This window comes from Neodiprion fabricii, chromosome 7 (genome assembly GCF_021155785.1).
Source record: "Neodiprion fabricii isolate iyNeoFabr1 chromosome 7, iyNeoFabr1.1, whole genome shotgun sequence".
NCBI classification, from domain to species: domain Eukaryota; kingdom Metazoa; phylum Arthropoda; class Insecta; order Hymenoptera; family Diprionidae; genus Neodiprion; species Neodiprion fabricii.
In genome coordinates this window covers 7070757-7200841 of record NC_060245.1, presented here as the reverse complement: position 1 = coordinate 7200841, position 130085 = coordinate 7070757, and the positions used below count along the sequence as shown (strand labels likewise).

The following is a 130085-nucleotide window of genomic DNA, read 5'->3' as shown; positions in this document are numbered from 1 at the left end:
CACGAACCAAATACTTTACAATACTTTGGAAAAATCTTCGGTAATATTTCCTATAACTGATCTGTTGTATCAAAGATTTTTCAGAGATTTTCGAATATTTTTTTAAAACGCTGGAATATTCCGAAATATTCAAAATCATGAGGTCTTCGTGTTACGTCCGATATTAAATTCTTTGACAACGATTTTTCTTCAAATGTTTCCGCGTCAGGCCGAAAGTTTATTGCGAGCTTCCTCAAAGCTGAAATATGTTGTAAACCGAATTATACGTAAACGTGCATACCTGTGTTCCACTTTGATGCCGCGCTTTATATAATTATATTAATTACCCTCCATTCTAACGGTAAATTCTTCGACTTTAATTAATGTTCACAGCGCATAATAATTATACATTCATAACATACCGTCGAGGTTACGGTACGTGTGTAAACAATTATGCGTGTATAAATACGTTGTTTATGTTTTTTCGAGTTTTCATGCGTGACTCTCATTTATAATACTTTCTCGTTCGTAACAATGAAAAAAAAAATAAAAAATTTTCACGCCCCGTATATCATTGCGAGGTATAGTAACAGGACTTATTCAATTGTTTTTGTAATATTTCACTAAATTTTCAACATATTCCTTGGAAAATTGATATTCATTTTTTCGGACCAAAACACATTCGATACAAAAGGTCAGGTTATTTTTGATAAAACTGTTCAGATACCGCGATATTCTCTCACCTCTGATGTTCGTTTAATTTTAATTTTAAAAAATTTTATTCATAGATTACTGTGCTGCAAATTGAAATTCCTCGGTTCACTGTGCAATTTTCATCAAAATAACCACTGCTCGTTTTTGTGATTATTGTTGCTTCAAGTATCGTTTTTCAAGATACTTTCACAAGGACACGAACGAACAGTCACGGTCTAGTTTACGCGCAATCTACATCAAAGCTCCATAAAATTCTCGTCAATAAACCTGCGCGGTTCGACTATGGGTAATATGTCACGTAATATGAGAGAACCGTGTGCAGGGAGCGTTTTATTTTCATTGATAAAATTCCTTTCAAAATTGATCGGTATTCATATTTCGAGGGGCGCGCTCGTTGAAACAATTTGAATTTTATCTCTGTTCGACGGATTTTATATATTATATATTATATAAACCATGTACCTAATATTATGCATAATGTGAATAATGCCGCCGGTTTGATTTATAATAAGATTTATCGTGTAACACTTGTAATGTATTGCACTGATTGCGGCTCTGTACATTTCGCGAATTTTGCACACAATGGAGTATCGATTACGCTCGAAGCTGATAAGGGAAGACCGAAAATCTATCCTCCCTCGATTCGGACTACATTCGCCCCTTTTTGCGCCCTTGTTACTGACAGAGGGTCGAATGGATACCGTCGCCCTATTTTCGTATACACAATACGGATAAATGGCGCTCGGTTTTCACCAAATATACAAAAAACGAAACTATTTGTCTCTAGTAATAATTCGGGTATTAGACTCGAACAATGGCTTTCCTGCTCTCAGTTTTGACGTTTAGTTAAAGGTGAAACGATATTTCACAAACAGTGAACTTTGCCGAATATTCGGGCTGTAGATTATTCCCAATAACAACGTAACTTTTCAACCAATATAAGAGTAATTTTTTAGATTTTCTTCAATCTCGTTTGGAGAGCTTTCTGCGAAAGTTCAAAAATATAAGCTTCGTAGTCATAAATTTTTTATTGACACCCGTAGCTCGATGAACGTATGGATTTTATTGACACTCGATAACTCGAAATTCTCGGTCACCTTTCAGGAAAATAAAAAGTCGCACGGCCATTTTATTTCTAATTCATTTTTCCGTTCGATGAACGAATGACCGAAAAACATGTCTGAAAAATATGAGGCGTAGTAAAAAGAGAGAAAGGCAATATTATTTGCTTGTAAATATATTTTTCACTTAAAGTGATTGACTCGAGGAGCTATTCACTCATTCAAATCAGAAGTGTCTTGCGATTACATTTGCTTGAAAATTACAATCAATCGCTTTAATTTGTTTGGAATCACTTCTGAATCCATTATAATTATTTCAAAGCATTTGGCAGCGTTTCAAACCACTTTTAAATCGTTTAAGACTTCTTGAAATTAGTTTGAAACCATTCTTAATCATTTTAAAATCGCTTGCGATCGTTAAAAATCACTTACAAATTGTTCGAAACTCCTTTGAAGCAGTTTTCAACCAGTTTTTATCATTTTAAAATTATTGCAAAGCGCTTGAGATTGCTAAAAACCACTTTTGAGTTGTTCAAAACTCCTTAAAATTAGTTCGAGACAATTTGTCGTCAACCTGAAAGTGCCTGAAATCATCTCTGCATTCTTCGATCCCGATAAAACTAGTTGAACGGCACTTGTAACAATTTAAAAATCACTTCAAACCGTTCGAAATTACTTGAAAATTGTTCTAAACTTCTTGGTATTACTTTCCATTCATTTTAAAACCACTTGAAATCACTTCGAAATCCATTATAATTATTTTACACCGCTTGAAATGGCTAGAAACGATTTTTAAATCGTTTAAAATTCATTGATATTAGTTTAAAATCATTTGTAACAATTTAAAAATCGCTTGAAATCGTTCGAAATTACTGACAAGTTGCACGAAACTCCTTGATATTAGTTTCGAACCAACATTCATCATTTTGAATCCGTTCGAAATCACTTCAAACTCGTTCCAAATCGTTTTTCGTTTTTTTTTTTTTTATTATTATACTCGATCTGTAAGTGATCGACAGTTTTCGCGTTACAGGATTATAACAATCAGCACGACTAAAAATTTCTATCTACAAAAGTCAAAGATAAAGAACTTAAAGACACAAGATCACGTTTGCGCAGCTTGAGTTTCTTGAATTTTTCTCTATCGAGACTCTAATTTCCATCGAATAATATGGATACTTGTTTGAAGAAAATAAGATCAACACAGAGGCTTGACGCTTGAAAATAACGAAGCTTCAAACCCAACAAACTCGAAGCAGCACAGGTGTGTAAAAATTCTCTGATGAAAAGTTAGTCAAACGCGTTACAAGGTGAGATATATCGATGCCAGAAATGAAGAGAAGTACATTAAAGGCGAGTTTTCCAAATGCGATGTATTTTTCATTCGTTTTTCCCGCGCGCGGCAAAGCTTCGTTCAAACTTTTAAATCGCGCGCTCTTTCATACGTCAAGTGTCGTTAGATATAAGCGGAAAAACGGGCGCTGGAGACAATTTCGAAGAGAGGTGGAGAGGGGAGGAGTGCAAGGACACTGGGTGAAAGGATGTCGCCAATACGTCGCCTCGCGCGAAATTGCCGAGAGCAAGGGAGAGAGAGGTGAGTAGCGTCTAGGTGCTCGTCGACAAGATTACGTCAGATCCGGCGAGACTCCGAGCGCCAATAAACGCGCGACGCCTCAAGCCGCAAGCTTTTCGGTAGCCGCCTGCAGCTGCTTTCTAGTGGTTCGTAGTGGTTCGTAGTGGTTCGTAGTGGTTCGAGTCCGACCGGCGAACTCCTCGTTTATATATAATACTTATGCTGAGACGCACTTTAAACTCAATTTCACCCGCTCTGAGCGAACCTCGTTCACCTCGCGATTATTCCGGAAGAAGCGTTACGCGCTTGGGTAAAAATCTGGCAGATCCTCCGCTAGGAAAATATTTATCGTTAATACTTATTCACGAATATATCGAAAATTATTAACCCTCAGCGGCACAGCGTCTTGTATGTGAGACACCGTTTTTGAATTTTCTAGATATCTTTGTCATCTTTTTTTTCCGCATATTTGGACTTCTAGGATGTCAATGTTGATGTTTCGAGAGGGATCATGGTGATTCGTGTTCGATCCGCCATTTTGAATTTTGAAAATTTCTCGTATCTGACCTCATTTTTTACATCGGTGACATCGAAAATCCTTATATACACAGTTTTAAGAAATTTTACTGCAAGGAAAAATATACGCTTGGAAGGTTAAAAATCTTTTATGAATCCTGATTCGAAACCTTTTTATAAATTTCGACTTCGAGTTTTAATCGAGAAATTGATATTAAAATTTAAATTTCTTCAAAATATCATTCAGAACAAACGCACTAAGTTCTTTGATCCAATACCTAGAAGAAATACCTTTTTTCCTCTTGTTTTTAAACAAATATCAGAACAATAATGATGTGTGGCACGATTTACTAACTCTGCTTAGCTCAGATTTCACAAATTTTTTTGATGGTTCAAATATCGAGAATTTAAAGTTGAAATTGAAATTTCATTGAAATATTTTAATCCAGAATCCAGTCAGTACACGCAGCTAGATCCACGATTGATAAAAATATTCCATAGATTTTCCGGAGAAGTTCAAGGTTTTCTCTGGGTTTTCATAATATCGGACCACGAAATTTCTATTTATAGCAATCATACAGCTCACAAGTATTTTCACTTTTCACCGTAATTCAAAAATACAATTCTGATTAAAAAATGAAAATCAGTTTCGTTATAAGTTGAATAGTACGTGTTAATTTTTTTTTTTTTTTTTGATTTTCATCACTTAAGCTATATGTTTTCACGTCACTATTTCCATAATTGTATTTTAGTGCAACAACAATCTGATTTTAAGGCCTTATTCCATTAGTTTCAGGTTTAAAATTTTCTTGAACTCTACTGTGGATTTTTATTGTAACTCGGCCACCCAAAGGAGCGAAGAACTTACCTTGCGTATAATAATTTGGCGACCCGCGATGAAAGCTGTAAAATAGATCTTGTAAAAGATATCGCAAAATTTTGTCGGGCGTCTGACGTGATAAACACGCTTCTCTATCGTCAGCTTCTCTATTCCTCGGCTATTTTCTTTCGGCACTAAATAAGATGGGATCACTTTTTTGGAGAAAAAGAACGGACGTTCATACGCTATGAAATTTAACAAAATGAATTGAAATAATATATTCTGTATTAGAATTATTACACAACAAAAAAAGAGATATTTTCCAAAAACAAAAATATCGAAAACAAAATGTCGAATAAATCTTGAAACTACTTTCGCTAGTCGCACTTTTGATATGAAAATCAGATTAATACAACCGAAAAGAAGGAGAGTAATAAACGAAGGCGCTAATCGCCACGGATTTTAAGTCAATATTAATTACGACGCTATTTGCCAAACACAAGAACAAAAAAAAACAAAAAAATTAATAAAAAATAAGAATATAGAGAACAGAGTCAAATTTTATAATTATTTATGGCGCCGCTACTCGCCAAGTAAAAAGAAAAAAAAAATTAGAGAACAATGTCAAATTTAACAACTAATCAGGCTGGAACTAGTCGATAAAGAAAAACTAATAAATGTACTACAAGTTCTGAATGACTAACGCGTCAATAGCACAACTACTACTCAATATCGGAAATAAAAAATAATTCCTAATTCAACAATCTTTGTTCAAAGCGGCCAACCGTGATGCAACCGAAACTTGAATATCACTCGAGCAACATCCAAGATTACACGATCGTATCGCTAACTTGAGCACTCACACACAGCCACCTAGATGAGAGGTAATCCTTCCCAAATACTCTAAAGCGACTAGACCTTGTGCAGCGGAATTTGCTGAACGCAAATTACCGAGATAAAAAATCAGACTCTCCTAAAAACCGTGACTGGACTATAAATTTCTGTAGCCTTAAGCCCTCGAAATTTTCAAAATTAAAATTTCCAAAATAGCACGTAGGCTTAAAAAAATTTGGGCATGTGAACTCTTAATATCTTTACTTATAAAGGATCGGATGAATATCGATATCACACTGCGATCAGATTCCGATAAATTTCTCGCGTAAAGTTCGAGAACTTTGCACGCAGGTGTTAAAAATGTCGTAAACCCGCCAATTTTTTCCCTAGCATTAGAAGAAAATCTGAATGCTTCGTCTCTGTTGAACATAAAGAGAGAAATTGTTAGAATGTAAAGGATGATTTTTCCAGCGGTAAGGCGCGAATAAAAATATGAAATATAATCGCCCAATATCGTATTACAAAATGTGTTTCCCTTTCAAATACAATTTTATGCAAACTTAATTTCGTAATTAGTTGATTCCATTTTCTGTCACCACTTTTGAAATTTAACCCATTGAACCATGCTGCAGCCTTAAAAATCGTGCCCCTTTGATCCGCAAAAATTCTGCAGAGCTTACTGGTTCTCGAATTACGCAATTCTTAAATCCTAGCTGATCGCTAACGTCGATTTCTGCTGTCGCGGAACGCTGATTGGCTGCCGGGCTCGCTGGCGCTCCCCCATTCGGCAGTGCCGTTGTGACGTAATCGCATCCGCCTCGGTTTCTCTCGCGGCAGAGTTCGTCATTGGCGCGTTTTTCTTAGCCTCGCTTCCGTCGCTCCTTCGTCGAAATTGTCCGCAACCGTCGTCCGAATTCTCCGCCGATTCCATGCCTGGTGTCGCGTATACTTGAAACAAGAATAAAAAAAAAGTCCTAAAACATTTCATTAGCTGACCTGTAAAGTGTCCCCTTCTCGGAATTTCGGATGAAATTACTAGCGATTACTATACAGGGTGGGGCACTTAGAGTGTGACAGAGCAATAGTACTCGAACTATTCACGACAGTCAAAAAAGTTTCAGACGAAAGTCACATTGTTCTAGAACACTTTAAATGTCCCACCCTGTATATCGCAAAATTCCTACTTCAGGGTTCCGCCTAGAGTTCGAGGAGCCAATTTCAACGCGTATCAAAAATCCCACGTTACAGTTACACCTATTTACAACAATATCATGTAAAGCTATCGTACAAAGACGCTTATTTTACTAGAAATTTCTACCAACTGTAACGATTGAATTTTTTTCTGCGCAAGACGGAAAGGGAGAAATATTTTCAACTTCCGAGGTAGTCTAGTTTTATTTTCGATCTGGAACGTGGTTGTTAAGTGGAACCCAATTTCCCCAGCAGCGATTTTCTCAGGACACTTTTGCGAAAGGGATCAATCTATTGGGCAACCTGTGGGAGCATTAAATGGTTTTCAAGGGGGAACTTTCGCGCTATTCGAAGGAGGGCGTCGAATCTCTTGGCCCGGTGAGTCGAGTTTTGTGAGAAAATTCAGTAAACGTATTCCACCTTATTTTTAATCTACCGGCTGCAGGCTGCGCTCGAGGGCTCTCAAGGGCCCTTCCGAAATGTTTTACTCGCGAACCAATCGGTAAAAGTAATATCGCACAGCCGCCCGAATCGAGAGCAAAAATATTCTCCCGATTTTTAAAACGGCGATGATTTCAAAAAAAAAAAAAAAAAACAATATTTTGAGTGACTTAATTTTGACGGAACTCGGAGAAATTGGTTACAAAAATAGTTATATTATTTTTTTTTTTTGAGATACTTTATACGACGTCGCGAAAATTTTGACCAAACTGTTGAATCTCGTGCTGGTAAAGACTTTTGTTTTCTCGAAAACAAAGATAAACACGTTTTGTTTGTTAATTTACAAAGAATGGCACACATTGAAGAAAACGTCTCTTTCTTCCTTCATATTTTCAGTATCTGATTAACGTTTGGAACAAGAAAAAATAAATTTTGAAATGCTAGTTATTGAATGAATTATTGCACAATTATCGATTCTTTGAAAATGATCCAAGTTTTTAACTGAAGAAAATAAATACAAGTTCTGTGAAATAATAAAAATTCGTAAACACGAATTGCAATTTCATATTTAAACCCGATTCAACGACGAGACTCAAATTTTAACTTCCATGTATTATACATTTGAATCGGGGTAACATTCTAAATATTCACTGTCACACAATTATCGCTTGTTCATATTTCGATTGAAAAAAAAAAAGAAAAAAGCTTACGGAATTGATCAAATTTTCTCACATCTTCAACTCGCAACTGACACAGAGCGTCTATTTTGCACTTGAAATATTAATTAATTCCTCTTGAAACCTGATTATTGGAATAAAAAGTGTACCCTGTCTAGTAAAAATCGTTTCGAATAATTTTAAAGTCACCGTGTGAAATATGCTGAAAAACGTTTTCCCGACTAGCTCGAATTCAGTTAAACAATTATGGACAATCTTTCAACATTCAAGCGTTACAAAACACACATAAAATTACCGTCTATCAGCCGTCTCATCTTCGGTTATTTGCAAACCTTCTCGTATCAATAAAACCAAAAAAAAAAAATACAAACAACAACAACAATAATAAAATATATGTTTTGAAAAAAATTTCCAGACAAAAAAAATCGATATTCAGACAATAACGAAGAACGAATTCTTTTTAACATGAAAAATATTATTTTTTTTCGCGCCAAAAAACGCCCCGCATTCAACGAAACACCGAAACACGGATCTTTTTACGATGGTGCGAAAACGCGTTGAGATTTTTCTTCGTTTCGTAGTTTAATTGATCGTACCGATATTTTTATCTCGGTTGAGATGCATTTTTTTTTTTTTCTCACTTCGAGAAGTAAACACCCATAGACGACGGGAGTTTTGATGGCTGAATTTTTTGAAATCCATTCCCGCATCTGCAGTGCGATCGCGTATTTCCGAGATGAAACGGCCCGGTTTCCCCGCAACGAATTCCGTGGGCAGATATTGGAATAGCTGACATTTTTGAAGGGGCCGGTTTACGCGCGGCTTCCGGTCTTCGTGTTAAATTTATTAAGGGGTTACATCTGTTTGTGTGTCTGTGTCTCCGAGCGATTTTTTCATCTCGTTAATCGGTTGGAATTTTTTTTTTTCTTTTCTTTTTATTCTCACGAGAGGCAAAATGACTACCCTAGAAAACTAGAAAAAAATCTGATGCGTACGCACAACGTTGCTCGTTATTTCCGCATAGTTCGCCGGTCGCGATTTTTTTTTTGCGTGAGAAATGGGGATACAGCGATGCGTGCTGGTGACATTTTTTTTACAGCGAAAAAAAATCACGACAACGTTTCATTACGTTTACCGTACACGCTGGGGTGGCAATTGATGTTGGTAAAAACAAAATTTTTCTTCTCAAACCTCGAATCTTATTAAATTGACTCGAAATACTGAAAAATGATTTTTAAACGCGAAATCCGCATTTAATTTTAATATTAACCCGTGCCCCGAAAACTCTTTCGAGGTGTTAAAATCGATCAGGAGTGATTAACGATGCGAAAAATTTGATAAAGAATAAGATTTACACAGTTTTTTCCTGCGAAAATCAATGCCGTTATCCGTATTTCTACAGCGTTACTTTTTTGACATGAAATAAATACGAGATAATCGAAAAATAATCAGAGCGAAAAACCGCAACGTTTATAGATCGGCAATAATTATGGTCGGAGATTTTCACATCGATTTCCGGCTCATTTTTGTAAAAGTTTCACCGTTTTTTCACGTTAAAAATTTTCCTTATAACATTACTTATTTCTGCTTCTTAAATTCAAATCAAATAATGTCTAATTTTATCCAATTAAAAACGATTGTTTCATACGTATTTATTAGCGATTAATAACATATCAAAAATTCAGCTTTTTATCTTCACATTGCTCTGATGTCCGTATAACGTTAAGAAATTCAAATACATCTGCGGAATGCGGTGAAATTACTTTTACATTAGTTCAAGTTGCCACTCAATGTTATTTCATTGTTTATACGCATATTGATCGAAAAGTTGACAAAAAAAAAAACAAATCCATTTCGAATCCTTCAAAGGGCCTTTGGGGCACGGGTTAATATTAAAATTACGAGTGGATTTCAATTTTAAAAATCATTTTTTTACTATTCCGAGTCGATTTAATATTAGACTTGTATTTTATAACCAAAAAAATTCAATTAAAAAATTGCCTCCGTACTTTTTACTAACATTGAAATAAAATGCAAAATACATTCTTAATCGAGTAATTAATTCTGGTCTGCTAACAATCTTTCCAAGTGGTTAATATTTTTATTTCATCCAGTAACAATTGTTCGACAGAATCGCTTCGTTCAATGTAAAATTTCAAAGACTTTACAAATTTCTACAAATGCGTTTTATACAGTTTATTTCCCCTCGAGTTATGAAAAACCGAACAAATGATTTTCCTTTGATAGCGGTTAACTTTTGCCCACGGCTTTCCACGCGCATACCTACAATAAATTTATATCCGCTTTAATTACCGTAGTGTTTAAATTTCAAATCAATTTCCAATGCGAGCGTTAAAAGTACAAAGCGAAATTTTTCCCCCCAAGTAATGGGAAAATATTTGCCAAAACAGCGGCGCCGAACCGAAACGCGGGTAGTGGAGCAAAAAATGAGCACCAACGACGCGAATCGTGTTCCCCTCGTTTATCTACATGCACGCATATCTGCTTCAGAGATAATAGAAACCCACACGATATTCCCCGAATACGCGGGTGGTATTGGGAAAAAAAAATATATATTATATATATATATGTATGTATATATAAAAAAAATAAAACTCGGTTACTACAAATATGCAGGTATCATACATATATATATATATATCCTTTTTATTCATTTTTTCCATATCCGAGGACAAAGAAAAAAAAACAACGACGAATGAAGCAGGTCAATAAAAAGAGTGTCTCGTTTTTTTTTTTTTTCGTTTTTTTTTTTTAATAAATAAATTTTGATTCTATATACATCGAATTATAACCAAAATATTCATGACTATGTCCGCCAAAAACTTCCATGTACGTATTTAATAATAAGCTTCGCTAGCAATGAATCATAATTTCGGTTAACATTCGATGTCATCGAATCAAAATTTATTTATTTAAATATAAACTCGAAACAGTAATTTTTTTTTTTTGTTTTTTATTCACATCGGCCTGTGATTAATTGTTATTTTCGAATGAAAGTTGGATTGAAATGCGAAACTGAAGTCTGTTCAATTGTTGTTTACGATAAATGTTTGAGAAAATTAATAAGTAGTCTTTCTTAAAGTCCGAAATATCGTTGCGGTTTGTAGAAAAACAAACTTTGTCTAGTTAGACGGTTTTTTCTTTTATTAGTTACGTGAATGAAATCAAAATTTGATATCTGGGACACAGACTCGAAATTCGTGATGACCGTTGTAATGAGACTTGTATACATATATTGATATGTTACATATGTTAATATTGAATCACGGATTCCGGTGGCAAAATTTTTGTCGATAATGTATTTAACGAATGGAAATCCAGATTCACCTATCAGATGTTTTTGCTGGACATATCTGAAGGCTTTTTTAGCACGGTTTCAAGATATTTTCCGAAAACAATAAATTTCGTTAGCGTACATGTTACTGGCTATTTTAAATATGTTTCACAGAAAAATTTGAGCGCCAATTATAGTTACTTATTTACTGACTTGAAGTTGAAAAAAACTGTGACTGCGTTTAGAAAAATTAAGAAAATCGTGCTTTTTATTTTGGAGACGTCAAATGTTTTTTTTTGTTTTGTCAATATTACGTATCGCAAATTTTTGCTAATTCACAAAGAATCAATATGCAACAACCTAGTTAAAAAATGACTCATAATCGGTTTTCTAAATGGAATTCGTTTACATTCGCGTATCGTGTGTTTGAGAAAAACATGAGAAAATAGGTCAAGAGTCTGTAATTCTTACGAATCGAAATTGACGATCGGATATCCATGAAGTTAGTTACTCAATCCTGAGATTTAAAATAAAGACTCGAAAAAATACGTGCAAAATTATTTGCGCAAGTTATATTCTATGACGGATTGGATTTTTTAACGAAAAACTAAACTGTTTTTCGGACGAAAAATTTTGAATCTCTCTTTCTCACTTCTCAAGTTTGCTTCCGTATTATTCCGGCCAAATACGTCTAATTCATGGTTGATTTATTAGGCACTTAATTTTGATTCCACTTCGTTCGCAATTTCCGAATGAACGCACATATATAAAAGGGATATTAAACATCATTAGTACCAACCGTAAACAAAATTAAACGATATGAGAATTTGTGTGTATGTATATATACAAAGCGCGCAGTGGGTAGAAATTGAGTTTTCGAACGAGACTTTTTCTCCATGAAATTACTTCCACTGCAGGATTGTATTATTATACAAGTTGATGAACTGTAATTTCCGGTCCTTTCTCTTTTTTTTCCTTCTTTCTTATTTTCTGTTCAACCCAACAAAGGCTGCCGCGCCAGCGTAAAATTATGCTGACAAACGCGAGGCGCATCGGGAAGTCTTGCCATTTAAACACAATCTCTTGTGATTCCGGTTCAGTGACGTCACGCGTCTTTTGCACATTTCTAAATTTCTGACGTATAAATGTCGAAATTCAAAATTCCGCAGAACTAGCAAAGAAATTTATGAAAAACCAAAATTGTTTTCGCGCAGCGCAGTTTGCGAAATCTTATTTGCGGACCTGGAATTTCAAGGATACGAATCTTATTGAATTCTACAATTCACCGCGAAAAACGTTGATGCTTTTTTCCATTTAAAGTATTATTCATACATTTTTTTCCCGATATCTTTTCCTCGGGTTTTGATATTTCTTCGAAAAATGTACGGTATAACTTTTCAATCCTTCATGTTTGCGAAATCTCTAACAAGATTGGCAAAACGACGGTTCTTATTAATTCTTTCAAATTTTCCATTTTCGACGAAATTACCGTCTGCATTCAACAGATTTAATCGAAAGTATTTAGTGTATTATAATTAATTAATCACTGCATCGAATTCGACCGCGATAAATTCCAATCACGATTAAATTAGCTCGGTATCTATCTGTGTGAATTAGTCGAGAATTACCGATACGATTGAGTACCCGTTGATTTTCAGTTATTATTAATACATCAGCGAATTTTCATAAATTCATATTTGTTCATCGAATATCGGGGAGTATGAAAACGTTTTGCCGGTATGAAATATTCTTCGGGTGACACAAAATTAGTAATTTCAACGAATTGAATTGGAAAATGCTCATTTAGAGTCAATAAAGATATATATATATATATGTATCGATATAAATTATTTGACAATTATACACAATTATATAAAAAGTGAAGTGAATTGACATCTCAAATTATTATTGTATATCTACATTAGGTTATGTTCCATATTTCGTTTGCAAGAAATTCATAAAGTTTGTTTAAACGTCGCTAGATATAATTTGGAAATTATGAAAAATTTTATTTCAATAGTTTGTCTTAAAAAAATACTCAGAAAACTTGAAGAAAAAAAAAAAACAGTCGTCTCGCCGCCTTAAAGTTACCTCGAAATCGACTAGATATTAAATTCGATAACTGCGGTAGTTTTCGAAAATCCAAGCATCAAAATCGAACAAAGGAACATTTCTCAGCTCGAAACGAACCGGAACGTTAATTTTGTATACTCGCCGATCAAGGTGATCCAGAATCACCGCCTTTTTGAAAAACCGATTCATTGTCGCTCCGGGGCGGCAGAATAACAATAATAAACTTTCCGATTGGAATCGCGGGATACGTTTGCGGCCGTAGTTTTTACGGGGGGCGGGGGATGAAAACAGCGTCGCATCACGTCGCGTCGTTCCTCCTTCCAGGCTTGTAGTGCGCAGCGGCTGAGAGAACGAAGTTGGTAAAACAGGAGCTTGCGACGATTCTGACGACTGAAGGGGCGGGGGTGAATTCCTCGCGCAGAGTGGGGGGGACTCCGTCGACGGCAAGAGAGAGGGAAAGAGAGAGAGAGAGAGAGGACAGTCACCCGTCAGCTTTCGGCGCCGTTGGGTCGACGATACGCGATGTCGAAAGCTTCCTCGATCCTCGGGCCGTATCTCCACGCCGGAGAGAAGTAGGGAATTAAATGGTAACTAATCGCCCCTGAGAGCGCGAGTTGAATAATCAAAAAGGCCAACCGACTCGAATGCAGCGTCGCAATGCACGAGAGATGACATTTGCCATTGACAGTGGTTAGTGAGAGTGATTAGCAGTGAGGATTGTTTGTTTCGTCGACTTTCTTCCGCTCAATGATGGGTACTCAAATGTTCGGCAAGTTATTGAAATTTTACCGCACAGCTTTGATAATAATTTATCATTTATTATGCGAACACAGCTGGTACGGAATTTGAGATCTTCATTCAGTCGCCTTTTTGGGGCTTGTTGTTTCTTGTACGATAATATTGACTGCGTTCCGGAGTTTACTTTTGGCTGGTGAAAACGCTCGGCGTACATAGTGGGGATCAACCACGGTGTATAAAGTTCTGTCTATTTTGTTCAGCTTTTTTGCAAGTTTCTCGACTCTTTGATATTTTTTCTTTTCCTTCTGTACCATAGTCTTCTATTTTTTTAACTCGACCCACCGGAGGTGAATAAAAGTTTTGCTTTATCCGTAGGGATTATTATGTCGGTAGGAATAATGATACTTTTGGGAAAAGTTGTTCTTTTTTGCCCCTAGGACATTTTCAATTCTAACTCAGTTTGCAGGTTCGAAAGTTGAGAACTGACCGAAAAGAAGCTTTCAGAAATGTCAAAGTATGTATCGAGGGCTCGAGACACCTTTCGAAAGACCAGCATTGTGTACCGAACGTGGAGTTTGGCTATATTCATATCCTTGCATGTGGGACGCAATGAGAACCAAATTCTATAAGCAGGTGTTCGAACTAATAAGAATAAGTGATAAATATGAGAAACGAAAGGTGAATTGAAGCCGGAAAAATTCGTATTGAACGCTAAAGAATATTTCAAATTTTCTGAAAACTTTCACCGAATAAGGTTGGTCCGATCATAATGAATAAATGAAAAGCACCGATCCGTTGGTTTCGATTAATGATAGCTGACGGTTATACTTTCGTAAAAGAATTGTGTGAAAATACCCTGATTTGAGATTTTTCCATTAAAGCTTTTTAATTAATTAAAAAACTGTATGCAAAATCGATATCGGATTGTATTAATCAAGTATCGCTTCAGCAGTACACCTGTATCGAGGTGATTGAATATTCATTTCTGGAAATTTTTGAAGAATCAAATTACAAAAGAAATAATTAGCTTGGATTTATCAAAGTACAAAAAATACGATGTTTGTATAAAAAAAAAAAAAAAAAAAACGCAAGGATGATTCGATCCTGATAAAGTTAACAAACACTAAAGATTCTCCACTCGGATTATTTTTTATAAGCGTAAACGCGGTTCATTTAATACGGTTAATTTATTTTCTTTAATTTCAATTATAGTTTTTGAACTTCTGATTTTCTTGGGGCATTGGATCCCACGTTGTCATCAATTGTAACTTTGATGCGTTCCTATCAATATTAAAAATCTCTAAAGTTTCAGAAACTTTTCACCAAATTAGTGAGAAGAAGAGAGTCTTGAATGAGTTTTGCCTCTGATCCTTGACTTAAGGTCCAAAAAAATATACGAGATTTCAGATTAAAACACTCTAAAATAGATTTCAGTTTCACTTGGGGAGATAATAAGTTTTATATGAAAGTTCTAGGAAAAAAGAAGGAAAAATTTAACGTTTCTACCATGAATAAACTAACGTATTTCATTCTCTCGTTATTTCACCACTGCGTAAATTTTCGATCCTTCTTCACAGATACTAGTAATTTTTTTCTGTCGACATTCGTCGCAGTAACGTCAGAAGCTTGATTAGAATCCAATATTCAACAGCCAACAGCGAATTCCGATGTAACAAAATATGTTCGAAAATATTCTCACGGACGAAAAATGCCCCGCATATCGTACACGATGACGCATTGAGCGGATAGAAGGAAGGTGGGTAAGAGTACCGTGAGAAAATGGAACCTGTCGACCATAGTGAGTGAATTTAAGGTGCAAGCATGTGCTGGAGAATTGCCACGATTTACATAATGGCTCACCTCTCGAGCATTCGTGCTGATATGGATTATATGGGTAAGCCTGTGAAAGTTTTATCGAGCCAAAGCTTGACGGCGGCAACTGATTTGCTTAATTATGATCAACGTAGGATAATTGGCATTAATGCGCGATGCGAAAACTTTATTCAAATTCAAAGGAATCGAAATGCGACACTGCCACTAGTTCACTAGTCAGGGTGGCCACAAATTTTTTGGACAACAAATTCCATCACATTTTCCAAGTTTGCCAGCACCTGAAACCTAATTTTCCCTCATATTTCCCCAGTTCTAGTAAAGTACTAAAGCCTAAATCGTTCGGCTTATCAACTCTGTATTCGGTTCAAATTCAATTCGAATTGACGAACAACATATTGTACAAAAAAGTCAGTATAAGCCGGTTTATTTTTGTGACAAAACAAAAGTAAATTTCTTACCTCGAAAAATCGTTTCCAATTCCCATGATAGGAAACTGATATTTTCAGTTTTTTCCAATTCCAGGTTTTCCAGGTTTTCCTAGGTCTCCAGGTTTTTCAGGTTTTCCACGTGTGTGGCCGCTATCTTAGTGTTGCTACGATCGTTTTGCATTTGAATGCAACAAAATGTCACTTTGTATCCGAATATACTGAAAAAAAATTATCATACGTTACAAATTTTTACAGATTTTCACTTTTGCTCTGGTCTTTATTTAAATGAGTACTTTTGTCCAAATTTTCCTGGAGAAGGATGAAAAGAATTCAGAAGTTAATTTTTCTCCACTTGCTGCTGTTACCCATTTTTACGATTGAATTTTAAGCAATCAACAACATTCGTGAAAAATTGCTTTTCTGTGTCCCCGTTTGAGTAACCACAATCTAGGCTTTAGAAAGTTGTGTAGAATGAGGACGGAAGAATTGATCAAATAAAAAAATTTAGTCTCCTATTAATAAGACGAAGAAATATGAAAAATCCAAAAAGCATTTTTTTCCAAATGGTATGCGTAATTTTTCGAAAAAAATTAAAAATACCATAGTAGGTAAATGTATTGATTGACTGGATAGGTTTTGTTTTATGTTTTTTTTTTTTTTTTAACTGCGTTTTTCTATCAAACTCGTTAAGATTAAAATAAATCCGATAATGATATTTGATACCTCAAAAATACATAGGAGGTATAATTTCGTACAAAATAATTCTGTTTCCCAATGACCGAATACACGCGAATTTCAAAATCAATGAATTATAATGAACACTCGAACAAAATGGTAGGAAAAATTTCCGTTGAAGAATGAAAAAAGAAAGAAAAATTTATCAACAAATTCGTGTACTTTTCCTCAAATGTAACTAAATGCAAAAAAAAAAAACAGAAAGTAATTCCGTAGAATTTCAAAGAGAGACACATTGGTAAATTTTCTTTCTCTACAAAAGACAGATAAAGAAAAAATCATCCCTACAATTAACTTCAATTTTCGTTGACAATCACGAGTCGGTTTGAAGGAAAAAAAATCAAAAAAAAAAAAAAAAAAAATGTTCAAACACCGTCAAATCCAGAAAACAATGAATCGTCAAGGCCGAATCTTTATTCATATCACGAATTTTCATTTTCCCTTGAAGATAACGTAGCGGCAGGCTTAATAAGAGCGACAGTTTTTCTTACTCGTATATACTTTGCTTCGTTCTTGAATCGTGTCCGGACTACCGATCGGACAGGGAACGAAACCCTCGAAGGTCCCGTAGGACACAATTTCTCGTCGATTTTCAATCGAGTCACTGAAAATTCGGCCAGTTTTTCACAATGAATACGGAAAAGAAGTAATGATAATAATAAACATGAAGCCTATTCTACCTATGAAAAGAAAATTCTCGCAAATCTGAATTCACGAATGGTACCTGCGATTTTATTTTTTTTTTACACCGAACGAAAGGTAAAGCAATCATCGAATTTTTATATGGGGAATTCCATGCCAATCCAACCAGCGTCTGACCCTCATCATTTCTGATTTTGTTCGAAATTTTTTGTGCAATTTTTCCAGCCCTGAAACAGTACCCTGAATTTTTTCCGACTTTTTCATTTCACTGGTTGATTATTTACGAATATTGAGAGTGATTTTCAAATTTTTTTTACATTCCTCCAGAAATTCTGTTAGACTATATTTTCTCTTTCAAACTTTTCGTATATCATTTTTCTTTATCAATTCAAACGATGTTTAAACAATCTGAAAATTCCCAAAGACTTCTATTCCTCGCTTAGAACATTTCTAGACTGGTTTCATTGTGAAGTTGATAAAAAAAAAGTTTGAGTATGCGAAAAAAAATTGACAAAAATTGCTCTATAATGAACCCGGTCTAGAAATTTTCCAAGTGAAAAATAGAAGTTTTGAGATTATATCAGGATAATCGTATAAATAATATTTTGGATGACCGAGAAAATTAAAAGTGCGGAAGAAAATGAAAAAAAATTGGCCCATTATGGCCCGGCTTGAAATATTTGGGATAAGAAATACAGTTTTTGAGAGTTTTTCGAGAATTTTAAAAAAGGTTTGCTTTAAAATCACTGTGAATATTTATACCTATCCAAGCAGTGGATTAAAAAAAAATTCTAAATTCGGAGTGCTGTTTCAGAGTTCGGAAAATTTCAGAAATTTTTTCAAACAAAATCAGAAATCACGAGGGTCAGACAAATTGGTCGACTCGGCGTGGAATTACCCATATAATGATACGCTGATTGTATAATTCAATCAGGCATTTGAAGCGGAGTACTTCAATTTAATGAATTCGTTACCAACTACAAGTTAGTAGGAAAAGGTCCTTCCATTTTTTGGTAAAATTTTGACTTTCCGGACGTTTGTTTTCATAAAATGGCAATTGAATTACTCGGTGATTTTAGAAATAAATTACACGATCAATCCGGCAAGCCAAACAGTGTTACAGAGTAGATGAATTAATCCTCGTTCTAGTAGGTATATGAGTTGAGTAAAATCTCAAAAACCAACTCAACGTTAATTAACAATGCCTCGCTTAGTCGGGCCCCCGTTAATTTAATTACTAACAGGCGCGTAACAACGAGGTGAAAATTTCTGGAATACGCGTGACGAGCTTCAAGTGAAATATGCGCGACGGAATGAATAAGTGGTTGAATTTTTCAACTCGTTTCAGTTTATTCTTTTCTCATATTTATCTCTCAACACGTCCGTGCGTCGTAACGCTCATTAATGAGATTACTAATTATAACCCGTTTGCCGAAGACTTACCCGATGAACGTACATCTGAATAATTTAGAGAGCGAAGCTCATTGAAGTTAATCGGTCATTTTTAGAAAAATCATTACTTCGCAAATGTAGGATCGTCTCGAAACGACTGATCTATTTTTAACAAGCAAAGTCTATTCAGAGTTTGGAAAGTGAACTCCTTCAAAGTCGTTCTCAACTATCGAAACAATGATTTTAGTTTCAATATCCCGTTACATTAACGTTACTAACTTCATCTGGTGAATTTAGTAACCTTTAATATTTTTCATGTATATTCATGAATAAGCACGAACGATCAGAGAAATAAATCAAAGACGCCCGGTTACAAATTTCGCTCAAAATTCAGAAGTCTCGCATAATATTGACTGGCTGGATTATTAAGGTTCGCATTGGATTGAATGGATGAAAATATGTATTACGAATGAATAGAAGCAACGAACCAGCGTAATTTTTAAAACAGGATATCGGTATTCCGATTTTTATCATGCTGTGCAGTGGTGAGATAATAATAATGTTATTATATATTGACAATAATAGTTTTTGTAGTTTGTTGAAGCTATTCGACTCTGCAGGCGTAGTTGAAATGCGATATTTGATAGAGAAACTGTTTCAGGTGGGAAAAGATAATAATTAACGAGCAGGGTAATTAAACCGGACTAGCCTGCGGCATAAAAAGTGCGTTCGCTGTACAACCGGGGTAAATCATAACTGTGGAAAATTAACGGGGTGAAAGAAAGCTCTAAGCTCACTGCAAACGATCGTCAATCAACGTTACGAGGGTTTGTAATGCCAGTCTACTTGAAGATTATACAGAGATAGACAAAAAGATTGCTGAATCGAGGCTTAGAAGAAGCGGCTGAAATTTATTGAGTCGCACTTAATTCGACATGGTTTGTTTGAGTTATCATTTCTATTTCTCGAGTGAATTGCACTGATTTTCTTTATTTTTCTGTACGTACGAGATGTTCGAGATGATGTCAAAATTTTACAAATTTAAGATGAATGAAACACGGATTCAAGAGAAGAATTAGAAAATTCTTAACTAATCAAGTGTAAATTTTCGCCCAAGAATTGCGTGATTTTATGAAGGAATTGCGCGAATTACAAATTTATTTCAATTGACTGATGTAGAGAAACGAATTTAACCGTTTCGTGCAGAAATTTTTCCTTACATGCGATTGACTCCAAATTTTGCACTAATGGACTTTTGGAGTCGCTGATTACGAATCTGAACTCGAAATTCGAAAAATCGGAATGCTGGATCAAATACGACGAACAAACTAAAACAACGAGAAGAAAAATTTCGTGACACGTATGAAGTTTGTGTCAAAATTGGCATTCGGATTTTAATGGCAGATTAGCAGAAAACGCTTTTTTCATAGAAAAGTACGAACTTCGACTCATTGTTCAAATGTGCTAATTTATAATACATAATTAAAAATAAATTTCGTATTCTTTTTAGACTTGGAAATATTTCAGGGACCATGTGAAACCAAAAAATTCTGCAGTTGTTACCAAAAAAGTAGTTCAATAAGTAAAAAGCTCCAAAAAAAAGGTGGAACCCTAATCGTTTCAGCGTGAATTGAAGGGTTCAAAGAGAAAACAATTCAAAATACCGCGAAACCGAAACATCAGCTCGAAGTTGTATTTCGTAAATCTGTAGTAAAATAAAAAAAAAAAAAAAAAAAACGGAAAAACGCCGTTGAATTCGCAGAAAGGAAAGTGTAAAAAATCGTTCTCATTAGAACTCCGTCTGACTAATTATATCGTTGAAAATTAATGAAAACCTCCGAAAAATATCCGGGTAAAAGTTGGGGGTAAAAAAAAAAAAATCGTCCACGAAGGAAAATGTGAGACTCATATAATTTGAATAACAATTTCCCTCGGGGCAATATTCGCTCAGAATCAATGTCAAAAATGGTAATCGTAATAAAATTTCAAGCCGCACGGTTATATCGAGAACTTTACGTTGGCTCTTCAAGCTTGCGCTCAACCCCCACCCCCATTTGACAAATTATCGTGTTCCGAAAACGGAGCAGACATGACAAAACGAGGGGCGAAGTTGAAATTTCGAATTTGAAGAGTTCCAAAACCTCCTAATTCGGAATTTTTTGATGGCCAAGGTTGAAGTAATGAAATCAAGCTCTGACGAAACATGAAAGTTTCGAAAGGTCAGAAACCAGACGCTCAAAATTCGGAAAAAGCAAAATTTCGAAAGTGCAAAAATGAGAAAATTCCGAAAAACCGAAAGATCGAAATTCTGAATAATCGTAGATTTTCAGTTCTGTGAATTTCTGGCTTGGTAAAATTTCACCACTTTGACATTTCTGTTTTGGATTTTCGATATTTTTACGATCGGAGTCCCGGTCATTCTGACTGTCAGTTTTTCTGATTATCTACAGCCACTCGTGAATTTTAATTTCTGGAATTTCACTCCGTCGAAAGTTTATTTTTCAGAATTTTTCCTCCGTCAGAACTTCACTTTTCGGAACTTTGCTGCATCGTAACTTGAATATTCGGAACTTTGATCCGTCTGGTTTCCGATCCTTCGATACTTTGTTATTCCTCCAAAGTTCGACTTCTTTACTTCAAGTTTCACCGCCAAATAATTCGGAGTTGGCCGCTTTCGCAACTTTTTAATTTTGGAACTTCCACCCCGCCTCCAAAACGAAAATAAATACACGCGTGTGATTCGGTAACTAGAAAGCGCCGAGCGATTTGCTCCGCGGTTTGTAAAAAGCAATTTGATCGTTTGATTGATGCCCTGCGGAATTGTACGTACGCGGATGTAATATTAAACTGCACACCTGGGGAGCTTTTTCCGTCTCTCGTTTACTGAAAATTCTGAATTATCGCAACCAAACACAGTTCGGCTAATTTGACACCGCGTCGAATAACGATGGAAAAATACATTTTGCATATGACGGAAGAAAATCGCTTCCGCTGTAAAGCGAGTGTTTCGATTTTTGGTCAATCAACTTTCCTAATATTTATTAGAGACTTTCAAAAATCTAGTTTCGGAGAACAAACAGGGTGTACAGAAGAGACTTCGCTTCTGTCGCTTTGTTTTTACATTTTTCAAAATTAACAAAGAATTAGGAAAATTTTTCATGAATTATCTGCACATTTCGATCGACGGAAGTGATTTTTTTTTTTTTTCTCCCAAATATCACGAATACTGATTTATCCAAACTTGAGAACATTATTTCGAAACTTGACTTTGCGTAAGAAAATGTTCTTGTGAGAAAAACTAAAAATAAATGGTAAATGTTTACTTGACGCAAAGAATAACATTTATATCAACATTTGTCTTGGGTTTTTTTTTCGGGATCTTTATAGTTTTCTGAAATATCGCAACGGATTTACGTAAATTGAAAAAAAAAAAAAGGTAAAAGTCAGTCATTAAACAGTTTTAAAAGCATACAAGAAATGGAATTTATTCTTTCCACGACAGCCCAAATAAAAACAAAGAATTAAAATCTCGTTGATAGCTTGTGCGATATAAACTCGAAAGATTCTATAATACGGACTTCTCAAATTCTGCCGCGATATCAAGTTTTAGAAATAGTACCAAAAAATTTACAAGTATTTGTTTAGCTAAGGAACCGAAAAAAATTTTGTCTACGAGGTCAGAAAAATCACAGTTATTAAAATTTAAACGATTTTGAGGCAATTTTGAATCCAGATCTACAGATAACAAGACTATTTTATTGTTTCTAATTTTTGTTTTACGTTATATCTTTTCCGTATATTCGCGAAAGGAATTTCGTTTGGCGAATGTCACATTCTAAAAAATTTGTCACCTCACGGATGTTTAGAAAATGTGACAGACACAATTTTCAAAATTTCTTTCAGTGTAATTGATTGAAGGGGCAGTCAAACCGTTTATCCGAAATAAATGTTGATCGGAAGATTCTGTATCCCGAAATTTCGATAAATTGGTTACTCGATTCGTGAAAATAAAACTAAGAATTATCACAAATTTTCAACTCTCCAAAATGATAAAACGTTATTTCTACGCCAATTAAAACCGCGATATTATCCGCGTCTTTTCCCACTTGACCTCCATTCCGAAATTGGACGGTAAAAGTCATCGGCAGAATATTTCCCGTAGAAATAGATTGGCGTATTCAAGTGCAGATCGAGAAGCGTTGATTGGAAAGCCATAGACGACGGTTTTCGCAGTTGTGACGAGGAGAATGATTGTTTGATTGAAAAATATGAGACGGAGGGAATTGGGACGAATTGCCGGCTTCGCGGAGCCCGCGATCGCATAAAATTTGAATATTGTTATCGGCGAAGTTTAATGATCGTATATATAATAAGGAGACGCGGTGGAAAAAGCCGGCTTATTGGAAACGGACGTTAAGGGGGATGGTCTTCGAGTCGTTGATATTGATACGCGAAGCTTCGCGAATAACCGACGACCGAAATATACCGCTTTCATCTTTCTAAACCTAACCTTGGATTCAGGAATATCATCCAATATCCCTTAGCTATGTATTCCAGGGTGGCGACAGACGGCACTGAGAAAAATGTCATTCGTTAAAGTAACTAGAAAAATTCAGTAAAACAAGTATCGTTGAAAAACAAACTGTTTGAATATTGTTGGAATTAGGAAAAACGAGGTACGCGCGTTAAATTTTCGCAACGGTTGCAAGAAAATCTAACAACAGCGATCGTAATGAAAAAGAATAGTAACGGATCCTAGACTTTTCGGTAACGGCTATATTTCAAGAACTATATGTTTCGATTGTGGTAAAAAATGAAAATAGTTTTAAGGACCGACCGGTAACCGGAACTAAAAATTTCTATCCGTGCGAAAAAACCTGGAAAACTTAGGGAAAAGTCGAGGGGTTTTATTTAACGAAAATTATCGCCACCCTGTATACTCATTCCACTTGAAATAACGTTTTTCAAAACTTTCGCACTGTAATTTCGAAACCGTTTCTACGGTTTCAATGAAACTTTGTATACACGAGGAATTCCATACGAACCCAACCAACGACCGAGCCTCGCCATTTTTGATTCTGTTCAAGAATGTTTCTGCAGTTGACCCAACTCTAAAACAGTAGTCTGAATTTTTTTCAGATTTTTTACTCAACCGCCTCACTATTTGTAAATATTGAGAGTGATTTCGAAAAAAACCTTTTTTCAAAATTCTCGAAAAATTCTCAAAAACTGTATTATCTTTTCCAAACATCTCAAGACCGGGCTTGTGACGGGCTGATTCTTTTACCATTTTTTTTTTTCTTAAAGAATTTTATTGATCTACTCAAACATTGTCCGAACGCTCTGAAGAATTCCGATAAATTCTCGAAACGTTTATCTTTTACCGAGAACATTTCTAACGTTTGATTGACAAAGATACGGCCTGAAATGTGTCACCGTTTCCTCCTTATCGCTTAAAAAAAAAAAAAAAAAAAAAAAAAAAAAAACAAAGGAAGGGAAAAAAAAAGGATCCAAACCGAAGTTTTTTATCACGGCAAGTGCATTCCTCGAAATCTCACGCGCGTCGAAGATCGAACGAGTAAATAAATTGAAACAAAACAAAAAAAAAAAAGAAAAAGAAAAAAAGAAAGAAAGTAATCCATGTTACACAGTATGTAAAAGAAAAGTATATTGGCGCGGAATTCTCCCGCTTTTATTTACTCTTTTCACTTTCACTCAACGATACCGAGGCAAAAGGGATCCAACGTCGGATTGAAGGGTCCCCGGATACGTGAGATGGTCCGTTGAACGCGGATCAAGGTTTGCATGCCTTGACGGTGCAAAGAGAAAGAGGAAAAGTGGATCACCTTCTCTGCACGTGACCATCCACCACCAAGCCTAATCTCTCACCTGTCGTATCGATACCTTCGCCATTAGGGCGATTTATTCCTACTCGAGCAACGATACGTCTGGCTTGTGAGAGAAAGAAAGAGAGAGAGAGAGAGAGGGAGAGAGAGGGAGAGTGAGGGAGAGGGAGAGGGGATAGATAGATAGATAGATATATGTTCATTTAGCTTCCTCAGCTATTTGTTGTACATTTATAATATTATCTTGCACACAAGTGCATACATATACATTAGACTGGGCCAACAAAATTGACTGTTTTTTTTTTTTTTTGAAAAATATATCGAGAATATCATTCAGTATGGCAAAAAAAAAAAAATTTCATGAAATTTTAAGCCCTTAATATTAACTTTAAGAGGTCCATCGTCGCAATTTTTGATTTTTACTAATAATTTGATGTTTTACGTCAAAACTGTCGAAATATTGAAGTGAAAAAATTTATGTTCACTTATCCCTTTATAAAATTAAATTCCCTACAAAGAAGGTCTGATTACAGATTTTTGTCAGACAAGCCGTTTCCGAGTAATTAAGCTTAATAAATTAATATAATTTCTCGATTTGACTTTTTTAATTTGGAATTTCGTGAATAACGAATCAATGAATGTATAAAAAAGATCATGACAGATTCTTAAAGGAAATTTAATGTTCTACAAAAAAGATCTCTTAATATTTTTGCCTCAATTTAATTTTTCAAAAGTTATTCTCAATTAAAATTGAAGAAAAACTTGAAATTTTAATATTGTTTCGAAAAAATTTAACGGTTTATTATTATTATTATTACTATTATTATTATTATTGATCGAAGTTGGCACCTCGGAAAAAAAGCGCGTGGGTGGCTCCGGGGATTTCGGCTCCTGATGTTATCTGAAATAAAAAATTCTCGACAATTCTTGATCTACAGACATATGTCATTTTCGTCGGAACTACTGAGGTTAAATTTTGTGGATAAATAACGAAATGGCGGACTTTGAAAAAAAACGTATATTTATCTTAGCGAAGAAGGGGTTGTAAAATAGAAAGTTGGGGGTGAAAAAGTTTCTCGGTAGTTCCGACAAGAATGACACATGTCTGTAGATCAAGAATTGTCGTGAATTTTTGTTTTCAGACAACATCAAGAGCCAAAATCACCGGGGCCACCCACGCGCTTTTTTTTCGACGTGCCAACTTCGATCAATAATAATAATGATAATAATAATAATAATAATAATAATAATAATAATAAACTGTTAATTTTTTCAAAAAAATTTCTTTTCGTATCTTTAATATGTAAATAAAAACATCCTAAATATCCAAAACGATTAATTTTTATTTTCCTACGAAAAAAACACCCTCCAAAAAAGAAATGAAAATCGGCTCAAGTTACCAGACTACTACCTTAAACTGTTCCAATTTCTCACAGTCTTTTACCTCTGTCGGTAGCGCATTGTACATCCTTACTCCTTCGTAGTACGTACATACTTTTTTGGGCATTTTTTCGTCCTCCTAAATGGTAATGCTATACTCCCAACTCGACTTGTCCCTCTTCCACTTCTCGTTCCGACTATCAGCAGTCGATTTTTTTATTTCTTTTGGAGGTAGGTTATTCACCGTTTTAAATATAAATATATATATATGCATACATTGTAATATAGTCTCTGTCTTATCGACGTGAAGTGTAACGCATTGGGAATTTCCTCGACGAATGAGGGAGACAGGGATAGATGAGGCGGAGAATGTAACAAAACAGAGATATTTATTGGTTTCCTGGGACCTGCGTCTCTTGTGTAAACAATAGTTAGTATAATATAATGCTTTATACGTATATATTAAAGGGTCAGTTTCGTATTATTAGGGCGTAAAAACGCCGGTCAATTAAGATACGAAATCGAAATAGTACTGTTTTTACTAACTTTTGCGTAGGTGTAATTTTTGAGACTCTTTGGATTCGTTTTATACTCAATTAAATCGTGATAATGTGACATAGATTGCAGGATTTTTGTTAAAGTAGCAGTTTGAAAATTAGATGATCGAAAAAATCCTTGCTTTGCAAGTTCTATTTTTTTTTTTTTTGTTACAAATATTACAACGGATAGGAGATCCCTGGATTTCATAGATTTATAGAAGGTTGCGTTGTTTCTGCAAAATCGTGAGTAACAAATAATTTTTTCCATTTTTTACCGATCTGATGGCTATTTAAAAAATTTACCCGTCACTTAAAGTTTCCATTGAAAATCACCGATTCCTGTTCCGGCTCTTTTTATACTCACTCAGAACGATCGATCGAATTCTAACGACGTTCCAGAGTCCATGATCGCCAACGTTATGGAGTACAGACTTAAAAAAATCATCGTTCTCAATTTGAGAATGATTTTGTAGCATTTGTTACAAATTCTTTGTTCTACTGAAACCGTAATTTACAATCTGATACTGTATTTTCAATTTTTGGACGATTCTGCATTTCCGAATTGGCGATTCTCGTATTGAAAATTCTAGCATTCATCCAACGCGAAAAACTCTTCCGATAATTCGGTCAGTTCGGATAAATCCCTAACTCTCAGCTCTCCGCAGATAAGATTGAAGTTACGGTTTACGAGTTGAAGATGTTAATCGGATTACATGCAAGGAATATAAAGACGGCAGGTATAACGAATCGGATCGCGTGTATATTCGGAGAATAAAGATTGTAGCGAGTAAGGAATACCGAATATCGGGAGGATAAACCGATCTCGCGGTGTATCAGAAGCGAAGGATCGAAACGCGAGTCGAGGAAAATACGCGAAGCTCGGCGAAATTGGCGTACGAGAGTGAAAAGGGGAGGGAAATTAAATTGGCGTACAGCAAAAGGTCGAAGGTTAAAAAATGTATACGTACGCGCATAAATACGGAGTGTCGGTGCCAACTCGAGCAAATTTTAACCGCAGCATTTTCAATTTGATCGAAGCTTTTATGGTGCTAAATGATATTCGTGTCTTTGAAACCATCGTTTTTGTTTTTTTATTTTTCATACTACCACGCAAAGGTTGCAGTTGGGTTGTGAACGCATATAAAATTTTTCGACTCCGCTTATGTTTATTCTTTGAAAATCTCGAATTTACGCGATTCGATGTTCCAAAAACGTTCCTGAATATTTTTTACCCCGTAAGAAGCTTGTTAAAATTATAGGAAAGATGAATTTACCTTATTCACTATTTTTATAGCGAATAATACGCGATATTTTCCGGAATTTCAAAAAGTTTATCGTGGACTCAAAAATATCACAGAGTATTTTTTACATTCTCTGAACGATTGGACATCGATTGTTGAAAATGAAAATTTTCCTCCAATGTTACTACGATAGAACGAAGGAAAAAAATGATTCCAACATAAAACCGATCTTGAAATAATTGAAATTAAATCTTCAAATTTCCGACCATTTCTTGATAGTTCTCCAAAAAAGGTTGAACCGTGAAATTGTTTAAATATTCACAACCCAATAACTGTAGATTAGAAATTCGTTTGAAAAGAAACTTGCGCCACTGGATAAAACTTCAAAAATTTCAACAAAATTGAAAATGGCGGCGTAAAATCTTGGTCGGGTGACAAATCTCGATCCATCTTCCTCCGATCTCGATATTTCTTCAACATCGTATTCGGAGTGTCTCCACCTCTTTCCTCAGAGGAAGAAGATAAGCAGCTTCCGCAAATAAACCCAGCAACGAAAAAAGAAAGTAAAACGAAGGAAGGAACGAAGAGAATATGAGTGGGAAAATGGAAGAGAAGAAAAGAAAAATCATTCGGAAACATAATACTTGTGACGTTTGCTTCGCCGTAGTTCCGAAAGCTGCGCAGCGATGCTTTGGCACAAGAAAGATCTCGGGGCGATTTAGGGTTGAAATACGGGTTCGTATATCCCGGGTGTGTATTTTAATATAAGGGTAATGCAGGGCCGTTCGAGCCCTTCGAATGGGGCGGGTATCTCCCGGCTTTCCTTTGCCTTCCTCATCCCGCAGGACTCGACAAATTTATAACGAAACACAGTATCCAAATCCGCGTAAATCCTCGCCGAATTTAATAAAATTGTTAACGGCTATCGGACACCTTCTCCGTCGGCCAATATAACCCGAAAGGATTCGAACAATTTCTAACCTTCCTCCCTCCCTCTCTCCCTCTCTCTCTCTCTCTCTCTCTCAATTTCAATTCCACGCTCGAATAAGGTCGTCCGACATCCAATGCGAGGGACGATTCTTATTTCGCGGATCTGACTCGAAGCGGTGGATAAGGCTATTGGCAATTAGCGAAATCCGCTTCTGACTCGGCCCTTAATGTTTCATCAGTCGATTTTTTTCGTTACAGTGAGTCTAGTTCTGGATATTTATAACCTTGTGAATATAATCGAATCAAATTTGGTAAATGCGTATATTTTTTTGTGATACCCGTATCAGACATTTAAAATTATTGAGTATTTGAAAAATATAATCAATAATAATGTGTATTTAGCAATTCGTTTTTGGAAATTGAACATTTTGTACACTCACAATTATCAAGTATTAAAAAGGTATAACCAATAGTCACGTGCATTTATATAGTAATCCGGTTTTTGAAAATCAAACAGTCTGTAGTGAGCAGTTAGGGAGGAAGATCATTTTTTTCTCCGTCTTTTGATTAGGTTTTTGCATTGTGTGGGGCATGGTTGAAAAATCGTTTATTTTTTTTTTCAGTTTAAAATTTCCGTTCGTTCGAATCACTAATTTCGCGTACTGATTTCATACGAAAGATAATGACCGTTTTGTATTCGCTTTTCTCAAAATTGTAGGAAGAAACTTTACTTGTTCTTTTCTTTCCAAGTACCCAGAAAATAATTACGATATTTAAAAAATTGTCAGTACGTTCGGTGTCAAGAAGTGATCAAAATAATGCCGAATTATTAACACTGATACATTTTATAACAGCAATTGCATTTGAAAATTGTTATGTTATTGTTTTCGTTCGATATTGGGTGAGTTGATCAGTCATGTGTATGTAAAGTAATTCTACGGTATTACTTCGCTGATTTGACATTTCGCCTATTTGCGCCAGTTAGATAAGTAAATAAATAACAATACTCGAAACATATCGACATAGCAGTCACGTCGTCCTAAACGACGAGTGTGGTCGGTTCAATAATAGACACTGAAGTGTAAATATACATTGAAAAACTGTAAGGTAGAAGCGATTGGGATATAATAACTTTTAATTTCGTTTCTTATATTCTTACAGGTAAGAACATTTATCTAGTTTAAGTTACTTTATAAAGTTGTGACAATTGTGAATAAAAAACTTGTATTCTTACAGAAAGACAATTTAGCTGTTTAAACCAATCGTGACTAAGATAGAGATTCTCAATATATATATTTATCAAAAAAGCGTCGGTAAGTTAATTTCAATTAATTTTCATCATTTTCGTTTTCTTTTTCTTTTTTCGTTTGAAACTCGTCGTTTTTAAATATGCAAACGAAGGTTATCAAGTTGCGAAGAAATGAATTCTCCTCCAGAGTGCAATAATTTTCTGATCCCTGAGAACGAAAAACGACATGTATCAGAAAAAGAGGAAAAAAAAATATCACGGGATAAGTAGAGTTGAGCTGAGGTGGAATGCCCCGTACATGTATATTCTTATCTCGTGGGCGAAAATCTCTCAATCACTCGGGAAGGGTCGGAGGGGGAATTGATCACGCTACATTAATCTGATTGTGAAATCGCATATAATGGCTTTGAGAAAAAATTTCCTGCAGGGGATATATTGTATGTAAGGCGTTCCGACAGTCGATTTTAATTTCTTTTTTCACACTCCAGTACGCGGATTTTCATTTTATTGGGAAGAAAAGAACGACGCAGCAGATAGAAATTAAGATACACGAATCTCAAGGTTTTTTATGCGAATCATGCATTGAGTTTGAGACTTGAACGAATAAAGTTCGTTCGAACATAATTACGTTCAAAACAAGTTCCAGGATTCTGTTTGTGAATAACATGTGGGACCTTCCGTGCAAAATTAACCAATTTTCACCCTAGCCAGATTTTTCGATTTTTCAAAAACTTTTTTAAGTATCTTGAAAGAATTTCTGAAACCTGCGATTCGTGTATAGAATTTTTGTCTCTGATTGGGAAATATGAAAATTCACTAAATGTCGTTTTGAGGAGGGCCCCCCACTCGGGTCGAAACGTCAACATGTGTCGTTATCATTGATCTTCGTATCCGAAAATCATTTTGTTCGTCGACGGTGAGGTCAAGAATTATTTTTACATTACGAACGACGTCGACGAAGGCAGCAATATACCGGAATGATTGAGAACTTCGTTATCTTTTCAGCAGTCGGCGATTCCACAAAATTGATCACAGCAATGTTTCGAATGTTTGGATTAGCCTTCGCACTGTCATCCGCCTCACTCACAGACAATAGCACTTGACTCTAGACTGTCGATATCAACACATTGCGTATGAGTGTTATTGGCTGGGTAACGAGCGTAAACATAATTCAAAATTTCATAATGTTCATACGTGAAGTAAAATAAACCAGTAAAGAAAAATACACAGCATAGTTGAAGAAAGTGTTGAAAAAAAACAGGTCATTCATTTATTTATAGTTACCGACGAGCCATAAGATAATTTTTATAATAGAATAGAAGATCAATTCCCTTATACACGGTGCAAGCCAGCAAATTTGACCTGATAGTTTAAATCGAACGAGAATAAAAAATAAAATATGTATATAATAATCATCGAATTCAATTCAAAATTGTCGTAAAAGTGAATGAAGAATAACGAAAGTGAGGATATCGGATAGCCGTTGGTGAAATTTAGATGAAAACGTCAAGCGGTTGGGGAGAAGTTGTGCAGATATCGAAGGGAGCTCGAATGTGAATACTTGAGTGTGTACGTGTTATTTTATTTAATCGCGTTATTTTATATATTTGCAATTTCAAGCCTCGTCGTGTATCGGTTCTCGGTTTATTACCTGATCAGGATTCATTTCTTTCACACTTCGCAGAGATTTCTTCACGCAATTTCAAAATCAAACCGACTCTTGTCGGCAAACTGATCCGCTCCGACCTTTTATCCTCGATGTTATCCACGCGTGGTTAAATAAAAACTTTGTTGCCGTCAACTTGGGATTATCTTACGACCGTGAAAGGACAAGCGGGTTTTGAATGTCACAGCGAATAAATAGAAATAGCTGAGGGTGAGTATTGTTCGATAGGCAATGTCGACCGCGTGTTTACCGTAGTTCCGAATTTTCAAGTGAAACAGAGAAAAAGCCATTTTTCGTGAAACCGAAAAATAACCGCACTGGATCTTTTGCTCTTTGCTCCGTACGTAGCGGGAAGTAAGACGAACTTACTTTCTGCAGAGCGGAAATCAAGGGTGTCGGTTATCGACACCTTTAGACCCAATTATTGACACTTTTACTTTCCATAATTATAAATTTAAAGCACAAATTGTGGATTTCTCGATTACTAAAGTCAATTGCTCGACCCTTAGACGCTACAAATTTATGATCATGTCATTTTAGAACTAAGGATCAAACAGCTGCAATCGAAAAAGGTGAATAATTGGGACAGGATTAATAAATGGTAGACTCGAGGTAGTTAATTATTCGTTGTGACTGCCGAATGTCTTCACACCGTTGCCGATCAAGCTGATAAGGCTTCGGTACTGATTTGGGAAATAACGAATCGAAATTTGAGATATTTTTAAGTCATTAATGTGAACGACGTGAGAATTTGATAACGGAAGTAGCCGCCAGTAACAAACAGTACACAAGATTAATCTCGTACAGCATGTATTATGTTACGGAGTTTTATGGTCATGAATTTAGAAATTAACGTTCAACGGGAAAAGATCTCTCAAACTAATCACACATTACGGTTTCCAGTGTTATTTCTGTCACTGGAAAAAGTGTCTTGAGATTAAGCCCATACATTAGTGAACAATGTCAGTTTTTGACTTTTCTAACAATGTCGGACCATTGAGAAAAATCTGAAAAAATCATGGTAAATCACATGAAACCAGATGTTCACACTGTGAAAAAAAGGTCGTAACGACTCTTCAAAATCCACCGGAAATCAGCTATCCGAATGTTGAAAGATTCTTATAAGATGGAGTTTGACATCAAAAAATCTTAAAAAATCTTTCGTATGCACACAAATTTATGCCGGATCTATGATTTGAAAAAAATATTTTTACAAGTGGAAATAGCGGAATTTTTGTGGTAAAACTGAAAATCACGTTTCTTTTTGCAATAATTCCGAACAAAATGGAGTTGGAAGGTTAAAATGTGGTATGAGTCAGACATTCACCAAAAAAAAACAGTTTAGCGAAAAATAAAAAAATGCGGCATTCTCTGCTCTATAAAATGTAGGTGGAAATTACGTAGCAGTCAAAATTGATTTTTCGGAAATTTTCACGATGCGAGGTCGACTAGACATCAATCGATGATAATTATCATCAGCAAGTTTGAAAAATTATAAAAATCGTCAAGCTTCGTTTCTTGGAAAAATAAAATCTCAGACACGTTAACCATCGATTTTTAACAAAAATTTTATCAAAGAAATGTGCGCGACCAATCGCAAAATGATTGAAAGAAGAACCGAGATTCTCGATAGTGTTTGAAAATTTCCAAATTAAACAACGAACAACTCATTTCGAGACGTACGGGAAATAAAAGTCTCAAAAAAATGCTACTACCTCTAATTTTTCCACCCTTGCATTACGAACATAAAAATCTGAAAATAATCGATCGTGGTGTAATCAATAGTACATTATGTCACAAGGGAATAAAGTCGAAGAAATATCGCCCGAGACGTAATAATATGCTACTCTTGTCAACATCACGGTCGAGTCGGGAATAAAATGAGTATAATTGTTCGGAGTTCTTTTAATATCTTCTGGTTCCAGCTCTCCTTTCGGAAACACTGCGCACCCGTTATCTGCTCGGATGTACGGCTTCCTCTTCGGCGACATCCGTTCCCCTGACCCTTCGCTGCCCTCCCGGCACGACAATAAGCGTCACCCTTGCGCACTACACGGACAATCCGACAGCATCCCTCGGCATTCTGCAAGTTCCTCAATGTCCGCTGCCGGTTATCACACCTGACCAAGTATTCGGCCTAAATTGTACCAGCAACGTGCAGGTAGGTCCTGTATCTATTATTTTCTATTCTCATTTCGGTCCTTTTCTAAGGATCTACTGGCTATACATTCTCCACCAAACGCGAGTCTCGTCGACGGTATCGAATACTTTCTGACGAGGTGAAAATCGGAAGACATCAACCGCAATAAAGACGATAAGAAAGTCAAAATTGAATCATAAAAATGCCTGGATGGTGTCAATTAATTGTACGAACAAAACGTTGTTTAACAAGTTTTTGGAGAATTTTTTTTCTCCAGGTCGAGTCAAATGAATTCGTTGATTTTTCAGAATACACGTAAATTTTCGACAAATTTTCTCGTTGTTTCGAAATTTCCGTTTTCGAAAATTTTCAATTTTGAAAAATGGAGGATAAAATACCGAATTTGAAACAAAAGTCTGAAATATGTCAAGATATCCGGGTTCAGATATTCGATAAAACGATAATCGAAAAATTTGAAAATTAACGCATTGATGAATTAAATTATAAAATTTTTCTCAGTCGGATAAAAATCTGGTACGAAATAATAAGACGGAAAATTTGTCTCGCTTTTTTATGAGAATTTATATTTCATTATTTTCTCATTTAAAGAACTTTATTTTACCGACGGGCATGAAATGGAATTATAACAGGCTGTTTCAAATTCGTGACAATTGTACGTAAAAGCGTAGCTGATTCGTATACAGAGAAAAAATTGGGTTCACAATAATGAAGGCAGATTTCTATGTGATCAAGCTGCAGCGACATCTTGTACCGCAATTTTTACGGATGCTTCATATCGAGGTTATGTAGTACATTCCTACCCTTACCGACAGAGCAAAATCACCTTTTTTTCTTCCAATATTAAATAAACGAACGAACGAAGGAAAAGGGTTTGAATTTTGACAATGCATCGCTCTTTTCCAGCGGAAGTCAGGAAATTAATTCGTATCCCGGAAAGGGGTTAGTTTGCTCGGTCGGTAAGGGTGAGAGTACTACATGACCTTAAGCGTAGCGCGTAAAGCTGCGAGAAGAATGGGCAGGGATTTAATTTTCTGAAAGCAAGAGAACATTTAAGTAATGAGAAGACACTCGGTCTCTCAGTCTCGTTAACGTCAAAATTTAAGCTTACGATCGCCGTCTCGAGGGGAATCTAAAAACTTCGAACGAAAATTGATCGCTGCGAACAAGTGACAGTTCGAAGCTCGCATTTTCCCTCTCTAGGCAATCGAAAAAATCCAAACAATGAAAAGGATATGAATGACAGAGGGAAATTGGGAGGATGAAAAAAAAAACCACCCCAATCATAAAAACGAAACGTACAGAATCCGTTCAGCCGATACGCTTTATATAAAGCTCGGAGAAAGGTGAAACGCAAGCTTTGCGAATGCTTTCTTATTTTTTATCATTACGACACATGTTTTTGCCGTACTTGTTGCGTAATCAGCAAACTAATCAATTTTTTCGACTATGAAACTGTCGGATAATTTATTCGCTCTGTGTGTGTGTGTGTGTCTGTGTGCGTGAAAATAATTTATATTTATGTAAAGAAAACGTATATTTATAATTAAAAAATTTGCATCGAATTCTAATGAAATCCTAAATGATTTTTTTTTATTCTCGTTTTATTTCAAACGAGTTGCGACCAAACAAACTGTGTTTTTATTTCTGTGCATATTGTCACGGTGTTGAAAAATTTTACCGTTAATGCGGAAGATTTTTTCTATAAGATACCGTAAGATTGTAGAATTTCAACAGATCGGTAGAAATCACGTTGAGAGTAAAGAGTTCGAGTTTAATGTTCGGCATGAAAATACACAGCTGCATTATTTAATGTGAAAGGAGAAATTTCCGGCTCTTAGCTATCAAAAACAGAAGTAAATAAAAGAGCGTGTTACTGGAATTTTTACTCGTGCAAATTTAACGCTAGAATTCTCGACGCAACCCGTTGCAGGAATGAGTGGATGTAATTAATTCCGTTCGGAGGCGTTGAATGAAATTAAACGAAATTGGATAAGATAAGGATGGGCTCGTGATGGGAATAGAAAACGAGAACTCGCGTACCAAGAAAATATTCATCCGGGCACCAGGAATTGATAATGAAATGAGAAAATGGACCGACGATACTTAATTCCGTTTAAATTACTCCCGCGGTGTTATTATGTACATATATAACACATATTAGGGTGAATCAGGAAAATTTTCTTTTTTTTTTTTTTTCTTTCAAACAGGTTCAAAAGTTTCATTTAGGTATACAGAGACACCAGTTAATATTTAAGATCTTAAGGGAGCTTTCCAGTGTGACAGCCCGAAAAATCGCTGTTTTTCGCGATTTTTTTTTTTAAAGAAAAAATAATCTAATCGGTCTGGTTTTTTTTTTGTATATTAATTGGGTATTGAAGAATACAAAACAATTTTTTAAAGATCGATTTATTTATAAATTAATATCTATAAAAATGATGAAACAATTGTTGCAGAAAATGCACTTGGATGTGGTGTCCACGTTGGGGGTCACAATTTTGATCTGAAACAAAAAACACAAAAAGATTATTGATCGGTATATAATTGGCTTTCGTGCTATGGAAGCTTTTTTCTTTTTTTTTTTTTTTGCAAAAATGGCGCCAGTTTGAACAAAAAGTATCGATTTTAGCATTTTTTTTGGCAGTTTTTTTTACAAAAAAATAGGAAGATGTCAAAAAAAAAAAAAAAGCTTCCATAGCACGATAAACAATGACGTTAAGAATATTGTGTAAAAAATTCAACTCGATAGCTTTAAAACTCTGCCCTCCAAGTTGGACACCGTTTTGAAAAATGCTGTTTCGGGAAAAACGCGTTCAAAGTTTCAAGTGAGGAAATTTTAGGTAAATCGTTTACTTACGGTCAATCAGCGATGCCAGGTCCGTACAATATCCCTTCTGCTTCTTCGAAAAGATCGTGCTCAATGGATTGTTTAGTCCGACGAGCTGTCCTCGCCTCTTTGCTATCCAGGGACGCCCGGCGGTTTGCTTGGATGATGCGCGCATTCTTGTACTTAGCGGCGAAATCTGCGGCGCTCGGCCCTATCGTGCATCACATCGTCTTCAAAATTTTTAAAATTGGGTCGTAACCTTCATTGAAGGTGCACACAGCACACTGCGTAGCGATTTCTACTATCTGCTTGCCGCAGAATACGTCCTTTGGGGCTGAGTTTTTGAAAAATTAGCACGCGATCCGCTTTTTTTTTTGAAAATTGAGTGCGACAAAAAAATAAGTCGCGCGACTAATTTACGGCTAATTAACGGCAAATTATGCAATAATCCGAATTCACATTTTCGACAATTGGCGAGCCAAGTTCATGTACGTGCAGGTAGGAACGAGACAATAGAAATAACAGTCGCACGGGCAGACGGCCGACGCGGCAGCTGTAGCGCTCCGTTGCCTTCTTCCAAAAAATGCTGTACAGTAACCGAAATAATCTGAATTTCGGCATGAAATTTTCAGGGAATATTCGGAAGAGTGTATACTATTCGATAAAGCAAAAAAAAAAAAATCGATTTTTTGAAAATTTCACACTGGAAAGCTCCCTTAATATCAATATTAAGGGGTGGCTCATCGCACTTTTCGATTTTCCATAAGAATAACATAGGAAAAATGTTGTTTGCTTCTTCTAGTTTTTATAACTAGCTAACGAAGCGTCGTACGAAAAATCCAAAGACATACTTTTCTAGGAAATTGAATGCTCTACAAAAAAGGTCTCTTGTCAAAATTTCGTAAAACTAACTGTGTCAAAGTTACAGCCTGTCAAAAGTTGAGTTACCTATAATTTGACCGTTTTTGAATATTATAGCGTAGCTACCGGTCTCATAAAAAAACTGTGCATGAGTTTTTTTGTGAAGCGTACATTTTACTTCAAATAGATGATAACTGATAATTAATTTTTCCAACAATAAAAAAATTGTAAACTTGAAAAAAATTTTTAGCAGAAATCTGCTCTGAAATTGTTTTTCTCCTTTTATTATTTTTTTTTTTTAATGGTAAACGATAGTTTTTTTTCATTGTTGCAAAAATGATTCATCAGTTATCATCTGTATATCTCGTCTAAAATCGAGTGTCTGCTTTGCAAAAAAAACTCATGTACACTTTTTTATAAGACCGGTAGCTACGCTATAATATTCAAAAAAAGGTCAACTTATAAGTAATTCAACTTTTGACAGGCTGTAACTTTGTCGCAGTTAGTTTTACGAAATTTTGACAAGAGACCTTTTTTGTAGAGCATTCAATTTCCTAGAAAAATGTGTCTTTAGATTTTTTGTACGACGCTTCGTTAGCTAATTATAAAAACTAGCGGAATCAAACAACACTTATCCTATGTTATTCTTATGGAAAATCGAAAAGTGCGACGAGCCACCCCTTAATATTAATATTAAAATCTTAAATTTTAACTGGTGTTTTTGTATACATAAATGAAACTTTTGAACCTGTTCGGAAGGAAAAAAAAAATTTTTTTTCTGAATCACCCTAATATATATACACAAGTCGAAATTTCTTATCGTACTAAAAGTTTGATAGCGGTGTCAAAAATAAAGATAATCAAACGTTCCGAGCAGAGTTTTTTCAGAAGTTTTTCAAATCTTTAATTTTGGTCGGTCGATAAAATCGTTTCGAAAAATTGTAGAAAATTCAAATTAGGTCGAAAAAAAACCAGAGTACGTTTCGAAGTGAGAAGAATCATAGAAAAAATCGCGCGTCAAATCTGATAGGTCAAGGGTAAAACCCAGGTTGAATTGGCATGGAATGCCCTATATATAATAAAATTAGAAATAAAACTGCGATTCACTTTTGTTGGTGTAATTCCAATGTTGAAACTGCATTTGAAATTATTACTCACGATGAAAATAATAGTATTGGATCAGCTTTCTTCCCCTAGATTTTCGAATCTAACCATTTTCCAATCGACGGGGTAAAATATTCTATCCGGATTTGACAGAACAAATCCTCTGCTCCGCTTTTATTTCCATTTTATAAGCTGTTGAACGCGTGGGTTTTATTTTAATAACCCGAGGATGAAATATAAATCCTTCGCACTGAGCCCTGCTTCACGTTTCGTCAGGACTCACATTTCGAGCCGTGATATCAAATTACAAATCCCAGTGAAGAAGTTGAAAGCCGTGGAAAACATCCTCCGTCATGCGTCAGTTTTAGAGCCACTTGTGTAAAAAATTTTTATTCAATCCTCGGTGTAAACAAAGCCACTAAAAAGAACTCTCGTAAATCGAGTTAAGAATGAATCGGAACTTATTGTTGAAAAAAGGGCTTGAAAAAATCTCCAGCGATATTACAAGATATCATCGAACGATACAAATTCAACTCGTATGAAATTTTTTTTTTTTTTTGTCAAGTAATTCCTCGTCAATATTCAACACACTTCGGACCTTTGTCCCAGTTTTGTTTTATTTTTTTACTTCTTTTTTTTTTCCTCCACCGAATTCTTCTTCCTTCGAGTTTGGCGAGGAAAGTTTGATCGGAGAAAAGTTTTCGTTAAAATTCAATAAAATTCCTTGAAATTCAACCAATCCTTATCTAATTTAAAATCCCTTACTTAGTAGTGTTCTTTATTCAACGTAATCGTATAGATTTTTTTCGTTTGGAAAATTGTTACTTTCCTGGGATAAAAAAAAATTACTCGAACGAAGAAGCGTCAAATCAAATCTTTTAAATTATTTTTATACAATGAAAGTTTGTTGTTATCTTTTGCGTTCTTTCGTTTCCTTCAAGTTTGAATAATATAATTCGTTTTTCGTGTATAAAAAAAAAAAAATGAAAGGGAAACGCCTTCCTGTTGACCGATATAAGAGCGGCAACGAAACGGTGCCAAACGGTTAGATCCGAATTATATCGAGTCTCTGGGTGAATTGGGCGTGTTTTTTTCCACGCGAAAAAGAGCCACTCGTTTAACTGTATCGTCGGCAGAGCGAGATTAGGGTGATTGAGATTTCTGAGAGAAGATTAGCCAGACTTCGCGACGCTGTCATTGCAGCAGACAGAAGCGTTGACATTTCCGCGAGTTTGATGATCGCCATCAAATAAGCCCGAGGAAAGTTTCACGGATTAAATGATGCTTGCGGTGATTAATCCAAATTTGCTACGGAGGATTTCCCCCTTTATTGAATACAATTTTATACCTTGGTGGAAATGAAATTTCTCCGCGCAATTCTGCAGAACGTTTCTCTACGCAGAAATCTCTGGATTAAAACTCGTTGTCGTTACCTGGATAAAAGAAAATACAGATACGTAGAAAATAATGAAATCAAATCGTGAATTTCCCCCTTTTACCTGCGACTATTTCAACACTGAGATAAATTTCATTTCTTACAGTATACTGGAAAAATTAAGTAAAACAGATATCGTTAAAAAAACTGTTCGAATACTGTTGGAATTACAAGTAACGAGGTACGCGTAAACATTTTGCACTATTGGCGATCCTTTTTGGTAATTGCAACGCAAAATCAGTTTCTAAGGTTTACTCTACTTTTTTTAGCTAGAAAACTAATTTTCATTTTCTACTTGGAATTATATTTTTCGATTGTGGTAAAAAATGAAAATAATTAAGGACTGTGAGCGATAATCGGAAATAAAAATTTCTCTCAGTTAAGTTATCCTTAGCCAATTTTAAAATATCTTTATAAAATTTATCTAACCTGAATTTCCGACGGGTCTGCAAAAAAAAAAAAAATTATTCAGCCGCATCGAATGTTTTTGGTAAATATTTCGTTTTCGAGTCTCCTGAATCCAAAAATTACTTCCATTTCCCTTCATCGCACAGAGTATTTTTGAAAAATACAAGTTGTTTGCATTAAAAAGTGTAACAATAATGAAAAAACCAACATTTCATTATAACAAACCAAACAACATTTCTCATGAAATTAAATAAACTATCTCTCCGTGAAATTTACTCAACATTCGGTGTTCATTCTTTCTAACTATGAAACCTTTTCTTCTTCTTTTTAATACTTTTCCATTTTCTGTTTCCCAGTTTGTATTTATTCCCGAGTCTCCCTCTAATAAACATTAAATTGACATACAGATACGAGTTCAAGAAAAAAACATCACTTGATGGAATTTTTTTGAGTATTTTTCCCGGTTTCAGTGAGTAAAAATGCATTAAAAAAACAGTATGAAAAAATCTCTAGAGTTTTTCGGTTGAAGATCTGTTAAATCTGTAGTTAAAAAAAAAAAAAAAAAAAAAAAAAACGGACTCGAGTCGTTTCCTTGGGTTTTTATGATGTTATTTCCATCCAATGTCTATGATAGCATATTGGCACGAAGGCATGAAGTTCGATTTCGAAAGGGCTATGACGATACATTGACCATGAAATGGAATCACCGCTATATTGACACAGTTTCAGTAGGCGAGTTTATAAACAACAACTTTCAACGTAGAATAAAGGATGAATTTTTTGTAAAAATATTTAAAGAAACGGTCCATTTAAATACCAACTTGTAAATAAATTCTGAAGTATCATCCAAAGTGAAACTTACTTGAAACTGTAAAAAAAAAGAAAAAAATATACGATCATTGGGCTACTGATTTTTATTATTTTGATAAGATAAAATTCAAATTCAAATTCGAAAAAAAATGTTTACTTTCACGTAAAGCAGCGTTCAACATTTAATAAGTGAAAAAAATTAAAAAAGCTCGAACTGTAACACGCGACAGAGCTTTAAATTTTTATCGCATTATTTTACTGTATAACTTCAACAATTTCCGACTCAATTTTGTCTCAACTTTATCGACCATGAATGCGAAAAACAAAATTTGCTTACGCACTGTTAAAATTAATTGTGAATTTACCGCACATTTACTGTACAAAATAATTAGTAATTTACGAAATGAGGTTGTAAATTTACAAATTCAATACAGTGACGTAAATTATCATGTATTTTTCTTAAATTTATAATGAAAATTTTTGATTCTACTAAGATTTATAGGAAAAACACGAATAAGTATTTTGAATTTACTCAATTGTTTAGTAAATTTATCGTACTTGTGAACTGAATAAACAGTAAATTTATGATTAATTCACTGTTCTGTATCCGAATAAAACTTTTAATACAGTGTAGAAAGATTTCATACAGAAATTTTTAACAGTGCAGCTTTTACCGTCGATTGTTTCTGAAGTAATGTATTTTTTTTTATTTTTTTTTTTTAATTTTTAGTTCTCTTCCCTCGCCGATGTCATTTTATCCTCTATAAACCGGCGAAACTTTGACGAAATTTCACGCACAAAGCGAGGAATGCGAGGAGCTTTGATAAACGGAGTATGGCCACGTTAAATTTCATAACTTTTCTCCCGATCGATAGCGCAAGCTTTTACAAGTACATACCGAGTTATTTATGTTCCGGCAGCGATACGCAACGAGTTTATCCTCAAGTTTTCACCCCGATGTAAAACAGGAAATAATATTCTCAAATCAATATAAAAACGGTTTTCGAAATCTCGAGTAGCAGAATTATATCATTTGGCAGCAGTTTCTGTTTTCACCTGTTCGCGAAAAATTCGAAATTTGAAATAGCTGATTCTAAAAAGAAATGGCGAAAAATTGAAAAAAAATTGCAAGACGATCAACGCGTAAGCTTTGATTGAAAAGGAAATCAAATATCGCTGAGTATTTGCAGAATTTTTCACAGAAAATACCGTTGATTTTATTTTGTTATTACTTTTCGTACGTACGACGTCTCGCGACATATTTCGCTGCTCGAGAATCCTCCCCTCGAGTGTACGAGAACAGCTCATTAATATGAAGTTGAACATACATTGAGAGCGTATAACGAGACTTTGAAATGTAAAATATTCTTGGGGAAATTTCATAGCTATGTAGGTCAAACGTTTCAAGTATATTTTCACGGTTACTTGAACGTTTATTACGAACGAATTGAATTTTCCTAAAATTTAAATTATTCCAATTCTATTACCCACGATTAATTCGTGTAATTTCAGTTTGACATTCCTGAGACTTTTCGTTAATTTTCATTCGGTTCACAATTACGTAAATAACCGTGCGACAATTGTATTAAACACGTTATATTACATGTATTTGTATATATATTAATGCGCAACCGCGGTCTGGTATTTAGTATTTAAATTGTTCATTTCGCGCGGCTTCAGGCCTGTGTAAATTTTCGCCTATTCGCACATTCTACGCGATATGTTCATTTCAACAGGGCGGGGTTGAAATTTCGAGTTTGAAAATTACGGAAAGGACCAAAATCCGAATTCTTTTTTTTTTTTTTTGTTGGCGGAACTTGAAATAAAGATATCCAAAAAAAAAAAAAAAAACAACAGCAAACGTCAAAGTTTCGCAGATAAACAAAATTTTTTTAGGAACAAGCGATTTTCATAATGTTTCATCAATCGTGCAAGGTATTATATTTTCTGAATTTCAGTTATAACGTTGAAAAAAAAGAGTTGTGCAAATATTTCCCAACGTTATAATTATCGTCTCACGTAGTTGAAAGAGAAAATACCTTGTGACACTAATTAACTCCAATCAATAACTAGCTATTTGACCAGAATCGCAAATATACATATATTGCAGTTGACGATTTCCCATCGAGTATAGAAAATTAAATACCGAATGTTTCATTTTACATAATTGACGGTATTCGAGTTCTTATGCTTGGCAGATCACAATTTTACAAAATTATACATCTTCTAATATCACCTTGAAAGTAACGACACTTTTTCCCCCTTTAGAATTAGTATCTAGGAATATATTGAATACAATTCATTTAAAGGAAATGGAAAATACTTGTTTTCGACGAGATTATCATCAGTAATGTTTACGCTGTTATCGTTTAACCGAAAAAGTTAAGTTGTTATATGAAAGAAAAAACATAAATACACAAATAAGTAAATTGCGAAACAGGAGTTTAAGGATAGAAATCGATTGAAGTTGATTGGTTACATGAATTTTATCAAAACAACATGTAATGACCATGAAGAATGCGTTTTCGCAAATTTACACGAAAGTTTTCCAATCGTTACAGCAACTCTCCGTGATATTTTCAATGCCACCTATATTTACTACGTTAAATTCACACAAAATGTAACGAAAGATAAACTTGTGTGCTTTATGATAGATAATGGAAAAAAGTGGTAGTTCTTATGAAATATACGTTTTAAAAAATTTATGGAAAACCGATTAGTTTGTAGAATTTGTACAAATGCTTACTCTCTGAGCGTTGGAAGAAGCTGCACTGAGAGAAAAATTTAGTTCCGGTTACCGCCCGATCCTTAACTATTTTCATTTTTTACCACAATTTAAAAATACAGTTCTAGGTAGAAAATGAAAACTAGTTTTCCAGATTTTACCAGAAAGTCTAGCATCCGTTACTATTCTTTATCATTACGATCATTGTTGCTATATTTTCTTGTAACTGTTGCGAAAATTTAATGCTTGTGCGAGAATAAATTGACGCTAAAGCCTTATTCAACAAAAAAAGTAGAGTAAACCCTAGAAACTGATTTTGCGTTGCAATAACCAAAAAAGGATCGACAATATCGCGTAATGGTTACGCGTACCTCGTTTTTCGTAATTCCAACAATATTCACAGAGTTTTTTTTAACGATACCTGTTTCACTGAATTTTCCTACTTACTGTAACAAACGAAATTTTTCTCAGTGTAGTTGCAATTCGAGGTTGGCTGAGAATGAGAACCATTTGAATGAATAAGAATATAGCAGACACAAAAATAATTCAAACGACTCTGTAGTTTGTTTTTCTATGTACGAAAGTACTTTCTTATACACTTATTATTATAATTTTCTGTATTTCGAGTTTCTATATTTTAAAAATTCTGTTAAACAGATTATCGGCTTGTTGAAAATTCGACACTGCGACTTTTGGACATTTTTACTCCCTGCGGTCTGAAATCTAGTCCACTCCGCAATTCTCATATCCATTATTATCTCCTTCCTCCGAAAAAAAAAAAATCGAGAGTGTCAATTCGTCCCGAAACCCGAAGGGATCAATTTCAGTATCGCCAAAGGGTGGGAAAGAACTGCATTATCGACGGTCGGTAAAGTCATCCGTCCGGAGGATAAGATCACGATCTGCTGTAACGGTATGAAGAAGAGCGAAATATCGGAGCGAGAAAGAGGGAGGAATGGGGTAAAGGGCGAGAAATGGGGACGAAAAGGAGGGTAAAAGTGTCCGGGAAAATGGGCAGAGCAGTTTCGACGAAACCGGATGTGACCCCGTCAAGTACGGTCCATCCGTCGCGGGTCGGCGTTTTCTCCGCGGCAATTCCGCGTCAAGTGTTTGCCTCTGCGATTCCTCGTCGTACAAATCCACCCTGCATAGTTTCTTCGCCACTGGCGACGAAATACAAACACACACGTACGTAACCGAGGGAGAAGCCTAACAACGAGGAGTTAAAATTCGGACCACGTGACGCCGTCTCCTCCTCATGTCGATTTACGATCGCTCTGCGGTCCGGGGTTCAATTTCGAGATCGAAGCTGGTTCATCTTCGAACCTACAGCCGCATGCTTTTAATTCTTCTCCTCCGTAAACATTGTACATCCACGCCTTTCAAGAGACTCTCTCAATCCTTTTATTCTTGCTTTTCAATTTCCACCGCGGTTTTCTCAGGGAATTTCATTGATTTTTAGATTAATTAATTTCCCCCCGTTTCAACACTCGTATCTTATTTTAAACCACTGGTGCTGTACGCTTCTTAGCTACAATTAAGGTCGTTTGGTATTCTACCCTTACCGACCGAGTAAACTCATCCTTTTTCTCTCTATATTGAATAAACAATCGAACGCGAAGGGTTCAAATTTCAACGGTGTATCGCTCTTTTGTAAAGGAATTCAGGAATGTTACTCATATACCAACAATCGTTTAAAAAAATGTGTGCTATTGTGATACGTGTTGCTATTCCCACAACTCCAAAAAGTGCTGAGAGATTATTTTCGCAATTCGGGAAAGAATGAGAAGTGAAATGAGCCATCGTGAAAACGTTTTATACAAGATCGACGTCGCTAGACGAAAACTGGGATCTATAATAATTTTGTAAATAAAATATGCTTCCACGATCAGCTGGACGCACGTTAGCCAAAAAATAACTACACTCACTCAAATAAATACTTTTTTTCCACGGCACAGTATCTCCATACTTTTTTTTCTTCAATATCCGTGTCTTGAGATTTGGTTGAAATTATGTCTTTCAGCGCAAAATACGAGTGCTTTATGATTTTTTGAGTAGATCGATACGTATTCCGATATTTTGTTGTTTTATGGATTCTTACTTCATTTTCAAAATTTCAAATAATTTGCTTGGAAATATCATAGTTAAAAATTATCCCAGAATTTTTCCAACTCATTTGAATCTATATCTTCGTTTATACGCAATGACTTTTGATGTGGATTTATAAGTACGTCGTTAAAGAATTCACTGACAATCAGTATCAACTTTGATCGACAGAAATTGGACAGGTAATGCAAGTTTACTTGCCATTAAAAGAAACGAAACTGTAGCGCAGTGCATCTAATCGTGTTCGTGAGAATTTAGAGAACGTTTCAGCCACCTAGCGGAGAAAATATTACAACCGGTGATATTTCCACAGGCGTGGATGAGAATTTTTAACAAATTTTACCAAATTTTTCGTCATCTCGTTAAACATGTGCAAGAATTTCTGTTTTTTGATATTCACATTTGAACTGTTATTGTGGTGTTAAATAATTAGCGCTGCAGGTTTCGCGATATCAAAATTTTCACCTCGTCGCGTGTCATTTGAAATTTGCCAGGATATTCAAATTTTTCCACCCCTCCGACATTCCCGTCACCTCGACCCTGCTGTGGAAATGGAATTCGAGGCATCTCCTGAAATTCCTCAAAAGTTTCATTGCGTCTTATGAAGACGTGCAGGGAAAGTCTCGGCCCGTCCACACAGACATAATTGACATTTCTTGGAAAGGGCGAAGTAGACGGAAAACTTTACTTGAAAAGGTTGGTTTATCAAAGAACGATACATTTCGGTCATTTTATGATGAGACAGTCGTTAACTTGCGTCATCAAATCTCATCGAGCCATTATATCCGTAAACTACGTAGATCTCTTAAAAAACATGATGGTAGAAAATTGATTTGATGTTTCAAGAGGGATTATGATGATTCTGCGAATATGGTGAGCGCTATAAATAAACCGACGTCCAAATTTCGAAACTCAAAATATCGGATCCAATATGGCGGACTGAAAATATGAAAATTGATCCGATTCTCTTGAAATTTGTCACTCAGGGTTTTCGGGGTCGTTGAAGACGAATCCGATTTCAGTATTCCAAAATTCAATACGACTGATCCAATATGGTGGACTAAAAATATAAAAATTGGTCCGATTCGCTCGTATCAAATACAGCATTTTGAATTTTGTAAAATTCTCGGATCTGACCCCATTTTTGAAATTAGCGACCTCGACAACTCTTACATACCCAGTTCCAAGGAATTTCACCGCAAAGAAAAACGCATGGTTGAAAGGGTTAAGATGGCTGAAAATCTGAAAATATTTTACGATCTCACTCTACAAATGGCTCATTATAATATGCGGAAGACTATTTTCACAACTCATAGAAGAAACGTTTTCTGCTGATAAACCGCCTCTTTTCGAAATCATTATACAAAGAAAAGGCGTTATATTGTCGGCTATTAATTTTCCGAATTGTTTCCGAGTCTCTTTATTCGCAACAGTGCGAACGCTCCGAAAAATGGGCTAAATTGGAAGCGAGTAAACATCCGGTTACCGGAGGCTCGGTTTCAAGAACGCTGCTCTGGTTGGTCGAAGCTTTATCAAGCTTTCGTTTTCACCGCACGCCAAAGCGAGCTTACACATTTATCTTTGCCCAATTCTCCGCTGAAGCAAACACGACATCTTGCTTTTACCAGCGCATTCCTCCTGTAACAGTTCAAATAGCGCGCCAACTACGCAAACCAAATGAGAGAGTGATCGTGTAGTGTGCGTGAATCAACGTCGAATTGATACCTCGTAGTCCACATTTCAATTTATTCTCTCAACCGTCAATTTTACAACCGTACATTTCTTTTTTACTAAACACAGCCCAGGCACATTTTCATCTAACAACAAAACTATATGAGACAAAACGTAACAAGCTTAGCAAGCTTATAATGACGAAAAGTGAAAAACCATTTACGAAAACGAGATCTGTGCAACGAAACCACTTTGCACAACGATAGATGAGAGTAAAAGCCGAGTAAAAGAAAAAAACTGTTATTATTTGAGGAAAGAACCAATCACCGAAGAATTGTCACAAGAAACAAAAAATCGTTTGACAACGATCATTATATATGTGTAAAAGGCTTATTTTGATTTTGCAAATGAATGGAAGGACGATACAATGATTGAAAATAAGTAATATTTACAATGATAAATTTTTTTTTTTATACCATTTATACACCCCTGATTTATTGATTTATTGAACAAGAAAAGGTTTATACAGTTTTCATAAGAAGAAGATGATTCGCTCGAAATTTCTATATGATAGAATAACATTGATTGATTTTATATCTGGGAATACAGGTTTGAACAATTTTCTTTATATATCGTCTACACCTCGTGTCTTTAATAACGAGTTTTTCGCCTTTTTTTTGCGATTGTTGTTATTTCGATAACGAAAAATTTCTTCAAATCAAAAACAAGACTGAGAAAAATTTCATTTGTTAAAGTGACTAGAAAAATTCAGTAAACAAGTATCGTTAAAAAAAGTGTTTGAATATTGTTGGAATTAGGAAAAACGAGATACGCGTAAACATTTTGCGCTGTTGTCGATCCTTTTTTGGTTATTGCAACGCAAAATCGGTTTGTTCGGTTTACTCTACTTTTTTAATTAAACAAGGCTTTAACGTCAATTTATTCTTGCACGAGCATTAAATTTCGGCAACAGCTGCAAGAAAATATAGTCAACAGTGATCGTAATGATAAAGAATAGTAACGGATGCTAGACTTTCTGGTAAAATCTAGAAAACTAGTTTTCATTTTCTACCTAAAACTGTATTTTCAAATTGTGGTAAAAAATGAAAATAGTTAAGGATCGGGCGGTAACCGGAACTAAATTTTTCTCTCAGTGTAGCTTCTTCCAACGCTCAGAGAGTAAGCATTTGTACAAATTCTACGAACTAATCGGTTTTCCGTAAATTTTTTAAAACATATATTTCATGAGAACTACCACTTTTTTCCATTATCTATCATAAAGCACACAAGTTTATCTTTCGTTACATTTTGTGTAAATTTAACGTAGTAAATATAGGTGGCATTGAAAATATCACGGAGAGTTGCTGTAACGATTGGAAAACTTTCGTGTAAATTTGCGAAAACGCATTCTTCATGGTCATTACATGTTGTTTTGATAAAATTCATGTAACCAATCAACTTCAATCGATTTCTATCCTTAAACTCCTGTTTCGTAATTTACTTATTTGTGTATTTATGTTTTTTCTTTCATATAACAACTTAACTTTTGTGATCGTAATGAGAAAGAATAGTAACGGATGCTAAACTTTCTGGTAAAATCTAGAAAACTAGTTTTCATTTTATACCTAAAACTGTATTTTCAAATTGTGGTAAAAAATGAAAATAGTTAAGGATCGGGCGGTAACCGGAACTAAAAATTTCTCTCAGTGTAGCTTCATCCAACGCTCAGAGAGTAAGCATTTGTACAAATTCTACGAACTAATCGGTTTTCCATAAATTTTTTAAAACATATATTTCATAAGAACTACCACTTTTTTCCATTATCTATCATAAAGCACACAAGTTTATCTTTCGTTACATTTTGTGTAAATTTAACGCAGTAAATATAGGTGGCATTGAAAATATCACGGAGAGTTGCTGTAACGATTGGAAAACTTTCGTGTAAATTTGCGAAAACGCATTCTTCATGGTCATTACATGTTGTTTTGATAAAATTCATGTAACCAATCAACTTCAATCGATTTCTGTCCTTAAACTCCTGTTTCGTAATTTACTTATTTGTGTATTTATGTTTTTTCTTTCATATAACAACTTAACTTTTGTGATCGTAATGAGAAAGAATAGTAACGGATACTAGACTTTCTGGTAAAATCTAGAAAACTAGTTTTCATTTTCTACCTAGAATTGTATTTTTAAATTGTGGTAAAAAATGAAAATAGTTGAGGACTGAGCGGTAACCGGAACTAAAAATTTCTCTCAGTGAACCGTTACATTTCGCTGTTCCTGCAGCTGTAAAATTGGCAAATTTTTATATCGAGGATCTCGCGTATGTACCTATAAACAAATGAATCCCTTCGTGATCTTGATTATATCCCATAAACGCGGCCCTCGCTTCTGACCAATTTTTCTACCATCTTCCCGAAACCCTTTTCCCCGGATTTATCGCTCCTCCCGCATTCACCGACATTCGTATTTATCGGCTTCGTCCGTATCCCGCGGGGAACAAATGTACGCTTGTATAAGCAAGTCGGAGTTGCGGTTAAAAAATGTATTTCCCTCGACCAGCTGAGTTGCCGTTATTTTTTCAAGACTTTCCACGTACGGAATCGATTCGTGATTGATCCGGATCCTCGCTATTCCTAGCATTTTTCAACTTTACTATACTTTTACTTTACGCCGTTTGGAATTTACTAAACGTGCTGCTGAAATTACAATTTGATGTTCCGTTACGTTGAGAAATCTTTCGAGTTCAAAGATTTCCAATTAATTATATACACATATCTCAAGTCAGGCGGTACATGAAACGATAAATCTAATCATTGTATCTAATTATACAAAATATATAAACACGAATTAAAAGTATCGTAAAAATCATTTTCAGTCGTGACTGACATCTGTATTCGATTCAATTCCATTTTTCTTTCTTTTTTTTTTATTATTTAGTATAAATAAATTATCACCTTGAATATAAATTTTCAAAAAATTTCAACATTTCTTTAAAACATGTCATTTTTCCGCAATTGTAAAATTCAAATCACCCATTTATTTATTTTCTCCAGCTTAAATTACAACACACAAATGTCGATTGCAATTTGTGCACATCCGACTGGAATTGAAATATTCATTTTGTATCTCATTGTTGCTTGTATCAATTACATACAAATAACATTTGTTATTTATTGTCAGTAAAATATGAACTATAATTTTGTATTCTGTACGTTCGCATTTTGAAAAACAGCGGTGAAAATAATGAAAAATCCATCGACTCGATAACGAAAAATTACAACTTTCTTTAATGTAGTAACTACGATTCTTATAATTCGAACTAAGAAGAAAAGAAGAATAAAACCGTAAAAAATAGCAACACATACTTAAATATCTGCTTGATGTGCGGAATAAAATGAATAACGCCCGAAGACAGTTCGGAAAAAGGTATAAAGATGTGATAAAATAAAAAAAAAAAAAAAAAAAAAAAGCAGAGAAAAAATAAAAACACTAAACCTCGCAGCTTTTCCTTAGGAAGAAATAAATCAAGGCATTCACGTCTCACTTTATTTATCCAACAGCCTCAGGATCGCCTGAGATTAGAGCCCGCGGGTTTGAACTCAGCGATACAAGTATATTCGCGAATTGGAGAATTTGAATGTCACGGTACATAAAAGTCATGCGACGCGGGTGAAAAACCGCCGATTCATCTCGAACCCTTCGATCCTGCAGAGACTGATCTCGTATCCCAGAGAAATCATGGAAATATCGACTCGGAGTCCCGCAGGAGTCTGAAAGGCTGCGCGGATACAGCCTTAGATGTTTTTTCGTTTGCTGTCGTTTTTCTCTCTCTCTCTCTCTCCTCAAAGAAGAAACATTCATCCTGATAGTGGCGGTACACGAACTGTAGGAGGTGATTTTTCTTCCACTTTTCCCGGGGGCGCGGTAAGTCTTTATACATCCAACGGAATTCTGCAGAGCCACCTGATGGAAATTCTACCCATATAGACGTCGAGCTTTAAGCTCGTCGCCCAACCGCGAATCCTTTCGATGTCTCTTTCACAATCAGTAGCGGGATGCCTGTGCAGCTCGATTTGCATCCTAAATCTAATCCGAATTGAATTCAGGTATAGGTTAGGTTAGTATTGAGGCTGAAAATCTGTGCCACGAATACAAGGATTGAAAATTGGGCTTTATGGCACGTAATCTGTGCGTAATATTTTTGACTTTTACAAAATTCTACACTTATTTCCAAAAGTAGCAAAGTGATTGTACAGGGTGGGGCATCTAAAGTGACCAGGGCGATTTTCTCGAAAACGAAGCAAAATCTCAAATAAGTTTCAGACGAGAGCTGTAGGGTTTTGAAGGGGAGGGAACACAGCGCGTTCGAATTTTTATTAAGTCGATGCGCCAAGAAGATACGAAGTCAGCTTCGGTTTTTTAAACGGGATGGTGTATTTTTTATTTAGAAAATGAAAAGAGTATTCAATTTCGAGTGTAAAAGTATAAGTACACCAGTTTCCCAAAATTGACACTGAATAGGATATTTCAAAAATAAGAAAAAGATACAACCGACGAACAACATCGACGAATGACATTCGTCTACAACTTTGTATTTTAACTGATGACTCTTGGTTCGATTTCAACTTTTTACTTTACACGGGAAAAACAATGCCTCTAAGTTTTGTAAGATGTAAACAATTTTTTCAGGCATTAGATGCTTAATGCTACCTTTGAAAATCGAACCAAGAGTTATCAGTCAGAACACAAAGTTGTAGACGAATGTTATTCATTGATCGTTATTGAAAGTATTCACATCACGTCGTAGAAATTTCCTCAGTAGTAACATTCAGAATTCCTATCACCGTAATTATTATATTTAAAAAATGGATCCGTATACGGTTACCGAGAAGATCGATATGATTTACATTTATGGCGAGACGCACAAAAACGCTAGCGCAGCTTGTAATTTACACGGAGAACGATACCCCGAAAGAAGTCAACCATCTCGCAGAACTTTTGATCGAGTCATACGGTTGTTTTCAGAAACCGGAAGTGTCGCAACGAAAAAAAGGAATCAAAGTGCGTTGAAGTTGATGGCCATCATTTCGAACATTTGCTTTGATAAAATTGTAAATTAATCCGCGTAAAGTGGAGAACGAACATGTTTTTCTTATTTTTGAAATATCCTATTGAGTGTCAATTTTAGGAAACTGGTGTACTTATACTTTTATACTCGAAATTGAATACTCTTTTCATTTTCAAAATAAAAATTACACCATCCCGTTTAAACAACCGAAGCTGACCTTCGTATCTCTTTGGCGCGTCCACTTAATAAAAATTCGAACGCGCTGTGTTCCATCCCCTTCAAAACCCTACAGCTCTCGTCCGAAGCTTTTTTTGAGATCTTGCTTCGTTTTCGAAAAAATCGCCCTGGTCACTTTAAATGTCCCACCCTGTATACAAAAGTCGTTTCTCATTCATCTTCAAAAATTATCCAAATTCGACTTTTTGTCAAGTTCATTATAACATTTCTTAAACGATGAATTCGTAATTAACTAATGCAATCGACACTCACGTAAGGGATTTCAAAAGAAAATTGAAATAAATGTAGAGCAATTAAACATTAAATTGTAAGTTCCTCGTAATTAGCTGGTATTTGCATAAAAAACACCGCGTAACATGAATAAATTAACTTGTGATTGGGAAGAACGGGGCAGATTATACTTTTTGAGAAACTTTGATAACTCTGAAATTTCCAATGGTAAATAAAAAAATTTTAACCCTGATTGGATACGAAAAAAATAAAACAAATACTTTCGAATAATTTGAAATCTATTGTGATTTTATTGTGATTATTTAGCACCAAAGGCTAAACGTGCTGAGAGATTTTTACCAACTGACAAGGATTTTGACATATTCCAAGAAACCGAATACAAGACAATAATGCCGATTTTGCCCCAACAATGTTTAAATTTGTTTCATATCGCTGCTTACGTGTTTTGGGAAAAATTCAATCCTAAAAACTGAAAACTTCTCCAATTACACTTAAAAAACTATTGAACCTATTAAATGCAAGAAATGGCCACAGCCAACTGTTGCACGTTAATAAATTACCCTGCATTACTGGCGGTCAAGCTTAGCTCTGGAATTCTGGTAAATTCCACGTCTATTATGATGGATTCCGGCATGATAATTTTCAGGAGAGTTAAGCACCGCGAGGTGTGTACGTTAAGTGTGATTTTTAGTCACAGTCTAATTAACGATCATTGAAAAAAGGCAAATTAATTAAATTCAGATGAACTAATTCTTCGGAACTGAGTTTGCATTTTTATTTTATTTTAATTGTTTTTTTTTTATTTTCTATCAATTTTCTAAGCGACTAGTCTTTTGCTGCACGAAACTGAAAGTAACGATAAATTATCGTTTCTCCTGCGGTAAAAATCATTGAAATGAATTATTTCTCCACTGCGATGAACAAATTGAGATTTGATAACTGTTGAGCATACTTCGTTTTTTTTTTTTTTTTTTTTTTTACCACAATGGAAAATGATAACTCTTAACTTTTTCTGACTGAATGAGATACTATTTTCCCGAAAGGCCATTAGCGGAATGAGGCAAATGCGATTGCTCACAAACACAAATAAATAACCTTTGGATGGGTCGTAAAGTAGAATTTTCATCTATTCGAATTCATAAATGCAAAGGATCAAGAATCAGAACGGTTAGAACTCCGAGTAGTGATCTCGTAGATGGCTCGGAATATAGAATTGCAGTGTATCAGAATCGTCAGAATGAAGAATCGCAACATATCAGAAGAGTCAATAACTCATATTTAGTATTAGAAGCCAAGAAATATAAGTTTGTCATATCAAAAGTCGTATTCAATCTTTTAATGAGATGAAAATATTGCAGAATTTGTTTGATTCTGTATATAAAACATTTTACAAGTCAAAATAGATTAGTTAGATAGACTCGGAATGTGAACTTCTGGTGGAAAGCCATCTATACGGTTAATTTCGGAATTCTGATCTTTTTGAATTTTACGATTCTGAATAATGACCCTTCTACAGTCTGGATATCTGTTTTTCGCCGTTTCTAGATGTTCAAGTTCCAACTTTTATTTTCATAATATTTGGATATTTCAGAATATGAAACTTTCTACAAATTCATTCTCTTGAATATTGACTCTATACATTATTAAATTCTGCACCTCTGAATTCTTGGATTAACGTTCCCTGAAGTAAGTGGGTTCGGATAACAGAGCCCTTTATTAAATACATTTTAGGTAAACTGAAGCATTTTGTTCGGCACCATTCGAGGCTTGAAATTTCCGATAGTATCCGTTCTCTCATATTTGTTATTCGAGTTTATTAAATTCGGAATTCTGGACATTCTGATTTTCGGTTTTTTTTTTATTTTTTACCCCCACCTAAGAAAGAATCGTGAGAATCTCAAGCTGCCCGACATATGTGCTCGTGTATAGATATCTAAAGTTCACGTGTAACACTCTCGTTTGAATCGACACGCAAGCTTGCGGTTCGCGTACCGTTTCCCGTCTAAAATCTGGTAGTTTCGGCGCTATAATTCGTGTTTGGTGGACTATGAATGACAGAACTTTGACACACGTAATCCAACTCTTGAATCTCACGCAGTTTGCCCAGCGGAGAGTGCTAATTATACCGAAATATTAACGCCATTCACCAACTTCAATGAAGAGAAGTCCCTCGCATTCTAGAATAATACACTGCGATAATCACACGCTCGTTTCACGCCAGCTGCAGGAACGTAAACGTAAACTTTCACAAAGCCCAGAAGTTATAGTTGTTTTTAACAGTGGATCGCTGCGTTATAATGTCAGCATTAACTTTCACATGCGGATCAAAACGCGTTTGAGGAATTTGATCCAACGAAGAATACGATTTTTTTCCTTTTTTTTGTATTCAAAATATTAATTTGGTTGAACCACGCAGTTGTTAAATGAATTTTCATTCTAAACTAACGTGAAGTCACGTTACGTACATTCCTTAACATTTTGTTCTAATTATTGAATAGTAGAATTTGACTTTACCCTTCTCAACTCGCAGATTCATTCGTTCTTAAGGTCATGTAGTACTCCTAGCCTTACCGACCGAGAAAACTCAGCTTTTTTTTTCTCCCCGCATTAAGTAAACAAACGAAAAGAAAGGTTTCACATTTCGACGTTGCATCGCTGTTTCGTAGCGGAATTCGGGAAAGTTATTCGTATCCCGAGAAAGGGACAGTTTGCTCGGTCGGTAAAGGTAAGAGGACTACATTACCTGGGTGGTGATTAGCTGCCGTTACTGTTGGCAGCCTTGGCGGCTGTTCGGCATAGAGATATTGCGAATATAGTAAGTAAGCGAATCGTATATGGGTCCAAGTGGCACAAGGAGAGAGAAAGTCTAATGACCGAGCTATTCTTCTTTACCGAGTATGCGCAGTGTTTTATTGCCACCCTACCTCTGCGCAGTAACACACTGCGCATGCTTGGTAGAAACGGATAGCTAGTCATAAGATTTTTTCTCTCTTTGTGTTCGTCCTGTACCTTGCTTACTCTGTTTATAATATCTCTAGGTGTTCAGCATTTGCTCGTCATTTAGAAGCTCAATGCCCATATCAGCGTCCATTTCGAACCCAGTGATCACGTGGTTTGAAGAGGTTATACTGATGACTGACGCTAGAAAGGAAAAGGCGAACACTTATTTTTGCAGAAGGATTAATGCAAGAAAAGTAATAAATTTTAATATTCTTTTACCTAAACTCGATCACGGGCTTTGAATTTGTTAGAATCTTATAGAGGACTAGAAATTGATACTTACGAAAGCAAGGTTTTGGAAAAATTTTATGTTTGAAGAGGTGATTGACAAGAATAGAACTTTCGAACGCCAGAATTTCAATTCAACCAATGATATATAATCAAAATTTGACTAGGTACGAAATGAAGACATTTAAAATGCATGGAAAGAGTCGAGACATAATTATTCAATATTTAAAAATGGTCAGAAAGTAAAAATCGATGTGTAGAAACGGAAAATGTCGAATTACAGTCGGATTTAAAAAACTGTATTTTCATCATGCTTCTGTTATATTCATGATTCTCTATTTCTACCCTCTTCCGATGCCTATATTATTTTCCTCAAAGTCGGTAATAATCTCGTAGAAAAAAAATACATTGTTCCATTTAAAAAAGTGGCGTTGACCTCGACGTAGCTTCAGCGCCTCCACCGAAAAAGAAACCAGATGTTGCGGTATGAAAGCTTTCTCGAGCAATGTAACTTTCATCCGAAACCTTTTCGACTATCATCAATGATTCGAGTACTATTGCTACGTCACACTTTAAGTGCCCCACCCTTTATACGTCAACGTCGAAATCGACTGACGTAAGGCAACACCCTTAATCATAACAAAGATACAACATGTTTGAAATCATCGTCTCAAACCACGTCCACTTTTCATCGCGTCCTTCGATCCCTCCGGAGAACAGGCAATATATCCTTCATTGATGGCGGCACTCAATCGCCGTCTGGCGGTGCCCGAGACAGGCAAAAACGTAACAGAGCGATTATGGGATGGCAGATCCTGGAAGAGCCAACGTCGTTCCTTGGTTGCAGATTTGGCGGCGGTAAAAGAGAGAGAGAGAGAGAGATGGTGAGGAGGATAAGGGGGAGGGGAGGGCGATAGGGAATTCCGAGATCCTATCGCGTCCTAATGCCGCCTCTGCGGAAATAAAGAATGAAAAGGTCAATCCAGGCCGGATGTCGACCTTCCGATTCACCTTCGACCCGGATTACGACACGTTTCATACCGTCACAGTCTGAGAAACATTTCTGACCCGAAGTGCGCATGCGTTAAATAATTTCACTTATCATTGGCTGACTGAGACGGTTTTTCTTCTGTTCGTGCAGGTTCGGCAACTTGACAAAATTCAGATCCGAACAGTAGATTCGATTTCGCGAGGAAATTTGTTGTATCGTAATACTAAATATTTTTTGAAAAACAATGAGTGGTCATTGATATGTCGTTCATGTTTATTATCAAATTTATTGTACAAATGAAAGCATTTTTACCCATCGGATTCTGTTCGTTGTATTAGGAATATGAATTTATAATTGGATAGAAAATAAATTGTTGTTTGTCTTGTTCGATTCGGATGTTCTTTTGATGTATAAATTGCAGTGTTTATTGATCGATACTATCACAGATACGATTCAACTGATCACCGCGTATGGGGCTGATCTGTTCAGATTTCAAGGCGAACGAACGACCGACATAACCTTGAATACTTACAAGTTTTTAGGTTAACTGGCTTGTCTTAGCAGACGAAAAAATCCGCGCATGCGCGTGATGTTGAAATTCGTCGAAAGGGTGGAAAATTGAACCTTGTAAGTTATACTCAACCTGCATGTTATACACGGAAAGAATAAAAAAGCAGACTTTATACTGAGAAAATTTCATTTTTTACAGTAACTAGAAAAATTCAGTGAATCAGATACCGTTGAAAAAACTGTTTGAATATTGTTGTTTTTACGAAAAACGAGGAACGCGTAAACATTTTGCGCTATTGTCGATCCTTTTTTGGTAATTGCAACGCAAAATCAGTTTGTGAAGTTTACGCTACTTTTTTTAGTTAAACAAGGCTTTAACGTCAATTTATTGTCGCACAAGCATTAAATTTTCGCAACAGTTGCAAGAAAATATAGTCAACAATGATCGTAATGAAAAAGAATAGTAACGGACACGAGACTTTGCGGTGACAGCTAGAAAACTGATTTTCATTTTCTACCTAGAACTATATTTTTCGATTGTGGTAAAAAATGAAAATAATTAAGGACTGAGCGTTAACCGGAACTAAAAATTTCTCTCAGTGTACTCAAAATATAAATGTCACTTCGTTAAATGCAGAAATTATTGTAGAATCATTGAAAACCACTGTGTACGGAGTAAAATCTGCTACATTTGTAGTAAAAAGTATAGTTGACAAGGGTATTTTTTACTAGAAACTCTGATGTGTTCCTCTTTTCCTGCAGTTTTGAGTAAAATCTGCTCCTTTTCTTCTCTACGTGTAGAGACAAAATTACTTATACAGAGCAGTTCGCTTCCGAAATTTTTTACCGTCGTGCCTCTCTTCGCTAAATTGTTTTTCGTTTCTTTTCTCTTCACCCGATAACTTCCCGACTTGTTCGTTTCGATAAAAATTCATCGACAATATCTCGGATCGTTTCTTCCGTAATTTTCTCCGATTCTCTCCGGAAACGAGCGGAAGACTTTCCACGACCTTCAAACTAGCGCAGTTATTGAATTCCTTCGATCATTCGGAGCAACTTACTTCAGAGCTTTGTCTTTCGATCGTTGAAACTACTGAAAACGGCTTAAAATCTTGAATAAGATTATTTTACTGCGTATAATGTGTTGAATATTCAAGTAATATTTCTGAGAAAGATTTTCTCGTGTGTTTGAAAGACGAATACATTTTTCTCGATCAATGAATCTGAATTTCAGTTCACATTTTTCATACATTTTTCAACATTTTATCGCAAAATCCGAATCCTTTCATATTTGAGAATAGAAAAAACAGGATTTTTCTTGAATAATTCGATTCTAAACTCATTTGAAAACCAATAATATCTACGAAAAATTTAATTTCACCGTTTGATTTGGTAAAATTATTAGCAGAGTTGTTATACGCCGAGAAAAATAACGAATTTGCATGCCAAGGCACGAAAAAAAATCTCCCCAAGCTGATAAATTCGTAATTTTCTTACATGAAAATTCACAAGTTCGATTTGAATACATTTTTTCATTTTTGAGTCAGAAATATATCGACCTAATAATAAATAAAACTGTAGCCAGTGCTAATATCAGTTAGTTACAAATCTCTATGAGAGAGGTATACAATCTTTATACATAATTATACGAATTATCACTGCTGAAAAATCGAAAAATCGAACGCATCGTTGAAATTCGTCGTTTTAAACCGGAAAGCAATAAATGTCATGAAAAAATTTCACCCGTAATTTTGTCGGAGGAATTCAAAAATTCACAGCAGTCGGTGTCACTGATGCCTCGTAAAAACTCAGCAGCCGTTATTCCTTCGGTTGTGCCAAATCGTGCGAGGCGATGTCTCCCTAATTTTGACTTTGACACACGGAATTGCATTCCAAGAAACAGGTAATCTGACGCTTTGGTAAAATTGCGTTCACGAAAAAGTCCCAAAGGGTTTATAGTTCTTCCCAAGTCTGTAATACCGCATATTTATTTCTATCGAAATGAAGCGCATGACTCTGTTTTCAAAAGCTGTGAAAAACTGGAATATGTATAAATATACCCTTAAAATTTTAAAATAATCGATTAGATAGTTTTTTTTTTTTTTTTATAAATTCCCAAAAATCGCCTTTTCTTAGGCTGTCACACTGGGTATGCCCCTTAAATCGTTTCTCTTTAATTTTGATAAGGTTTTTGGAGTTATTACTGTGTGAGTTTTGAATGTCCATCTTTGTGGTGAATTTCCTTTTATTACACAGTCGTCTGAGTCCATTTAGCGGGTACACTCGAATCGTTACGACCCGACGAAGCGAAGGATTGAAATCGAGCTTCTCACTTTGTTACCTTCGAACCGTAATCAAGGATCGTTAGCCAGAGCGTTGAATTGAACGGTGCATTTCGGTCACGATCCTCGACTTTTGACGAAGAATCTTCACGTAGCCGTATCGAGGTTGCGATATGAGGGGCTGAATTTCAAAAGGGTATCTTTTGATCAATTTTCGACTTTTTTTTTTTTTGTTTTAAGAATCTGGTAGAAAATCCTAAACTCTATCGATATTTTTCATCAAATTATATGAATTCAAACTTCTTTCAGCATAAAGAAAATAATTAAATTTACGATTGGGATCAAAAGGAGATCTTTTTGAAAAATTTAATGAATAATTCAGTATTTATCGTTATTAGTAAATTACATAAACATTGTTTATATATTTATTATTATTATTATGTTTTTCATGTTTTTATATTAATTTAAAATTAAAAATCATTATGAATATTAATGTTAATATTAATCTCTTTATCATTAATATTTAATAATACACTTTGTTTTATCACCTTGAATCAAAATGGTGCTTTTTTTATGACTTTGGATCAAACGGGTATCTTTTTATAAATTCGGATCAAAAGGGCACTTTTTCTAATTTTAAATATTAATTACACTAAAAGTAAAAAAAAATTTTCAGTAAAAATTAACTCACGGCTTCTATCACCACAGGCTCTATGCGTGTGAATAAAAAAAAAATTAATAAAAAAAGTTATAAAGCTTCAAGTAGACAGTTTTTTTACTTGTAGTGAAATAAACTAAAAAATAAAAAGATACCCTTTTGAAATTCAGCTCCTCATATATGGTCGATGACAAGAATTTCTCCGTAATAAATACACTGAGAAAAATTTCATTTGTCACGGTAAGTAGAAAAATTGATCAAAACAGGTATCGTTAAAAAAACTGTTTAAATATTGTTGGAATTACGAAAAACTAGCCACGCCTAACCATTTTGCGATATTGTCGAACCTTTTTCGGTAATTGTAACGCAAAATCGGTTTCTGAGGTTTACCATACTTTTTTAGTTAAACAAGGCTTTAACGTCAATTTATTATTGCACGAGCATTAAATTTTCGCAACAGTTGTAACAAAATATAGTCAACAGTGATCGTAATGAGAAAGAATATCAACGGATGCTAGAATTTCCGGTAACAGCTAGAAAACTAATTTTCATTTTGTACTTGGAACTATATTTTTCGATTGTGGTAAAAAATGAAAATAGTTGAAGACTGAGCGTTAATCGGAATTAAAAATTTCTCTCAGCGTACATTTTCAGCACTGAATACATTTGCGGGATCGCAGAGCAGCGCTATTAACCCAGTTGTGAAGTTCGCAGTAGCAAAACTTTCCTAATATCATCCTTCATACATCTCAGAATGCGCGACACATTCAAACGACACGCAACACAGACGCAACTATTTTTCAACGCCTGATATGTGTGGGGAATAAGTGCTGAAAAGTATCGCCGGTGTATAAAATAGATCGATGGGAAAATGATATCGATGCTTCGTTTTCCGTGCATCTTTCGTTTCGAAATTTAAGGATGACTGAAAATAATGGATTATTTTTTAAACTCGATTGATCGAACGACTCGAATTACATTTATTAATAATCGGTTTTTGCTTTTTACTCCCACGAACGACGCAATGCGATATTAATTTATGTAATTAAGGTATCAATTATTATCATCGTTTTACTCACCAAGTACCTATTTGATGTAATAAGTGAAAGATAAACGAATATTTTCAACTGAAATTGAAAATTATTTCGAACGAAATCACAAGTCATTTTTGTTTCGCATGCACCGTTTAAAAAAAAAAAAAACACGAAATAATCGGTTAATAGTTTAATTTTTATCGACTCAATTGAGTCGTGTTCGATTATTTTTATGGACTCGATTAATCGATGCATCGATTATTTTTAGCTTACGATTAGTGGCCGTCGTTGAAATTTTATACGAACCGTTTGTATGAAAGTGATTATTGAAAAATGGTGAAAACACATTTGCACACGTATTTAGTAGACCAACTAAAATCAATGCAATTATAATAGACTAATCAAATTTCTCCTATTTACCGCATTTTCTAAAATATTTGGTTGTGTTACTTATTTGATTTGTTATTTGTTGACGTAAATTTTTAATCGATCCTCTATAATATTAGTCAATTATTCAGATCAACTAGGAAGAATAGCAGATTTTACTATCGGACAAGATCACAGCAACGATTCAAATGATCGAATCTGTTGATTAAAAAAATGTCATACCTCAAATGTAAATCAAATATTTATAATAATCTATTCAATATTTTTTTCATTTTGCATATTAATCGTTATGCTCAATTTATTGCGACGAATACCTTTCAATACTTTTAATACTTAATACGAATACGGATAATTCAATTCAAACTTCTATTCGATACTCGATATTCGCTAAAAGCTTCAACTATAATTGTAATTATAATTGACGTCGAAGTCGAAGAAGTACGAAACTTGAAAGATTACCGTTGAATAAAAGTAGAAAAAAATACGAGAATCGGAAAGATTAGATTGCACGGCTTGACAGTAGAGACATTTCAATTTCGTGAAATATTTGCGTTATCCTTGTGAAATATATCACGTGAAATTTTTGCGATTTCACGAGAAAGAGAACGGACGTCGAAATATTGTGAGATATTAGAAAAAGAGTACACGAATATTTTATTCTGCGTATAGCGATGTAAGTGATAAATGACTTGGCGAAATTTAACTTTATGGGGGAGGAAATTCTATTTGTATGGTTGTACGAAGTCGGTTGTGAAATTCCGACTAGAGGACCAAGTTGAGATGATACTTGCAGCTAGAAATGTTAATAATGAGAAACTTTGGGCACTTGCATTTTTCAGAAAATCATGAGAATGTCTGATAGAATTCCAAAGTAATCGTGGAAACAATTTCAATGATTCTATTAACGATTGATTGAAAAGAAGACTGTACAGGTATAAGTATAAACGGATGGGAAACAGGTTTATAGTAATTATATTTCTAAAGAAATGAAAATCCTGAAAATTTTCAAATCAGACCCGGACTCAAAAACACAAAAAAAAAAATTTCAAGACTTCTTTATCTCTGTATACAAAATCTTGGATAATTAATTATCAGGCAAAATGAGTTTCAAGAAGCTCGAAACTTCAACGACATCGTTGATTGTTATTTTATTTTATTTATTTTTTTTTTTATTGCGTTATTAATTACGAACCTGATAATGAAATTGTGGGAAAAATTCAAATTTACAATCGTCTCTCGGAGCGAATCGTTGAAACTTTTATGACGCGTGGGTCAGAAAAACGAGAGGCAAAAGTTCTTTGAATGCCTGCGATGTAATTTCCGTAAAGCCTGAAATGGGGGATCATTCAACGTCGAAACGAATCATTGTTATACCTCATAGTTGTCCGAAATTCGTGTCGACCTTTGACCTGTGTCACACGCCGCGTGATAAATATTAATGCCTACGGTGTATTCTCAAATCCCTGCGAATTCGATGCAATTTTTAGTACCAATGCATGTACCTGAAAAAGGAAGAAAGAAGAAAAAAGGAAAAAGGAATATTTTTAGCGAATTTTGATTTGTATCGATTTCTGCGAAACTTTCGCCAATTTTTCTTGCCAATTATTATCGTAGAATAAGAAATACAAAATTTCGTCATTATACAAACGGTAAAAACTATTCATTCAAATTGTCTCGCGATTCGGTCAAAGCAAAAGTTTCATTTTTTCTCGTTCAATTGTTTAATCGGTTGAATGTAATTTTTCGCGGTGTGTATATTTTTATAAGTATGACATGTGACGAATCTTCCTTGCTTTTTTCTCTCGATATTGAATTAGTTGGAAATTTAATAGTTTAAAGTTGTTAATCTAACCATATTGGTCTGAAAACTGTGTTAAAGATGCAAACATTGTGATTTACCGTTGCGAAAGTAAATTCTCCTTAAAATATTGTGTAAAAAATGTCATGTATACAATTTGATCTTTTTTTTTTCATGTAAGCTCTAAGGAAGGTCGAACTTTGGTTTGATCGAAACGACAGTCAATTTGAGTAAATAGTTTTCACCGTTTATTTATTCCACATTAATTCTATGTTCAAAAAAAAAAAAAAAAATTAGATGTATATAATTCAGCCGTTTGTTCGAAATCTTTTAAAAATGTTAGAAATGCAAAAGCTTTCTAGCTTACATTGCCCTGCTAAAAATCACTCGACAAACCATTCAACTTGTTATAACTTTGAAGCAAACAACATACGGTGTAAAAATTGTCGCGGACAAATTTAATTGACCAGTTCAAAAACGACTCCAGCTTTAAATCTGTCGATCAGCACGTAGGTCAAGGTATACAATAGTGAAAAGCTGTTGAAAAGCGGCTTCAACATTATGAATATTAATCGAAGCGATTTTATAAATTGCGATAATTCGCCTGCCTCAAACCTGGTTTCGTCGTAGTGCAAAAAAGGAAATGCGTTGGACGATGATGACCTACCCCATGTTTCATACATGGGGCATTCCAACTGAATTCGACCTACGTTTGACCGCATTTGTTCATATTCGGTTCTCAATTTTTTTTTTTATATTTTATCAACCCACAAGAAGACCGTGAATTTTTTCAGAGGTTACCAGAGGATTTTATGCGTTTCTAAATAATACAAGAAAGTTTTCAAGAGTTGTCCGAGTATTCTCGAAGTTGGAAGAATGTTTCAAAATATTTTCAAAATATTTTCAAATGTTACAGGATAAAAGAAAAGAAAATTGGGAATGATTTCATTCACGTTATTCGAGACGGTTTATTCATTTTTTCACCGAATATTGTCGAGTCGAGTTGAAATTGTTTTTCCTCTTCGACGAAAAGTCGGTGTAAAATTTTCCGAGTCTTGAAATATTTGTAACGAATGCGCGATTTTGTGCTAAAAATTCGGGACGATCCAATCATGACGTATTCGATGGGAAATCGATTTGTTTTGCTTCCGGAGAGAAAAAATCAATTTAGGGAGTTTCAAATTTTTTTTTTTTATCGAACTTCTAAACGAACCAAGGATTTTCTTTCAATGATTTTTACCGTCAGTTTTTCAAAAAAGATGATCAAAAAAAAAATCATATTGCGCAAATGAGATTGGTCTTTAAAAAAATTTGATCAAAATTCAGGGTCTTCTTGCGGGCTGTTGGAATTCCGAAAAAAAAAAATTGGGAACTGAATCTGCACAAATGAGGTCGAGTTCAATTGGAATATCCCATATATGTATTATATGTATACCTGTATTATTGAGATTAACGCATGCCGGCAGATGATTGCAATCCGGTAGTCTGCCAATGAATAGCGCGACAAATAACGAACGCTACCTGTAATATATATTCTTGTGCGTTTGTGTCTGTGTGTCAACGATTCGCAAATGAAAGAGCGCGGCATGAATCGGTGCCGGAATAATTGTGCCATAAGCTTTACGAATGGCGAGCGATAGATTACCGGTGGAAAATGGTACAATACCGATTCTCTGTGCAGCCTTTAATAAACGGTGAAATACACTTGACAATTGTTGATGGTGTTGGGAAAATGACAAAGTACAAGGAAAAAAGATATTATACAGATGAATAAAGTTGCATTCGTTGTGACGAATTTCTTTACGTCACATCCAACTTTGTTCGGTGTGAAGTCGATGTGACTGATCAAAGTTTTGTTTGAATTCGCAAATCGCTAAAAATCAACTTTTTTCGCACATCAGATTTTTTTTACAATTATATATATATATATTTCTAGGAAAATTGTTCATGTTATAAAGCGAAAAAATGAAATGTATTCCGTATTCTTATATTTATTGAGTTGCAATACCGTCAAGCGTCACTTTTTAAAATAAGAAATGTGAAGAATTATTGTGCTACCGTTTAAATAAGAAATCCAAAGAATCGTTTTGTCACCATTCAAAGAGTTATTCCTCTGATAGGTTGGCAACGCTGCCGAGGACGCTAATCAGCTATCCAGTTATTAGTACAGAAATCAGTGAATCTGGGACAAGAGAATAATTGCTTCCTGATCCTTCCATCTGCCCATCCATCCATCCGTCCATCCATCCACGGGATCGTCCACCTCCCTTCTTCCGATGTCTCGTCGAGAGACGTCCGTTGTTTAATAATATTATAGTCATATATCTAACGTACAGTGAAGCCCGAAGTTAATTATTTCCCGTTGTTTCTTTGCTTCCAGACAAAGTGGAGGGACGTCGACCACGGATCGTGGGGAAGGGTAGATATATAAAAGCGAAAACGGTTCGGAGGGTCAAACGTTTTGTCTTCGCGCTAACGAAATAAAGTCCCTCCGTCTTTTCTGCTCTTTCTTCTCAATCGTATTTTCGTTTTTTTTTTTTTTTTTTTTACCTTTTTGTCGTTTCGTTTCGTTTCACTCGCCGTCGTTTCTTCACCTTCCGCTCTCTTATTCCTTTTCTTGGGGGATCCTGCGACAGTACTCGCTGCTGCAGACGGTCGTCGAGGCCTGCCAGAAGAAGAGACAGTGTCGAGTCTTGACGGGCGATGAAAACGAACGGGATCCTTGCCTTCTACACCACCGTCTACGTCGGCCCCGACTCGTCGAGCTCGCCTACAAATGTCGACCATGTGAGTCGAGATTCGAGTCGAATTCACTCCAGGAACCTAACTTTCGGGACAACTTGGCATTCGCCGAGGAGGCTTCTCGGACATCTTTCGCTGACGCCGGAAATTTCGCGATAACGAATTTTTTATAACCGTGAAAGTCTGTTTTATTGAATTTTTCAAACCTGAGAAGGTGAAGATTTGGGAAGCCGAACTATGGAATGGCCGGCGTTGATGCGAAGATGTTGAAAAATATGAAAATTCAAGTACGAACGTAGAATGCCAAAATGCATAATCGTTAGGAAAGTAGTAAAAATGTAAAGACAAATGTTACATGAATTTTGACAGTAACCTATAATTCCTAAATACGTTTTTATATTCCATGAAACAGATCTTCGTATCTGTGAACAATCGACATTGTCATTCTTTTATGACGTAACTATTCCACTTTACGACCTCCTTCCAAACGAATGCTTCAATGTCACCACCGAATATTCTTATCGTTCATTCCCGATTTCCATTGCGACCATAAATATTTTGATTTTTGCGGACTCGACGCGCAGAACATCCCTTCTACCGGTCCTCTTACCTCCGATTCTTTTTCCCTCATCGTGCTCAAATTTAAGGCAAAGAGGGCGTCACGTTTTTCGATGGTAAAACTCGCCACTCAACATCTGTTTGAATTCTTGTGTCTGATCGGAATGTGTCGAACCTAATGAAAATTAAATGCCTATTCAAATTCCAGTGCCTCTCAAAAAATTTTGTGCTCAACGAAGCTTGTATAATTTCAATTCTGTGCCCGATAATCAATACCAATGTTACGTCGTGGTTTTGGAAGTAATTGATTATTCGTATGAACTTTTGACTCGCAGAAGGTCACAATTGAGAATATAGAAGCGATTGAAGTTGTTAAAATTTTGGCTCTCTGCTCTCAAACTTTTGAACAGAAAACTTTGAACCAACTGACAAAATCGTATCAAAAATTTGTTTCACCTGACAGTTTTTGGAGACATTTATAAGATCGTCGTGGCGACATTAAAAATTCATGATCATCGTTTTTGAGACATGCCATCTACGGTATGAAATAAGTTTCCAAACATGAAATGGTCAAATTCATTAGCTATATACACATATATGTATATATGATTGGCATGGAATGAGATGATTTAAGCATACATCGCAAGTTTCATTTTCCAGCGAATGTTTGAAATAATGTAAAAATTCATGTTTATATTTGAAACTGAACTCGATTCGGTTGGACGTCATTAGCATTTGTTTGACCGACCAAAGAGACAAGAAAGGATTCGTCGAACATGATTTACAAAGAATTTATTGAAACATACAACGATCATTGATTCACTCAAATTAGAGGAAGAGCACATTCTATAGCTACAAGAAAATTGATAAAATAATGTACACGTCTGGACGATGATTCTGAAAAAGCTCATTTTTTTCCCTGGTCAAGTCAGAGTTTCTGTTACGTTTACAAATATTGCGCCGATTTCGCTGAAATTCCATTGAGTCCCTACTTTAAACACAGGGACTCTAAAATTCCAAATTGCCAACTTAAACGGCTAGGGAAAAAATGAGTTGTTTCAGTATCATTGTCCACATGTGTACCTCTATGAATTGCAAAATTCCATCCAGCTTGTCAAGTTGAAATTCGTAGGTTTGAAAAATTTTATTTTACTTACGAAACCCTTATTGCGGATTTGTACCGTACTAAACGCGAAGGGATCGTTTCGGTGTTTCGGAGAAGGATTAAACGGAATCGCGTAATCTTTACAGCGAGTTTAGTCGGAGGCAAAGTTAGTTTAGGCAGAGATCGAAGCCTCCTCGACGATTCCTCAGTTAACGGGGGCATGATCGCTTTGCGTTTCGGGCACATCTCGAACCGGAGTCGGAGTGCTCGGTGAAGTGGAACTTAACGAACGGCACTGAAATCTCGTCGCTCTACCAGCTGCGGGGTTCCGAAACTAGAGATAAGCTCACGGGCTCGCTAAATCCTCCTCTCCAATAGCTAAACGTGAAATTTTCTCGCAGACGAGTTTCGGAGCAAACTGTCATGCGCCGGTGAGAGAGTCTCGTTATCCTGCAACCCCGGAAGCCGAGTTGCCGTCTACAGCGGATTTTACGGCAGGAACGAGTACGAAAACCTCCACTGCCCTCAGCCGCCTGGCGTTCCGGAGGAAAGTAAGCGAGAACTCCGTGAGATTCACGGAAATATCGACGAAAGGATATTTGCGATGAGATGTTGTGGGACGTACGTCGATGTCGATCAACGTGAGTCTCGGTGAGAGTATCGAACGCTTCGCGATTAGATGAATATCTGAGAAAAGTCAAACGAAACCAAGATGATGAGATAATTAGTCTTGAATAATAATAATGCCGAAAAGTCGTTGGTCAATCGTTTGGGCAAAAATCTGTCAAACAAATCTCTAGTGCCGTTGCTTCCATTCCATTTTTTTAGAATCTTTGGCGATTTTGAATAATTCCGTTTTCCAAAATTTTCTTACCCGCTATTTGTAAAACTGTTTGTTCCGTGCCTCTAAAACTTCTTCGGTGTAACGTTTGACCATTTACGAAAACCTATCCGAAAATACAGGACTTTTGATACAATTTTCAAATTCTCGAATCAGATTTTTCAAAATCACCAAGTATCCCGAAAAAATGCGCAGTCGTTCGGAAAAATCGACAAATTCATTTCGTATGAAACGAAAAAAATTTCACCAAAGATTTGGTACACAAATTTTCGTCTAAACACTTGAGTAACAAATGTTTAGCAATATTATTACCGTTCAAAACGGATTATCTCATCAACTCGGTTACGATTGTTTTTCAGATTTTTGCGTTATCGCGAAGTGTTCAATATTCTGACCATGACTCTCTCTTGGATGGGAATATACGTTCCGCGACACATTGAATGTTCCTTGAATTGCACGAAGATGTTGTAAAAGTAACGTATTCGGTGTGAATGTAGTTGTCCGTACTGTATTTATCGATTACAGCAAGGTTATTTGATCTGTTTTCTCACCTTACCGCATGTTTTTAGTTGAATTTTATATCAATGTCAAACACCCGAATTCAAATTACCGCAATGGAGACTTAGAATATGCAGCACGAGTGACCGTAACGAAAACGAATCGTGTTACAAACTAGATTTCTAATTACAGGTACAAAAGTATTCGGTTATTCGGTTGTGGTAGAAAATGAAAATTGTTAAGGACTGTATTGTATATACTTGGCTCGCAACTTAAACCTGAGAGTGTTCGAAATTGTCGCTTTAAAACTCATGATAATTATGTAGGATATGTAACTGTTGATTATAATTATTTAAAAGTAGAAGTAAAAAAATTTCGCAATTTTTTGCATCGATTATATACTTCAACACGGACGCCAAAAGCGGTAACAAATTGAAATTTCAAGACAAGACGCGTATAACGGACAACCATTCTCAAAATATTAAAATTCCATACTTAATTCTAATCTTTTTTTCCATTTGGGTATTTTTTTCCATTCCATTCAAATTCCACTCAAATTCTACCCGCTCTTCTAAATAGTCGTAATATACAGTCTCCTGTTCAATTATTTAGGATCTTAGATCGATGATTTTGAGCACCTTGAACATGACGAATAATTTATTGCAGGAAAACCGATTATCAAAATTTTGAGTTATTCACGCTTACGAGCTGTGATTTTATCAGTATATTTCATAACACTATAATAAAAAACATTAAGGAAGATGCCGATTGACTAAAAAATACCGCGAGTCAGGATCAGTGAAAATCGATTGAAAACTAAGAATCGTCCAGTTTCGAGAATTTTTTATTTCCCGTAGAGATTAAAACGCTATCGAATTTTCGATTCTTTGCCAAGATTTTGTTCCAAGGTGCCCCGTTATTTTTCTGCAATTTAAAAAACTGACGACGATTATTTCAAAGTTCAAAAACAAGTAATTTTTCAAATCAAAGTGTTGCAAGGTTGAAAATTTGCTTGAAAGATTTCTCCCAAGTATTTCGTATCATTGCCTTGCGCCAAGAAAATCGCGTTGATTTTTCGAGAGCCGATTTATCTGGAATACCGAAACAGATTATTTCGGACAACATCGGCGTTAATGTTTGATCGATGTTTACGACCCCTTTTCACGCCACGCAGCCTGTGTCAGCGAGGGAGGAACGAGAACTGTGATGAGAGCTTGTCACGGACGGAGAAGCTGCGTCCTAACCACGAGCCCCAAATTGTTCATTCGTCCAGCGACCTCGAATCCGTGCAAGCATTCGAACACGAAGCCTTATCTCTACGTTGTCTACACTTGCGGTAAGACGATCCCGTCTCATTTTACTTATTTGAGTAACAAACGTTCGCTCGAGTTTCATTTTTTATCATTTGCGGAGCGAAGTTGATTGCGAATAACGAGAGTGTTTGCCGAGGCAAAAAAGCTGTCAACTGCATTCAAAGTTATACCAGACGCAGTGAATGTTGTCGATTGTATTTCAAGATTGTAATTGTTCGGATGAGATTCTCAACTACACTTCAAATATGTGACCGATTCAAAGACGGTCGTCAATTATTCTCGTAATTTGCAATTGAAAACAAACTTTAGAAAAAATTACTTTTCAATCAAGTCACAATTGACACGAAGTTAATTACGGTTTAGGAAATTATTTACAAAAATAATCCGTTCTGTGATTTTTAATACGTTGTGATTGTGATAAATTGTAAAATGCAATCGCAATAGTAATCGTTTCAGTAATTTGTGATCACAAAAACAATCGCCTTTGTGATTTGTAACTGAAAACCAACTCTAACGAAATTCCTCCTATAACCTCCAATTGCAGCGAAACTGATTACAAATTACAAGTAACGGTAAAAGTCACTCTTGCATTTACTTTTAGAATTCTTTTACAAATTACAAAAATAATTTCTTTCCTCATTATTTCCGAAATTTTGATTTTTCCAATTAATTTCGCTTCGATAGCAAATTTATAAGGTAATTTTGTCAAGAGTTTGCTTTCGATTCGATTACTTATTGAATAAATTACAATTTGCAGAAGCTATCGGAAAATTTCTGTAATTTGCAATAGATTTCATTTCGAATACATATTACTTTGAGGGGCCAATTTGTAAATTCAGCGGACCTTGACGTAATTTTGAGTAACACGCGTTGTATAATGACTCTGATGTTTGTGCTAAAATTTATTCATCTGTCAAGTTCTCAACTGTTTGTTTGCAGAATATAAAATTTTTTTTTTTTTGAGCAAAATACACTTTAGACAGCCTGCGAATAACAACCGGAATATTAATATATATGTCGTTGTAAATTACTTCACCGCATTAGAATGTGTGACGTAGGAAAAGGGTACGATTAGGGACTAGTTCTCTCAACTGTCAAACAATTACTCTTACTTTACGGCTGAAGCCAGTAGTCTGTTATCCACCTTGCTTCATTATGCCAACAAAGAGGATAAAACAGTGTCTACTACGGTGTTAAAAGTACCAAAGTGCTTTTCCTTTTCTCGAACTAATTACAAACTCCACTCTAATTATGTCGGATCCCGGGGTTCAGACCTTTAGAAACAGCCTCGCAGGTGAGTTACGAACTCCATATGCAAAATCGACTCTAATCCGCGTTAATTTTGGCATAAAAATTTTATACGGTGACGAAAATTTCAACGTTTTACGCATGAAAATTATTTTTAACGGTGCTAGAGATGAAACATGAACAAGTTATTAATCCAAATTTCAATCGTACTTGCATAAATTGTTTTAAAACACCGCAGAAACATAATACATCGAATGGCGTTGATTGTTCAAGTTCAGCATCTGCGAAAAGTTTAAATATGTGAAAAAAGTGTCGGGAAATCTGATTTCCCGCAGAACTGTAATTTTTCATTCCATTCCGATCTTGAATCCGATAGGTAAATTAAATTTTTCATAAATCTACTCTTCTCTTTCCTGTTTAAAACTTCATTATACTTTTGTGCACATTATTATTCATTCAATTCTCGTATTGAAATTAGCGATACTTTGTATCACGAAGCACCAAGAATCGTTACAAAAATGACGTAAAATTAGGAATGGATCGTTTCAAGATTATTTTGTCCCACGCTGCATAGATGAGGGAATATTTAACTATTATATCCCATCATATCCCACGGTGAACGTGTATGTATCGCCCATTAGCTAAATTCATTCGCAAAAAGGTCAAAGAGGGAATTCGAAATGAGAACGGACCGTCTATGTTGTACGCACAAACGAGAGTGAGTAATTTGTGTTTAAACAAAGTCCATCGGCGAAGGGTAAGATGAAAAAGGTGCGGAAAGGAAAGGAGGTAAAAAAGAGATACACGTGTGCGATGCTCTCATTCGCTGACCTTTCCGATTGCTTTTCCGGGGTAGGATGAACCGGAGTGAATACACAAATGCGGAAAATGGGAAAGGGTGAGAAGCGGGAATCTGCTTTGGAGATGAGCCGATGATAGAGAGAGGGAGAAAAAAGGAAACGAGAATAAAGGGGGTCGGGGAAAAAGTACCGCAGAAACGAAAGGGACGCGGTAAATAATAATTTTTGCCCCCGAATTCACGGGCTCATCTTCACCGAAAATAGGACTGACCCCGGAACCCGATTGTGCCGGCCATAAATTATGCCGGCGCACATACAGCAAGTTTCCCGGAGTTCTGCGAGTCCTGAAAAGCTCGCGAAACTTCTGACCGCGTCGTGCCGTCGTTCGTGAAATATTAAGCTCGATTCAATCGCGATTCCCTCAAAGGAAAACCGAATGGAGTGCTTCGGTCCCTTCTCCGGGCCGCGTGACAAGCCGAACTGTGTCTGACCGGTTCGTCGTTCTTTCCACTGCCTCGAACTTTAGTCGAGGAAATAAAGCACTAAAAACGATCCAACTGTCGATTTTTTGAGCAGTAAGACGGATTTTAATGCGGTTTTTTGCATTCGCTTCGTAAGAGCGCCTACAAACTTTCTGAACTAAATTGATTAATTAATTTTTTGAAAATGCATTATGGCATTAATAATATGCATTTTGCAAGTGCACTTCCAAGACACACTAAATAAAAAATTTGCTACTCGGGGGTTTTTGGGGTCGCTGAACACGAATATCGCCACGGCAACTGTCTCGGAGGTACCTGGTGCCCAGGGTGAACGTTTCGACGTCTTTTTCTGGAATTATCTTGAGTATTATCATTTTTACCTCAATTAAAGTATATTGTTCTTAATTCAATCACAAATTCGATCACAATTTTCGCCAAAACTCTAGGAGAAGACGTTGATACTGTCCACCCTGGGCACCAGGTACCTCGGAGACGGTTGCCGTGGCGATATTCGTGTTCAGCGACCCCAAAAACCCCCGAGTAGCAAATTTTTTATTTAGTGTCTCTTGGAAGTGCACTTGCAAAATGCATATTATTAATGCCATAATGCATTATCAAAAAATTAATTAATCAATTTAGTTCACAAAGTTTGTAGGCGCTCTTACGAAGCGAATGCAAAAAACCGCATTAAAATCCGTCTTACTGCTCAAAAAATCGACAGTCCATTGCTTTATTTCCTCGACTACTTGGCGACTTTATCGCGCTAAACGGGTCGCTCGATTTTCCTGCGGACGCTGGTCGAGATTCTTGACAGTCAACCCTTTGAGTCGCAAATTACTGCGCCGAGTCAACTTTTATCACAACAAAGTATTCTCTGCTTTTTGGCCTCCCTGATTACAAATCTAAAATCAGATTACGGAAATTCGAGACGGTGGATCCGATGCGAAGCACGAAAATTTCAAACTTGATCGAATAGGGTTAAAAAATTGTTATGCAGGGGTCTTTGGCGTCGCTGATTGTATTCGCCGTACTGAATTTGCAGAGTCTGATTCCAGATCCGTAATCAGTGACCCCGAAATCTTATAAGTGGTGTAATTTATGTCTGCATGTCGAAGAGTTTCTTTCTCGGGAATGAATTATTCTTATTATAATATACATTCAATTTGTTTCCAGCAATAATAATAATTCACATCGTATCGCAATAATTACATATCATATAATAAATATATATAGTAAATATAATAAATATCAAAAAACCGCAAATAAATGTGTTGAAAAGTTTTCTAAATACCCAAAAAATGGATATGAAATAGGCGGGAAGAATACTTACCGCTGTGACTCAAAGGGTTCAGATCCAAATTCAAACAGCAATTTCATTTTTTTAGTTACTTGTACAGGAAGTTCTGATAAAATTGGGATAGTTACAGTAATGGTTCAGGTATTACTGATATCAAAGGAAAACTTTCCATCTTTTAATCCTTCGTTTGTTTCAATTCGTATTATACCCAGAAGTCCCTTGACCCTTGGGTTATAGTGAGTAATGAGAATAGTCAAGGTTCTTTTAATCTAAACCACAACTAGAAATCACTCTCGGTCCAAATACCTGAAACATCAAAGAAAATGAACAACGAATTTTTCTAAAAAATTTATTCAATTTCGAAAAGGTCCAAATACCGAATGCAGGGAAATTTTTGTACGTTTTAAATTATCTTATGGCGTTCAAACTCTGAATCATTTTTATAAATTGAAAGGAAATCGTGCCCGGCATATATTGAGATAATTTACACGAGAAGCTTGGGAGAATTACAACCGTTCGTAATTTTCACCCCATGAAAATTCACACCGTCCGGAGTTTGACCCTTCCAACTGATGAATTTCGACGTATTAATGGTCAATCTGAATTTCGGTAGTTCGAAAGTTGGACCCGCACCCCAATTTGTATACCGTCAGGGTGGAGAGAGGTTATGGGAAAATGGCTAAATCCAATTCTCGAATAACGCGGTTTTGCAAATGTCGAAATGTTGTCAAACTAATTTGAATAAATGCTGTCAAGCAATTCGAGATTCAAACTTCTCAATGTGAGAGAAAATAATCTGATCGTTTCTCCACGATTCGATACCACTGATATACTTTGAACGTCAATGTTTGATTGGGAGAAAAAAGTGACGAATCAAATATATCCTAACCGTTTGTACAAAACAAAAAGTATTCAAACCATCCTCGTTACTCATTTCTTTTTTTTTTTTTTGTCATCGATTATTAGTAATTTTTAAACGGTTTTTCACAGTATTTGTTTTTGTTTTTTTTTACAAAATAAATTTATTCCTTACAACAAATTGCCGGCAAATCTTTATATTCGAGGTTGGGCAAAATTGTGACACTTTTATGGTCGAGTTACACAAAAATCGCTCGCTCAGAAAGTTATTTCGAGAAACCTTCCGACTCGCCGTTTCTATCACTGGTTTTTCCTCCTCCTCTTCGTTTTCTTTGTTATTGGGCTATTTTGACGTATCACCGGTCATTTCTACCCCTTAATCCATCTTCCAGCCGTCGCAGGTAGTAAATTAATGTTATCGCGATATGACTCGTGAAACCGGCACTTTTGCCTCCCCTCTGATTTGCTCTCAGAGTATAAAGCAATACGGATGTACATTAGACTGGGCCAAAAAAATTGACTATTTTTTTTTTGAAAAATATATTGAGAATATCATTCAGTATGGCAAAAAAAAAAATTTCATGAAATTTTATGCCCTTAATATTAACTTTAAGAGGTCCATCATCGCTATTTTTGATTTTTAGTAATAATTTGATGTTTTACGTCAGAACTGTCGAAATATTGAAGTGAAAAAATTTATGTTCACTTATCCCTTTGTAAAATTAAATTCCCTACAAAAAAGGTCTGATTATAGATTTTTGTCAGACAACCCGTTTCCGAGTAATTAAGCTTAATAAATTGATATAATTTCTCGAGAATTAATCGAGAATCAATCGATAATATTTATCGATCGATAATCGATAATCGACTTCAATATTTCGACAGTTCTGACGTAAAACATCAAATTATTACTAAAAATCAAAAATAGCGATGATAGACCTCTTAAAGTTAATATTAAGGGCTTAAAATTTCATGAAATTTTTTTTTTGCCATACTGAATGATATTCTCAATTTATTTTTCAAAAAAACAAAAATAGTCAATTTTTTTGGCCCAGTCCAATGTACATATATGTATACCGGGTTATTCCGTAAAAAATTTTCCCGCGTAATTTGAAATAACATGAAAAATCTGTCTGTAATGCAATTCAGCGCACATTTAATCTAGATTCGACTGCATTTATTCAATTTAGGGAAAATTTTACCGTTCAAGATTCGTCTCATTGTTCAGGCTTAACCGACTCCAGTCCCAGACTATTGAACAAATGTCGATTCGTAAACTGTTGCCTGGATCGCATAAATGCCGATGGATTTGTACCATAATGTTACACTGCACTTTATAACATTTTCACCGCATAACTCGTTACCTGTACTTTTCATTGACTCAGAACTGGCTTTCAGCTGTCGAATGTTCTGAAACGGATTTACTGTTGTTTGGGTGAAGTTTCAACTTTGATTTAAGCTCCGGCTTATTGAGTATCGAGCCTTCGTGGAAGGCTGTTTGCAACGTTGCCAAGACGACACAAGATCTGCGGAAAGGGGAATTACTTCAGGTGGTAACTCGAATGTGCCGAATCGGAATTGACGAATTTAGTCTGGGAGTTCGATGGGTTTCGATTTTAAAAACAAACGATTTTAGATCGTGCAAAAACGTCTAGTTATCCAAAATCATACGTGGAAGATATCGAAGTATCGTTTTTATGATTTCATACACACTGTTCCTTTGAATTGATTAAAACGATGAACATTCTATTCTAAAATAATACAAAAAAATCAAATTATTTCTCGCCGAAACATACATCGCATCAAAATTATACGCGGTTAATGATTTTGAAATCATGACGCACGTGTCGCTTGTTCAACGAACGGACAATTTCCATTTGCTCGAATAAATTAATTCCAAATTTGCTTCGCGAAATTCGGTTATTGAAAATAACCTCATACGATAATTTATCGCAGTCGGATCGATGAAATTTACTATAAAAATACAAAGCTCAAGTGAACAGAAGCGTAATTACTTTGGTTCAAGTGTATTTTGCGGTTGCATTCCGGTTGCCGAACGCGAGGTATAAATTTCATTACGAAATTTCACCCGTTCGCGTTACGGTGATTAATTCGAATCGGCCGTTTTGTATCTATACGCGTACTCCGGTATATTATTCCCGTTTTCCCCTGCATGTGATTATACCGACGTATTTTTACGGGCAGTTGCTATCCCGTGATCAATGACAGGGACGATTTCATTTCGGGTAATCGTAAATTCTCCAAATTGGGATCATTCTCTCTCTCTCTCTCTCTCCCCCTCCTTCTCCGACATGCAAATGGAAAAGCGAATCGGAGATCGAATCACCGCTGGCGAATCCGAAATGTCGAATGAGAAAATCTCTGATTTCCCAAAGGTCGTCGATAATTCAAACGGCAGAATCAAACGTCGGATTTCACGAGTCGATGATGCTATCGGTGTAACGTAAGGTGATCAACGTCCTCACTCTTGCGTACAGCGTGATATTTTTTGCAGGTCCGTAATGAGGGCCTGAATAATTGACACAACTCGAATTTGGATAATCGGGAATTGAATTGGAACAGAAGTTCATCGTAGTCGTATTTGGAATGCAAATATTCTTGTTAGATTCTTGACAGAATTTCTGTACAAAGCCCCCTGTGGCAAAATAAACAATTACGTAAACATTCTACAGGTTAGTTTAACGTTAGAAAATCATTCTCAGCAGACATTTTCAGGTGTGATTATTTTTAATTTTATTTTACCAGTCCAAGAATATTCAATTCCCTTTTTTCTGTTTCGTTATTCCTAATACACAATCCAAAGTAAGGTCAGGCGAACTGTTATCAAATGTTTCGATGAAGCTTGAAAGCACTTAATAGTGTGTTCTTTATCGAGCAAGTTAGTTTATTTTTTTCATTCTTCGTCATTAATAAGCCGATGTCTGGAATTTACTAAAATTATGTCAAAGCATTGCTCTTTCACCGTAAAAATCGAAACTTTCGCTTCTGTTCGTAAAATGGTAAAAAAAAAAAATGGATGGTTTCGACCCCAACTTATTTCGTTCCAGGCTCCAACGTTTTTCCCATCGTTCCAAAGAAATTTGCACACGTCACGTGCTCATGCCGAAGTCCTTTACGGCTTTGTTCTTTATTCGGGCGTATCGACGTGTATCGGTTTTAAAGCTTTATACAATTCCCAGTCTACGACCCGAATACCTAATGGCCGATGGAATAAACGCTGTAGCCGAGTTTGAACCGTAGCTATAGGTGCGGAATACCGGAAACAAAACAAGAATAAGGAGGCCGGTGTATCTGAGAAATTTTCTCCACCCTGCTAACGAAATTTCTACACATTCCTACGTATGGTTATTTATATAGGTCGCTACCTTTTCAGACGAAAAATAAACGTTAAATTTAATCTCTCCAATATCGCTGCTGATCCGCATTTTGAACAACAAATCTCCCAAATCAACGGGCAAAGGCGATAATTATGTTCAACGTATCACGTATCAAAATCGGTCCCAGGGAAGCAAAAAAATGGGTGCGCGTGAGAAGTTATACTTCTTTGGCATCATTAAAAAATACACAACATGTCAAAATCTTCTGTCACACAATGATAAAGAAAATAAGTATGTAATAAAAAACAATAAAACAAATAACGGATGTCTTACATTATATTTAAATAATCTACTAAATTTTTGTCACGAACTTTTTATTAAATGTTCTATTAAATTTATTTCTTTATTTTGTAAATATTAAAAAACCAATAATAAGTATTCAACATTGATAATTTAATAATATTTAGTATTAATTATATTGAATAATGATATTTTAATTCATATCAATAAATAATACATACGGATAACTAACCTCAATTATATTGGAGCACTTGAAAAAGTATTTTAGCACAATTTTTTCACTAATATTCACAAATAGTAAATAATATTAATCCAAATATTCAATTTAAATCACTACTGAATATATTTTATTGCCACATATATAATTCGCACTTGTATGAAAATAAAACACGTGTTGTGACTGTAAAAACTAAAACCACGTGGATAAATATTTAGCTTTTTTTCGAGACTTAATGAATTCGGTTAAGTGGGCAACTTCATCCTGTTAATTTTGTGTTACAGTGATGCGCGCGCATCTTGAAATTTCACTCTCATCAGTTTTTCATAACGCGCCTAAAGAAGTATAACTTCAAAAAAAAAATATATATATATCGTCCAATTTTGGTGTTGGCCGAATGAATTAATTTTCGAAGGTGACTCGAGAAATTTCACCCCAAATTTCATTGCCTTCGGATTCATCGAATAAGGCATGTCGATTGAATCGGAGATAAGCAGGAATGGACAGCTAATTTACTATCGAAACAGTGATTCGACGAACCGCAACTACCGCATCTATGCATTAATCGATCACGAACGACTTCGAACCCTGTACCGGACTATAAATCCGGGGCAATATCGGGTATAAACCGATCGAGTTAGGATAACCGATGAGCACACAAGGCCAACATAACGAAATGAGCCCGGGCGGGAATGGAGCGGTGATGACTGTTCCCGCATAAATCAGCGGTAGACGCGGGATTTCGGTTTGATTGGGTTGCGGTTGCGGTTCGATGCCACGATACCGAACCTGAAGCCGAGTACGAATCTCTCGGGGCTCGGGAAGTCCGCGAGCTTTCGTCCGAGCTTACGTCCGCGAGCTTCGCGGTCGCGATGCCGCGAGCCTTTGATTGCCGGGTACATACCGTGTAAATTGAAACGCCGACTTTCCCTGATTTTGACCGACGCGGAAATCGAGTTGGCCATGAAATTCAGCTCGCCTCGTACCCTCTAATTTTCCAACGCAGTTCCCAGAAAGGTCCTCGCCGAGGAATACGAAATGCCTCTGCTGCCCGACGAGGACGAAAACCTCCAGGAGCCGGATGTCCTCGAGGAGGGGTTCGACAAGGCAGACTTCAAAGCCGCCTTCAGTCCCAGCCCGAATCTGGTCGGACTGCTTTCCGACACCGTCAACTCGACGTCGCGGACTCCGCAGCCTCGGCCACCCCTGACCAAGGGTGAGTGGGAAATCAACGTTTTGCAGGGAGGCGAATCGTTTGACAATTTTTCCGCGGTGAATGGTCGCAACGTGACGGCCGAAAGCTCACAGCTTTCACGTGGAAAAGGGGCGGGGTTGAAGTTGCGAATTTAAAAAGTTCCGAAACCGCCTGATTCCGAATTATTTCATGAGGAAATTTCACGCGAAGAAATCACACTTTTGCGAAACAAAGTTTCGAAAATTCAAGCTACGATAGAGGAAAGTTCCGAAAAGTAACGTGCGAATGAGCAAAAATCCGACGAATAAAGTTTCGATGGAGTAAAATTCCAGATATTGAAATATGCTCGCGCGGCCTAGTTTATTGAACGAGTGGGTGTAAAAGTTCAGAAAAAGTGAAAATCAGAGTGATCAGGATTCCGAACGTAAAAATGTCCAAAATCCAAAACAAAGAAAGATCAGAGTGGTGAAAAAATTTCACCATGCCAGAAATTCACGGTACTAAAAATTTTCGATTATTCGGAATTTTGATGCTTCAGATGTTTCAAATCTTCTCATTTTTGCACCTTCGGAACTTTGAGCATCGGATTACGGACCATTCGAAGCTTTCACTTCAAGTTTTACCGCCAAAAAATTCGGATTCAGACGCTTTCTAACTTTTAAGATTAGGAATTTCAACCCCGCCCCGTGGAAAAGTCGTTTAACGTTGAATAAATTCACAATCTTCGACAAGCTGTTACAGTTTCTTTTCGCAAATACCTGTAGATTATCGGCGATGTTTAATTATATAATTACATTTTCCACCCCGTCCACTAGATCACCAGGTAGTTTCCGATCTCATGGGCTACGTACAATCACTTTTAAAATTATTATAATAACGTATAGTAATGTAATATACGCCATGTATTCGTGAGAATTGAAAGAAAACGTTCAAAATGATACTGATCATGTCGCGAAATCGAATTCGCAATAGTGATTCAGAAGAATCGAAATCAGAAGCTAGTGAAAGGGAGGATCACCAACTTTGGTAAGTTTTGAAGCGACTTGAAAAGTAGGAAAAATGGTTACGTAAAACGAAGCACAGACATCATCGACATCATCGGCACAGATAAGATAGCATCTACTCAAAGAATGATTGTAAGTTGAAATTTGAATCAAATCAACGATCACAGACCAGATTTTCTACAGACGAGTTCTACCCAGCTTAGATGACGAGTTGATTTTTCCCTATGACTTCCTCCTAGACGAGTTCTTGGATAGATTAGTCACGAGTTGTTCAACGAAACCGATCAATTCTCAGACGAGTTCTGGAAAATCAGATCCTCGCAGATAAGAATTTACGTAACGGGTTACGAAGATGCGTCGTTACACTCCTCAGTACGAGACCGATTCGGATCAACTTCACGACGAGGCAGATCCGAATCAACGACATGCAGAGAATCGGATGTTGTTCTAATTCAAAACAACCTCTGTCGAAAATATGTGAAAACATATTGAACATACTAGGCAGCAAGATTATAGAGGAAAAAATTTGAAGCAAGGAAATTCATCCGGATATTGCCTGCAGATGGGAAATGATTCCAACAAAAGAACTTTCCCCCGATTTGAAATCGGAGTTGGTTAAGAAATACTGAGCTCCGCGTAATCGCACTCTTATCGATGTCAGATTTACGTCATATTGATTCGGAAACACGAAGGTGATTCGTAAGCTCTAGTGTCGATACGTCAGATAAGGAAACAATGACAGGGGCTCCGATTGGAAAGTTTTTATTCGGTAATAATTTGGGAGAACAGGTAAGCTCGGCAAAATCTCTGGAAGAAATTTCTTGGAGTCTGAAAAATAACAAACCTGACTACAAAAAGCCGGATACCAACAAGAAATTACCTTTATTCCCGACTCAACCATAAAGTTAACTTTTTTTTACCTCGAAAGCGGGACGAAAATGGCCTAAAACGCATTTGCGGGAAATATGAGATCGTTATCCAGTCTTAACAAGGTCCAACCAGTACTAAAACTGACAAATTTTCGCGAAAACTCCAACATTTTTATAGCATTCGTATTAAAAACTTATGCCGCAAAGACTAAGAATATCCATGGTACTATCAGAAGGTTATTCATTACCACAAGGAGACCGCGTAATGAAATGATAACATCACAAACCCTCAGCAAATGGGTGAAAACTGTATTAGGCAGAAATGGTTTAGATACGAACATCTTTGAGGCACATAGAACAAGGCATGCTTTCACTTTTGCCGCTTGTAGAAAGATCCTCAATTTAGAAAATTTATTAGTTGGACTAAAAAATCAGTTGGCCTTACCAAGTTTTATAATAAACCAGTTCCAGAAGCGTGTTCATTTGCCTAAGTAGTACTTTCTGCTTGATTTTTTTTTTCATGCCCAAAGTTTGTGTAGGAAGGGCTTGTTCGTTGGTTTATAGTTTGTAAATTAGTTCTAAGTTAATTTAGAGTTATTTGTAAATGTTTGATTGATAGAAAATAACTTCAAGTTTAATAAGCAACGCTCTTTTCACGGGATTGTGGTGAAAAGGGAGAAGTCATTCGGTAAAAAATGTTGTAGGAATTGAGAGTTGTTTTGTGAATAATAAATTAAGTTATTTACGACTTTCGTATCGCTGGTATCATCAAGTGTACTGGAAAAGTTGATTTGAATTGTTATAAAAGTTGATCAGAGAGATTCTGGCAACTTTAGTTCATCTAAAAGGAAAAGTCTTCCAGATAACTAAAGACCAGGATTTAATCAGCTAAAGATTTCAGAAATTCACAAAACTTAAAATAAAACATCTTAAACAAATCACCAATTTATCTTGAGATAAATTATTGATGAGACTTCTCGTGACGAACTAAATAACTAAATAACCGTAATAATATAAAGTGGAAGATAGAAATTCGGGCGACAACATCTTCCCATCACAACGTTTAGAGTCGATAAAAATTATTCTAATTAATTATAAGGTATATTTATAAAATAGAATTTCAAAAACATACGTGAACGTTTGTGTTCTCACAAGCATTGTCGTAAGATGCTTTGAACATCTACCTGATGATCTAGAGGACGGGGCAGAAAATACAATTATGATCGAACTTCACAGGTAAGTTCGTTTGATCATTTAATTATAAACTCGGTTCAATATGATCGTCATACTTTTCAGTGTTTATTATATCTGGAGGTGAATATTAAGAGAAAAGAGAAGAAAAATAAACTTCAGACAAAACCTCATGCTCTCAATTTTGCAGTAGAATTTCTTTAATCGAATAACATACAGGATTTTTGACAGTTCGTGCAGGTTAATTTCTTTACTATATCCACGTATTGCCTGAATATAATGTGAAATTTGGCAAATTTTTCACCTTCAGCCGTGGCTATGCGATAAAAATTTTAGTTTTGAGAGAGAAAGGAAACTTAACTATGAACTCCCTGTAATCCTGTTGTTTGAATGAAAAAATTCGAAAGCTATGCAGACGAATTTAGAATTGAGAATTACTTAAACATGCGATCAAATATACGTAAGGTTACAATATATTACATTATTTTATCATGTGATTATACTTGGCATAACTTCCATTGTAACGCGACGATATTTTTTTTCTCTGACGATAAAAATAAACCATGTTCTTTGAAACATGTCCCGGAGGAACTAGTTTCGGGTCATGGAAAGCTCCTAGCATTTTATCAATCGACGACATTGGATATTCGAGCAAAATTAATTCTCGAATCGAGTAAATACGCTCTATTAGCACAATTCAATTTCACGTTGTCTTGATTCGACTGAATTTTTCTGTTTGCAATAAAAGGACTAAGTCTCGATAACAGCAGCTGCTATGATCCCACCTGCAGAGCACTGTGTACCATATCTAGCTGTCTGGTAAAAATTTTCGCCGTAGATTTCGCCACATAACTCCGCGGAATATCTTTCCGGACGTCTTTGTAAAGAGCTCAGTAAAATGCACAGAGAATTCCGGAGTTTCCTCGATGCGTTCTCCACATCTTTTTCAAATCCCTCGCGATTTATTTGCATTTTTCAACAGCTGCATTCTGATCTGCTCTGACACGTTTATCAGTGGTACTGAAATTCTTTTCACGTACATACCGGTAGGATTCATTCATTTCTGTGGAATATATTAAAAATACTCGTTTATTTTTAAGATCAAACTCATCTGACGCTATTCATGCTTATTTGCGTAAGTAAATGCTCAGAAAGTTTCTCAGGAAACACGGTAAAACTTTGATGGAAAAGAGTATCATGTTTCATGGGATACTAGATAGCCAGTTTTTACCGATCGCGAAAAGTGTACTCATTTCAACCAGTGACCCCATTAATTTTTCAACAGTAACTGGATCAATTTTTTGCATCACCGACGCGTGGCTGGCTTTGCTAATAAAGTCAAAATAACGCAGTGTCGCTTTACGATGTTGGTAAAGACAGACCAAAGAATCATCTCCCTATTATAAATGTAACAATTCCAATTGCGACCAGAAAAAATTTCCGCGTTCACCATTTTTACACTCGAGAATTTGACGGCAACGACGAAAGCGTTGATGAAAAGTGAGGCATGTTCTGCTGGTTACATTTACAGAGGGTGCGGGTTTCGAGGGCTCGAAAGACGAAGGCATGTTCTACGTCTGGGTCGGCCTCTGCTCGGGCGTTCTGCTGACGCTGAGTGCTGTTCTGGCGAGGGTTGTCGTTCAGCAGTTGAACTCCGGCCGTCCCCTCACCCCCGACACACCGCCGAGAACAAAATTCCCCGCCGACTTGGCCGCGATCGAGGCTGAGGTCGACCTGACAACGACGACGCTTTCGATAACGAAGAAAAAAAGGTAGGCTATCACGGATGTTTTCAAGTATAGTCTGCAGTATGTGGGATTGCCTACCACTCAGGTGAACAAATATCGGTAATACAGACCCACCGAGTTATCGTTAGGTAGCGCGTGTAAAGTCCTCGCCAGTGAGCTGGAACTGCTCCTGTAGCAGTTGTTTCAGCGATGAATGATTCAGAACTTGTGGTTATGAGACAGAAAAATTATGCCGTATTTCCGTAGCTGTCGATTTACTTTGTAAGGGGATAGGTAGCAGAGAAAGAATGACAATCTTACACATGGTAATTTCGCTTTATTAGAGACAACTTGACGTACAGAACCGAAGCTCCTAACTACATGCAATTAAACGTATACGTCATACAAGCGCCTCATCACAGACAATTTTTTAGGCACAAAGATGTCTTTTAGATATAAAGATAAGAGTGAGTTAAAATAACCGCTCACGACCACACAAAGCACTTAAAAGTTGAGGGATGGAAAAATGTACAGCTGTGTTGTAACACTCTTCGGTTTTCGCTACAGATTTAAATTTCATGCACACAATTTTGATGAATCTAAAAGCGATACAATCGAAAAATAAGTTATACTATTATATTCTGTGATATTTTTTACCGTGTGTTATAACAAAATTTTCTTCATTTTACATGTAAAGCGTGCCTCACGTCGTAGAAGACACCATGACGTTTACTGCGGCGGAAAATCGGTACCCGCTGCGACCTGTTTCGACAACGCATCGGGGACTCATGGAGACGTCTCTGGTGACGACGAATGACCTGGTCGAAGCTTCCCTCCGGAATGGTCAGAACCTCTGTTGTCCTGCGTGACGTCAGGGCGGTGGTCGCCAATCCGATTTTCGCGTGACCGCCTCGCCATCACCATCGACTCTGGGCAGTACTCGTTGTCATTTGGAAGACGGCCGCCACTCGGCTGGAATCGGGAGCCCCGAGAACAACAAACCAAGGCCAAAGGCCAGGTCGTCTGACGTCATTGGTCAACCGAAATCGTGCACGAGGATGTACTGTTTCTAAAAGTGCATTGATCAATCTCCACGATTCGGAACGGACTATATTGAAATTTGAAATGTTTTTATGTAACGCGAACATGTTTTACGCGTTTTTCCATGTCTGTTTTCCGTACTCAAAGTACTCGTTTCCGTGCCGGTCGAGTTGCTCTGCGAATGCGCGTGTGCGGAGTACTGAAAAGACCACTTTTAAGTTCTTGGAGTTAAAAGTGGTCTTTTTTGTACTGCGCGCATGCGTTTTCGTGTTTAGTGAAGAACGCGGAACATACTCTTGTTATATAAAGAATGGTGTGCAACAAGAAGGCAACGGTTTTTTTCGCATTGCGTATTTGCGTATTATCGTCTTCGGTTCGCCTACAACTCGTATTGCAAACTTACGCTCGCCCCGAAATGACCGATTTTGCCTCCCTGTTACCACAATATACTATAGTTTGATATGATCGGGAATTGGAATCGGAATTATTGGTTATGATTTCGAAAAGTGTACCAGCCACAACACAAAAACGCATGTCAATCCGAACTGGAAGTTGTACAGCATATTTGGCAATCTGATAATTGCGTTTCAGTGACATTATAGGTACGATAAAATTCCATACGATGATGTTAATCTTTTTTCATTTTTAAATAACTCAAATTTTGTTAAAGCTCTTAAAAACCCGTTTGCAATACTCGCCGATTTTTTTTACAGCTAGAACCCTCTACAGCTCTTCAAATTCGGTTTCAAAATATGATCTTTAGTTATGAATAATGTCTGAATGATTCCGGGATCATCGAGTATTCTTTCATTTATGAAATAGTATGTTGAAAAAGAACATTCTAGTCGAAAACCTGCCGAGAAGGTTTTACATCAACGATAAAGTATTTTCGCATGGAAAATCAGTTACACATTATTATGACTGTTCATGTCATTGATCATACTTTTTTAATGTAAGAGGTAGCAAGTTGTAGGGACTTTTATTGGTCGACACAGTAAGTCCTGTGGTTTAAACAAATTTCGCGAATGACACGCCTTTTTTGTTCGAGAAATGATTGAATAGTGTTATCTCTCAAGTTTCAGATGATGGGACTGTGGTAGTTGATTTTTGTGATCTTGCCAAATTTTTTGGAGGCTTATTGGCTGTTTCTTAACCAAAATTCAACTCTATCAACATCAGTTACGTTATAAGTCAACTTGATGTTTAACGGAATCTTACAAAATTTACGAGTTCTTCAACTGGCTTTATGATAATTAATTCATGGAGGTCTGACTAGATCTGCTCAGCATTTAGAGTTTCTAAAGTGAAAGTTTGACTGACCCAAACTGTCGTCCTTCAGACTGTAATTCTCGCAATTTTGTACTTTTGCACAGTAAATTTCCACCGAATAATTGTAAATACAGGTATATGTGACTGGAAAATTCTTCAAGCTTGGTGAATGTAGGGTATTATAAATACTGTCTACTGAAAATTTCATGAAATTCTATGGAATTTTTATTACTTCGATGTCAAAATTACTGTCATTCTCCAAGTCTTGGATATACACCTTTGATTATAATTATTATGTTTATAAATGTACTTTACGAACCATGTTGACAGTGAAATATATAATATTCTAAATTATTGTTTGTGAACTATCTGTACATAATATATTATACCTTTGTTTGTTGTGTAACATCTTTATGCTGTATAATCAATAAATCCTATAACTATGTTTCAAAAACAAAACAAAGAAACTTTCATTTCCAAAGATTTTAACATGCAGCAGTCATTAGTATTATTTCCCACCTGAATAATAGTGAGTATGTGCAAATTTATATCGCAAAAATTCAAGGCGAATGAATCATCGCTTAGGAAATTACCAAGGAAAACAAACGAAAAGTCAGTCTATCATAGGCTTTTGTCGTGAGTTAACATTTCAAAACTCGAACTGAGAAATATTAGTCTTTCTGATGAGAATTGGGAAGTGTTATTGTCTATTTCGACAGACATTCTAGTGAAATAGCAGAAGCTGACCACTTTTTCTTGCTGATTGTGCAAAACTGATATATACGTGTTGCATGCCAGTGAATAAATTAATCTTGACCAGCTTGTGCGTTCTGCTCAAATATTCTCCTGATACCAGGAGCAATTTTTCGCTGAAATTTCTCCGATTTCCCTGATTTTAAAAAGAGGCACAAATTGAGCGATCACAGGCCCTCTCAAGCAAGCAAGCATGCCTTCAGTCACACAGCGTCGACATCACATGCAGTCAATCAATGTGTCCCTATTTTCAGAAGAGCTCCTCGGTTCTCCTGCGCTCCTGATACCAGGAGTAATTTTTGCTGAAATTCGTTCGATTTGCTCAGTTATACGAGAAAGTGGCGGGGAAATTAGCAATCATATGCTGTTTTAATCAAGCAGGCATGCCTTCAGTCACACAGCGTCGACATCACATGCAGTCAATCAATCAATCAATGTGTCCCAATTTTCAGAAGAGCTCCTCGGTTCTCCTGCGCTCCGGATACCAGGAGTAATTTTCGCTGAATTTCGTTCGATTTGCTCAGTTCTAAGAGAAAATGGCGGGAAAATTTTAAGATCTCATGCCCTCTCAAGCAAGCAGGCATGCCTTCAGTCACACAGCGTCAACATCATATGCAGTCAATCAATGTGTCCCTGTTTTTAGAAGAGCTCCTCGGTTTTTCTGCGCTCCTGATACTCGGAGCATGCATGCCTTCAGTCATACAGAGTCGACATCACATGCAGTCAATCAATCAATCAATGTGTCCCTGTTCTTAGAAGAGCTCCTCGGTTCTCCTGTGCTCCTGATACCAGGAGTCATTTTCGCTGAAATTCCTCCGATTTGCTTAGTTCTAAGAGAAAATGGCGGGAAAATTTTAAGATCTCATGCCCTCTCAAGCAAGCAGGCATGCCTTCAGTCACACAGCGTCAACATCATATGCAGTCAATCAATGTGTCCCTGTTTTTAGAAGAGCTCCTCGGTTTTTCTGCGCTCCTGATACTCGGAGCATGCATGCCTTCAGTCATACAGAGTCGACATCACATGCAGTCAATCAATCAATCAATGTGTCCCTGTTCTTAGAAGAGCTCCTCGGTTCTCCTGTGCTCCTGATACCAGGAGTCATTTTCGCTGAAATTCCTCCGATTTGCTTAGTTCTAAGAGAAAATGGCGGGAAAATTTTAAGATCTCATGCCCTCTCAAGCAAGCAGGCATGCCTTCAGTCACACAGCGTCAACATCATATGCAGTCAATCAATGTGTCCCTGTTTTTAGAAGAGCTCCTCGGTTTTTCTGCGCTCCTGATACTCGGAGCATGCATGCCTTCAGTCATACAGAGTCGACATCACATGCAGTCAATCAATCAATCAATGTGTCCCTGTTCTTAGAAGAGCTCCTCGGTTCTCCTGTGCTCCTGATACCAGGAGTCATTTTCGCTAAAATTTCTCCGATTTGCTTAGTTCTAATAGAGAGTGGCGCAAAAATTTGAAATCTCGTGCCCTCTCAAGCAAGCAGGCATGCCTTCAATCATACAGAGTCGACATCACATGCAGTCAATCAATCAATCAATGTGTCCCTATTTTTAGAAGAGCTCCTCGGTTCTCCTGTGCTCCTGATACCAGGAGTCATTTTCGCTGAAATTTCTCCGATTTGCTTAGTTCTAATAGAGAGTGGCGCGAAAATTTGAAATCTCGTGCCCTCTCAAGCAAGCAGGCATGCCTTCAGTCACACAGCGTCAACATCATATGCAGTCAATCAATGTGTCCCTGTTTTTAGAAGAGCTCCTCGGTTTTTCTGCGCTCCTGATACTCGGAGCATGCATGCCTTCAATCATACAGAGTCGACATCACATGCAGTCAATCAATCAATCAATGTGTCCCTGTTCTTAGAAGAGCTCCTCGGTTCTCCTGTGCTCCTGATACCAGGAGTCATTTTCGCTGAAATTCCTCCGATTTGCTTAGTTCTAAGAGAAAATGGCGGGAAAATTTTAAGATCTCATGCCCTCTCAAGCAAGCAGGCATGCCTTCAGTCACACAGCGTCAACATCATATGCAGTCAATCAATGTGTCCCTGTTTTTAGAAGGCTCCTCGGTTTTTCTGCGCTCCTGATACTCGGAGCATGCATGCCTTCAGTCATACAGCGTCGACATCACATGCAGTCAATCAATCAATCAATGTGTCCCTATTTTCAGAAGAGCTCCTCGGTTCTCCTGCGCTCCTGATACCAGGAGTAATTTTCGCTGCAATTCGTCCGATTTGCTTGGTTCTAAGAGAAAGTGGCGGGAAAATCATCGATCACATGCTCTCTCAATCAAGCAGGCATGCCTTGAGTCACACAGCGTCGACATCACATGCAGTCAATCAATCAATCAATGTGTCCCTATTTTCAGAAGAGCTCCTCGGTTCTCCTGCGCTCCTGATACCAGGAGTAATTTTCGCTGAAATTCGTTCGATTTGCTCAGTTATACGAGAAAGTGGCGGGGAAATTAGCAATCACATGCTGTTTTAATCAAGCAGGCATGCCTTCAGTCACACAGCGTCGACATCACATGCAGTCAATCAATCAATCAATGTGTCCCTATTTTCAGAAGAGCTCCTCGGTTCTCCTGCGCTCCTGATACCAGGAGTAATTTTCGCTGCAATTCGTCCGATTTGCTTGGTTCTAAGAGAAAGTGGCGGGAAAATCATCGATCACATGCTCTCTCAATCAAGCAGGCATGCCTTGAGTCACACAGCGTCGACATCACATGCAGTCAATCAATCAATCAATGTGTCCCTATTTTCAGAAGAGCTCCTCGGTTCTCCTGCGCTCCTGATACCAGGAGTAATTTTCGCTGAAATTCGTTCGATTTGCTCAGTTATACGAGAAAGTGGCGGGGAAATTAGCAATCACATGCTGTTTTAATCAAGCAGGCATGCCTTCAGTCACACAGCGACGATATCACATGCTGTTAATCAAAGTTTCCCTATTTCCAGAGGAGCACACCTCGGCTCAGATGCGCTTTTGCTGCCAGAAGAGGTTGTACGCTGTCCTACCTATTACTCGATTCACCAAATAGATAGTGGATTGTGGAATTATTGTCAATCCATTGTATTTTATTTCTTTTAATTTTGCGAGATCTTCAAAATTGCTCAATTCCGCCATCTTCGGCTGTTCATTTACGCAAGGTTGCGAGAGAATCTGGTCCCACACAGTCCAGTTGCTGCGAGCAACGGATGAAAGTAGACACCCGAAAAACTCCACTAGATTCACAAAGAGGTGAGGAAAAAAAACAACGAGACCCAAAGTTTTAGTTTCGGTTTATTCAATATACCTGAATTTCAGTACAAGTGTTTTGTCGTCAGTGTATTGTAGTATAACAAGTTGCCAAATAATATTAAAGTGCAAAACAATATCTAGAAAGACAATTGCTATGTACATTAGTTTCAGTCGAATATGAAAAATGTTATGTAAGATAGTTATATTTGCAGTTTTTTAGTATAGTTTAAGTTATGTCCTGCAAAGAGGTGCAATCATCGCCGATGTTCGCGTAGGGCGCGGTCGAGCGATCACCCATGTCGCCAAATCTATGGGGGCGCCACAACCTGGTGCAGTCCGCATGGTGATAATTAGATAAAAGAGATGAAGCAGTGCTGAAAGTGTACAGTATTAAGCCTTCAAAGGGGTAAAAAAGGAGGTTCAAAACTTTCTACGTCGAATTCGTTAGCTCTGGGTAAAGCTGAAGGAAAGTGTTAAAAATTCTCACATGGGTGCCATTAATTTGAATCCGCCCGAACGGATCAAACAGCAAGCTGCCAATTTCCCATTTTGGAAAGGGGCGCAACATAATCTTGAACCGGGGCGCCAGTTGTGCTAAAACCGGCACTGCTCATAAGTCGACCTACCCTAGCTAAGGAATACTACCCACATGAAAAATATTACAGAACATAGTATATGCAAGCGTATCTTAAGATAATTAATTATTCGAGATTTTATTCAATTAATTCCATTAAAGATAAACCATACAAATAGTTCAAGGTAATTTCAGCAACGTGATCCTAGTATCAGAGATCGATACTTAATAAACCACAATTATATTCCATAATCAATCACTATTCTACTTTAATGAAGCATATAGAATATTACTCGTCTAAAATAATAACCAAAAGCAAACGCTATTGTATCTTAGTTAAACAAATTAATCCATTGTTGTAATATTCCATAGTACAGTTACAGCATATTCTAGAAGTAAAACTACGCTTAAAATATAACGTCCCGTAACCTCAAGAACGCTGGTGCTACTACTAAATCAAAACCCGACGGCCACCTCATATACACAAACACGGCCTTACATACAGGCCTTGCAATGAACGTGGTGGGGGGTGGTCAGTTCACGTCCAAAACAAAAGTACAACTTATGGCCACAAGAGCGGCGCTACGAGTTATTCATAAGCTTATTATTATTATTTGGCGGAACCCTAACCTATCTTTTTGATACTCATATACAGATAACTTTACGTTGTAACATGGAGACCAGCCCCCTGACACTCACCACTTCTCGTATACGTAGCACTAGTAGACTTCTGACACGCTCGCTGCCTTCGCTGATGGCGCGCAAGCTTGTCAGACAACTACTAGCGCCACTAGTGGTGCGGATTGGCGGCAGAATCGAGGGACATTTTGCGAATCACTTTTAGCTGCGTGTGTCAGGGGGCTGGCCTATAAGATGCATACGTGAGAATCAGTTTTGGTAGCACTGCCAGGCGGGTAAAATCCGCGAATCGTTCATCACTTTCACAGTTCATTTTGCCAGCATTGCGTTCCGCCTCCTTACCTCCAGTCTCCAGAGAGGTTTCTTTCTGTAGTCTCCATGGACTTGATGCCATCCATGTCGAGCTTCGATGTTCGAGTATCGACTACCGCATATCGTAACGTATATCGAATCTCGAATGTCGTCGCATCATTTGAATTATAACCGACTAACTTTGTTGATAATAACCTTAAATATATCACCGAGTGTCAGAAGTACTTTTGATGTTTGTATAGGATACTATTAATCAAAGTAATGGTCAATTTGAGAACATAATAAATTTTTCAACCTTAAAATAAGCCATGGCGGAATTGCAAACTGCGTTAACCGCGATCAGATTACTGCGAATAAGTGTCCGGCAGCTTTTTAATCCTGTGGGAAGCGGCCAGGGAGTCGATGGTGGTGAAGATAACTCGATGACAAATTTTCCTCGGGACCTCCAGGAATTTCTAAGTACTATTGCTAGCCGTGTAAGGTAAATTACACATTACTCACACTTCATCAGATAATAATTACTACATGCCTGTGATTGTTTAAATTTTCACGCTTCTGAAGTTTCTATCGATCGATCAATCTTTCATGTCTGGAAAAATGAATTACTGACTGAATGTTTGCAGAGATGTAGAACAGGCGGTGAACACTCTGGAACCAACTCCGGAACCGTTCGATCTTCCAAGTATGATGTACCTGGGCCAGCACACGACACAGGAAGGACAAGCGTTCCACGACACATTGGTAAACACTTATAGATGGATAAAGGATGTTGAGGAGAAAAGCGGCGTCGCCCAAACACTACTTAGTCAGAACTCAATGACGCGTTCGTACCTAACTGCGGGCAGACCAGTGAAAAAAAGATTGCGAACGGCCAGTCATAACGTTCCTCCGGAGTAAGTACTCCAGTACTTGCTGTCATAAATTGTGACACGTGGAATCGACGGCAAGCTTTTTTAACAAATGATATCAACAGGCAAGTCGACTCTGTCATAATGACAATAGACAGACTGTATGACGACATGACGATAACCATTTCACGACAGCTCTCTTCCAATGCCGTGCTCCACGTCACTCTTGGTCACATTTTGAAAGCAGTGATTGCATGCAAGGGGTTGTTGATCGAGAGCGTGGTCATAAAAGGGTACGGAGAGTCGACGGATTTGTGGACAGAATCGCGACACGAGGTGTTCAAAAAACTTACAGAGAATGCATACGCGGCTATGCTTCACTTTGATTCACCCACTTCACCTGAATGCTCTGTTATATCGTTCATGGTTCGTTTAATTATTCGTTTTGTTTTGGGCGACGGAATAATGCATCCTCCGAGAAAACTTGATGAAATCTTTGCATATTCTCCAGGACTGGTTCCACAGCTTCACTAATCTGTTCAGTGTACCTTGCAAACGATGCGGATTGTATCTTCACAACTTCCTGCCGCCTACTTGGCGAGATTTTGACACCTTGGAGCCTTATCATCAAGAGTGCAGAGCCTCGTAATTGAAATCCCGCAACTTATTACGACTGGTAATAAACTAGAAAAGTATGTACACTCAACTTGGTCTTCTCAGTTTGTATTAACAAAAAGGCGCGACTACTCTTCAATCGTTCTTATTCAATGAATCGCAGAAATAAAGAATGATTGGAATCAAATTTCGACGAATGGTAAGTTTTTCTAAGCAACCAATCATCGCATTGACCTTATATAAATTATGCATGGTCGTAATTGAGTGTTCTATTATTTACCGTATTGTTCCGAGCATAAGACGACCCCCAATTCTGAAGAGTGTTTTTCTTAACTATGACGTAAGACGAGTTTGCATAGTCCGTTTGGAGGGTGCTGTCAACGACGAAAAACCTCGGCGAATATTCGGAACAATACGGTATTTCGTATATTTGCTAAATATACCTGGTATGTATAGAATAAATGAAGGAATACATATGTCAGCAATTACTACAATACTTCAATTATTACCAATAAAGCTTCTAACGACCTGAATGATCAAATAAAAGCTTTTCATCATTTAACAATTGATTAATAATATCAGTATCGACAGCTTGAGAATGGCATAAGTACTTTCAATCGGTTTATTCGATGATAAACAAAAAACATTCTGTCGCTAGTGTTTGAACCGTGTAGCTCGCCGATTGCCGATAAGAATCCAACTTTTGTCATTTGATCTGTACAATTGTCCTTTGTTTTGTCAACTTCGCTTAAAATATCAATACCTGTGTTTATGTTTATGTGTGTTTGCAGAGCTGATCAAGAAACACCAAAGGGGCAAACCATTTTGTGATACTAAAAAGAGATTTATCTACAAACTGATAGGGAGCTGCAAAAGTCTCCGTTAGATTAGGTTATTACGCACTGTAAATAATTGATTCTACAAGTTTATGTAAGTAGGTTCTTTTTTCCTTTTTCTTTATTTATAATACGCTAATTGTATATTATTGTGTTTAATTGCTACTAGCATGAGTTTCAATCACTGAGCTCTATAACGACTGAAAATGTGCGAAAGCGTTATTTAATTGAACAAATTGCAATTTATACCTGCTTTTTTCATCTGTGGATGTTTATATCAATCCAAATACTGCGTCCAACGTCCCACGGACGTAAACTCCGGTTGTAAGTGATCTACAGATATTTTTTCGTTTTGGTGAAACCATCTTTTGAGTTCTGATCACTGGACCCGTATTATTGATATTATTATGAATTTCCATACTTGCTAGTTTGATCGCAACATCATTTATTAATTTTTTCCAATTTTCGCAACAAAACTGTACTTTTCATGGGGTAATTATTCATTTTTATTCGGTATATAACAGGTGTGCAGTTGATTTATCTTTATTCTAAATCTATATATCATTCTTAATATCATCATATCGTAATTAATTCTATGTATAATGACAATCATAATCATAATGAGTATCGTTATAATGTAATTATAATTATGGTGTAATTGTTATCGTCACAGAACTGTACACATCCATAATTGGAACATTGGCGCTTTAACGAGGGCGCAAGTCATTGTTTTTTTCATTTTTGTTTTTTATTTGTATGGTAATGAACTTATTTTACTCATTGTTACTGTAATCACTGGCTCCATGGACTCTGGGTCCCAACTTTGTAAGGCTCTATCTACTTTGCGTCAAATGAGCTTACCGTGATTTTATTTATTCACTCAAAACATTTTCTGCAAATTAGCTACCCTTTTTAAAATAAAATATATGAAATGCTGTATTTTATATTCATCGATACATATAATTCAGCGTGTCGTAAAATACTTTTGAAATTTGTAGAATTGTTATCGTTATTATACTCTGGAAGACAATGAAATTATTCAAGTAGCATTTTACGAGATGCGAATAAACGATTTGAAAAATCGTCTTTCATTAAATTCATATTTAATTTACACGATAATAGAATTCTTCCTCATAAGTAGCACTTTGATAACTTTTGAGAGAAAATAACGTGTTTTTTATATTATACATCAATTTTCAAATCAAACCAATTTTTCGGTCAAGTGATTGAAGAAATTTGAGTCACGCGTTCCATGAAGAAATAAAACTAGTCTGCGAATGAATGCAATTTTCTGTGATAAAAATGCCTGTAAAATTTATTACAATGTTATATATATTTATAAATTGAGGTATACTGCCTTGTCAGATTTATAGTGAATGATTAATATATATTTTTCAGCCAAAGAGTCTTTAACTTAGTGAATGTAAAAGCCTCAAAGTGTACGAGGAATAATAATGTCGAAATAGTAGACAGTGATAAATGCATTTCTATACATATACAGTTGACATTTTGTTTTTTTGTGAAGATGAAAATTGTTGTATTGATAATAAAAGTGCAATGTACTTATTATTAGTCACAATTGTTGATTCGAAGTTGCAATGCAGAACAATTGTTCATACAGTTTTGATGTATAAAATTATTCCTACCGAAATACCATAAATTTCCAACTAAACACCGCAGTATATTGGGTTGTCTACCACTGAGGGAAACATATATCGGTAATCCAGACCTACCGAATTATCGGTAGGCAGCGCTTTTAAAGTCCTCGCCTAGTGACTTACAAAGAACTGCCCGTGTTACTGATTTGTACGGATTTGGCTGGGCAATAATTTCATTGGATATAACCTATGCTGAAGGTGTCAGTGACCACGTTTCGGAGTCACGTTAGAATGATCAAGTGACTTGACTTGACTTGACTGAAGTGATTATGACTCGGTAACTCTGTTTTACCGATATTTGTTCCCCTCATTAGTAGGCAACCCAACGTACTACGGCGCTTAATCATAAACAACCGGTATCATTTTTAAGTGATAAGCTTTCACGTAACGATAATTATATTACTTTCATAATCGGCAAGTAATTAGGATTACTATATTATACTCTTGTCATTCACTGACTTATCGATATGCAGGTGGGAAAAAATAGCGTGATGTGTGCCAATAAATAAACTTACATGCGCGCGAGGGTGTGTGAAATTCTAGAATTTCGATCGCAACTCTAATAAAATTTTAAATCTCAACATCGAGAGCTAGATCAATGGATTGTGCATACATTTTAATGGTCGAAAAGTAATTCAGTGATTCAATAGTCGTTGAAAAATGATATGATTTCATGAAAGTTTGCTTCCTTTTGCCTTTCAATATGCGCTTCCAAACAAATCGAATAAATATGGATAGAAAAAATGTTTTTGAACGATTTGACGAAATGACATCAGTTACATCAGAATAGTTTGTCGTTCATGTACCATGCAATGGTGCTGAAGCAATTCTACTCCTGCCAAAATATTAATGCAGTTCAGGGACAGTCGGATATGATTACTTTCTGAAAACTTTGATCAACAGTTTCATGGCTGATTGAAAATTTTTCAAAGATTTGTCAAGTCAACCACAATTCCGCGAATTAACTTGAAGACGAATCAAATCGTTGATAGCATGAACAAAGAATGTTCTGAAGCCTCTCAATTTCATATTTTCAACAATGATCTCGTAGTTATAACATTTCGTATGAGACGTGTTTCAAATGCACGTTATACGGTGAATTGTTTCAGGATCGATGAACAAGGCGTAAATATGAAGTTACCTTTATTAACAATGAAATAATGATGTAGATCGAGAAGATGAACATCCCGCCCAGACCGTACAAGTCGAGGGTACGTCGTTCTGCCCTTTCCATCAGGGGATTCCAATGTTTGCAAACTTCGCACTCTCTTCGGTCAATCCAGAACTCATGAACAGATCTGTAGAATAGTAAAAAACCTAAAAGAAGAAAATTTTTCTCAATGTTTGCGTTACAGTCCATAAGTGGCAAGTTCAAGTTCTTACATGACATAAGTAATTTCACTGTTAGAACTCTTGCAAACAGTTCCGAAGTAAGATACTCACTGCGTTAATACCGGACAGCTGTTGTGACAACTGCATAACAACCCCAATAACCAGAGCAGCCCTTAATGTTGGACTGCATCTGAGTTGTGTCATTGAAATGGAAGCTTCTGTATGTTGAGCACGTTCCTCTGCTCTCATCTCTTTAATGTCTTCTTCCACTTGATTACTAGCTCTCAGTCTTCTCAAGGCTTTCCTTGCTTCCTCTTCCCGTTGCTTTGTTATGAGCAAGTATCCGAAGTAAGATAATCTGACTACAGTTACCGAAGGATTGTCACTTCTGTCGTCAAAGAAATTAAACCATACCTGTAAATTTGTCCTCTCAGAGGAAACTCAATTCGGTTCCCAAGAAGCAAAATGTTATTTAACCCATTTCTAGAAACAGGAAGCGGTTTTCACTTCTAGCAAACCTCCGCGTTCGGTCGGAGACTATAGCTGGCAAGAGTTACGAAAAAATTGAAGTGTTAGTACAGTATTAAACGATCGGTAATTCCTAAATTTAGGGAATTTAACATACTGGGTGAATCCTGCTGCATTTATACAATCCAAAATACATTCTAACGAAATAGCCTGTACTTTAATAATTTCAATTTGTTTCAGTACACTGAGCTGCATAAATGTAGGCAGAATCCAGTAAATAAATTAGGGCAAATTTCGGTAGAATGTGCACCAAATTCTATTAATCTGATCGAATTCGTACTGTTTTGAATTGCTGATGAGCCATTACCACGAAATAACCACGTGTATGTTTGATTGAAATCATAAATGGTACTAAACATTGTTTCATTTGAATATATAACAGATGAATTTACCTGGGAGATTATGGACAAAATGGTAATAATAATAGCTGCAGGATGGCAGGGCAGATGGCCAAACCTAAAAGAACCGGCCAGCGATCTCTTGTGCCAAGAATCTGCTCGATGCCCAACACCTGGGAGACCAGGAGGCCCACCGTAACAGCGAGCTGGTTCACCGTGCCCAGGCCGCCTCTCAAGTTCAGTGGTGCTATTTCCGATATGTACATGGGAACCAAGGAGGTGTTTAAGCCACAATTAACACCGATGATGAACCGGCCGAGGAACAGGATTTCATACGAGTTGGCAATTTTGGTGCAACCCATAAGGCATGCCCCGACGATGCCCAGCACGTTGTTTAGCAGTAAGCCCCCCTTTCTGAAAGACAACCAGACGTTACGTTAACATCAACCTTCAATCACGGTCAATTCGCGCACTAGATACATAGAAATCACTGAAAGCACTTCTACATATCGTGACTTCTGTTTTAACGTAATTTCTAGGTGAAATTCGTTGCATTCTTCTGTTTAAAATGAATTATGCGAGTGCTTTCGAACGAAATTATTGCGAAACTATAGCCAGGCATAGCTGCTCAATTATCATTTGGCTAATTTTATTTACTTGCAAGATTCGTGCTTTGTCACTAGTGATAGTAATTAAATTGGATCAAAAAAATATTGTAACAAGTAGTTGAAAACTTTTGCAACGAAAGTAAATTACAGCTACTAAAATACATTTTTTTATTATTCATGTACACGTAGTAACGAAATAGTTATAGTAGAAATTACTCAACGAATTTTTTTATATGACTCGTAATTTTTCCGATGTGAATTTATGATATGTTGTTAAATTTTACTAAATTCCAACACTAACTCAGAATTTGCACAAAATACTGCTAATTTCTTATGCATTGTTTCCCATTCATTGTAGGATCACTCCCGATGAATATGTAATTTAATCCTCTAGTCTGAGTGTCTACTTTGCATCAACGTTAGTGAATAATTTTTCGACACCTATTACGCTTTCTACAAGCTTTTTTCAAAAGTCTTCAACAATTGATGACTATTATGCATTATATAAAAACAACCTCTCTCAACTTGCATATCTGTATTTTAGATTTTCTCTGACTAATCTTTCCCGCCAAGGACATGACAGTCCCATTCGAAATTAGGACATTTGAAATACAAGCAAAAGCTTGTTCAAAAACTATTATTACACTTGACATCTCAAATCCGTGCGATTCTTGTAATGTAAGATATTAGCTACTGATTGAACAGTCAAAAGTGTACCACCAGTTGTCTATGTATAAATGTGGATGATTCTTTCGACACCTGACATGCTTTTGGCTTCGTGGCCGCAGGCTTTTTCATAACTTTGGGATGTCATAAGATACTTGACCCATACTCTACATAACGGCTTTAGATGATCAAACTCACCTGTTTAACTTAAATGCTCCAGCTTATGAGTTTTAAGAATGTTTACGACATAGCAATCCAAGGTTTCTTCAACCAATTAGTACAATCCAAAATGAAAATTATCAAAAATACACTCCTATAGCCGAGAAAAGTTCAGCCTTCCAACGAAGGTATCGATCATCTATGTGGAATTTAAAACGATAAATATTCTTAAAACTGTGAAAAATCACAACATTTCGATTTCGAAATATGCGTTCTTATAAGTTAAAAACGAATTTGTCATTTTTTGATCAATGAACAAATTGAGAAGTATTTTCACACCAAAATTATATATTGTCAACGATATTTTTATCACTTTACTTGATTGGAAAAAAGTACTTTTAAAACTATTCGAAAAGATTTGTAGAGCGCTACAGGCGGCGAACGCGTTTTAAAATCTTACATAATCATGATGGGTACACTTTCATGTGCTTGTGTGTTAGAAGTTAATAACCATGTAGGTCAGAAGACTGGCGGATATTAAAAGAGCCACCGTACAATATGTGTGCCGAAACTTACCTGCCAAATCTGTTGGCAATCATCCCTCGACTAAAACCGCCAAGCATACCGCCAATAGCGAATATACTGACCGCAACTGAGTACAACCTCTTTAACTGCGCTCTCTTTAATGTCTTCCCCATACCTATTTTTGTACACATCCTTCATGAAGTTCTCAATATTCTGTCGAAAGAATGGAGAAATACTATGAATGGCCAATGATTAGTATAACATCAAAAGTCACTGGGTGTATTGTTTCCGAGTAAACGCTGCAGTATGTTGGTTCCCTACCACTGAGAGAAACAAATATCGGTAAAACAGGGCTCCCGAGTCATTATAACTTTAGTCAAGTTAAGTCATATAATAACCACTTCAACGTGACTGCAAACGCGATTATCTACCGTTTCAGCATAACTTATAAACAACGAATTAAGCGTGCTACCTACCGATAACTCGGTGGGTCTGTATTACCGATATTTGTTCACCTTAGTGGTAGGCAATCCCACATACTGCAGACTATACTTGAGAACACCCGTGATAGCCTACCTTTTTTTCTTCGTTATCGAAAGCGTCGTCGTTGTCAGGTCGACCTCAGCCTCGATCGCGGCCAAGTCGGCGGGGAATTTTGTCCTCGGCGGTGTGTCGGGGGTGAGGGGACGGCCGGAGTTCAACTGCTGAACGACAACCCTCGCCAGAACAGCACTCAGCGTCAGCAGAACGCCCGAGCAGAGGCCGACCCAGACGTAGAACATGCCTTCGTCTTTCGAGCCCTCGAAACCCGCACCCTCTGTAAATGTAACCAGCAAAACATGCCTCACTTTTCATCAACGCTTTCGTCGTTGCCGTCTAATGCTCGGGTGTAAAAATGGTGAACGCGGAAATTTTTTCTGGTCGCAATCGGAATTGTTACATTCATGATAGGGAGATGATTCTTTGGTCTGTCTTTACCAACATCGTAAAGCGACACTGCGTTATTTTGACTTTATTAGCAAAGCCAGCCACGCGTCGGTGATGCAAAAAATTGATCCAGTTACCGTTGAAAAATTAATGGAGTCACTGGTTAAAATGAGTACACTTTTCGCGATCGGTAAAAACTGGCTATCTAGTATCCCATGAAACATGATACTCTTTTCCATCAAAGTTTTACCGTGTTTCCTGAGAAACTTTCCGAGCATTTACTTACGCAAATAAGCATGAATAGCGTCAGATGAGTTTGATCTTAAAAATAAACGAGAATTTTTAATATATTCCACAGAAATGAATGAATCCTACCGGTACGTACGTGAAAAGAATTTCAGTACCACTGATAAACGTGTCAGAGCAGATCAGAATACAGCTGTTGAAAGATGCAAATAAATCGCGAGGGATTTGAAAAAGATGTGGAGAACGCATCGAGGAAACTCAGGAATTCTCTGTGCATTTTACTGAGCACTTTACAAAGACGTCCGGAAAGATATTCCGCAGAATTGTGGTCAAATCCACGGCGAAAATTTTTACCAGATAGCTAGATATGGTACACAGTGTTCTGCAGGTGCGATCATAGCAGCTGCTGTTATCGAGACTTAGTGCTTTTATTGCAAACAGAAAAATTCAGTCGAATCAAGACAACGTGAAATTGAATTGTGCTAATAGAGCGTATTTACTCGATTCGAGAATTAATTTTGCTCGAATATCCAATGACGTCGATTCATAAAATGTTAGGAGCTTTCCATGACCCGAAACTAGTTCCTCCGAGACATGTTTCAAAGAATGTGGTTTACTTTTATCGTCTGAGAGAAAAAAAAAATATCGTCGCGTTACAATCGAAGTTATGCCAAGTATAATCACATGATAAAATAATGTAATATAATATAAACTTACGTATATTTACGTATATTACGCATGTTTATGTAATGTAACAGCAAGTGTATCGATTTATACGGTATTATTTTCGAGAGAGTCGGTTGTATTTTTTTTCTGTGGTAGTGTTAGAATCACCCGTTTCTTACACATTTTGAATTTTGAAAAAAGCTTATATGGTATAGTGAGACATTGTTATTTCATTTTTATTTTCCTACAGAAAAACGCCCTCCAAAAAAGACACGAAAATCGGCTTAAGTTACCAGACTACTACCTTAATCCTTCTCCGAAAAACCGTCGAACTGTTCCAATCCAGCGGCGAAGCGATCCGTTCGCGTTTAGTACGGTACAAATCCGCAAAAATGGTTTCGTAAGAAAAATAAAATTTTTCAAACCTACGAATTTTAACTTGACAAGCTGGATGGAATTTTGCAATTCATAGAGATACACATGACTTGGCTAGGGAAAAAATGAGCTGTTTCAGAATCATTGTCCAGTTGTGTATATTATTTTATCAATTTTTTTGTAACCATATAACGAATATTTGATTTCTTTGGATGACGGTCAGGTTTGAAATGAGCCTAATTAAGCACCCAATTTTATTGTTCCATACGACGTTTCGACAGGCCCCGCCTATCGTCATCAGGTTTCTGTGATATCTAAAAAGCCACGAATCGTTACATGAATTACATTTGATCACCAACTGTCATGTTAAAAACATTACACAGCTAGCAATTGTTTATCTCTATCGTATCAAACTATTTTTCAGTGTTTTCAATTTTAATATTCTACATAAATGCCACGTGTGGTAATTGATCATATTATTTAAACTAGAATTGATAATCAAATTATTTGTCGCTTACATAAATCGACATTCCTTGACACCTGCGTTGTTTATTGCACGGTGTTCAAGAAGGAAATAAATACCAACTTACATTTACTAAGCAAACCGTTCTCTTGATGTTTAAATTAACAACAATCTTTGAATGTCACCTGCCTGTTTACATATTCGTTGGTATATTAGCCCAATTGTTTACATAACAGTCTATGCCTATTTATATAGAGAATTTTAAATGATGTCAGAATAGAGGTGACTCAGGTTCTGAATGTCAGTTCTTCTGTTGACAGTATTGTTTTTAGATAATGTGTATCATTTCTTTGATAAGCCTCTTATGCCAGTTATTTTGTTTTTCAATTATTTTTTCATTTTCAAAGTTGAAACTGTGCCCTTCAACCAATGATTGCTCAGCCAGAGCAGATCTATCAGGATCACGCGTCTTGAGATCACAGTTATGATTTGTTATTCTTTTTTTGAAATGCTGTGACGATTGGCCAATGTAACACTTGTCAAAGTCTTTACATTCAATTTTGTATACAATGTTGGTTTCTTCTAGTATGGCAGTTTTCGACTTTAAATATGTAAATATATTATTCAAAGTGTTAGTAATTTTATACGAAACATTAATCCTCATTTCGAAATTCCTGACCATAAACCTCCGTAACATAATACATGCTGTACGAGATTAATCTTGTGTACTGTTTGTCACTGGCGGCTACTTCCGTTATCAAATTCTCACGTCGTTCACATTAATGACTTAAAAATATCTCAAATTTCGATTTGTTATTTCCCAAATCAGTACCGAAGCCTTATTAGCTTGATCGGCAACGGTGTGAAGATATTCTGCAGACACAACGAATAATTAACCACGGCGAGTCTACCATTTATTAATCCTGTCTTAATTATTCACCTTTTTCAATTGCAGCTGTTTGATCCTTAGTTCTAAAATGACATGATCATAAATTTGTAGCGTCTAAGGGTCGAGCAATTGACTTTAGTAATCGAGAAATTCACAATTTGTGCTTTAAATTTATAATTATGGAAAGTAAAAGTGTCAATAATTGGGTCTAAAGGTGTCGATAACTGACACGCTTGATTTCCGCTCTGCAGAAAGTAAGTTCCTCTTACTTCCCGCTACGTACGGAGCAAAGAGCAAAAGATCCAGTGCGGTTATTTTTCGGTTTCACGAAAAATGGCTTTTTCTCTGTTTCACTTGAAAATTCGGAACTACGGTAAACACGCGGTCGACATTGCCTATCGAACAATACCCACCCTCTGCTATTTCTATTTATTCGCTGTGACATTCAAAACCCGCTTGTCCTTTCACGGTCGTAAGATAATCTCAAGTTGACGGCAACAAAGTTTGTATTTAATCACGCGTCGAATTTGTGACGATGTGATCCATTCGAAGTAAACATCGAGGATAAGAGGTCGGAGCGGATCAGTTTGCCGAGAAGAGTCGGAGGGAACAGTTTGATTTTGAAATTGCGTGAAGAAATCTCTGCGAAGTGTGAAAGAAATGAATCCTGATCAGGTAATAAACCAAAAACCGATACACGACGAGGCTTGAAATTGCAAATATATAAAATAACGCGATTAAATAAAATAACACGTACACACTCAAGTATTCACATTCGAGCTCCCTTCGATATCTGCACAACTTCTCGCAACCGCTTGACGTTTTCATCTAAATTTCACCAACGGCTATCCGATATCCTCACTTTCGTTATTCTTCAGTCACTTTTACGACAATTTTGAATTGAATTCGATGATTATTATGTACACATTTTATTTTTTATTCTCGTTCGATTTAAACTATCAGGTCAAATTTTCTGAGCTGCACCGTGTACAAGGGAATTAATCGTCTATTTTATTATAAATGTTATCTTATGGCTCGTCGGTAACTATAAATAAATGAAAAATCTTTTTTTTTTCAACACTATCTTCAACTATGCTGTGTATTTTTCTTTACTGGTCTATTTTACTTCGTATCGTCGGGTTAGTGGAATACAGAGACGCGTGATTTTTATTTTCGAAAAAGAGACACGCAGGTTTTGAAGTTCAAGAAAGTGACACGTCGGTTTTGAGCTCCAAAAACGTGACACCTCGGGTTTGAAGTGAAGAACAGGACAACTCGCTTTTAAATTTGAAAAAGGGGACACGTAATTTTGATTTTCAAAAACAGGACATGTCGTAGATTTTTCTAATAAATTTATTTTTCATTTCAAATTATAATTTCTTTGTTTGCTGAGTTGTTTTCTAAAGTGGAAAATTTTTAATTTTTAAAAATTATAATGCAGGTATATTATCATGTGCAATAAAAGTTGAAAAATAATAACGTCATAACGACGCTACTTGTTTCCATCATAATTTCCTTAAATTGCTTATTATTTATAGTCTTGTATATAATATTGTATATATTGCGTTAATCGCGTACGTACTTTGCCTGCGAAAGACAAAAAGACTTCCTATTCATTTCATGCAGTTACCACTTTCAAAATGATAAAAATTTTATCTTTAATACAAGCGACACGACTAAACAAGTTTTAGAAGTGATAAATAATGAACCTTATTTTTCAATACTGTACATAATGGATACAATTTTTCACGTAGAATATAATTAATAAATTGTAATTGAAATTCGAGATTAAATTCCTCCGTTATTAAAAATAAAAAAGTTAATTATTTTGAATAAATTATTCAAAATTACAAAAAATAAATCGATCAGAGAATAGGCTGTAAAGTGGACACATGTATATATGTATATATATATTAATGTTATATTATAATTTAATGTCTTTTTTTCTCAACGCACAGATCTAATTTCTTTTGATAATATTTGCGTGGATTGAATTGAACCCTTGGAGCTTTCAACATTATTACAATATTAATATTATGAAATTAAAATTTGTGATACGAAAATTTATTTGTGACGTGTCCCGTTTTTGAAAATCAAAACGACGTGTCCCCTTTTTCAACTTTAAAAGCGAGTTGTCCTGTTTTTCGCTTCAAAACCGAGGTGGCTCTTTTTTTCAAGCTCAAAACGATGTGTCACGTTTTTCACCCTCAAAACCGAGGTGGCTCTTTATTCCACTAACCCAACGATATATGAACGTTACGAAATTTTGAATTATGTTTACGCTCGTTACCCAGCCAATAACACTCACACGCAATGTGTTGATATCGACAGTCTAGAGTCAAGTGCTATTGTCTGTGAGTGAGGCGGATGACAGTGCGAAGGCTAATCCGAACATTCGAAACATTGCTGTGATCAATTTTGTGGAATCGCCGACTGCTGAAAAGATAACGAAGTTCTCAATCATTCCGGTATATTGCTGCCTTCGTCGACGTCGTTCGTAATGTAAAAATATTTTTTGACCTCACCGTCGACGAACAAAATGATTTTCGGATACGAAGATCAATGATAACGACACATGTTGACGTTTCGACCCGAGTGGGGGGCCCTCCTCAAAACGACATTTAGTGAATTTTCATATTTCGCAATCAGAGACAAAAATTCTATACACGAATCGCAGGTTTCAGAAATTCTTTCAAGATACTTAAAAAAGTTTTTGAAAAATCGAAAAATCTGGCTAGGTTGAAAATTGATTGATTTTGCACGGAAAGTGCCACATATTATTCACAAACAGAATCCTGGAACTTGTTTTGAACGTAATTATGCTCGAACGAACTTTATTCGTTCAAGTCTCAAACTCAATGCATGATTCGCATAAAAAACCTTGAGATTCGTGTATCTTAATTTCTATCTGCTGCGTCGTTCTTTTCTTCCCAATAAAATGAAAATCCGCGTACTGGAGTGTGAAAAAAGAAATTAAAATCGACTGTCGGAACGCCTTACATACAATATATCCCCTGCAGGAAATTTTTTCTCAAAGCCATTATATGCGATTTCACAATCAGATTAATGTAGCGTGATCAATTCCCCCTCCGACCCTTCCCGAGTGATTGAGAGATTTTCGCCCACGAGATAAGAATATACATGTACGGGGCATTCCACCTCAGCTCAACTCTACTTATCCCGTGATATTTTTTTTTCCTCTTTTTCTGATACATGTCGTTTTTCGTTCTCAGGGATCAGAAAATTATTGCACTCTGGAGGAGAATTCATTTCTTCGCAACTTGATAACCTTCGTTTGCATATTTAAAAACGACGAGTTTCAAACGAAAAAAGAAAAAGAAAACGAAAATTATGAAAATTAATTGAAATTAACTTACCGACGCTTTTTTGATAAATATATGTATTGAGAATCTCTATCTTAGTCACGATTTGTTTAAACAGCTAAATTGTCTTTCTGTAAGAATACAAGTTTCTTATTCACAATTGTCACAACTTTATAAAGTAACTTAAACTAGAAAAATGTTCTCACCTGTAAAAATATAAGAAACGAAATTAAAAGTTATTATATCCCAATCGCTTCTACCTTACAGTTTTTCAATGTATATTTACACTTCAGTGTCTATTATTGAACCGACCACACTCGTCGTTTAGGACGACGTGACAGCTATGTCGATATGTTTCGAGTGTTGTTATTTATTTACTTATCTAACTGGCGCAAATAGGCGAAATGTCAAATCAGCAAAGTAATACCGTAGAATTACTTTACGTATATATGACTGATCAACTCACGCAATATCGAACGAAAACAATAACATAACAATTTTCAAATGCAATTGCTGTTATAAAATGTATCAGTGTTAATAATTCGGCATTATTTTGATCAATTCTTGACACCGAACGTACTGACAATTTTTTAAATATCGTAATTATTTTCTGGGTACTTGAAAAGAAAAGAATAAGTAAAGTTTCTTCCTACAATTTTGAGAAAAGCGAATACAAAACGGTCATTATCTTTCGTATGAAATCAGTACGCGAAATTAGCGATTCGAACGAACGGAAATTTTGAACTGAAAATAAAACAAAACGTTTTTTCAACCATGCCCCGCACAATGCAAACACCTAACCACAAGACAAAAAAAAAATCATTCTCTTCCCTAACTGCTCACTACAGACTATTTGATTTTCAAAAACCAGATTACGATATAAATGCACGCGACTATTGGTTATACTTTTTTAATACTTGATAATAATTGTGAGTGTACAAAATGTTCAATTTCCAAAAACCAATTGCTAAATACACATTATCATTGATTATATTTTTCAAATACTCAATAATTTTAAATATTGAAACGGGTATCACAAAAAATATATGCATTTACCAAAATTGATTCGATTAAATTCACAAGGTTATAAATATCCAGAACTAGACTCACTGTAACGAAAAAATCCGACTGATGCAACATTAAGCTTAAACATTAAGGCCGAGTAAGAAGCGGTTTTCGCTAATTGCCAATAGCCTTATCCACCGCTTAATTCGAGTCAGATCCGCGAAAAAAATGTACCTATTATATAATATGCGAATGTACCTAACGAGATTTGTCAGTCTGTGCGAGCCAACCCGACTAAGTTTTTACGCCACCATTTTCAATTTTGTTGAAATTTTTGAAGTTTGCAGTGAGCTTAGAGCTTTCTTTCACCCCGTTAATTTTCCACAGCTATTAGTTACCCCGGTTCTACAGCGAATGCACTTTTTATGCCGCAGGCTAGTCTTGTTTAATTACCTTGCTCGTTAATTATAATCTTTTCCCACCTGAAACAGTTTCTCTATTAAATATCGCATTTCAACTACGCCTGCAGAGTCGAATAGCTTCAACAAACTACAAAAACTATTATTGTCAATATGTAATAACATTATTGTTATCTCACCACTACACAGGATGATAAAAATCGGAATACCGATATCCTGTTTTAAAAATTACGCTGGTTCGTTGCTTCTATTCATTCATAATACATATTTTTATCCATTCAATCCAATGCGAACCTTAATAATCCAGCCAGTCAATATTATACGAGACTTCTGAATTTTGAGCGAAATTTGTAACCGGGCGTCTTTGGTTTATTTCTCTGATCGTTCGTGCTTATTCATGAATATACGTGAAAGAAATTTAAAGGTTACTAAATTCACCAGATTGAAGTTAGTAACGTTAATGTAACGGGATATTGAAACTAAAATCATTGTTTCGATAGTTGAGATTTTACTCAACTCATATACCTACTAGAACGAGGATTAATTCATCTACTCTGTAACACTGTTTGGCTTGCCGGATTCATCGTGTAATTTATTTCTAAAATCACCGAGTAATTCAATTGCCATTTTATGAAAACAAACGTCCTGAAAGTCAAAATTTTATTTCTTCTGGAAAATTTTCACAAACGTACTGATTTAAGTAAAAACAAGAGCAAAATTGAAAATCTGTAAAAATTTGTAACGTGTGATAATTTTTCTTTTCAGTATATTCGGAAGCAAAGTTACATTTTGCTGGAATCAAATGCAATACGATCGTAGCAACACTAAGACACACTTGGAAAACCTGAAAAACCTGAAAAACCTGGAAAAACTGGAAAACCTGGAAACCCTGGAAAACCTGGAGTTGGAAAAAAACTGAAAATATCAGTTTCCTATCATGGGAATTGGAAACGATTTTTCGAGGTAACAAATTTACTTTTTTTTTGTCACAAAAATAAACCGGCTTATACTGACTTTTTTGTACAATATGTTGTTCGTCAATTCGAAATAAATTCGAACCGAATATAGAGTTGATAAGCCGAACGATTGAGGCTTTAGTACTTTACTAGAACTGGGGAAATATGAGGGAAAACTAGGTTTCAGGTGCTGGCAAACTTGGAAAATGTGATGGAATTTGTTGTCCAAAAAATTTGTGGCCTCCCTGACTAGTGAACTAGTGGCAGTGTCGCATTTCGATTCCTTTGAATTTGAATAAAGTTTTCGCATCGCGCATTAATGCCAATTATCCTACGTTGATCATAATTAAGCAAATCATTTGCCGCCGTCAAGCTTTGGCTCGATAAAACTTTCACAGGCTTACCCATATAATCCATATCAGCACGAATGCTCGAGAGGTGAGCCATTATGTAAATCGTGGCAATTCTCCAGCACATGCTTGCACCTTAAATTCACTCACTATGGTCGACAGGTTCCATTTTCTCACGGTACTCTTACCCACCTTCCTTCTATCCGCTCAATGCGTCATCGTGTACGATATGCGAGGCATTTTTCGTCCGTGAGAATATTTTCGAACATATTTTGTTACATCGGAATTCACTGTTGGCTGTTGAATATTGGATTCTAATCAAGCTTCTGACGTTACTGCGACGAATGTCGACGGAAAAAAATTACTAGTATCTGTGAAGAAGGATTGAAAATTCACGCAGTGGTGAAATAACGAGAGAATGAAATACGTTATTTTATTCATGGTAGAAACGGTAAATTTTTCCTTCGTTTTTCCTAGAACTTTCATGTAAAACTTATCATCTCCCCAAGTGAAACTGAAATCTATTTTAGAGTGTTTTAATCTGAAATCTCGTATATTTTTTTGGACCTTACGTCAAGGATCAGAGGCAAAACTCATTCAAGACTCTCTTCTTCTTCTCACTAATTTGGTGAAAAGTTTCTGAAACTTTAGAGATTTTTAATATTGATAGGAACGCATCAAGGTTACAATTGATGACAACGTGGGATCTGATGCCCCAAGAAAATCAGAAGTTCAAAAACTATAATTGAAATTGAAGAAAATAAATTAACCGTATTAAATGAACCGCGTTTACGCTTATAAAAAATAATCCGAGTGAAGAATCTGTAGTGTTTGTTAACTTTATCAGGATCGAATCATCCTTGCGTTTTTTTTTTTTTTATATACAAACATCGTATTTTTTGTACTTTGTTAGATCCAAGCTAATTATTTCTTTTGTAATTTGATTCTTCAAAAATTTCCAGAAATGAATATTCAATCACCTCGATACAGGTTTACTGCAGAAGCGATCCTTGATTAATTCAAACCGATATCGATTTTGCGTACAGTTTTTTAATTAATTAAAAAGCTTTAATGGAAAAATCTCAAATCAGGGTATTTTCACACAATTCTTTTACGAAAGTATAACCGTCAGCTATCATTAATCGAAACCAACGGATCGGTGCTTTTCATTTATTCATTATGATCGGACCAACCTTACTCGGTGAAAGTTTTCAGAAAATTTGAAATATTCTTTAGCGTTCAATACGAATTTTTCCGGCTTCAATTCACCTTTCGTTTCTCATATTTATCACTTATTCTTATTAGTTCGAACACCTGCTTATAGAATTTGGTTCTCATTGCGTCCCACATGCAAGGATACGAATACAGCCAAACTCCACGTTCGGTACACAATGCTGGTCTTTCGAAAGGTGTCTCGAGTCCTCGATACATACTTTGACATTTCTGAAAGCTTCTTTTCGGTCAGTTCTCAACTTTCGAACCTGCAAACTGAGTTAGAATTGAAAATGTCCTAGGGGCAAAAAAGAACAACTTTTCCCAAAAGTATCATTATTCCTACCGACATAATAATCCCTACGGATAAAGCAAAACTTTTATTCACCTCCGGTGGGTCGAGTTAAAAAAATAGAAGACTATGGTACAGAAGGAAAAGAAAAAATATCAAAGAGTCGAGAAACTTGCAAAAAAGCTGAACAAAATAGACAGAACTTTATACACCGTGGTTGATCCCCACTATGTACGCCGAGCGTTTTCACCAGCCAAAAGTAAACTCCGGAACGCAGTCAATATTATCGTACAAGAAACAACAAGCCCCAAAAAGGCGACTGAATGAAGATCTCAAATTCCGTACCAGCTGTGTTCGCATAATAAATGATAAATTATTATCAAAGCTGTGCGGTAAAATTTCAATAACTTGCCGAACATTTGAGTACCCATCATTGAGCGGAAGAAAGTCGACGAAACAAACAATCCTCACTGCTAATCACTCTCACTAACCACTGTCAATGGCAAATGTCATCTCTCGTGCATTGCGACGCTGCATTCGAGTCGGTTGGCCTTTTTGATTATTCAACTCGCGGTCTCAGGGGCGATTAGTTACCATTTAATTCCCTACTTCTCTCCGGCGTGGAGATACGGCCCGAGGATCGAGGAAGCTTTCGACATCGCGTATCGTCGACCCAACGGCGCCGAAAGCTGACGGGTGACTGTCCTCTCTCTCTCTCTCTCTTTCCCTCTCTCTTGCCGTCGACGGAGTCCCCCCCACTCTGCGTGAGGAATACACCTCTCCCCTTCAGTCGTCAGAATCGTCGCAAGCTCCTGTTTTACCGCACTATATACAAGCCTGGAAAGAGGAACCAAAGAGGATAGGGTAGAGTAGAAACTGCCATAAGGCGTCAATGTATTTTTTGCAACACCTGCATGAAAAGTCCATTTTTATGCATCATTAACAAGCACCGAAAGTAGTCTTTTATGCACACGTGCGGGAAAAACTTTCACGCATCGCTAGCAGTGGGAGAAAAAAACCTTCGCACATTGTTAGCGGTGTGCGAAAAAGACGGTCGCGCTTTTATCCACAGTTGCGCATTTCGCAAACAGCTGCATTAGCGCCACCGATGGAATAGTTTGTCACTCTTTGCCGTGCTTGACATCGCTGCATCGTCACTAAACAGACGTCGTGCCGTGGTTTCGTGTAAAAATAATCGCGTACGTCGGACTTTTCATTTTTGTTTTTGCGGGTAAAAGGACTACGTATACGGTATTTAGACCTCGAGCTACAGATTTATTGCACAGTATAAATACCTATAGCCAGATATATTATAGGATATTAAAGTATGAAAAATAGATTCAAGTCGAGAATTCATCCTGTGTACAAGATACATTATAGGATGTCGCAGTATTGAAAATAGATTTGACGTGTTAACTTTTTCATCAAGTTTTCCAAATGCATTTCGGGTTGAAATGATCCAAACAGATTTGGAAATGCGTTCCTTCGTCGGAGATGTTTGCGAATTCCAGCCGTTTTTCTCGCCTGTAAAACAGCATACGAATTCATGTAATACGTCTGATTGATGTACAGCAGCTTTTACGATAGACATACACGAAATATTCGTTTAGTAAACTAGGTTATGTTTGAATATTATTGCTCTTGGTTTACACTTGCTCTTGAGCGTCGTGTGGATTGTAAAAAAAAATATGGCCTTTTTGCATTCGAGCATTTTTTCCATAACCTTTCACTTCACACTCCAACACCATTCCAGAAAATAATAATTTCCCATAAGGAAACACAGCCGCGCTCGCGTTGCTTTTCGTCGGTTGGAATGTTTTGAAACTTGAACGTTTTCACCCCCCCAGGTCGCCAAATAAAATTTCACAAACTGCGCCGTAAAAACAATTTCGGTTTGCCATAAATTTGTTTCATAGTACTGCGGAATTTTGAATTTCGACGCCTATACGTCAGAAATGTATACGAAAAGGCGCGTGAAGTCACTGAACCGGAATCGTAAGAGATTGTGTTCGAATGGCAAGACTTCCCGATGCGCCTCGCGTTTGTCAGCATAATTTAATTGAGTTCAACAGAAAAAAAATGCATCGGAAATTACAGTTCATCAACTTGTATAATAATACAATCCTGCAGTAGAAGTGATTTCAGGGAAAAAAAATCATGTTCGAAAACTCAATTTCTACCCACTGCGCGCTTTGTATACGCACACGAATTCTTATATCGTTTAATTTTGTTTACGGTTGGTACTAACGATGTTTCATATGCTTCTTACGTATGTGTGTTCATTCAAAAATTGCAAACGAAGTGGAATGAAAATTAGGTACATAATAAATCAATCGTGGATTACACATCTTTGGCTGGAATAATACGGAAGCAAATTTTAGAAGTGAGAGAAAGATTCAAAATTTTTCATCCGAAAAACAGTTTAGTTTTTCGTTAAGAAATCTAATCCGTCATAGATTATAACTGGCGCAAATAATTTTGCGTGTACTTTTTCGAGTCTTAATTTTATATCTCAGGATTAAGTAACTAACTTCACCGGTATCCGATCGTCAATTTCGATTCGTAAGAATTACAGACTCTTGACCTATTTTCTCATGTTTTTCTCAAACACACGATACGCGAATGTAAACGAATTCCATTTAGAAAACCGATTATGAGTCATTTTTTAACTAGGTTGCTGTATATTGATTCTTTGTGAATTAGCAAAAATTTGCGATACGTAATATTGACAAAAAAAAAAAAAACATTTAACGTCTCCAAAATAAAAAGCACGATTTTCTTAATTTTTCTAAATGCAGTCACAGTTTTTTTCAACTTCAAGTTCGTAAATAAGTAACTTTAATTGGCGCTCAAATTTTTCTGTAAAATATATTTAAAATAGCCAGTAACATGTACACTGACGAAATTTATTGTTTTCGGAAAATATCTTGAAACCGTGCTAAAAAGGCCTTCAGATATGTCCAGCAAAAACATCTGATAGGCGAATCTGGATTTCCATTCGTTAAATACATTATCAACAAAAATTTTGCCATCGGAATCCGTGATTCAATATTAATATATGTTACATATCAATATATGTATACAAGTTTCATTACACCGGTCAACACGAACTTCGAGTGCGGGTTCTAGATGTCAAGTTTTGATTTCTTCCACGTCACTGATGAAAAAAAAACTAGTGTTTTAAATAAAGTTTGTCTATGTAAATACGAATGATATTTCGGTTTTTAAGAAGAATTACTTAGATTCAATTGAACTGTCATCCGAAAATAATAATTAATCACAGGTCAATATAAAAAAAAATCATTTTGAGTTTATACTTAAACAAATAAATTTTGATTCGATCCATCGGATATTAACCAAAATCTTCATTTACTGCTGATAAAGTTTACTTTCATCTTTTTAGCGTTAATAAATAAATCTTGAAGTTTTTGGTCATAGCTATCATACACGTGCGGTTATCGTGCATGCGTTGTAGAAAATGAAAAAAAATTTTGAATTGAAATTTTTGGTTCCAGATTGCAAGATTGAAAAAAAAGAGAAGGAATGAAGTGTGAAATCGTACCGCAGCGTTCCCGTGGCACACTCTGGAGTCGTGGTTATATTTATCACCAGCTCAGAACGGAGGTGACAGTCATAGTGAAATACTGTAAGTCAATCGATACCATCATATTTAATCCAGCATTTCGTATTTTTGAATTTGAACTTAAAACTTGATACAAACTCAACTCCCTTTTCTATGTTGCAATGAAAAAGGAGGTTTATACTGAGTAAGGCAGCTCAACATTCAATGAGAGTAAGTGAGTTGCGTAGGGAATAAACAATCAATTTTATTTTGAAGTGCAAAGCAAATGGCTAGATTATCGGTTGGCGACATCCTCTCCCCTCGGGGTACAGGACGCGCGTTAGTTACATAAAAAATGAAAAATGTATTACGTTTTTGTGAAATAATTACACTCGGGACTTTTACTGTAGGATATAGCTTTATTTCACAGATGAGTCACCTGTACTCGCTCGGGAGACTACTTAGTCTGTACTCATAGTCCGAATCGCGATACACACGAACGCTTACAATACGCGGCGTCGTGTGTATGTGTGTATGTTTATATCTTCGGACTTACTAATACCTGAGATATCACAGTTTTATCATGCAAATCAAAAATCGCTGTATCATATGTTGGGGACATCCTCCCCCCCTTGGTCTGGACGTGCGCCCTTGAACACCGTTTTGGCAGGTGTCGCCGTCAACCGTATCAGTTTTGTAATTAAGCGTATGTAAGAACCTCTAGCGGTTCGCACTTTCGCTACCCTCGCTTTGTTATCCATCCTGACGTGACGTGATCAACGACCCCCTTGATCAACGCTTTGTGTTGTGGGTCCACTATCAGGACAACGTTCCCAACTTTAGGCGTTTCATTATCCCGCTGCCATTTCTCGCGTGTTGTTAGACTCCGTAAATACTCTTTCACCCATCGGTCCCAGAAGACGTTTGCCATGCTCTGCGCGACTCTCCATGATTTACGGGAGGACGATCCTAGTAAGAAGTCATTGGGGGTCAAGGCTTTTGGATCTGCCGGGTTTACTTCGATACGTAGTACCATGATAGGGCGACGCTGCCATCTTCTCGACAGCATGAGGATCCCCCCCTTGTCGGTCCTGCGCTGGTTTTTTCCACAGTCAGCTTGAAAGCTAGTAGTCTGTCAACAAGCTCTAAGTCTAAGAGTTCACGTTATTGGACGGCTTTCCTATTTATTGCGACACGTTCGCACTTCGCTTCAAACTGTAGGCGCCGCGCCGCTTTCAGGTCAGAAACTCGTACGAACGTGATGTTTTTCGATCTTCTCGCCCGATGGTACGTGGTCACTACCGCGTCTCGTTGTTGTGTGGTCCAGAAAGGTGCCCAGATTATCGGGCCCTGATTCACCTAACGTTGGAGCAGAATTGCGCGTAGTAGGTGTCTTAGTACGTTCACTTCGACGGTCTTCGGCTTTGTCATCACTCGTGGTGGCCCACGACGAGCTTTGCGTTCGCTGTTGTACCATTCTTGGCCTGCAGGCCTTGCAGGTAAACGGCCTCCACTGGACGGCCGACCTCTATGTCTACTGTTTATTGTATGGTTAACCTCGACTAATCAGATTACTCGTCATTAACCTCTGACGTCACTAACCTACCCGCTTCCTAGGTTTCGGCACCAAAGCATGGCGTACGCAGGACGTTGTTACGGTTGTTTGGCAGCGACGAAACTCGTTCGTTTCGTCGCCTCGCTCAGCGTTCGCTTTCAGTCTGACTTGGTCTGACTAGGTACTGGATTCAGTGCTGCCAGAAAGCGGGTAAAAAGTACCCCTTCCCTAGCAGCTTGCGCGCATCTCACACAACGTCAACGGTGCACGTCGGTGTGTCGGGATGGCGACGGAAGCCGAACGATGCCGAGTCAGCTGACAAATCGAGGGGAAATGTTCCCCTACCAAGCAATGAAGAGAGCGCACACACACAACACAGCCCGAAATTACAATTAATTTGAAAATGTCGAATTATAGAAACAGCCGTACTTACCGTTCTAAGCAATCGTTCAATACAGGATTTGTACAGAACGACATGCCAGACAGGGCCTATGAAGAAGCGAGGTTGCAAGTACAACCCTTCTTTCATCTAAATTCAGGAACCACTATCAATTTAATCTAATTTTGATCGGGACGGATCTAAGCAAATCCTCATCCAAGGTTCTTGAATGAAAAGTGTTCGAAAATTCTCCGGAGACGACACTAAGTATCGGATTATTCGCAAAACTTTCCTACAATCACGGATCATTCCACCGTAACGCTTATTCAAACCCACATTTAACATGTTAACAACTTCCTCATCAAGTAATGAACGCAAATTATCCGCACAGGAAACTCTATACTCGATATACGAGCGTATATACGAGCGTAGCTTTGCGCATATTTCATAAACCGCCTTATCCTCAATTGGTATCCCTGTTCGCCTCTTAGAGCCACTAGCCAATTCTTCGACTCGTTCATCAAGCTAGTCAGGGAGCATCAGCTGGAGAGTCACATGATGTGCTCGGTTGGGGTCGCGTTGCACGCTTAGGTGGGGGGTGTGCTTTCCACAATTCTCTGGATTGGTTCGAGTGTTCTTTCGCTTACTGTTAATACTGTCCCTCCTACGATGATTCGACTAAAATAAGAGAGCTCTCTTAGGTAGCGATAATTCTACTAGAACTTAAGGTTGACCTTTGGAGACCCTCATCTTTGTGTAATTGGGTCTGATGTTACTTCGGTCAATAAACTCAATTGCACTATCCGTATTGCTCGGGCTTTTTCCTCTACTCCGGAAGGGTTTTTACGCCCGAGCATGTTGCAATTCACTAAATTACCTGCGGAACGACTGCGTTATTAATTAAAACCCCGACTATCAAATCCTCCTCGAATTATCCCTTTATGACACAAATCACAGTTGTGACACAGTATCCAAATTTGGGTAGAATCCGATGAGCCCTTTATTGCGAATAATTTTCGAGAGATCTCCAGATAAATTTGTCTCCGATGAGAACTCTTTCAGAAAATTCTGAAAATGTGCGTATTCATCTATTAATCCCTCCTCGAGATCATCAAAATATATTTTAATAATTTCAATAGCCTACATTCTGATGCTACTAACTGAAAGCGAGGACGATTTACGTGAGAAATCGAAATCTCGAGTCGATCTCAGAATAGGTAACAATCCTGCGCGATAGTTTTGCGACCAATTTGTTGATTACGAGCAAATAGGTATTGATTCCCATGTTACTGCGAGCATTAAATGTTGTTTCGTTTGCTCCACTCTCGTCACACCTGAGCTTTCGTCTCTTAGATCTATCAATTTGACCCTGAATACTCGTCAGATCCAGATAACTTTTTGCCTTGTGCTTCGTTGTGATCGTATAGCTCTCGAAGCCTTCGATATAATTTTTGAGGGAATTGTAATAACGCTCAATGTCATCTAAATTAGCGGAGACCCGCTGCAGTGATTTATTCACTCATTCGACGCTTGCCAAGATGTTTACCCAAAACTTCACGAGAAGTCTCTAGAAGTTGAAATTGGTGACTCAAGCCCTCAGCCTCAGCTCGGATCTCTGGCTTCTAATAGCAATCATTTAATATTTTGTTAATAGCTCAATGAAATGCATCGTACATCTCTTTTAACATGAATCTTGATCACGCTGACCATTCGACGCAAAACTCGATGCAAGTAGTCACTTCTTTTGCATATTGCTCGTGAAGCTTCGTGTCTATTTTACCTAAAACACTTGCTCGCTTTATCATAGCTGTTAGATTAGCTCGGTACTCTCGGCTTTTTTCATGTTCCGCAATGCGATTTTCGTGTTTCCAATCATCGAAACCCGTTGAAAAAACATTCGGGTGCAGGTTACTAGAAAAAAGTTTGCGTGAAATGCTGAAAAATTTTCCTTTCGACTAAGAGTATCTAAGCAATACCCTCTTATTAGTCTGGCTACTTTTAATTTTAGTGAAAAACATAGACTTTCATGCTGACCATGTTTGGATATCATGAACGCGATTGGATTTCACAAAATTGGTATCATCCAAGCTGCTCAAGGGTGTTATATATTTCTAATAACAATATCCGTGGTCTCCTCAGTCAACAGAGGCCACTTGGCGGGATCTGAAAGGTCAATCTCGGGGACATCATCGACTTTGCACTCTGAAAATTATGCATGATGCTTTTCAAAAGCAGGAAAATCAGCATTATGTCGGTAATTGTACCCGAATCGAATTTCTCATCGTCAGGATTAGCGGCAAGTGTATCATTGGATTTGACTCGTTTTCTTTCTCGAGCTCGGGCGAAGCAGCGCCCCCAACTTGGAGGAGTCCCTGGGCTATAGCCCTGCTAGCCCATACCTACAGATGGCACTGCAGCTCTTGGACGTTGTTGTTGAGCTCGTTCTTCTTGCGGTGGTCGGGAAGGTTCTCAACAACGTTCCACCACGTGTTAAGGAAGTTTTGCGCGTCGCCGAGGTTTAATTAAGTCCCTCCTAGGTTCGGCCGCGATCCTCGTCCCGACGTGGCCGAGGTACGTACTTCACGCGTAGATGGCCAGCTTTTAACTGGACTCACGGTCCGATGAAAACGACCAGCGGGTCATGCATCTGACTCAATATCTAAACCGTTTCACATTCTCAAGATATCTCGCTTCAGTCGCTTTGCGACGCTCTGCTCACAAGCTGTTGATCCCGTGAGACGGATGCACAGTGGTTCCAAATCCGGAATCGCTGGCCAAATATAAAAGGTATTATCGAGGCGCTATCAGATTTATTACTCGGGGTTTTTTTGGGGTCGCTGAACACCATTCTGAAATCAAATTTCCAAAAAACAAAATCGTGGCCCGAAAATAGCGGATAATTTTATTTAAACTTGAATCAATCTCTATGGAATTAGGTACCAAGGGGTTTTGAATAGAAATAATTTATTATTACGTACATGTGTAGGAAATAGTAGAGTGGGAAAGTATGTAAATGTAAATACGAATTTGAATACAAATACTTATTTATTAATAAATTAAATTATATATTACATTCATATATTAAAATGACGTAAAGGCACTTTAATTCGACGGCTCCAATTGCTATCCGAATCGCTATTGTTTTTGTCGCTAGAGTTGCTGCAGTCAGACATTGCAACTACTCTTGGATTGTTTGCAGTCGGCGATTCCAACAAAGCCATGGCTTCACGCGATAATGATTTGCTTCACTTAGGTGGTAGTTTACGCAAACTTGAGATAACAGGATCAGATGCGATCAAAAGCCGCGCAAAAACATCCTCCATATTTTGTTTCCTACTAAATTTTCTAGCAAAGTCTAGTCTAAATGATTTTATATATTTATTGCAAAATTTCTGGGCTTCCTCGGACATGTGTCCTATCGGCAACATGGAAGTCCCTATTGTTTTTGCGCCATGAATTAAAAGTTTGTGCACAATAGTCGGCATGTAATACCAAGGATATAATAGCACGTATCTACGGGCTGTTGTCCACGGGGGCAGTATAATCGACAATGAACATTGTTAACAATAAATTGATGGCACATTTTATTAATTGTAATTTTCCTTCACAGTTATAAAAAATTACTTCAAATAAAGGTTGTAGATAATATTTTTCCCTACAAAACTAAAAAAACCATAATCCAACCAATAGTAGTCGATACATCGAGAATTCCCGGTTTCTCATGTTTTTCAAGATGGCGGACCCAACACAAGGAAATTTTTGCTGGACGTTGGTGGTTTTAGGCATCTCTGATGATCCTCTACTCGTCCTAAAAAATTTAAGAATTAAGTTCTATTTGCCATTTTCAAACCTAATTATCTTGCACTATTAGACAATAATAGAATATTTTTAAGAATCAGTAATGATTTGTTATTGAAAATGATAGTCCGAATCCAGTACAATAACAATTACATTTATGAGAAACAAATCACTCAAATTCGCACCCTACTGTGGTGCACTTCACACAGTATAGTATCCCGCGCCAGCACGCGCCGTGCCTGGATTCCCGCGTCCATTTATTAAAAAACTCAGTGCACCTAATTTTTTGGTGAGGTATTACTCAAGAATGTATACAATAACGTGGCACTTGACCAGTATTCGAATTATTTAGAATTATCAACTTGTGAACATAACTTTTTTCCGCAGCGAGCACGAGAATTTACGGTAGATGTTCATAATTTTTGTTGCTCGGTGGATGATTAATATAAGCAATCGCAATGATATGATAAGTGTACTTACATCCAGGAAGAGACTCTATTTTTCAAAATTAAAATAACTTAATTCTACTTGAAAATGTATAATTTTGAATCACTTTCTAGCGCAGCGCACGACCATACTATACCAGCTCGAGCGCTTCGTTACGAATAAGTTCCCGCCGCCTGAATGCAACACCTGCAACTTACCGACCCTTGAAAAGCTTCCCCAAAATACCCCTCTACCTGACCCCACAGTTAAAATTCCTTGAACATAAACTTCATTTTTCGGTTTTTGGCCAGCGATTCGGGATTTGGAACCACTGTGGGATGGGGCTAATCGACCCGAGGTCGGCTGGGGTCCCGTTTTTAAACCTGATGGATGTTGGGCTTTGTTCTAATTTCACGTCGGTCGCCAGCCATTCGGTAAATTAAATGTGAATTTCATGCCCAAAGAATCATCACCGACTATACTCAGACTATACTTCTCGCTCATTTGTCAGTTGTAAAATATAATAATACTGGCGTCAAGCTGTGCTGTAATCAGGTACCTACCGATATTTCACCCGCGGATAAAATTCCGGCGCTCTACACTATGGGGCAGAGTGCATGTATAATGGACGACATTTTTTTGGGGTTGTACCAAAGTTCCAAAACCCGCGTATGGGATACCGTGAGCACGATCCTAGAGCCACTTGTGTCAATTGCACGCAAGCTCACGTGCAGTTAATATCCCGAATTTAATGACAGCTTTATCTGATTGTTGGGAGGTAGGTTTTTATTTCAATATCGGACGCGTATTTTTCAGATAAATATCGTGATTTATAGATCAGCTCTTCGATTGGATCGGTAAGGCCGCGGTACGTTCAATTTTGCATGCCGTGATATTCTACACAGATTTTGGTTACGGTCAAAAATTTGTACGGGTGATTGAAGCTAGAAAATTGAAAAAAAACGTCAAATTGTGTTCGAAGTCTTTCGTTGACCATCATTTCAGTAAAAAACGAATCGCCTTTAATAGAAAAAATAATCAATCTTTCTCTGCATTCAAAAACTGTTGAAATAAAAGTTTCACGTGGTTTATTGCGCATTAGAGAATACGGGAAAGGATGAAATTGTGACAAACGGGTAGGTATATAGAGAAGTCTGTCTGTCAAACAGTTTCAGACAATCGTCGAGCAGGTAACTTTACACCTGCACTCTATAAGTCTGTTATTACAAGTAAAACAACAAGCGGCAATGAGTCACAAATGTTTGGTAGCCTTGGGTAATAAAGGGGTGGAATCGGTGAGTGATTCGATGGTTTTCCTAGAATATTATTTCCGAGGAAGAAGTTGAAAATTTTCTGGTTCCATTGCTTGTACATCCTGATCAAAAATGTAATAAAACAGTTAACGATTAAGGTCATGTGGTACTCCTAACTTTAGTGGCCAAGAAAACTCGCGATATGGCCTCGTAAAGTGATTCAATGTTTTTTGTGTATCAGGTGAAATTCATTGTTAAAAATGTGTGTTTCAAGTATCTTTGAGATCAAGGTATCCGGTCGGATCGTAAAAATTAATTTTTTATGCACATTTATACTTCTCTGAGCCCTCGAAGTTGATGAATTTTAATCAGTTTCTCAAATAGCGTCCATACAAAATACTATGATTTTCATTTTTCGGGATGAATTTTACTTTTGAATAACATTGACTGATACTATCTTTGAGTCTAAATACGCATTTTCAAGAATCACCGAGAAGTTTTATCGGTAACATTTTTCACCAGTTTACCTAATATGGGTTGTATTATTTCGAAATTCATGCTTATTATCATTCTTATTTTTCCGTATCGGGAATAAATATGGGGAAGTGGTTCAGCAATATGGCAGCAAGAACTGGGATATTAGGAAATTTTTTTAGGACACTCAAAAATCACATCCCAGCTTTTCTGGTTATGGCTGCAAAACTCGTTCCTATTTTATAGCCAGAATTATATTCGTCCGTTATGGTAGAGAAACGATAATTCTTATAACCGTATAGTAGTCGCAATTATAAATTCTTCTGGGAATAGGGAAAAGAGATTTTTCATTTTTTGGTGGTTCGAAATCTAAGTTTCAAACTTCATAAAATAAATTGAAAAATAAAACTCAGATTTTATGTTATAGCACATGAGAATTGTAAAGATTCTTTTTATTTTCATATTCATCATTATCATATAATTTATAGCAATAGCCGAAAAACATATTATATATTCATTCAGTCATCCTTTTACAAAGTACATAAATTATCGAGCAACAGATGGAACAGATTAAATTTTTAAATAGAAATCGTATTTTTCATTACAACTGTTTATCGAACTTATATTTATTCCTTGTCAAATATTCTCTTCTCTTTGGTTCATTTTCAAATAGTCTCTGACTTTAATTTGTAATTGTTTCATTGAGGTTTTGTCGTTTTAATGTCTTGAATAGTTTTGTCAAAAATTATTCACTTATCTTTTATTGCCAGTAGAGCAAATCAATTGGTGTTATTGGATACAGTGATAGGTTGGTTCAAACGTACATCCATGTAATTATATTGTTGAAGATACGTCATAATATAGTTGACATTTTTGTACATCTCTGACTTGTTTATATGAAACGGAAACTTCAAATTAGTAAATTATTTTATTTGTTAATGAAGTAGCGCTCTTCGGAAAGAAAAAGAAAATAATAGACACATATTAGGAAAATCCATTTCGCATGTGATGCTCTGACGATGGTTTCGGAGTGAGAGCGCCCATCTTATTTACGAAGGCGGACACCACGTGGTGTACACATAGAGCCAATCCCATTTGTAATATTTGTTTTTATTTGAGGCGTAGAAGATTAATTGATAATGACTGAGCGAATTGAAGAAACAATAAATACGCGAGTAGAGTTAGACGTGAATCAAAATTCGAGTGATGTTATTCAAAGTTCACAAACAAATCAAGATCCTCAAAAATTATCGGAAGGACGCGAGAAAAAATTCTTTAAAAACATACGGAAATACAAAAACATATTGAAGGATTGAAAAACAGGAAACTTGATAGGAAATCAACAGACCTTGGTATGTTATTACTTGTTGAGCGTAACAAAAAAATATCAAAGCAAAGAAGCGGAAATGAAGAGAATATTGGAAGACTTGCAAAAAAAAAAAAAAATGAATATGAAGTGATCGTGAAAACAATGGGAGCAATTAAAATGAAAATAATAACAGGCGTGAAAGTTCGAGACAATTTCAACCGCAAAGAAATAGTAACCAACCTCAAAATAATCAGAATAATGGAGAAAGGAACTCCTCGAGCGGAAAATAGTAAATTATTTTATTCGTTAATGAAGTAGCGTTCTTCGGAAAGAAAAAAAAAATAAAAGACACGTATTAGGAAAATCCATTTCGCATGTGATGCTCTGACGATGGTTTCGGAGTGAGAGCGCCCATCTTATTTACGAAGGCGGACACCACGTGGTGTACACATAGAGTCAATCCCATTTGTAATATTTGTTTTGATTTGAGGCGATGGTTTTCATTGTGACAACGGATACATCAGGATTCGCCATAGAAGGCGTATTAAGTCAGGGTCCTGTAGGAAAAGCCTTTCCTATAGTATATACATCTAGATTATTGAACCAAGCAGAAAATAATTACTCAACAATTGATAAAGAATTAATGGCCATAGCTTACACAGTGACTAAGTTCAGACCATATTTATATGGAAAGAAAGTCAACTTACAATTATTCACGGATCATAGACCTTCAATTTGGTTGCGCTCAGGTAAAGATCCAATGTCGAGACTTTTACGGTGGAGATCAAAGCTTACAGAGTAAGAATATAGTTGGGAATACAAACCTGGAAGAATAAACGCGAATGCTGACGCGTTATCGAGAAACCCAGTGTTGAACGAATCGCAAGTATCAGCAATCAAATGACAAACGCAGGATCTGATACAGAAGTCAAAGCAAAATATTAAAGTTACGCCAGGTGGTTCATTCACAGTAAATCAAAAGTATCCGCTAGTTCATTGCGTAGTAGAAGATTGATTTCAAATACCGTTTTGGAAAAGTTATTCATTTAAAATATCAGAAAAGACCTGTTAGCTTTTCTAAAAAATGGCAATATATGCATATTTCATCTCACAACGAAAATGTATAGCCACGAAAGACCAACATTAAAATCATCGGAACGAAGTCTGATATCACTAAGAAATCTATGCAAAAATCTAAATTGTTATAAAACTGCAGTGCCCAAAATAGGATGTGGCTTAGATAAACTATCGTTACGACCGTGAATGTGGTTTACTCCCGAGCGGTAGGAACAACCCGGTTTGGCTTCGCTTTTACGTACTGAGAAAACCGGAATTTGGATTGAGGATTGAGTAACGTTGAATTTATTGGTGATATCAAATACATATTTATTGCAAGAAATCGAAATAGGGGTAAGATTGAACTGTGTTGTACGGAGTTATGTAAGACCTTTAGCTCTGAGGTTCTTAAGAGTTAGGATACGAATGAATCCAGAGACGAGAAACGTACGGGTGCAGAAAAGATGGGAAGATGCTGGAGGAAGGGAATAGAATTCGATGAGTAAACGCGATACTGAATCGCGTGAGACTAGGTAGAGATCAGAGGACAGGACAGAGACCATGATATTCATATGAGAACTGTGGGAGAGTTAGCGAGTAGGCAAAATAGAAGAGAGATGGTACGCCGGACGTAACGCTATCATGGGAAAAGGTAAAACAAATGTTTGATTAATACAATTTTCACTGAACCTTTTGAAGTACGTATGTATGCCAATGGGATACCCGATACATCTGAGACCTTCGGATAGTAACTCACACTACGAAGAGACTCCGTCGCAAAAAGGTAGTGTAACAGTAGGCCCAATCGTCAAAAAGGACAGAAAATAGGAAAACCCAAGTAGTCAGAACACAGGAAATGAAGCTCGTAAACTTTGAGACAGACAAAGAACAAAAGCACCACGTAGATAAACAATTTTGAAATATGCAAATGATAATTCCAATCCAGCATTTACGCAGAGGATATTTTAAATGAGCCTCACCTTTTTCACAATGAGAACCTCGATCGGACAACAAAGACGAAGAAGACAATTCAACAATAGAACAGACCGTTGAAAATACACCAGTCGTACCACAATCCCAAGCTATCAAACTCATTCCTACTTATGAATTCCAAAAACATTAATAAGAGCGTCAAATCTTAAACACACGCTCAACATTTACAAGGTTTACAGCCTTCGTTTATGGCCTTCGTTTATGGCGGTCAGGTACGAAAGCATTTTTCGCATCTGACCGTCCATAGGGTGAAAATTTAAATATAAGAAAAAATCATCGAAAGACATTACAAACGATATTGTGATAACTATAGTTTGTTAGTCTAGATGCTGCTTGATAAGCAACATATATTTTCCTTATAAGTCATTCTCATATTCTACTTTAAATTTTCATATGCGTGACATACATACGGTTTCTTTCATCTTGTAACCGTTTTGAGAAACATTCATTCTTGTTTGCGTTAACCTTATAGTCAAATAATATTAACAGCAGTCCGAATCCAAACAGACTTACATGAATTACATTCGTGCGTACCAGAAGATCCACACGAGACAAGGAGTAGTGTCCTTTCAAAATCGCAAGCTCACAGTCGAAGTATTTTTTCTTTTGCAATGTCTATTATGACTCAGACTATTCATATCATCAATACTTTAGCAAAAACTGTTCAACGTGAAACAATAGTTGGTTAAGACAAACTAGATGTACAAAAATCAAATTATATTTCCGAATATGCAGGAACTGGCGTGCACATGCAGCGTAAATTGAGGTGTTGTTGCACTCGCAGTAGTGCGTGAAAATTATTCATGATTGTTGACGTCTCTTTCCTGCCTTTAGGCTTGGCCAATGGAACCGTTTACCGCCTCTGATGTTTGAGTTGATAATTTAGTTATCTTTTCTGCTGCTCTTACAAAATCTAAAATTCGTTCGAACAAGTCTTTGTTCGTCCGAAACTGTGGTACGTTGGCTCCAAAGTCATCCTCGGCGACGCCAGCTCCTTCGAGTGTTTGTCGTTGCTCTGTTGTTAGTGTTGTGGACCTACACCATCCGAGTACGTTTTTATTCGGAAGTCCTGCATTGTCCTCTATTGGTCACACCTCTTGAGGTAGATTCCAGCCACGGTTGTGAGCTGGATCCCGGGTGTACATCAGATCTTCGATACGAAGATGAAGAAATTAATTAACTCGATTTTAGAATATGTACAAAATTTTTACTCATTTGTTTCGACAGAAAAGTGCTACACATGCGTTGGGTCAATATCTTCACAATCATTTTTTTTTTTTATTTCCTTTCTATCATCCAGCTGGCCGTAAAGGCTAGCTCCAACGATTTATAGTAATATTTACAGAGTAGGTTCGGTGGTAACACGTTCATTTGCCTACGCGGAACTAAATATTAAAAATACGATGCACGTCAACTATCAATAATAGTACTCGTATTTCAAATTTAGACAAACACTTCGATCGGAGTAAAATTTTAGTATATTTTCAGTAATGCGCACGCTTGCACAATTTTCCAATTCCTTACAGTAATTTAAGAAACTTATTATAATGCTAGTGAGAAGAATGCTTACTATTATCGTCGTTCATCAAATGAAAAAACTTGTGATATTATTATTCAGACAGTATCGAAAACGAGAATCCACGGTAGTTGACGCGATGAAACACTAGTCAGAGAATAATTAAAATCAATACATCGATATAATGATAAAAATGCATAAAACGCGGCCCAATTACTAAATAAATAAAAAGAGATTTTTTTTGAGGAATAAAAGTGAACTGATGCAATCAAAATTATCCAAGTTATAATACTTGTTCGGTAAATTAGACATTTGCTTTTGCCTCAAGATAGCACCGAACGTTGTAATTAGACTCAAGCCATCATTACCATTTATTGCTCTCTGTTGAACATCTTTTGTTTGAAATCATTAGTTAAATGCTGGAAAACATTCAAGATATAGAACATTAGTCTATAATCCGTATAATGAATATTACCCTGAATATATAGCCTGTGCTGATACTTTAGGAGATAAGGACGTGTCATACATATAGTCATCTCAGTAAAGCCTTGTTAAAGTAGTGTCTGTTTCAAAAATGACGACCAATGGTCAGAATAGGTTATCTTTGTATCTATGATGCAAGTAAGGAAGTTCTTATCCGCATTTGTGGAAAAGGCCGGAGTGGGTGTAACTAACCCACTACACTGGTCCCAGAGAGTAGGGGTAATCCAGGGTGAATAAGAAGGCTCAAAATATCATCTCCGTATTCACATGGTTGTCGTTGTGTTCCTCTTCCCATAAAAAATTGAAGGTGC

At 36.5% G+C, this 130085-nt stretch overlaps 2 protein-coding genes, 1 long non-coding RNA gene and 1 pseudogene across 6 annotated transcripts; 3 read left to right on the top strand and 1 right to left on the bottom strand.

Moving 5' to 3' along the window:
• Positions 1 to 13678: 13678 nt before the first annotated feature.
• Positions 13679 to 88575, top strand: LOC124186439 (protein eva-1 homolog C-like). Of its 2 annotated transcripts, XM_046578173.1 has the most exons (11): positions 13679 to 13938; positions 15490 to 15806; positions 33719 to 33954; positions 56479 to 56634; positions 66709 to 66747; positions 66965 to 67115; positions 69135 to 69284; positions 71247 to 71408; positions 80932 to 81141; positions 85716 to 85956; positions 86609 to 88575. In XM_046578173.1, exons 2-11 carry the CDS (start codon positions 15734 to 15736, stop codon positions 86778 to 86780), a joined length of 1590 nt encoding a protein of 529 aa, XP_046434129.1. In that variant the 5' UTR covers positions 13679 to 13938; positions 15490 to 15733; the 3' UTR covers positions 86781 to 88575. The 2 variants fall into 2 exon arrangements, with proteins under 2 accessions (XP_046434129.1, XP_046434131.1); XM_046578175.1 differs by lacking the exons at positions 13679 to 13938; positions 56479 to 56634 and having other exon boundaries at positions 14430 to 15806.
• A 5179-nt stretch (positions 88576 to 93754) lies between these two features.
• On the top strand, positions 93755 to 97051 carry LOC124186091 (mediator of RNA polymerase II transcription subunit 27-like). Of its 3 annotated transcripts, XR_006871550.1 has the most exons (6): positions 93755 to 94215; positions 94358 to 94627; positions 94708 to 95008; positions 95094 to 95396; positions 95498 to 95643; positions 95989 to 97051. XR_006871550.1 is itself a non-coding variant. In XM_046577462.1 (5 exons), the coding sequence occupies exons 1-4, from the start codon at positions 94043 to 94045 to the stop codon at positions 95229 to 95231; spliced, it is 882 nt and encodes a 293-aa protein (XP_046433418.1). In that variant the 5' UTR covers positions 93755 to 94042; the 3' UTR covers positions 95232 to 95274; positions 95989 to 97051. The 3 variants fall into 3 exon arrangements, 1 of the variants encoding a protein (XP_046433418.1); XR_006871549.1 differs by lacking the exon at positions 95498 to 95643; XM_046577462.1 differs by lacking the exon at positions 95498 to 95643 and having other exon boundaries at positions 95094 to 95274.
• A 164-nt stretch (positions 97052 to 97215) lies between these two features.
• Positions 97216 to 102629, bottom strand: LOC124186596 (annotated as a pseudogene).
• Positions 102630 to 105874: 3245 nt separating this feature from the next.
• On the top strand, positions 105875 to 117185 carry LOC124186092. Its single transcript, XR_006871551.1, has 3 exons — positions 105875 to 106088; positions 110926 to 111123; positions 116486 to 117185. It is a non-coding gene; the product is annotated as an uncharacterized LOC124186092 (long non-coding RNA).
• The last annotated feature ends 12900 nt before the right edge of the window (positions 117186 to 130085 follow it).

What these genes read in the sequence shown, in the direction of transcription:
- LOC124186439 (XM_046578173.1), top strand. Translation starts at nt 15,734, where the DNA reads ATGTGCTGGAGAATTGCCACGATTTACATAATGGCTCACCTCTCGAGC. An exon ending in GCCTGGCGTTCCGGAGGAAA is followed by an intron (nt 69,285 to 71,246) that starts GTAAGCGAGAAC and finishes CACGCCACGCAG; the next exon opens with CCTGTGTCAGCGAGGGAGGA. An exon ending in TCGGCCACCCCTGACCAAGG is followed by an intron (nt 81,142 to 85,715) that starts GTGAGTGGGAAA and finishes TTACATTTACAG; the next exon opens with AGGGTGCGGGTTTCGAGGGC.
- LOC124186091 (XM_046577462.1), top strand. Translation starts at nt 94,043, where the DNA reads ATGGCGGAATTGCAAACTGCGTTAACCGCGATCAGATTACTGCGAATA. An exon ending in AGTCATAACGTTCCTCCGGA is followed by an intron (nt 94,628 to 94,707) that starts GTAAGTACTCCA and finishes TGATATCAACAG; the next exon opens with GCAAGTCGACTCTGTCATAA. An exon ending in GCTCTGTTATATCGTTCATG is followed by an intron (nt 95,009 to 95,093) that starts GTTCGTTTAATT and finishes CATATTCTCCAG; the next exon opens with GACTGGTTCCACAGCTTCAC.